At 39.5% G+C, this 144,179-nt stretch overlaps 1 protein-coding gene across 2 annotated transcripts; it reads right to left on the reverse strand.

Annotated features, from left to right (window-relative positions):
* Positions 1–25,046: 25,046 nt before the first annotated feature.
* Positions 25,047–114,780, reverse strand: GAL3ST1 (galactose-3-O-sulfotransferase 1). 2 transcript variants are annotated; one of them, XM_053702209.1, is made up of 3 exons: positions 114,357–114,780; positions 38,140–38,273; positions 25,047–26,984 (listed from the first exon to the last, which is right to left on the reverse strand). In XM_053702209.1, the coding sequence occupies exons 2-3, from the start codon at positions 38,271–38,273 to the stop codon at positions 25,835–25,837; spliced, it is 1,284 nt and encodes a 427-aa protein (XP_053558184.1). In that variant the 5' UTR covers positions 114,357–114,780; the 3' UTR covers positions 25,047–25,834. The 2 variants fall into 2 exon arrangements, with proteins under 2 accessions (XP_053558184.1, XP_053558185.1); XM_053702210.1 differs by lacking the exon at positions 114,357–114,780 and adding an exon at positions 58,576–58,707.
* Between the last annotated feature and the right edge of the window lie 29,399 nt (positions 114,781–144,179).

The following is a 144,179-nucleotide window of genomic DNA, read 5'->3' on the forward strand; positions in this document are numbered from 1 at the left end:
TAGGTTTCATTGTAACTTAGGTTAGGATTTATTTTACAGGTAATTTTGTACTTATTTTAACTAGGTAGCTATTAAATTAGTAAATAACTATTTAATAGCTATTGTTCCTAGTTAAAATAAATACAAAGTTGCCTGTAAAATAAATATAAATCCTAAAATAGCTACAATATAATTATTAATTACATTGTAGCTATATTAGGGTTTATTTTACAAGTAAGTATTTAGTTTTAAATAGGAATACTTTAGTTAATAAGAGTTAATTTATTTCGTTAGATTAAAATTATATTTAATTTAGGGGGGTGTTAGGGTTAGACTTAGCTTTAGGGGTTAATACATTTATTATAGTAGCGGCGAGGTCCGGTCGGCAGATTAGGGGTTAATACTTGAAGTTAGGTGGCGGCGACTTTGGAGGGGCAGATTAGGGGTTAATAAATATAATATAGGTGTCGGCGATGTTGGGGGCAGCAGATTAGGGGTTCATAGGGATAATGTAGGTGGCGGCGGTGTCCGGAGCGGCAGATTAGGGGTTAATTGTGTAATGCAGGTGTCAGCGATAGCAGGGGCGGCAGATTAGGGGTTAATAAGTGTAAGGTTAGGGGTGTTTAGACTCGGGGTTTATGTTAGGGTGTTAGGTCCAGACTTGGAAAGTGTTTCCCCATAGGAAACAATGGGGCTGCGTTGGGAGCTTAACGCTGCTTTTTTGAAGGTGTTTTTATTCAGCCCAAACTGCCCCATTGTTTCCTATGGGGGAATCGTGGGGGAATCGTGCACGAGCACGTTTTTCCAGCTTACCGCTACCGTAGGCAACGCTGGTATTGAGGGTTGAAGGGAAGGTAAATTCTGTTCAACGCTCCCTTTTTGGAGCCTAACGCAGCTCTAAATACCAGCATTGTTTGGAAGCAGTGGTAGGAAAGAAAGCTGCGTTAGCTACGTGGGTCTTTACCGACAAAACTCTAAATCTAGCCGATAGTGTTTTTCTCCCAGAAGGATACAAAAAAATGCTGCTCCCCGACATCGTCACCACTATACTAAAGTTATTAACCCCTAAACCGCCGCCCTCCCACATCAAAACACTATTTAAATATAATTAACCCCTAATCTGCTGTCCTCCCACACTGCCACTATATTAAACCTATTAACCCCTAAACCGCAAGCACCCCACAACGAAATATACTAAAATAAACTATTAACCCCTAAACCGAAAGCCCCCCAACAAAATAAATTTAAACTAGTAACCCCTAAACCTAACGCCCCCCCCAAACTTTATATTAAAATTACAATTTCTCTAGCTTAAATTAAATTAAAACTTACCTGTCAAATTAAAAAAAATAATTTTAAACTAACAATAAAACTATTATAATTATTAAACTAAAATTAAACTAACTACTAATTAAGTAAAACTAAACTACCAATAAAAAAATCCTAACACTACTCTAAAAATTACATAAAGTATCTGATTACAAAAAATAAAAACTAAACTAAATTACAAACAAAAACAAACACTAAATTATGAAAAATAACAAACAAATTATCAAAAATTAAAAATAATTACACCTAATCTAATAGCCCTATAAAAAAAAGACCCACCCAAAATAAAAAAAAAACTAGCTTACCATAAACTACCAATGGCCCTTAAAAGGGCCTTTTGTGGGGCATTGCCCCAAAGATATCAGCTCTTTTACCTGTAAAAAAAAATACTAACACCCCCCCAAAGGTAAAACTCACCACCCGACCAACTCCCCAAATAAAAAAAAATCTAAAATAACCTAAACTACCCATTGCCCTGAAAAGGGCATTTGTATGGGCATTGCCCTTAAAAGGGCATTTAGATCTTTTACTGCCCAGACCCTAAACTAAAAAAAAAAACACCCCAAAAAAACCTTAACAAAACCTAACACTAACCCCCGATGATCCACTTACAGTTGTTGAAGTCCCAGTGGTTGGGTTTTACTGTTGGGGGGTGTTTGTATTATTATTTTTTTACAGGTAAAAGAGCTGATATCTTTGGGGCAATGCCCCACAAAAGGCCCTTTTAAGGTAGTTTTATTGTAGGCTAGTTTTTTTTTTTTTTTTTTTAAATAGGGCTATTAGATTAGATGTAATTCTTTTTTATTTTTGATCATTTGTTTGTTATTTTGTGTAATGTATATTTTTGTGGGGTGTTTGTTTTTTAAAGTAAAAGAGCTGTTTATCTCAGGGCAATGCCCTACAAAAGGCCCTTTTAAGGTGCCCTTGGTAGTTTATTCTAGAGAAGTTTTTTTTTATTTTGGGGCGTTTTTTTAAGGGTATTAGAATAGGATTAATCTTTATTTTTTTGGATAATTTTGTTTGTTTTTTTGTAATGATAGATTTTTATTTTTTGTAATGGTAGTTTTTTTTTAATTTTCTGTAATGTTAGATTTTAGGCAGGTTAGGTTTTATTTCACATTCAAGTTTGTATTTATTTTAACTAGGTAGTTATTAAATAGTTAATAACTATTTACTAACTAGTCTACCTAGCGGTTTAGGGGTTAATAAGTTTATTTAGTTAATAATTGTAACTTTAATGTAGCTATATTTTTATTATGTTAAAGTCCGGGGGTGTTAGTGTTACGTTAGGGTTAGGGTTACGTTAGGGTTAGGTTTAGGGGTTAATATTGTTTAATTTCGCTTGTTGCGATGTTGGGGGCAGCAGATTAGGGGTGTTTAGACGTAGGGTTTATGTTAGGGTTTTAGGTTTAAACTGTATTTTTTTCCCCCATAGACATCAATGGGGCTGTGTAACGGAACTTTTGTTTCCGTGATTGCAGGTGTTAGTTGTTGTTTTTTTCCGGCTCTCCCCATTGATGTCTATGGGGAAATCGTGCACGAGCACGTCTCAGCAGCGCTCTGATTGTGTGTGGTATAGAGCTCAACGTAACCATATTGCACGCAAAAGGCGTATCTTTGCAAACTTGTAATAGCAGCGCTATAGGAAATTAGGGGGCCACTCTAAACGGCACCCTGAAAATAACACGGAAGTGCCGGGTGGGAGGAGGAAGATCAAAATCGGAAACAAGTTAGTGATCAAAATATATAATAAATACTATTTTTTTTATTTTTTTTAAAAACCTAGCGGTTTTAATACACATATGGAAAAGAATTATTAGGAGGCTGCAGCTATATGAAAATTGACATTCACTCACTTTAACTAGATCATTTTATTTTGTACACTAGAATGCTCCTTTAAAATAAAATCTGCAGTATGAATATCAGTTAAATGAAGACCCACAATGAGGTGAGGTTACTAGGTAAAGAGGTATTTACTACTTATCTGCTAGATAAGCCTGTAAATGCTAACTGCATCTCCTCCAAGGACTAGTGGTGTCATGGGGCTGAAGTTCACTGTATTAGCTAATACAGGCCCTCCAAAGTATATTGTCTCTTTTTTCCCATGTATAATATTCTGCTCTATGTGTCTGATCCAGAGATGAATATTTGTAATACTTTGTTCAAAAGTGGGTTGTGATTGCTGATTGGATGTCTAATTGTAGTCACCAATCAGCAAGCACTACCCAGGTTCAGAACCAAAAGAGGACCGGTTCCTAAACTTACATTCCTGCTTTTTCAAATAAAGATACCAAAAGAATGAAAAAAAATGATAATAGGAGTAAATTAGGCTGATCAGAAGGCATAAAATGATTCATACATGATTTACAAAGCTGAGCAGGTGGGATTATATCAACCAGCTTGTAAAAGATACACTAAAAATACTAGTATGAATTTGTTCAGAGAATCTAGCTTCTGAGCTATAAATATTAACAGAAGTAGGGACGGAATCAATAAGCTCCATATTAGATTAAACAGGAAGGTAATGAAAACAATCTAAATACAGATAATGATTTAAAGTCAGGATAAATAAACTAACCTTGCACCCAAATAAAGCAGCTCTTGGAAGCAATGAAAACTTACCCCTTACCAGAGGCTAAAGCAGGCTTAAGGAGCGTTAATAATCGATAGAGCATTGGATGACGGCTAACCCGACAACAAGTCGTTCACAAAGGTATGCCCAAAATACTAAGCTTGCAAAAAAACTACATACACGCTAAACCCCCCGACAACTACACATCATTAACACAAGAAAAAGAAGATTTGCGCAATCATGCTGAGGTATGAAAAAAATATGACGCACATAAACAAGCTGGCACATGAAAAAAATGACCTGTGCAAATAAACCAACATGGGAATATCTTATATAATAGTCATCATATTCCCATAAGTGATTCCCTACTAATAGCCTATACTAAACACATGCCAACAACATCCCCCACACTTACCTGATAGACACCCATACTACTGTATTTTAAAAACGCAGAAAAAAACTGATTTAATCCAACTTTATCAATTCACTCCTCTTGCTGTCTTGTAGTAATAGACCTTTAAACACTGCCACGACTCAAACAGCATACCATATAAAACAGCATGCAAGATCAGCATTATTTGCACTTAAGGCAACTTTTACCTTACTCTTGCATTCAGTTCTGCAAGGGGGATATTCCTAGGAGGGCAGCTAGTCTAACCAGGACTTTTCCGGGTGGTGCCGTACTTCACCTAATCTCCAGCTTCTTGGCTCCACTAAATCACAGCCAAGTGCCGGAAGGGATGCTGGTGGTTCCACCACTCCCTCGCATAGGCATTGGGGCAATTCTGTGCGCTCTGTCTGCAGTGCTGCTAGGCCTCAGTCTATCCCAAGCTCTCAGCTCAGCTGTGCTTCTTGCAACCGGTAGCCATACCTCCAGAAGTCTCCACCTCCAAAGGAGCCAAAGTTCCTTGTGCTGTCAGAGACCCCCAAACAGACTTACATCTGTAGTCATCACAGACCAAGTAGGATGAGTAAAAGAAGCTCCCTGCAAAATAGGCTGGTGATTCAGCTACTAAGACATAGACTGTCTTGTTTTGTATTCTAGAAAAATCTTCTGAGACAACAGCATCCGATGCTGCAAACATAAGACCTAGAACCTCCATAAAAAGAGCAACAGTGGGAAAATGGAGAGACTGTAGATTTTGACAGACTGAAACCAACTTCAACCTTCTTTGATGTGTTAGAGAAAGCATTGTGTAAAGATGGAGCTAGAAACCAAGATATCATCAAGGTAAGGAAACACAGCTATTCCTTGAGCTTTGATGACAGAGAAAAGAGCCCCCAGAACCTTTGTGAAAATTTTTGAAGCTGTAGCCGGACCAAAAACAGTAGAGCAAAAAACTGAAAATGCTTGTCTTAGATCCAAAACTGGACCATCTGAGAGTTCCCTCCTTCTAGGGAACAATAAAGAGGTATGAATAAAATCCCTTTCCCTGTTCCAAAAGAGGAACAGGAACAATCACTCCCATGGATTCCAGATCCAGAACCCACTGAAGAAAAGCCTGAGTTTTTAAAGGATTCTTCAGAACATATGACAAAATAAACCTTCCTCTGGGAGGCCATACCCTGAAATCTATCTGATAACCTTCGGAAATTATATTCAGAGCCCAAGAACCTGAAATATTCTGAAACCATGCCTCCTGAAAGAGGATTAACCTGCCCCTACTAGAGAATCTGGATTGGGGGCCACACCTTCATGCGGACTTGGTAGCAGGAGTGGACTTCTTGCCCTGTTAAGGCTTGTTCCAATTAGAGCTTGTTTTCCAACCTAAGGAATCTTGCTTAGTTGTGGAGGAATCAGATTTTTGCTCCTTATTCTGATAAAAGGAACTAAAACAGTTGAAAACCTTAAATTTACCCTTAGATCTGCCCCAAACAATTTTGTTCCTTGAAAAGTAAATATACTCAAGAGTCTATATTAAGAAATTGCTTCAACAGACCATGGGGTCAATTTAACAAGCAGCAGATGCTGCTTGCAACCCACATAATTTCTGGCTCACCAGAAACATAAGTTAAGAAGCAGCGGTTGTAAGACCACTGCTCTTTAACTTGTCCGCCACCTTTTTGGGGCACTCTGAGCGGAAATGGGCCTCATCTGCACATTTCCATTCTTCACCTTCCTCAAGAGGATGCTAAAATAAAACTACCATAAAGGTGAGAGGGTTTTTTAGAGCTCCTGGGGTTTGGAAATCTTTGCCTCCTCCTAGTGGCAGGGAAGGTAATTTCCAGGAGTAATGGATCGTGGATTCTTATTACCTTTATGAAAAAAATATACTTGCTGCAGACAGCCTTCACTGGAGTAGGGTTATACACACTTTAGGCATAAATCTTTAAAAGACCACTAAATAAAGTAGAATTCCATAATTAACACATGGATAAGAAAAAGAAAATGCAATAACACTTACTCTGAAATTTCAAATAAGCAGTAGATTTTTTTTCTGACAAATCCCCCCTCCATTTACCGGCCCCCTGTATAATCTATCAGCCATCAACCAATCACAAACTAGTATACAAATACCCTATGAACTTGTGCACATGCTCAGTTGGAGGATGTGCAAAAATTGATAATAAAAGTAATTTGGAAAGTCTCTTCAAAATGCATTCTCTATCTGAATCATGAAAGTTTAATTTTGACTTTAGCAGGATCTATATTCAACATGTACTCACTCTACATCAAAAAAGCCACTTTTATTGCTGTGAAAGCAAAAAACCCAAGCTCACGTGTAAATTGCGGTTACTCCAAAAGTAAGTAGTTCCCCCTTCCAGATTTGCCCATGGTGCTGAGCCATTTCCCTGGATCTTTTAAAGGATGTGAGGCTCTGGCGAAAAACCTGCTGATGGTTTAGAGACCTCTGCTATACTTGATCCGGCTCTGTGCCTAGGCTATATCCTAATCAGAAGTTGCACAGGAGCATGGGTCGGCGTGGTTAACCCCATTAACACATACTAATAAGCTAAAGTTCAAAAGGCTCCGAAAAATGGAGCATTTTATTTTTATACTTGAATGTTCCTTTAGACAATGATGTACATATGCAAATATTAACAACCATTATTATTATGCGTTGGTAACCTGCTATCATATTATCATATTTCACATAATTGAGTGCAGTAATTTTATATGTATGTAAATATGTAAATGATTCATGTCCACAGCGCAATACAAATATTAAAGGCACCTGATATTTCTAAATTGAGAGCTATTTAAGTCTTAAATAACTTACACCACTTTGATAACCACTATTGTTTGTTTGTTTTTTTCGTTTTTTTTTTCATTTTGTTTGCTCTGTAATAATTAAAAAATGTAGCTGCAATGCCTGTATCTTTGAAAGTGTGTGGAGAAGCAATATAGTTCCTGCTATATTTGTTAGCGGCGGTTACAATTCTTTCTGAATTTCTCCGTTGCAGTGCTGCAGCAAGTTTTTATCCCATGAGATATGCGTTAAAACAATTTTTTTTTGTATCGGGCAAGCCCAAAAAAAGGATAGCAAAAACCATGTTTGTGAACAGTTCAACAACAGTCAAAATAAGTAAACTAGATAGAGGCAACAAAAAGACAGTAGGAATCAGATATATCAAACAAAATTGGCCAGATTACAAACATTTGAGCATGAGCGATAAGGGTTTAAAGTAAACGCGATCACTTGAGGGCAATCATGATTTACGCGAGAATGATTACCGCATCCTCAGAGCACTGGTTAACTGTTTCATGAAACAAAAAAGTTGCACAAACCACATCAAAAACACATTACAAAGTACAGTTACACTCATAATAACACTATCTAATAAAAATTATAAAAAGCAAATAAAAATATTACACAAAAAAGTTATAAGGGTTCAAAGATAGGAGGTCTTAGGTGTTAGGGTAAAAAAAAGACAGGAGAAGGGTTTAACATTGAGATACATACATATAAGTGTCTAAAGATGAATATGTATGTATATGTATATATAAAATGCAGAAAATAAAGCATCAGCATAGCACAAGCAAGGCAGTCACAAATAGGTAAAGCATGATGAGGTAAAAAAATGGAGCATATGAGGCAAATGAGAGCAAGCGGTAAAAATGAGCAGAAAAAGCAGTGGATGCAGGTAAGTCAAGTGGTGCAAGTGTCAGTCACGTCTCACTATCAGTGATCAGACTCATACCTCCGGGCATACAGGTGCATTAGGAAAACTCTTAGCCTTTTGCTCACCACCCACCCGTCTAGCCACAAGCCAGTAACCCAGGGGTATCTCGGCCCTTGTCCCGGATCCTGTTGACTCTGCCGCAGTCGGGTTGCGCCGCTAATGCTGACTCGCTCAGTGTAACCGCTCAAACAAGCTCACCATAGACGCTCCATGAGCATAGTAACTCACTCCCAAAGACCAACCACTCACGTGACCGCTGAAGCACCAATCAAATATGTATTTACAGACATACAGTATATCAAGATTCTATATCGATATATAGCTTTATGTCAGTATATGCTTTTGTGTATAACCATATATTTCCCATATCTGTTATCCTTCACTGGACACTGTCTGCCTCTGTCTCCTAAACCCCCCTCATGATTTTACGACACCCCCTCCTCTCCCTGCATTCAGACCTCTGTAACACTTTCTGTCTTTTAAGCCTGTGTTTTAATATATAATCTGTAAATTCCATCAAATTGGTCAGTATTGCTTCAGACTTGAAAAAGGAAGACATTCTTCCAAAAGCTTGTCATCTTATAAATGTATAGTTAGTCCAATAAAAAAAGTATCATTGCTCAATGCAATACTCTTGTTATTTTGATATCTATAGTATATATATATATATATATATATAGATATATATATATATATATATATATATATATATATATGTGTGTGTGTGTGTGTGTGTATGTGTGTGCGCATTAAAGGCCTTTGCAGTCAAGTAGCTAAAAGCATGAAAAAACATATTTGTGCAATATTCATTTCTTTCATGTAATTGGCAAGAGTCCATGAGCTAGTGACATATGGGATATACAATCCTACCAGGAGGGGCAAAGTTTCCCAAACCTCAAACTGCCTATAAATACACCCCTCACCACACCCACAATTCAGTTTTTACAAACTTTGCCTCCTATGGAGGTGGTGAAGTAAGTTTGTGCTAAGATTTCTACGTTGATATGCGCTTCTCAGCATTTTGAAGCCCAATTCCTCTCAGAGTACAGCGAATGTCAGAGGGATGTGAAGGGAGTATCACCTATTGAATGCAATGGTCTTCCTAACGGGGATCTATTTCATAGGTTCTCTGTTATCGGTCATAGAGATTCATCTCCTACCTCCCTTTTCAGATTGACGATATACTCTCATATACCATTACCTCTACTGATAACTGTTTCAGTACTGGTTTGGCTATCTGCTATATGTGGATGGGTGTCTTTCAGTAAGTATGTTTTTATTACTTAAGACACCCCAGCTATGGTTTGGCACTTTATGCATTTATATAAAGTTCTAAATATATGTATTGTACTTATATTTGCCATGAGTCAGGTTCATGTATTTCCTTGTGCAGACTGTCAGTTTCATATTTAGGGAAAATTAACATATTAAGAAATATTTTTCTTACCTGGGGTTTAGTCTTTTTTTCAAATTGAATACTTTTTGTCTTGCAACTTGCGGGCAGTACTATGCCCGCGGGTGCGCCAAATGCTAGTCTTTATTGCGTAATTTTTGGCGCGATAATTTTTTGGCTTGAAAACTACGTCCGTTGACGCAAGTTCGTCATTTCTGGCGTTGTAGTTGACGCAGAAGCCTTACACACGGTTGCGTCGTTAGTGACGCAAGTGTGTCATTTCCGGATATTGTTGGCACCAAAAAAAATTCAGTTACGTTGTGCGTCATACTTGGCGCCAAATTTTTCATTAATTTAATACCCCATTGCTGTTTGCCTCTTGCCTTTTTCTATGTCAGAGGGCTATGCTATTTGCATTTTTTCCCATTTCTGAAACTGCCATATAAGGAAATTGATAATTTTGCTTTATATGTTGTTTTTTCTTTTACATTTTGCAAGATGTCTCAATCTGATCCTGCCTCAGAAGTATCTGTTGGAACTTTGCTGCCTGACATCGGTTCTACCAAAGCTAAGTGCATTTGTTGTAATATTGTGGAAATTATATCTCCAAATGTCATTTGAAATAGTTGTCATGATAAACTTTTACATGCAGATAATGTATCCATCAGTAATAGTACATTGCCATTTGCAGTTCCGTCAACTTCTAATGTACATGATATACCTATGAATTTTAAAGAATTTGTTACTGATTCTATTCAGAAGGCTTTGTCTGCATTTCCGCCTTCTAATAAACGTAAAAGGTCTTTTAAAACTTCTCATTCAGTTGATGAAATTTCAAATGACCGACAACATAATGATTTATCCTCCTCTGATGAGGATCTATCTGATACAGAAGATCCTTCCTCAGATATTGACACTGACAAATCTACTTATTTATTTAAAATGGAGTATATTAGTTCTTTATTAAAAGAAGTGTTAATTACTTTGGCTATTGAAACCAGTCCTCTTGACGTTAAGTCTAGTAAACGTTTAAATGCTGTTTTTAAACCTCCTGTGGTTACTCCAGAGGTTTTTCCTATTCCTGATGCTATTTCTGATATGATTTCTAAGGAATGAAATAAGCCAGGTACTTCTTTTATTCCTTCTTCAAGGTTTAAAAAATTGTATCCTTTACCAGCAATTTCTATAGAGTTTTGGGAAAAAGTCCCCAAAGTTGATGGGGCTATTTCTACTCTTGCTAAACGTACCACTATTCCTATGGAAGATAGTACTTCCTTTAAGGATCCCTTATATAGGAAGCTTGAATCTTATCTAAGGAAAGCCTATTTATATTCAGGTCATCTTCTCAGACCTGCAATTTCTTTGGCTGATGTTTTGGCTGCATAAACTTTTTGGTTGGAAAATTTAGCGCAACAAGAATTGGATTCTGACATATCTAGCATTATTCGCTTACTGCAATATGATAATCATTTTGTTTGTGATGCCATTTTTGATATTATCAAAATTGATGTTACATCCATGTCTTTAGCGATTTTAGCTAGAAGAGCTTTGTGGCTTAAATCTTGGAATGCTGATATGACATCTAAGTCTAGATTACTATCTCTTTCTTTCCAAGGTAATAATTTATTTGGTTCTCAGTTGGATTCTAATATTTCAACTGTTTCTGGGGGAAAGGGAGTTTTTCTGCCTCAGGATAAAAAACCTAAGGGTAAATCTAAGGCTTCTAACTGTTTTCGTTCCTTTCATCAAAATAAGGAACAAAAATCTAATCCTTCCCCCAAGGAATCGGTTTCCAATTGGAAGCCTTCCTCAAATTGGAATAAATACAAGTCATTTAAGAAACCAAAGTCAGCCCCTAAGTCCGCATGAAAGTACGGCCCTCATTCCAGCTCATGGGGCAGATTAAGGTTTTTCAAAGATATTTGGATAAATTCTGTCCAAAATCAATGGATTCAGAGCATTGTCTCTCAAGGGTCTCGAATAGGATTCAGAGTAAGACCTCCTGTGAGAAGATTTTTTCTCTCACGCATCCCAGCAAATCCAGTAAAAGCTCAGGCTTTCCTGAAGTGTGTTTCAGACCGGGAGTTTTCAGGGGTAATCATGCCGGTTCCTTTTCAGGAACAAGGTCTGGGGTTTTATTCAAATCTATTCATTGTCCCAAAGAAGGAAAATTCATTCAGACCAGTTCTGGATCTGAAAATTTTGAATCGTTATGTAAGAGTACCAACTTTCAAGATGGTGACTATAAGGACTATTCTGCCTTTTGTTCATCGAGGACATTATATGTCCACAATAGACTTGCAGGAGGCATACCTTCATATTCCGATTCATCCAGAACATTATCAGTTCCTGAGATTCTCTTTTCTAGACAAGCATTACCAATTTGTTGCTCTTCCTTTTGGCACAGCAACAGCTCCAAGAATCTTTTCAAAGGTTCTAGGTGACCTACTCTCTGTAATCAGAGAACAGGGTATTGCGGTTTTACCTTATTTGGACAATATCTTGGTACTAGCTCAGTCTTTACGTTCTGCAGAATCTCACATGAATCAACTAGTGTTGTTTCTTCAAAAACATGGTTGGAGTATCAATTTACCAAAAAGTTTCTTGATTCCTCAGACAAGGGTCACCTTTTTAGGTTTCCAGATAGATTCAGTGTCCATGACTCTATCTCTATCATGACTCTATCAAGAGACGTTTGAAATTGGTTGCAGCCTGTCGGCACCTTCAGTCTCAGTCATTCCCTTCAGTGGCTATGTGCATGAAAGTTTTAGGCCTCATGACTGCAGCATCAGACGCGATTCCTTTTGCTCATTTTCACATGAGACCTCTCCAGCTTTGTATGCTGATTCAATGGTGCAGGGATTATACAAAGATATCACAATTAATATCCTTAAATCCCAATGTTTGACACTCTCTGACGTGGTGGTTAAATCATCAGCATTTAGTTCAAGGGGCTGCTTTTGTTCGGCCAACCTGGACTGTGATAACTACAGATGCAAGTTTTTCAGGTTGGAGAGCTGTTTGGCGATCTCTGACAGCACAAGTGGTTTGGAAATCTCAAGAGGCGAGATTACCAATCAATATTTTAGAACTCCATGCAATTTTCAGAGCTTTTCAGTTTTGGTCTCTGTTGAAGAGAGAACCGTTCATTTGTTTTCAGACAGACAATATCACAACTGTGGCATATGTCAATCATCAGGGTGGGACTCACAGTCCCCAAGCCATGAAAGAAGTATCTTGGATACTTGCCTGGGTGGAATTCAGCTCCTGTCTAATCTCTGCGGTGTAGACAATTGGGAGGCGGATTATCTCAGCCGTCAGACTTTACATCCGGGGGAGTGGTCTCTCCATCCAGATGTTCTTTCTCAGATTGTTCAGATGTGGGGTCTTCCAGAGATAGATCTCATGGCCTCTCATGTAAACAAGAAACTTCCCAGATACCTGTCCAGGTCCAGGGATGTTCAGGCGGAAGCAGTGGATGCGTTGACACTTCCATGGTGTTATCAACCTGCTTACATCTTTCCGCCTCTAGTTCTTCTTCCAAGAGTGATCTCCAAAATCATCATGGAACAATCATTAAATTTGAAGGTATGGAAATTGAACGTTTAGAGCTAAGTCATAGAGGTTTCTCTGACTCAGTGATTAATACTATGTTACAAGCTAGTAAATCTGTTTCTAGAAAGATTTATTATCGAGTTTGGAAGACTTACATTTCATGGTGTTCTCATAAATTCTCTTGGTATTCTTTCAGAATTCCTAGAATTTTACAGTTTCTTCAGGATGGTTTGGATAAAGGTTTGTCAGCAAGTTCCTTGAAGGGACACATCTCTGCTCTTTCTGTTTTATTTCACAGAAAGATTGCTAAACTTCCTAATATTCACTGTTTTGTACAGGCTTTAGTTCGTATTAAGCCTGTCATTAAATCAATTTCTCCTCCTTGGAGTCTTAATTTGGTTTTGAAGGCGTTACAGGCTCCTCCGTTTGAGCCTATGCATTCTTTGGACATTAAACTACTTTCTTGGAAAGTGTTGTTCCTTTTGGCTATCTCTTCTGCTAGAAGAGTTTCTGAGCTTTCTGCTCTTTCTTGTGAATCTCCTTTTCTGATTTTTCATCAGGATAAGGCGGTTTTGCGGACTTCATTTCAATTTTTACCTAAGGTTGTGAATTCTAACATTAATAGATACATTGTTGTCTCTTCCTTATGTGATAATCCTAACAATTCTTTAGAAAGATCCTTACATTCTTTGGATGTGGTAAGAGCTTTGAAATATTATGTTGAAGCTACTAAAGATTTCAGGAAGACTTCTAGTCTTTTTGTTATATTTTCAGGTCCTAGGAAAGGTCAGAATGCTTCTGCTATTTCCTTGGTGGTTAAAGCTTTTGACTCATTCAGCTTATTTGGAGTCGGGTAATACCCGCCTCAGAGAATTACAGCTCATTCTACTAGATCAGATTCGTGGGCTTTTAAGAATGAAGCTTCAGTTGATCAGATTTGCAAAGCAGCAACTTGGTCCTCTTTGCATACATTTACTAAATTCTACTGTTTTTATGTATTTGCTTCTTCAGAAGCAGTTTTTGGTAGAAAAGTTCTTCAGGCAGCTGTTTCAATTTGATTCTTCTGCTGATGTTTTAAGTTTTTCTTGTCATTAAAGAATAAACTTATAATTTGGGTTGTGGATTATTTTTTTCAGCGGAAAATAGCTGTTTTTTATTTTATCCCTCCCTCTCTATTGACTCTTGCGTGGAGTTCCACATCTTGGGTATTGATATCCCATACGTCACTTGCTCATGGACTCTTGCCAATTACATGAAAGAAAACATAATTTATGTAAGAACTTACCTGATAAATTAATTTCTTTCATATTGGCAAGAGTCCATGAGGCCCACCCTTTTTTTTTTTGGTGGTTATGATTTTTTGTATAAAGCACAATTATTTCCAAATTCCTTTGTAGATGCTTTTTACTCCTTTCTTTATCACCCCACTACTTGGCTATTCATTAAACTGAACTGTGGGTGTGGTGAGGGGTGTATTTATAGGCATTTTGAGGTTTGGGAAACTTTGCCCCTCCTGGTAGGATTGTATATCCCATACGTCACTAGCTCATGGACTCTTGCCAATATGAAAGAAATTAATTTATCAGGTAAATTCTTACATAAATTATCACCTAGATTTAGAGTTTTGCGTTAGAAGGGGTGCGTTAGCTACGCGTGTTTTTTCCCCCCCGCACCTTTTAAACAATGCTGGCATTTAGAGTTCTCCTAAGGGCTGCGTTAGGCTGCAAAAAGGGAGCGTAGAGCATAATTTACCGCCACTGCAACTCTAAATACCAGTGTTGCTTACGGACGAGGCCAGCTTCAAAAACGTGCTCGTGCACACCTGCAAAAAAGCAGCGTTCAGCTCCTAACGCAGCCCCATTGTTTCCTATGGGGAAACACTTTCTAAGTCTGCACCTAACACTCTAACATGTACCCCGAGTCTAAACACCCCTAACCTTGCCGCCCCCGCTATCGCTGACACCTGCATTATATTATTAACCCCTAATCTGCCGCTCCGTACACCGCCGCAACCTACATTATCCCTATGTACCCCTAAACTGCTTCCCCTAACATCGCCGACCCCTATATTATATTTATTACCCCCTAATCTGCCCCCCCCAACGTCGCCGCTACCTACCTACACTTCTTAACCCCTAATCTGCCGACCGGACCTCGCCGCCACTATAATAAATGTATTAACCCTTAAACCACCTCACTCCCGCCTCAAAAACACTATAATAAATATTATTAACCCCTAATCTGCCCTCCCTAACATCGCTGACACCTAACTTCAAGTATTAACCCCTAATCTGCCGATCGGACCTCGCCGCTACTATAATAAATGTATTAACCCCTAAAGCTAAGTCTAACCCTAACACTAACACCCCCCTAAGTTAAATATAATTTTTATCTAACAAAATAAATTAACTCTTATTGAATAAATTAATCCTATTTAAAGCTAAATACTTACCTGTAAAATAAACCCTAATATAGCTACAATATAACGAATAATTATATTGTAGCTATTTTAGGATTTATATTTATTTTACAGGCAACTTTGTATTTATTTTAACTAGGTACAATAGCTATTAAATAGTTATTAGCTATTTAATAGCTACCTACTTAAAATAATTACAAAATTACCTGTAAAATAAATCCTAACCTAAGTTACAATTAAACCTAACACTACACTATCAATAAATTAATTAACTAAACTATCTACAATTATCTACAATTAAATCAACTAAACTAAATTACAAAAAAAACAAACACTAAATTACAAAAAATAAAAAAAGATTACAAGAATTTTAAACTAATTACACCTACTCTAAGCCCCCTAAAAAAATAACAAAGCCCCCCAAAATAAAAAAATGCCCTACCCTATTCTAAAATAAAAAGTTAACAGCTCTTTTACCTTACTAGCCCTTAAAAGGGCCTTTTGCTGGGCATGCCCCTAAGAAAACAGCTCTTTTGCATTTAAATAAACATACAATACCCCCCCAACATTACAACCCACCACCCACATACCCCTAATCTAACCCAAACACCCCTTAAAAAACCTAACACTAAGCCCCTGAAGATCTCCCTACCTTATCTTCACCATGCCGGTTATCACCGATCCGTCCAGAAGAGGGTCCGAAGTCTTCATCCTATCCGGCAAGAAGAGGTCCAGAAGAGGGTCCGAAGTCTTCGTCCTATCCGGCAAGAAGAGGACATCCGGACCGGTAGACATGTTCATCCAGGCGGCGTCTTCTATCTTCATCCATCCGGCGCGGAGCGGGACCATCTTGAAGCAGCCGACGCGGATCCATCCTCTTCTTCCGGCGACTCCCAACGAATGAAGGTTCCTTTAAGTGACGTCATCCAAGATGGCGTCCCTCAAAATATGATTGGCTGATAGGATTCTATCAGCCAATCGGAATTAAGGTAGGAAAAATCTGATTGGCTGATTGAATCAGCCAATCAGATTCAAGTTCAATCCGATTGGCTGATCCAATCAGCGAATCAGATTGAGCTCGCATTCTATTGGCTGTTCCAATCAGCCAATCAGATTTTTCCTACCTTAATTGCGATTGGCTGATAGAATCCTATCAGCCAATCGGAATTCGAGGGACGCCATCTTTAAAGGGACAGTTCACCCAAAAACGTTCTCCCCTTTAAATTATTCCCAATGATCCTTTTTACCTGCTAGAGTGTATTAAATTGGTTGCAAGTAGCTCCTTTACTCATATTTCAGCATTTGAAATAGCTGATTTAGCTTGTGGTTTCCCAACCTATACTGAAAGTTTTGATACTGGCGTATACGCTATTGCCAAGCCTAAGTAAACACAGCCAGCAGAAGAGATTACACCCTCAGTGGGGGGCATGTTAGTTAAGTAATAAAATGATAATTTTCCATTGTTCTCTCTATGTATTGAGATTTGATGTTCCAGACAAATATAATGTAAGGAAGCAAGTCTGTGTACATAAAAGTGATAACATAATGAGATCTGATATTACCTGAAGCTCAACCCATTGTAATAGGCTGTGGTTTCAAATCACAAAACCAGCTACTTTAGATACACAAATAAACCTGAAAATGCAATTTCTCAAATATTTTATACTCTGCAGTTGGTATAACAAGTCATTTAAAATACATTTATGGAAAAACAGTTTTACAGTGTACTGTCCCTTTAATGACGTCACTTAAAGGAACCTTCATTCGTCGGGAGTCGCCGGAAGAAGAGGATGGATCCGCGTTGGCTGCTTCAAGATGGTCCCGCTCCGCTCCGGATGGATGAAGATAGAAGACGCCGCCTGGATGAACATGTCTACCGGTCCGGATGTCCTATTCTTGCCGGATAGGATGAAGACTTCGGACCCTCTTCTGGACCTCTTCTTGCCGGATAGGATGAAGACTTCGGACCCTCTTCTGGACGGATTGGTGATACCCGCCGTGGTGAAGATAAGGTAGGGAGATCTTCAGGGGCTTAGTGTTAGGTTTTTTAAGGGGTGTTTGGGTTAGATTAGGAGTATGTGGGTGGTGGGTTTATTTAAATGCAAAAGAGCTGATGACTTTGGGGCATGCCCCGCAAAAGGCCCTTTTAAGGGCTGGTAAGGTAAAAGAGCTGTTAACTTTTTATTTTAGAATAGGGTAGGGCATTTTTTTTATTTTGGGGGGCTTTGTTATTATTTTAGGAGGCTTAGAGTAGGTGTATTTAGTTTAAAATTCTTGTAATATTTTTTTTTTTTTGTAATTTAGTGTTTTTTTTTTGTAATTTAGTTTAGTTGATTTAATTGTAGATAATTGTAGATAGTTTAGTTAATTAATTTATTGATAGTGTAGTGTTAGGTTTAATTGTAACTTAGGTTAGGATTTATTTTACAGGTAATTTTGTAATTATTTTAAGTAGGTAGCTATTAAATAGCTAATAACTATTTAATAGCTATTGTACCTAGATAAAATAAATACAAAGTTGCCTGTAAAATAAAAATAAATCCTAAAATAGCTACAATATAATTATTCGTTATATTGTAGCTATATTAGGGTTTATTTTACAGGTAAGTATTTAGCTTTAAATAGGATTAATTTATTTAATAAGAGTTAATTTATTTCGTTAGATAAAAATTATATTTAACTTAGGGGGGTGTTAGGGTTAGACTTAGCTTTAGGGGTTAATACATTTATTATAGTAGCGGCGAGGTCCGGTCGGCAGATTAGGGGTTAATACTTGAAGTTTGGTGTCGGCGATGTTAGGGAGGGCAGATTAGGGGTTAATACTATTTATTATAGGGTTTTTGAGGCGGGAGTGAGGCGGTTTAGGGGTTAATACATTTATTATAGTGGCGGCGAGGTCCGGTCGGCAGATTAGGGGTTAATAAGTGTAGGTAGGTAGAGGCGACGTTGGGCGGGCAGATTAGGGGGTAATAAATATAATATAGGGGTCAGCGATGTTAGGGGCAGCAGATAAGGGGTACATAGGGATAATGTAGGTTGCGGCGGTGTGCATTCGGCAGATTAGGGGTTAAAAAATTTTATTAGAGTGGCGGGATGTGGGGGGACCTCGGTTTAGGGGTACATAAGTAGTTTATGGGTGTTAGTGTACTTTAGAGCACAGTAGTTAAGAGCTTTATGAACCGGCGTTAGCCCATAAAGCTCTTAACTCCTGACTTTTTTCTGCGGCTGGAGTTTTGTCGTTAGAGTTCTAACGCTCACTTCAGCCAAGACTCTAAATACCGGCGTTAGAAAGATCCCATTGAAAAGATAGGATACGCAATTGACATAAGGGGATCTGCGGTATGGAAAAGTCGCGGCTGGAAAGTAAGCGTTAGACCCTTTCCTGACTGACTCTAAATACCAGCGGGCGGCCAAAACCAGCATTAGGACCCCCTAACGCTGGTTTGGACGGCTAACGCAGAACTCTAAATCTAGGCGTATGTTATTTAATAACGTGTTTAAGTATGTATTTACTGTAAATATTTGATATTCAATGTTCTGCACATATCAGAATATGCTTTATGCATTTCTAAATAGATATTCCTATGCATGTATCTGCATGTATCTATACCTATATAATGATATATATATATATTTATATATATACTGTTTATATCACACACAAAAAAACATCAGATACATGTATAAATATTTATTTATAAATAAATAGAACATATTAGAACATTTTCTTCTATGTGAACATTTGAATGTGAAATATTCCTATTTTCATATTGGGTTATTGCACATGATAATATGCGATCAGGTTTGTGCGTGAGTAGGATTTTTTCCCCACTTTTTTTTGCTTCATTGACTTCTATGGGGAATACGTGAATGAGCACACAATATTCTAAGTTCTGCTTGTTGTGCTCGTCATGTTAGTGCATGAGAGCGTTTAATTTTAACAGATATTACGACCGCAACCTGACACGTGCAAAAAGCTTACTTCAAGCGCAGTTAACGCTCGAGCAGAAGCGTTAATTAGTGCTCCACTTGTAATTTGGCCCAATATCAATAGAAAGGCATAGAACACATTCCAGTTGTAAATTAAAGAATTAATCATTATGATAAAAAATCTGTTATTGACTTTACAAATGAAATGTGATTTATACCAAGCTCACCCAGAGCAAATGTAGAACAAAAATGGAACATTTCACTGGTTAGGAAGATCAAACTTGTTTTTAAACCCCCCCCCCCACCACCACCCACCATCACCATCAGGGTTTCAACAAAAGTAAGAAACGCAATGTAATGACCCCATTTATAAAATATTTTATTACCTACTTACATGAAATAGCGTACAGTGTTTTTAAATATTCCAAGTTAAATGCAACTTGAAGGGACAGTATACTGGGTTTCCCCTTAATGTGTTTCCAATGACTTGTTATACCAGTTGCAGAGTTTAAAATGTATGGGAAATTACTCATTTATGTATATTGTTGTATATGAAATAGCAGTGTCTGCTAATTGAAATCACAACCAAACAAAATTAACTGAGCTTGCAGGAAGAGCAGAACTCATTGGCTTATCTCGCTATATTTACACAAAATCTTATTTATGTTATCTCTCTATACACAGTGACACTAATTAACATTTTAGTACCTCTCTGTCCAACCACCCCTAAATCTTCTTGTTTACATATTTTTTTTATAACCACTACTTAAGTATTGACATTTTCAGTATAGGTGGGGATACAACGGGCAAAAACAACAATTTTAAATTACAAAATCAAGATAAAAGGTGCTATTTGTAAAAAACTTAAAATACACTCCAGTAGGTAAAATGGATCATTGGAAACATAATAAAAGGAGAGAGAGAGAGAGAAAAAAAATCACAGTACACTGTCCCTTTAGGCTTTTTTAAAATTCAGGTAATGTTCACTTTTTTTTGCATTAAAAAGTTACCCTGAGGTTTAAATACCCTGTATTTACCGTGCAAAAGCAAACAAAATAAAAACAATACGATTGTGCTAATGATCTCACCAATATTTGTTTTAATCTTATTTACTTAAAATAAAAAAACAAAAAAACATAAACAAAACATAAATCCCCCTATGGAGTTAAACCCATTATTTGATAAAAAGTTTTGTATATTGGTACACAATGCAATAGAATAATAATCAGATATTATTATTAGTTATGTGTTCTGGTTACATTTTGCTAGAGAGGGCTCATCCCTCCTGGCAATATTTAACCAGAGCACATATCTGATAAGCTTTGAAATTCATAACGAGGAGCAGTATCAGTCAGCCAGATTACGAGTTTTGCATTATGGCTGGCTCACTACTAACTTGCGCTGCTATTACAGGTTTGCAAAAACCCAGCGTTTGCGAGCGATATGGCTGCGTTGATCTCCATACTACACACAAATACCAGCACTGCTTTCAGCTGTTTTGACATGCTCGTTCACGATTTCCCCATAGACATCATTGGGGAGAGCCGGCTAAAAAAAAGCCTAACACCTGCAATGACGGAGCATAAAGCTCCGTAACGCAGCCCCATTAAAGTCTATTGGGAAAAAAAATGTACGTTTACACCTAACACCCTAACATACACCCCGAGTCTAAACACCCCTAATCTGCTGCCCCCAACATGGCCGACACCTACATTACTCTTATTAACCCCTAATCTGCCGCCCCCGACATCGCCAACACCTACATTACACTTAGTAACCCCTAATCTGCCGCCACCAATGTCACCGCCACCTACATAAATGTATTAACCCCTAATCTGCCGCTCCCAATGTCGTCGCCGCCACTATACTAAAGTTATTAACCCCCTAAACCTCTGGCCTTCCACATAACTAACACTAAATATAAATACCTACATAAAAACCTACATAAATATATTAACCCCTAAACCTAACCCTAAGTCTAACCCTAACGTAACCCTAACCCTAACACCCCTAACTTTAATATAATTAAAATAATTCTAAATAAAACTTACTATTAATAACTAAATAATTCCTATTTTAAACTAAATACTTACCTGTAAAATAAACCCAAAGATAGCTACAATATAACTAATAGTTACATTGTAGCTAGCTTAGGTTTTATTTTTATTTCACAGCTAAATTTGTATTTATTTTAACTAGGTAGACTAGTTAGTAAATAGTTATTAACTATTTACTAGCTACCTAGTTAAAATAAATACAAATGTACCTGTAAAATAAAACCTAACCTGAATTACACTAACACCTAACATTACAATAAAATGAAATAAATTAAATTAAAAAAATAAATTTATCTAAATTACAAAAGATAATAAACACTAAATTACACAAAATAAAAAATAAATTATCAAAAATAAAAATGAATTACTCCTAATCTAATAGCCCTATCGAAATAAAAAAGCCCCCCCCCCCAGCCTACACTAAACTGCCAATAGCCCTTAAAAAGGCCTTTTACGGGGCATTGCCCCAAATAAATCAGCCCTTTTACCTGTAAAAAAAAATACAAACAACCCCAAAACAGTAAAACCCACCAATCACACAACCAACACCCCAAATAAAATCCTATCTAAATAAACCTAAGCTCCCCATTGCCCTGAAAAGGGCATTTGGATGGGCATTGCCCTTAAAAGGGTATTTAGCTCTTTTACATTGCCCAAACCCTAAGCTAAAAATAAAACCCACCCAATAAACCCTTAATAAAACCTAACACTAACCCCTGAAGATCCACTTACAGTTTTGGAAGACCGGACATCCATCCTCATCCAGCCAGGAGAAGTCTGCATCCAAGTGGCAAGAAATCCTCAACGAAGCCAGGAAAAGTCTTCGTCCAAGCGGCAAGAAGTCGTCCTCCAGGCGGGCAGAAGTCTTCATCCAGACGGCATCTTCTATCTTCATCCTTCCGACGCGGAGCGGCTCCATCTTCAAGGCATCCGGCGCGGAGCATCCTCTTCATACGGTCCCAGGCGTACACAGAATTATATTAGCCAATCGGAATTAAAAGATAAAAAATCCTATTGGCTAATGCAATCAGCCAATAGGATTGAGCTTCATCAGCCAATAGGATTTTTTACCCTTTAATTCCGATTGGCTGATAGAATTCTAATCAGCCAATCAGAATTCAAGGGACACCATCTTGGATGACGTCCCTTAAAGGGACCCTTCAGTGTACGGCTGGGACCGTATGAAGAGGATGCTCCGCGCCGGATGTCTTGAAGATGGAGCCACTCGCGTCAGAAGGATGAAGATAGAAGATGCCACCTGGATGAAGCCTTCTGCCCGCCTGGAGGACGACTTCTTGTCATTTGGATGAAGACTTCTCCCGGCTTCGTTGAGGACTTCTTGCCGCTTGGATGAAGACTTCTCCCGGCTGGATGAGATGATGTCCGGTCTTCAAAAACTGTAAGTGGATCTTCGGGGGTTAGCGTTAGGTTTTATTAAAGGTTTATTGGTGGGTTTTATTTTTAGCGTAGGGTTTTGGGCAATGTAAAAGAGCTAAATGCCCTTTTAAGGGCAATGTCCATCCAAATGCCCTTTTCAGGGCAATGGGGAGCTTAGGTTTATTTAGATAGGATTTTATTTGGGGGGTTGGTTGTGTGGGAGGTGGGTTTTACTGTTGAGCGGTTGTTTGTATTTTATTTTTACAGGTAAAAGAGCTGATTTCTTTGGGGCAATGCCCCGCAAAAGGCCCTTTTAAGGGCTATTGGCAGTTTAGTGTAGGCTAGGGGTTTTATTATTTTGGGGGGCTTTTTTTATTTTGATAGGGCTATTAGATTAGGTGTAATTAGTTTAAATATTTGATCATTTCTTTTTTATTTTGTGTAATTTAGTGTTTATTATTTTTTGCAATTTAGTTAATTGTATTTCATTAATGTAATTTATTTAATTTTAGTGTAATGTTAGGTTTAACTGTAAGACAGGTTAGGTTTTATTTCACAGGTAAATTTGTATTTATTGTAACTAGGTAGTTAGTAAATAGTTAATAACTATTTAATAACTAATCTACCTAGTTAAAATAAATACAAACTTACCTGTGAAATAAAAATAAAACATAAGCTAGATACAATATAACTATTAGTTATATTGTAGCTAGCTAGGTTTTATTTTACAGGTAAGTATTTATTCAGTTTTAAATAGGAATAATTTAGGTATTCATTGTAACTTTTATTTGGAATTATTTTAATTATGTTAAAGTTAGTGGGTGTTAGGGTTCCGTTAGGGTTAGACTTATGGTTAGGTTTAGGGGTTAATAACATTAGTATAGTGGCGGCGACATTGGGGGCAGCAAATTAGGGATTAATAAGTGTAGTTAGGAGGCGGCGATTTTGGGGGCAGCAGATTAGGGGTTAATAACAGTAATGTAGGTTGCGGCGATGTTAGGGACAGCAGAATAGGGGTTAATAAGTGTATGTAGGTGGCGACAACATTGGGGGCAGCAGATTAGGGGTTAATAATATTTAACTAGTGTTTGCGATGTGGGAGTACAATGGTTTAGGGGTTAATATGTTTATTATAGTGGCGGCGATGTCCGGAGCGGCAGATTAGGGGTTAATAATTTTATTTTAGTGTTTGTGATGCGGGAGGGCATCGGTTTAGGGGTTAATAGGTAGTTTATGGGTGTTAGTGTACTTTTTAACACTATAGTTATGAGTTTTATGCTACAGCATTGTAACGTAAAACTCATAACTACTGACTTTCAGGTGACGGTACAGATCTTGTAGTTATAGGCTGTACCGCTCACTTTTTGGCCGGACAGGCAAACTCGTAATACCGGCGCTATGGACATCCCATTGAAAAAGGACTTTTTTACAAGACTCGTAATAGCAGCGGTAGTGAAAAAGCAGTGTTATGAAGCGTTTTCACTCATAACGCAAAACTCGTAATCTAGCTGAGTATTAGTACAGGTGGAAATATAAATCTTGCCCTGCGCTGGATGGCACAAAAAAGACAAGGATACACAGTGTAGATTCAAAAAACATATATTTCTCTAAGCAACTTAAAGTGGTAAATAACAAATACTAGGATTTACCGTCACTAAAAATAAACATTAGTTTCTTTCATTGTTTCATAAAAACAAAGTGGATCTCTAACTCAGCACCTCCGACCGTCCATGGCACAGCGCTTTCTTCAATGAGGTGCATGTCAACTGACATCCTAGCATGGCTATTGGTTTAGAGGTGAAAACGTCACCTCATTGGAGAAAGCGCTGAGCCGTGAGCGGCCGGAGGCGCTGAGTTAGCGATATGCTTTCCTTACAGATAGGGTCAGTTTAACATCGTTTTTTACTAAACAATGAGAGAAACTAATGTTTATTTTAAGTGATGGTAAATCCTAGCGTTTGTTATACACTTGGATTAACCATCACTTTAAGTTGGTTACATTTGCTGAATAAAAAATAATAATACTAAAAGGGAGCTTCTTTGTTCTGCTACTTAAATGGACATAACTGTCAACATTGAAATATGCATTTAAATACAAGAATGTATTGCAATATACTTTCTATCAACAACTATTACTGTTTAACAGACATATGCACATATGCTCACAGTGTGCATGTATTCCAACACTAAACATGCTGGTTTTGACTCAATTTTATGTGATACAAACCGCTACCAGATATCCGAAGCACCACTCCATTACTCCCATAGTGCTAATGGTTTTTATGTCACAAAATGGGTAGAGGATGACTGTTTTTAATAGCAGTAGTCAACTTCTCTTAGTTTTATTTTTTTTTAAAACAGAAATCACAAACATAAAAGTAATGTACAGACAGTTTTTCTGAGGTAAAAATGGGATTTATGAGAATTGCAGTGCTAATACAGAGGTTAGAAGCAGTAATCTTGAAATGTCCATCAGCTGTCCAACATCATATAATTCCAGAAGAGCTGGAGAGTAACTAGTGGTCTAAGTGTAGTCCATAACGATTTTATCACATTTGATTGCACAAACATCTGGAAACAAAAACCCTGTTGGGATATTGAATAAAAGAAGCATACTGCAAACTCTACCCAAAAAATACTGTTTGTACAGTGACACAGCAAAAAGCATCTGTTGTTTCTGCTCAGATTTACAAATGCAGCTTGGACATCTGCATCTGAGCCCAACTTGCTGTATTTGAAATTGTATATGTACCATGAAAACAGAATTAACTCACAGTCAGTGCAGAATATGGGTGCGGCCTGGTGCAGTAGTAAAAAGATGTGTCATCCTGTATTCTGTCAAACCTGAGTGTCTGATCATTAGAGCTTGCTATCATGCTTATCATACATACTCTTTAAAGGGTTTCATGTGTGGTCTAGTGAATAAATATGCACAAAAAAAAGATTTTATTATCAACACTTTGTACAATTGTCTCAAAAATAGATCTAATGTCTCACTCACACTCACTTTCCCAGTTCACCTACATGTTCATGAGCTTAACAACTCATCCAACTCATGCTATTCATCTTTACCAAGCTTTTTCTTTTTTACCTAGAAGTTACCATTTCAGCAGCGACCTGATGTTACCCCAGAGCTGTGTGAGCCATAAATCAGCACCAAGTTTGCTCATGTATTGTATCTCAGGAGTCAGCATATTCCTACACAGTTGTTTATGATGCGGTGAAATGTTCTTCTTCAGATTGTAGCCCTGGATTGACATTTTGCCAATTGGTTGCCATGGCTGCAACCCAGATTCCTGGATTTTGCTGGCATCTACTGGTCCTCCTCCTGCTATGCATTCCCTTTTCAGCTCCTCATTCCTCCTCCTAAGCTCCAATAAATCTTGCTGCATCCTCTCCAGCCCATAATCTTCCACCCTCTTCCAGAACGTGGCATTAAAATGGCGGTAAAGTAGCGTGTCCAGTGCATTCCAATCCTGAGCGAGCTTGTACATCTCAGAACTCAGTCGGGAACCTCTAGAGTCCTTGCGGGCATTAAGCTTGAAGTACAAAACATCATCCATCTCCCAACACATTAAATCACGCAAAAGTAACAAAGACTCATCAAAGTATTCTAGTAGCATTACCAAATGGAAACGGTTATCCAGCTGTTTCACCATATGCTGCACGCTGGGGTCCCCAACATCCATTTTATTATCATAACCCAGGTCAAATGTTAATAAGTTGTGCAGATAGTGGGCATTAAAACCACTGGGATCATAGTAGCCAAGTGGGTTGTGTAGGAATTTGACCATTTTTTCCTCTGCCCCAGAGCCTGGTATTGTCCATGTTAAGGGTACCACCTTGGCAAAGTATTGAAAAGAGGATTCAAAGAGCAGTGCAGGGTCACGAAGAATGGTTACAAAAGTTGCATCTGGGGGCAATAAAAGGCTCACCTCTGGATGCTGGTAACGCATATGGTTACAGATAATGTTAAAACAGGCACCGGGATGGTAGCCCTCAACTTGCCAACGTTGGAAGTATCCTGGGTAATCAAAGTCATTGCGTCCACGTGGGAATGCAAATTGGAGATGGTGGCTCTGTCCATATCGGAATAGAATATTAAGTATAGTACTGCTGCCTGTCTTGTGGGTCTTCATGAACATGAGGTTGTGCCTTGGCCCACAGCTTGTGTGGGAGCTGGCATTGGAGGTTGACTGTGATTGATTAGGGCGGGTTGAAGGAAGACAAGGTATATTCACTGGGCTCCTAAAAAAACAAATGGTGAGAGCAGTGAGTATATGAGCTACACCAACAATAACATTTATAATCTTTGCTAACCTACACATTTTTATTTTAGTAAATAAGAACATGGTAATATGTTATAGTATACAACTATTAGTATATGATTGTGTTTAACATATGAATCTCTTCACATGTGTATTTTTTGGAATTCTCATTCTCAGGGCCTGATTCGCTAAAGCTCTCCCTTCAGGTGCAATTATGTAAAAAGATCCGTCAGAGCAATAAGGAGCCTCACAGAATTCTGGAAAGGCAAATTATAGCTGTGTATCTCACTAGGGTGTTCCCTACATATCTCTATGTGAAGAAGAGACACATAAATTGCAGTATAGTACTTAAACAAAATCCGCTAATTAAAATTGGACTGAAAGTATGAAGTAAAAATCATAAAGTGCTCATTAAATATGCATTGATAGTATGCATTTAAATATATATTAAAAGTACTGAGCAAAATGTAAATTTAAATTGCACTGTAACGTTCTTTGTTAATGCAGAGAAAATCATATTTAATGCATCGGCTAGATTATGAGTTCGGCGTTAGCTTTTAAAAGCAGCATTAAGGGGTCCTAACGCTGCTTTTTAACGCCTGCTGGTATTACGAGTTTGGCAGGTACAGGTGTACCGCTCACTTTTTTTCCGCGACTTTTCCATACCGCAAATCCCCTTACGTCAATTGCGTATCCTATCTTTTTAATGGGATTTGGCTAACGCTGGTATTACAAGTCTTGAAGAAAGTGAGCGGTACACCCTCTACCTCCAAGACTCCTACCGAATATAAAAGTTAGTAGTTAAGAGTTTTATGGGCTAACGCCGGAACATAAAGCTCTTAACTAAAGTACTACAAAGTACTCTAACACCCATAAACTACCTATGAACCCCTAAACCGAGGCCCCCCACATTGCAAACAATATAATAAAATTATTTAACCCCTAATCTGCCGACTGTACAACGCCGCCACCTACATTATACCTATGAACCCCTAATCTGCTGCCCCTAACATCGCCGACACCTACATTATATTTATTAACCCCTAATCTGCCGTCCCCAACGTCGCCGCCACCAACCTACAATTATTAACCCCTAATCTGCCGACCAGACATCGCCGCCACTATAATAAATGTATTAACCCCTAAACCGCCGCACTCCTGCCTCGCAAACACTAGTTAAATTTTATTAACCCCTAATCTGCCCCCCCCAATGTCGCCGACACCTACCTACAATTATTAACCGCTAATCTGCCGCCCCCAACGTCGCCAATACTATATTAAATGTATTAACCCCTAAACCTAAGTCTAACCCTAACACCCCCCTAACTTAAATCTATTTTTAATAAATCTAAATAAAATTACTACAATTCACTAAATTATTCCTATTTAAAAATAAATACTTACCTATAAAATAAACCATAAGATAGCTACAATATAACTAATAATTACATTGTAGCTATTTTAGGATTTATATTTATTTTACAGGAAACTTTGTATTTATTTTAACTAGGTACAATAGCTATTAAATAGTTAATAACTATTTAATAGCTACCTAGTTAAAATAATTACAAAATTACCTGTAAAATAAATCCTAACCTAAGTTACAAATACACCTAACACTACACTATCAATAAATTAATTAAATAAATTGACTACAATTATCTAAAATAAAATACAATTAAATAAACTAAACTATAGTACAAAAACAAACACTAAATTACAAAAAATAAAAAAATATTACAAGAAGTTTAATCTAATTACACCTAATCTAATCCCCATAATAAAATAAAAAAGCCCCCCAAAATAATAAAATTCCCTATCCTAAACTAAATTACAAATAGCCCTTAAAAGGGCCTTTTGCAGGGCATTGCCCCAAAGTAATCAGCTCTTTTACCAGCCCTTAAAAGGGCTTTTTGCGGGGCATTGCCCCAAAGTAATCAGCTCTTTTACCTGTAAAAAAAAGAAATACAATACCCCCCAACATTACAACCCACACACCCCTACTCTAAAACCCACCCGATCCGCCCTTAAAAAACCTAACACTACCCCATTGAAGATCATCCTACCTTGAGCCGTCTTCAGCCAGCCGGGCACCGATGGGGCAGAAGAGGACATCCGGACTGGCACAAGTCTTCATCCGATCCGGCCAGAAGAGGTCCTCCAAGCGGCAGAAGTCTTCATCCAAGCGGCATCTTCTATCCTCAATCAATCGGAGCGGGTCCATCTTCAATCCAGCCGACGCGGAGCCATCCTCTTCTTCCGATGTCCTAACACTGAATGAAGGTTCCTTTAAATGACGTCATCCAAGATGGCGTCCCTCGAATTCCAATTGGCTGATAGGATTCTATCAGCCAATCAGAATTAAGGTAGGAAAAATCCGATTGATTGAAGATAGAAGATGCTATTTGGATGAAGACTTCTGCCACTTGGAGGACCTCTTCTTCCCGTATTCGATGAAGACTTCTGGCCGGATCGGATGAAGACTTGTGCCGGTCCGGATGTCCTCTTCTGCCCCATCGGTGCCCGGCTGGCTGAAGACGGCTCAAGGTAGGGTGATCTTCAATGGGGTAGTGTTAGGTTTTTTTAAGGGGGGATCGGGTGGGTTTTAGAGTAGGGGTGTGTGGGTGGTGGGTTGTAATGTTGGGGGGGTATTGTATTTCTTTTTTTACAGGTAAAAGAGCTGATTACTTTGGGGCAATGCCCCGCAAAAAGCCCTTTTAAGGGCTGGTAAAAGAGGTGATTACTTTGGGGCAATGCCCCGCAAAAGGCCCTTTTAATGGCTATTTGTAATTTAGTTTAGGATAGGGAATTTTATTATTTTGGGGGGCTTTTTTATTTTATTAGGGGGATTAGATTAGGTGTAATTAGATTAAACTTCTTGTAATATTTTTTTATTTTTTGTAATTTAGTGTTTATTTTTTTGTACTATAGTTTAGTTTATTTATTTAATTGTATTTTATTTTAGACAATTGTAGTTAATTTATTTAATTAATTTATTGATAATGTAGTGTTAGGTGTATTTGTAACTTAGGTTAGGATTTATTTTACAGGTAATTTTGTAATTATTTTAACTAGGTAGCTATTAAATAGTTATTAACTATTTAATAGCTATTGTACCTAGTTAAAATAAATACAAAGTTTCCTGTAAAATAAATATAAATCCTAAAATAGCTACAATGTAATTATTAGTTATATTGTAGCTATCTTATGGTTTATTTTATAGGTAAGTATTTATTTTTAAATAGGAATAATTTATTTAATTATAGTAATTTTATTTAGATTGATTAAAAATAGATTTAAGTTAGGGGGGTGTTAGGGTTAGACTTAGGTTTAGGGGTTAATATATTTAATATAGTAGCGGGGGCGTTGGGGGCGGCAGATTAGGGGTTAATAATTGTAGGTAGGTGGCGGCGAGGTTGGGGGCGGCAGAGTAGGGGTTAATAAATATAAGGTGTCGGCGATGTTAGTGGCAGCAAATTAGGAGTTCATAAGTATAATGTAGGTGGTGGCGGTGTCCGAAGCGGCAGATTAGGGGTTAATAATATAATGCAGGTGGCGAGGATGTCGGGGGCAGCAGATTAGGGGTTAATAAGTGTAAGGTTAGGGGTGTTTAGACTCGGGGTTCATGTTAGGGTGGTTAGGTGTAGACTTAGAAAGTATTTTCCCATAGGAAACAATGGGGCTGCGTTAGGAGCTGAACGCTGCTTTTTTGCAGGTGTTAGGTTTTTTTCAGCCAGCTCAGCTCCACGTTTTGCCATCTTACCGCTACCGTAAGCAACGCTGGTATTACAGGTAGAAGTGGCGCTAAATTTGCTCAACGCTCACTTTTCTGAGGCTAACGCAGCCATTCAGAAAACTTGTAATACCAGCATTGTTTAAAGTGAGCGCTGGAAAAAAAAGGAGCGTTAGCAACGCTAGTCTTTACCGACAAAACTTGTAATCTAGCCGTATGTAATTTCAATATAAAAAAAAAAAAAATCATATAAAAACAAAAAACAGTACAATTTTCATGTTTCATGGGCATCTCATCACATTATATAAGCATTCTACCCTTGTATTACTCACTGTTCTATCTCACCAAAGGTAAACTGGTGAGTTGGTTTTAAAATATGCAATGCACTTATTGTACTGACAGAAAAAGATATGTATGCAAAACTAGTAGCAAATACAAGAAATGCTGATAAATATAATTTATGTAAGAACTTACCTGATAAATTCATTTCTTTCATATTGGCAAGAGTCCATGAGCTAGTGACGTATGGGATATACAATCCTACCAGGAGGGGCAAAGTTTCCCAAACTTGTAGCTATATAACATGTATTTATATTTCCACACTCAGGATATTTCAGCTCCTTATGTACAGATATAAATTTGTAAAAAATCTCTGCTCTTGAAAAGTGAATATCAATTTGAGTCCCAATGTTTCTTTCATCCTGATCAAGAAAACTATTAATTTTGAACATGTCAGTTACTGTGTAAACTTTCATAATAATTCTAGTATTATACTAATAATATAGAACCCATCATTATATTATATGGCTCAGTTGAATGGGAAAGCTGCTCAGCACCCCACTCTGCTAGCCTTCACCCTTAGGAAATCCTTTGTAAACACAGATTTGGGCATTGCTAGATCAGACAGCCACTCATGCTAAGCCTCACAATATTATTATCAATAGGACTGGTTAGTCTGTGTCTGTCTGCTTAGTATGCTTGTTTGATTTGTGATGTTATGTGTGTGTGTGTTAATGTTACGATAAGTTGTTTATCTAATTTTCTTTTGTTTACACTTGTACTTTCTCCCCCCCCCCCCATCACCCTCTTTGTGTGGATGTGTTCTATATGCTGTTTTATTTTATTTTTTATTTTTTATGCCACTTGTTCCGCTTCACATTCATCTGAATATTAACTTGGGTGCACTAAGATATTGAAGCCTATCACATACTCTGAACTCTTAAGCATATAAACTTATTATTTGTTTATCAATGCCTGATAATACCTCCTAGTGAACATCACAACTATATATGTCCTCGAAACTGGAGCAGTCTATTATTAATGACGCCATATATCACCTTATGCCATCTCTGAAGGTTCTCTTATATCGCATTCATAGTTGAGAACCCTGCTACCTTGATTAAAGGTAGGTGATGCACCTCTCCTATTAAACTGTAACTGGTATGGCTGGGGGTTGGCATATTTGGGTATGCTCCCGCGTTCATGACACTCCAGATCCTTATGCATATATCATCTTGTAATAATTCCTACTTTAGAAGAGTGAATAAGGGGAAAGTTTTACATTCTGGCTTTGCTGTTCTTGCTTTATTTATATTTTTATTTTGTGTATTTACTGGCTTGAGTTTTTCTCACCTTGATCAAGGAAACTATTAATGTTGAACATGCCTGCTACTTAGATTGAAAAGCATTATGAAGCTGCTTAGTTAAGTTATGTATGTATTGAATCTTAAGGCCTCTTCCCAACTCCGTAGAGGCACTCTGATTTAAGCTGAAGATTTGCGTAAAAATTATCTTAACATTCTTGGTATTAAGCTAATAACATAGATCTCATCATTATTTTATGTAGCTCAGGTGCATATGAACACTGCTTAGCACCTTAATTTGCTATCCCATTCCTCTAGAAATTCTGCTACTATCATAGATTGGAGCACTGTACAGTCTGCTACTCATGCTGAGATTCTCAGCATCTTAGTAAAGGGGAATGCTTATTTCTTGTGTGTTTGATTAGGTTTGTTTGTTTGTTTGTTTGGTTTGTGTGTCTATATTTTATGTTAGATTTAATATTAATAAAACCCCAATATTGTGGTACAAGCACATATCTACTAGAACACTCGTAGATCCATTGAAAATACGAAGTTATATATTATGTCGATAGAATTTACTGTACTGAAATTTCTATCTTTTAACACACCCTGCGAGGTGGACTAATGACATACTTTGTATTATTGTACCCATTATTGGTTATAAATAAAAGTTTAAAACAAACAAACAGAAAGAGCAGAGATTTGTCCCTTCAAGGAACTTGCAGACAAACCTTTATCCAAACCATCCGGAAGAAACTGTAAAATTCTAGGAATTCTAAAAGAATGCCAGGAGAATTTATGAGAAGAACACCATGAAATATAAGTCTTCCAAACTCGATAATAAATCTTCCTAGAAACAGATTTACGAGCCTGTAACATAGCATCAATCACTGAGTCAGAGAAACCTCTATGACTAAGCACTAAGCGTTCAATTTCCATAACTTCAAATTTAACGATTTGAGATCCTGATGGAAAAACAGTCCTTGAGACAGAAGGTCTGGTCTTAAAGGAAGTGGCCAAGGTTGGCAACTGGACATTCAGACAAGATCCGCATACCAGAACCGGCGAGGCCATTCTAGAGCTACCAGGAACACAAACGATTGTTCCATGATGATCTTGGAGATCACTCTTGGAAGAAGAACTAGGGGCGGGAAGATATAAGCAGGTTAGAAAAACCAAGGAACTGCTAACGCATCCACCGACTTTGCCTGAGGATCCCTGGACCTGGACAAGTACCTGGGAAGTTTCTTGTTTAGATGGGAAGCCATCAGATCTATTTCTGGAAGACCCCACATCTGAACAATCTGAAAAAACACATCTGGATGGAGAGACCACTCCCCAGGATGTAAAGTCTAACGGCTGAGAAAATACGCTTCCCAATTGTCTACACCTGGGATATGTACCGCAGGAATTAGACAAGAGCTGGGAGACAGCTCCCCAACCTGAAAGACTTGCGTCTGTTGTGATTACAGTCCAGGTTGGACAAACAAAAGAGGCCCCTTGAACTATACGATGGAGATCTAACCACCAAGTCAGAGAGAGTCGAACATTGAGATTTAAGGATATTAATTGTGATATACTTGTATAATCCCTGCACCATTGATTCAGCATACAAAGCTGAAGAGGTCTCATATGAAAACAAGCAAAGGGGATCGCGTCTGATGCTGCAGTCATGAGACCTATAACTTCCATGCACATAGCCAATGAAGGGAATGATTGAGACTTAAGGTTTTGACAAGCTGAAACCAATTTTATTTGTCTCTTGTCTGTTAGAGACAGAGTCATGGACACTGAATATATCTGGAAACCTAAAAAGGTTACCCTTGTCTGAGGAATCAAGGAACTTTTTGGTAAATTGATCCTCCAACCATGTCTTTGAAGAAACAACACTAGTTGATTCTTGTGAGATTCAGCAGAATGTAAAGACTGAGCTAGTACCAAGATATCGTCCAAATAAGGAAACACCACAATACCCTGTTCTCTGATTACAGAGAGTAGGGCACCGAGAACCTTTGAAAAAATTATTGGAGCTGTCGCTAGGCCAAATAGAAGAGCAACAAATTGGCAATGCTTGTCTAGAAAAGAGAATTTTAGAAACCGATAGTGGTCTGGATGAATCTGAATATGAAGATATGTGTCCTGTAATCTATCGTGGACATATAATGACCTTGCTGAACAAAAGGCAGAAAAGTCCTTATAGTCACCATTTTGAAAGTTGGCACTCTTAGAAAATGATTCAACATTTTCAGATCCAGAACTGGCCTGAATGAATTTTCTCTCTTTGGGACAATGAATAGATTTGAATAAAACCCCAGACCCTGTTCCTGAAACGGAACTGGTATGATTACCCCTGAAAGCTCCAGATCTGAAACACACTTCAGAAAAGTCTGAGCCTTCATTGGATTTGCTGGAACGTGTGAGAGAAAAAATCTTCTCACAGGAGGTCTTACTCTGAATCCTATTTGATACCCTTGAGAGACAATACTCTACATTCATTGATTTTGGACAGAATCTGCCCAAATGTTTTTGAAAATTTTTAATCTGCCCCCCACCAGCTGAGCTGGAATGAGGGCCGCACCTTCAAAGGCTTGAATTTATTCCAAATTGAAGAAGGTTTCCAATTACAACCAGATTCCTTCGGGGAAGGATTGACTTTCTGTTCCTTATTCTGTCGAAAAGAACGAAAATGATTAGAAGCTTTAGATTTACCCTTAGATCTTTTATACTGAGGTAAAAAAACTCCCTTCCCCCCAGTGACAGTTGAAATAATTGAATCCAACTAAGATCCAAATAAATTATTACCTTGGAAAGAAAGAGATAGTAATCTAGACTTAGATACCATGTCAGCATTCCAATATTTGAGCCACAAAGCTCTTCTAGCTAAAATAGCTAAAGACATAGATTTAACATCAATATTGATGATATCAAAAATAGCATCACATATAAAATGGTTAGAATGTTGAAGCAAGCGAACAATGCTAGACAAATCAGGATGTTTCCTGTTGCGCTAAGCTTTCCAACCAAAAAGCTGATGCAGCTGCAACATCAGCCATGGATAAAGCAGGCCTAAGAATGTAGCCAGAAAATAAATAAGCTTTCCTTAGATACGATTCAAGTTTCCTATCTAAAGGGTCCATAAAATAAGTACTATCTTCCATAGGAATAGTAGTACGTTTGGCAAGAGTAGAAATAGCCCCATCAACTTTAGGGATTTTTTCCCAAAACTCCAATCTAACTGCTGGCAAAGGATACAACTTTTTAAACCTAGAAGAAGGAATAAAATAAGTACCAGGCCTATTCTATTCATTTGAAATCATATCAGAAATAGCATCAGGAACTGGAAAAACCACTGGAGTAACCACAGGAGGTTTATAAACAGAATTTAAATGTTTACTAGTTTTAGTATCAAGAGGACTAGTTTCCTCAATATCCAAAGTAATCAACACTTCTTTTAACAAGGAACGGATATACTCCATCTTAAAAAGGTAAGTAGATTTGTCAGTGTCAATATCTGAGGTAAGATCTTCTGAACCAGATAGATCCTCATCAGAGGAGGATAATTCAGTATGTTGTGGGTCATTTGAAATTTCATCAACTTTATGAGAAGTTTTAAAAGACCTTTTACTCTTATTAGAAGGCTGAATAGCAGACAAAGCCTTCTGAATCGCATCAGCAATAAAAACTTTTATATTCACAGGGATATCATGTACATTAGATGTTGAAGGAACAACAGGCATTGTACTAGTACTGATGGATACATTCTCTGCATGTAAAAGCTTATTATGACAACTGTTACATACTACAACTGGAGATATAATCTCTGCTAACTTACAACAGATACACTTAGCTTTGGTAGAACTGTTATAAGGCAGCAGGGTTCCAACAGTGGTTTCTGAGACAGGATCAGATTGAGACATCTTGCAAATGTAAGAGAAAAAACAACAACATATAAAGCAAAATGATTAATTTCCTTATATGGCAGTTTCAGGAATGGGAAAAAAATGCAAACAGCATAGCCCTCTGAGCATATAAAAAGGCAAGAGGCATATAGGAAGTGGGGTTTAAATAATTAAATTATTTGGTGCCAAGTATGACGCACAACTCAAAATGAAATTTTTTGGCACTAACAACATCCGGAAATGACGAAACTTGCGTCATGGCAAACGCAACCTTGGGCAAGGAAACCTGGCGTCAACTAAGACGCCAGAAATTATGAATTTGCGTCACTGAACATAACTTTGCGCAAAAAAAATCTTGCGCCAAGAATGACGCAATAAATATTAGCATTTTGCGACCCAGCAAGCCTAATTTTGCCCGCGAAAATTAATGAAAAAAACAGTCAATTTGAAGAAAAGACTATACCCCAGGTAAGAAAAAATAACTTCCTAAATATATTTCCCAATTTTGAAACTGATAGTCTGCAAAAGGAAATATACATAAACCTGACTCATGGCAAACATAAGTACAATACATATATTTAAAACTTTATATTAATACATAAAGTGCCAAACCATAGCTGAGAGTGTCTTATGTAATGAAAAACATACTTACCAAAAGACACCCATCCACATATAGCAGATAGCCAAACCAGTACTGAAAAAGTATCAGTAGAGGTAATGGAATATGAGAGTATATTGTCGATCTGAAAAGGGAGGTAGGAGATGAATCTCTACGACCGATAACAGAGAAGCTTTGAAAAGATTTCCCGTGAGGAAAACCATAGAATCAATAGGTGATACTCTCTTCACATCCCTCTGACAAACACTGTACTCTGAGAGGAATCAGGCTTCAAAATGCAGAGAAGCGCATATCACAGAAGAAAATCAAGCACAAACTTACTTCAACATCTCCATAGGAGGCAACGTTTGTAAAAACTGAATTGTGGGTGTGGTGAGGGGTGTATTTATTGGCATTTTGAGGTTTAGGAAACTTTGCCCCTCTTGGTAGGAGTGTATATCCCATACGTCACTAGCTCATAGACTCTTGCCAATTACATGAAAGAAACAATGCAATTTGCTTTGTATTTAATTTGAAAAACAAATTGTTATCAGCACCGGATGCTGCCTGTCACATTCGCTCTGCCCTGGGGGATTCTCTATTCCAGAGAGCTATATTACTTTTATGGGAGACAGTTTGCAACTCACCAAAAAGTTTTAAAGAATTATAGCCCTTGGTCTACTTCTACAAGTCCCATATGAATATACAGGTTTTCTGGGAGTGTCCAAAATGGTTTCATGCCACATATAAGCAACAACTTCCAGACCACTCTGCTTTATTAAAGGAATATTATCAGTAAACACCGTGAGATTTCATTTTAATATAAAATGTTTACCTAAGCATAGTAAAACAATGTCCACTGTTTATTTTGCCCCCTTTTCATGTAATTTAGCTCTGAAAAGTGTGGCTTATCTAATGCTCAGAACTGAAAATGCAAACTGAAGGTTTCTCGAGCTAAATCCTGCTACATATTTTACCTAATTGGTTTAAGAATTGCAAAACAATGCACTTTGTCCTGCATAATGACTGGGGTTAGCCTTGTCAGCTGCAGACTCAAGCCAAGATTGGTTCCTCCAAATAAGACAAGTGGTAGGTGGAGTTTGGCTATACAAAATCAATTGCAGCAAACAAGGTTTAAATTTGTTTAGACTTGGTTGCTAGGTTATTCGTTAGCAGGACAAGAGAAGTGTTTTGTAATTACAAGGTGTTTACTTTCCCTTTGAAGTGGCTCAGTCAATTCAATTACATAAACAAAGAGAATACACAATTCTGGCCTGTTTATAATCAGTTTGATGGCCTGAACACTTATTAGATAGACTCACTCTGTGCTGCCGAGGCTCAGTGGGGGCACAGCATATGAATACAGCAGGATCACGAAACTGGTGAAAACAGCTCCCAACACTAAACCTTTCCACAATGAGCGGCACAGCTTTCCCTGGGTCTGTATGCACATCATCTGAAATGGAAGGCAAGACGTTAATTTGGTGGGCAAACAGAGCAAAAGCTAAATATAAGTTAGAAGTACTTGTAGGGTGCTACTGCATTGTTTACCCAACCCCCTTTTCCTATTTACATACCCTTCTTCCCTCTTACTTATTTCATTCCTTCATAACCCATTTCTTTATTCACTACCCTTTAATATGTAACACATTATCCTTTATTTGTCTAGAACAAATTGCAGACAATAGATATTAGATTACAAGTGGAGCGCTAATTTATAGCCCGCCCACTATCATTTATTTAAAAAGCACCAACAGATTACACTAGGGGTAAATAACAGTTGTAGGTGTGATAATTCAGTTATACAAAAGGAGAGAAACGCCCTGCCCTTGAGCACAATCAGTAGTAGTTCACTTTAAAGGGACAGTATACTGTAAAATAGTTTTTCCCTTAATGTGTTTACAATTGCTTTTTTTACCAACTGCAGAGTAAAAAATGTATGAAAATTATCTTTTTATGGCTTATTTGTGTATATGAATTAGCTGATTTTGTGTTTTGAAGCCACAACCTAATAAAATGGGTTGAGCTTGTAGGTATAATCAGACCTCATTACTGTATCACATTGTGTACATATACCTGCTTCTTTATCTTATATCTGTCCATAAAACAATCACCAGTACTTTGAGAGAACAATGGAAAATCAACATTTTATTACCTTATCTCTGCTATATCCTACTGGGATTGTAAATTTCTTCTGCTGGCTGTGTTTACAAAGCTTATCTATAGCTTGGACCTGCGGCCACAAACTTTCAGAATAGGTGGGGATACCACATGCTAAATCAACAATTTCAAATGCCAATATAAGGGTAAAGGAGCTACTTGTAAACAATTTAATACACTCCAGCAGGTAAAGTGGATCATTGGGAACAAATTAAAGGGGAGGACATTTTTGAGTAAACTGTCCCTTTAAATACAAAGTGGCCTGCAGGTAGAAAGGCTCTCAAGCCTTGTGTGGTGACTGAGCAAGTGAGATTTGGAAAAGTGTAAAAGAATGTGGTAAAATGTCAGTACAAAGGCTGTGAGTCTGAAGTGGTTTCTCTATCCTGGATTATTAGTGACAGCTGCACATAATTACTGTTAGGTGTGTGAATATATTAAGGTAAACAATAAGGTGGGTGGTGGTTGGGAAGGATTGGTGGGCTTGTGCTTGGAGTCTGAGGTTAGGTGTGAGGCTTGTAAAATGTCTTTGCAAATCTGGAGTCACCCAGGTGTACAAGTGGCTGGTTATTGCTATCGCAAGCTCGTGGTAGCAATTAGCGCTTATATTATTAGCCAGAGATCAAGTTCCCAGCATTGCTATAAACTTGCAATACCAGCGCACATTAGCAATGTGCTGGTATTACTCAGTGGAGCACAAACATCACTTTCACAAATGTGATATTTAGCGCTCCACTTGTAATCTGGCCCTAAATCAGTAATTGTACAAACAGACAGCAGCTAATAAGCCAGTATTTAAAGATGTCAAAATGCTTCACATGCAGTGGGCAAGTAATTTAACATAAATATACTGTTCTGTAGCCTCTTATTTTATACAGAGAGCAAGTATATACCCAGCTCACACAAAATTAATGCATCTGTAACATATAGTGAGGTGGTATATAGCCTGTAAGCACTTAAACAAATAATTGTATATTCAAATCATTTGATAACAATAAAGAAATTATCACTGTTCCTTTTACCCTTCTTCTATGTCACAAAATCTTTAAAATTCTTTCAGCCCACTGTTCAGTGGCACAATTATTGGCACCCCTATGAATTCAAATGAGAAAAATATATTTGAAGTATATTCCCATTGATATTTTATATTTTTTAGTACACCTGGGTGACTAGAAACAGGAAATTGTTCAACTATGACTTCCTGTTTCACAGGGGTATAAATATGAGGTAACATACTGGCCAAATTCTCTTAGTCATTCATCACAATGGGTAAGGCCAAGGAATATAGCTGTGATGTGCACCAAAAAGGTTATTGAGCTTCACAAAATGGGAAGTGGCTAAAAGAAAATAGCAAAAGCATTGGCAATGCTCATTTCCACCATCATGGCAATAATTAAGAAGTTCCAGTTAAAGGGACAGTATACCTTAAAATAGTTTTTCCCTTAATGGGTTTACGATTGCTTTTTTTACCAACTGCAGAGTAAAAAATTTATGAAAATTAGCTTTTTAAGATTTATTTCTGTATATTAAAGCTCTGATTTTGTGTTTTGAAGCCACAGCCTAATAAAATTGGTTGAGCTTGTAGGTATAATCAGATCTCATTACTGTATCACATTGTGCACATATACCTGCTTCTTTATCTTATATCTGTCCTTAAAACAATCACCAATACTTTGAGAGAACAATGGAAAATCAACATTTTATTACCTTATCTCTGCTATATCCGACTGGGAGTGTAAGTTCTTCTGCTGGCTGTGTTTACAAAGCTTATCTATAGCTGGTACGCGCGGCCACAAACTTTCAGAATAGGTGGGGATACCACATGCTAAATTAACAATTTCAAATGCCAATATAAGGGTAAAGGAGCTACGTGTAAACAATTTAATACACTCCAGCAGGTAAAGTGGATCATTGGGAACAAATTAAAGGGGAGAAATTTTTTGAGTAAACTGTCCCTTTAACTGGAAATGTTGTGAATCAACTGGGAAGAGGACGTGTGTCTCAACACATTGTGAAGAGGATGGTTCTAGTGGCCAAAATATCTCCAACGATCACAACTGGAGAATTGCAGAAGTTATTTGCGTCTTGGGGTCATAAAGTCTCCAAAACTACAATACAACATCACCTCAAGTTGTTTGAAAGTGTTTCAAGAAAAAAACTTCTACTCTCATCTAAAAACAAACTCAAGTGTCTTCAGTTTGCCAGACACTACTAGAACTTCAAATGGGATCGGGTTCTATGATCAGATGAAACTAAAATAGAGCTTTTAGGCAATAAAAACAGCTCCCTTGCCATGTATTCTCCAACCTCATCAGGCATTATAGGAGAAGACTCAGAGCGGTTATCTTGGCAAAGGGAGGTAGCACAAAGCATTGACTAAAAGGGTGAAAATAATTGTGCTACACTTATATTTAACAAAGATTTTTTTGGGATAAACTTGTGTTTGCAATTGTTCGATATCCATGAGTATTTTTGTGTATTTTTTTGACAAAAGGTTAAACAAAAAAGACACATTTTCACAGCCTCTTTGCTCATATTTACCAAGGGTGCCAATATTTGTGGAGGGCACTGTGGTCCAGAATACCCCACAATCATGTGTAGTTATAGCATATATTGTATTTGGTTGAATAGAACTATGGGGTTCATCAGAATCCTTTAGAAAAGCTTACCCGGTGATTTATCTATAAACATCCCCCTAGAATTTAATGGTTAATTTAGTAGAAAAATTATTAGATCAAATTTTCTAAAGGATTCTGGTCAACTCCCATGTGTTTAACCCAGGTAATTGCAACTACACTACAGGGAGGCCCTGCAGAAGGGTTAAGCACATAACACATGTTAGCTCTAAAGTAGCAATGCACTACTGGTACCTTGCTGAACACAGCCAGTGAGCCTATGACAAAAGACATACAATATGTGTAATCAACAGCTAGCTCCAAGTAGTGTATTGCTATTTTAAAGCAGATTTTTTTGGCCTTTATTACCCACTACCCAGTTTTGCATATCCGACACATATAAGCCTATCTAGCTTTATCTTTTAACAAATAATACTAAGAGAACAAAGCATATTTGATGATAATTGTAAATTGCAAAGAAAGTTGTTTAAATTGCATGCCTTGTCTGAATCACGAAAGTTTAATTTTGACTAAACTGTCCCTTTAAGCTCATGTTTTTATGCAAACAACTCCACGTAAATTCAGAAATGCTACTTAGTTGGTACTGGCAACCAGAGAGCCTTCTCTATTTACATATGGCCTCCAATCTCCTCATTTTGTACTGCCCACAAATCAGACAGATCAGAGCCCTTCTTATATCACATAATCCACACTTCTGTTAGTGATGCCTCTCCCTCTGCTTCTTCTCAGCACTTCCACACTGACGCAACTGCGCTCCATCTTCACAGCGACGCTCCATGTTCAAGCCAACGCTTTATCTTTACAGCTGCATTTCATTGCTGCATCGAATCACTTAGCAGCATCCACTGCTTGGTAAATCTACCCCAATCTACCCTGGTACTTTCCGGCTCGCTGGAAATGTAAGTTAAGAAGCAGCGGTCATAAGACTGCTTCTCCTTAACTCGTCCATCACCTCTGAGGTGGCGGACAGCAATCAGCCCGATTGGATACAATCGGGTTGATTGACACCGCCTGCTAGCGGCTGCAAATGTGCAGGGAGCAGGATTGTACAAGCATTTGACTAGAAATGCTTGTGCAATTATAAATGCCGACAGCATACGCTACAGCATATCATGTCCACCCGCACATTGAAAAATCTACTTCCAGCCTTCAATAGTGAGTGAATATTGATTTAACATTAACTCACTATTTTTCACTACTCACCACGGTTTAATTTCTACTAGCCAATCGCTAGTGGAAATTTTGAGCCCCGATATATATATAGATATATACTGTATATATACTGCAAAATAGATCCGCACTCACTGGACTTTAAATAACAAAACTTGGTTTATTGTTGTTACGTTTCGGGGATCAAACCGTCCCCTTCATCAGACCAAATGATGAAGGGGACGGTTTGATCTCCGAAACCTCACAACAACAAACCAAGTTTTGTTATTTAAAGTCCAGTGAGTGCGGATCTATTTTGCAGTATTGAAAACCATTGTTCCTGATACCCTGGCCAGTCAATGAGGAGATGAGAGTGTTTATCCCACAACTATTTTATATATATATATATATATATATATATATATTAGGGCTGTGCAGTTTTGAAAAAAAAATGACTAAAACACTTTCGCCCAGATTACGAGTCTTGCGTGAGAGGTCCTACGCTTCTTTTTAACGCCCGCTGGTATTACGAGTCTGGCAGGAACAGGTGTACCGCTCACTTTTTTCAGCGACTCGAGCATACTGCAAATCCACTTACGTCAATATTTTTAATGGGATTTGCCTAACGCTGGTATTACGAGTCTTGGAAAAAGTGAGCGGTAGACCCTCTCCTGTCAAGACTCCTACCGCATTTAAAAGTCAGTAGTTAAGAGTTTTATGGGCTAATGCCATAACATAAAACTCTTAACTAAAGTGCTAAAAAGTATACTAACACCCATAAACTACCTATTAACCCCTAAACCGAGGCCCCCCCGCACATCGCAAACACTTAAATACATTTTTTAACCCCTAATCTGCCGACCAGACATCGCCGCCACTTCAATAAATATATTAACCCCTAAACCGCCGCACTCCCGCCTTGCAAACACTAGTTAAATTTTATTAACCCCTAATCTGACATCCGTAACATCGCCGACACCTACCTACATTTATTAACCCCTAATCTGCCGACCCCAATGTTGCCACCACTATATTAAATGTATTAACCCCTAAACCTAAGTCTAACCTTAACCCCCCTAACTTAAATATAATTTAAAATAATCAAAAAAAATTACTACAATTAAATAAATGATTCCTATTTAAAACTAAATACTTACCTATAAAATAAACCCAAAGCTAGCTACAATATAACTAATAATTACATTGTATCTATCTCAGGGTTTATTTTTATTTTACAGGCAACTTTGTATTTATTTTAACTAGGTACAATAGTTATTAAAAAGTTATTAACTATTTAATAACTTCCTAGTAAAAAATTAAGTACAAATTTACCTGTAAAATAAACCCTAACCTAAGTTACAATTACACCTACACTATCATTAACATGTTGAGCAAAAAGAGGTTGCTTCTTGGGTGGTAACTAGCCATAGAACAAGCTATTATGCTATTGTTCATTCCCAGGTTGAGCACTTCTCTTTTTTTATTTATGCAAATTATGACACTTAGGGAAGTCTCCCTAAGTGTGATGCAGGAATCCAGACGTGGACCCGTTGCTCAGTGTGCCTAGAGGGATATGGCTGCACCTCACTGACGAGGCCCACAATAGGCCCAAACGTACGTCTGGGGTTTTGCCGTTTCTCTCGTTCAGAGAGGGATTGCCTGGTATTTCGGGGCTGGACTGCACTGTGAAGTCAGGATCAGACTGATATGCTTCAGGAAAGTTCTTCTCTGTGAAAGGCACATGTTGAGCAAAAAGAGGTTGCTTCTTGGGTGGTAACTAGCCATAGAACAAGCTATTATGCTATTGTTCGTTCCCAGGTTGAGCACTTCTCTCTTTTTATTTATGCAAATTATGACACTTAGGGAAGTATCCCTAAGTGTGATGCGGGAATCCAGACGTGGACCCGTTGCTCAGTGTGCCTAGAGGGATATGGCTGCACCTCACTGACGAGGCCCACAATAGGCCGAAACGTACGTCTGGGGTTTTGCCGTTTCTCTCGTTCAGAGAGGGATTGCCTGGTATTTCGGGGCTGGACTGCACTGTGAAGTCAGGATCAGACTGATATGCTTCAGGAAAGTTCTTCTCTGTGAAAGGCACATGTTGAGTTAAAAGAGGTTGCTTCTTGGGTGGTAACTAGCCATAGAACAAGCTATTATGCTATTGTTCGTTCCCAGGTTGAGCACTTCTCTCTTTTTATTTATGCAAATTATGACACTTAGGGAAGTATCCCTAAGTGTGATGCGGGAATCCAGACGTGGACCCGTTGCTCAGTGTGCCTAGAGGGATATGGCTGCACCTCACTGACGAGGCCCACAATAGGCCGAAACGTACGTCTGGGGTTTTGCCGTTTCTCTCGTTCAGAGAGGGATTGCCTGGTATTTCGGGGCTGGACTGCACTGTGAAGTCAGGATCAGACTGATATGCTTCAGGAAAGTTCTTCTCTGTGAAAGGCACATGTTGAGTTAAAAGAGGTTGCTTCTTGGGTGGTAACTAGCCATAGAACAAGCTATTATGCTATTGTTCGTTCCCAGGTTGAGCACTTCTCTCTTTTTATTTATGCAAATTATGACACTTAGGGAAGTCTCCCTAAGTGTGATGCGGGAATACAGACGTGGACCCGTTGCTCAGTGTGCCTAGAGGGATATGGCTGCACCTCACTGACGAGGCCCACAATAGGCCGAAACGTACGTCTGGGGTTTTGCCGTTTCTCTCGTTCAGAGAGGGATTGCCTGGTATTTCGGGGCTGGACTGCACTGTGAAGTCAGGATCAGACTGATATGCTTCAGGAAAGTTCTTCTCTGTGAAAGGCACATGTTGAGCAAAAAGAGGCTGCTTCTTGGGTGGTAACTAGCCATAGAACAAGCTATTATGCTATTGTTCGTTCCCAGGTTGAGCACTTCTCTCTTTTTATGTAAGTTACAATTACACCTAACACTACACTATAATTAAATAAATTACCTAAATTAACTACAATTAATTACAATTAAATTAAATTAACTAAAGTACGAAAAAAAAACCACTAAATTACAGAAAATAATAAAATAATTACAAGAATTTTAAACTAATTACACCTAATCTAATCCCCCTAATAAAAAAAACCCCCCCAAAATAATAAAAACCCCTACCCTATACTAAATTACAAATAGCCCTTAAAAGGGCCTTTTGCGGGGCATTGCCCCAAAGTAATCAGCTCTTTTACCTGTAAAAAAAAAGACAATACCCCCCAACATTAAAACCCACCACCCACACACCCAACCCTACTCTAAACCCACCCAATTCCCCCTTAATAAAACCTAACACTACCCCCTTGAAGATCACCCTACCTTGAGACGTCTTCACCCAACCAGGCAGAAGTGGTCCTCCAGACGGCCAGAAGTCTTCATCCGATCCGGGCAGAAGAGGACCTCCAGACGGGCAGAAGTCTTCATCCAGGCGGCATCTTCTATCTTCATCTATTCGGAGCGGATACATCTTCAAGCCATCCGACGCGGAGATTCCTCTTCCATCCGACGACTAACAATAAATGACAGTACCTTTAAGTGACATCATCCAAGATGGTGTCCCTTCAATTCCGATTGGCTGATAGAATTCTACCAACCAATCGGAATTAAGGTAGAAAAAATCCTATTGGCTGATCCAATCAGCCAATAGGATTGAGCTCGCATTCTACTGGCTGATTGGAACAGCCAATAGAATGCAAGCTCAATCCTATTGGCCGATTGGATCAGCCAATAGGATTTTTTCTACCTTAATTCCGTTAGCCACGCACACCATTACTGACAAAAACTCGTAATCTAGCCGTTTAATTTTCCAGTTAAAAATGTATCTTAATTTACATGTTTGTCAATGGCCAATACACTCTGGGAGCATAAAAATACAAACCACAAAATAGTTAAAATCAAGCTGCCTGTGCTGTGGTTACAACTAAACACTAAAAAAAGGTATGCTAAACACTACAACTAAACACGAGGAATGCAATCAAATCAAATATGTTATGCGTCACAGAAGTTAATAAAAAAAAGGTAGTGGCACTTTACATTGTTTTTTACAATACAATACCTCCCAACATTTCCAAATTTATATATTAAAGTACTCAAAAACATATACAGCATACACACATATACACAGACACAGTCTCAACCACAGAGCAACACACATCATACAAACACACACTGCAGAGCATACAAAAAACAAGCACCCACACAGCAACACATACTACAAAGCATACACGTATACGTATAGATACTCAACATACATACACTACATAGCATTCACTTACATGCAGACTCTAAACATACACACACCATTTACACATACATGCAGACACACAACATACACCACATACATGCAGACATTCAACATACACACACTACACAGCATGCACATACAGACAGACAGAGACAGACAAACTATATACACAGCATACACACAGACACAGTACACAGCATTCACATACATGCAGACACACAACATACACATACCACATACACAGCATCACATAGATGCAGACACCAGACACATTTCACAGCATGCACATACATGTAGATACACAACATACACACTAAGTATGCACTTTCAAGTACTAATAAGCATAACATACACATTTGTTTAATACAGAAGGGACAACTAAGTAGTATCTAAAATCTTTCATTTAGATGGGGCTTCAGAGGTCAAGTCGGGTGGGAACGCATGGGAAGGGAGTTCCTGCACTATTTTTGCAAGAGGAACTAAGTTCCCTCTGAACAGAGAACAGAAACACTTTGATAAACACTGCTGCTGTTGGTGGGAGGAAGTGGACCACAGTCTGGTTAGAGGGATATGAGAAGCTCTAGTAATGGACAGTAACACCTCCTACAATACACTAAATGTAAGACTGTCAGCTGTCCTGCCATGTTATCACCCCTGTTATGAATATTATCTTTATTATCTTTTATACACATGGTGCTTACATTTCTGTGTGGCTTGCTCTGGGGTTATTTAGCTTCCCTCCGCAGAAATAGAACTATTGCACCTTAAGTGGGTGAAACTCTGTGACAGAGGAGTCGTCTCAGGCCTAAAGGCTACCATTCAACGCTTTATGGTATTTAACTTAATTTCATTAACCAAAGTCTATAGATTATATACATAATATAAATACAGTGTGTGTCTGTATGTATATATATATATATATCCTGGGGTCGATCCGATAAAAATCGGAACAGCCAATAGAATGCCAATAGAATGCGAGCTCAATCTGATTGGCTGATTGGATCAGCCAATCGGATTGAACTTGAATCTGATTGGCTGATTCAATCAGCCAATCAGATTTTTTTAACTTAATTCCGATTGGCTGATAGAATCCTATCAGCCAATCGGAATTCGGCGGACGCCATCTTGGATGACGTCATTTAAAGGTACCTCATTCCAAGTTCAGCAGTCGGCCGGGATGGATGCTCCGCGGCGGCGGAGCGAAGAAAGAAGATTGAAGATGCCGCCGGAAGAATGAAGACTTTGCTGCCGCTTGGAGGAAGACGTCGCCGGAGGAAGAATTCTTCTTTGCCGCTTGGAGGATGACATCGCCAGAGGAAGAATTCTTCTTTGCCGCTTGGAGGACGACATCGCCCGGATCGGATCAGGAGTTCGGCCCGGTGTGGTGAAGACAAGGTAGGGAGATCTTCAGGGGGGTAGTGTTAGGCTTTTTTAAGGGGGGTTTGGGTGGGTTTAGAATAGGGGTATGTGGGTGGTGGGTTGTAATGGGGGGGGGATTGTATTTGTTGAATGCAAAAGAGCTGAATTCTTTGGGGCATGCCCCACAAAAGGCCCTTTTAAGGGCTGGTAAGGTAAAGAGCTTTGAAATTTGTTGAATTTAGAATAGGGCAGGGAATTTTTTTTATTTTGGGGGTTTATTATTTTATTAGGGGGCTTAGAATAGGTGTAATTAGCTTAAAAATCTTGTAATCTTTTTTTTATTTTTTGTAATTTAGTGTTTGTTTTTTTTTGTAATTTAGTTTAGTTAAATTAATTGTATTTTTAGATAGATGTTTGTAGTTTATTAAATTTATTGATAGTGTAGGTGTATTTGTAACTTAGGTTAGGATTTATTTTACAGGTAATTGGGTAATTATTTTAACTAGGTAGATATTAAATAGTTAATAACTATTTAATATCTATTATACCTAGTTAAAATAATTAACAATTTACCTGTAAAATAAATATTAACCCTAACATAGCTACAATGTAATTATTAATTATATTGTAGCTATCTTAGGGTTTATTTTATAGGTAAGTATTTAGATTTAAATAGGAATATTTTAGTTTATAAATGAATTAGATTAATTTAATAAGAATTTAGTTAGAGGTGTTAGGGTTAGATAGAGTTAATATAGTTAATATAAATACTATAGTAACTATATTAACTATATTAACCCTAATATAATTAGGGTTAATATAGTTAATATATATAATGTAATACCTATATTAACTATAATATACTTAGGGTTAATATAGATAATATAGCTGGCGGCGGGGTAGGTAGATTAAATTAGGGGTTAATCATTTTAATAGAGATGGCGGCGGTGTAAGGGGCTTACATTAGGGGTTAATAATTTTAATATAGATGGCGGCGGTGTTAGGGGCTCACTTTAGGGGGTTATAGATATAATATAGCTGGCGGCGGGGTACGGGAGCGGCGGTTTAGGGGTTAATAACTTTATTAGGTTGCGGCGGGGTAAAGGAGCGGCGGTTTAGGGGTTAATAGCTTTTTTATTGTTAGGCTAGTGAGGGGGGATAGCGGATAGAGGGTTAGACGTGTCGGGCTATGTTAGGGAGGCGTGTTAGACAGTGCGGGCTATGTTAGGGAGGCGTGTTAGACAGTGCGGGTGTTTTAAACTTTAGTCAGGTTTTATAGGCGCCGGCAGTTTCTAACGTGCCGCAAGTCACTGGCGACGCCAGAAATTTGTACTTACGCAGATTTCTGGACATCGCTGGTTTGTGAGACTTACGGCACGTTAGCATCTGACGGCGTCTTATATGGGATGGCTCGAGTTGCGAGCTGAAACTGCGGGCGACGCCGGTCTCCTCGCTTGCGCCGCAAACTGCGATCTATATCGGATCGCGCCCCCTATATTATAAAAGGCCAAGGCCAAGTGTGTTTGTCTAAAGCTGTCATGCGCAGTAGAGACTGCGCGGACAAACACACCTGGCCTTCAGCTGCAGAGTAGTGCGCACTGCGGAAGCTGCCTGGTGGGGGCGTGACCGGCGTCGGGCGTGCCGTGATGGGGGCGTGGTCGATGGCGTGACAGAGGGGCGTGGCCGGCGGGCGTGACGAGGGGGCGTGGTCTCGCGGGTGCGCACGGGAGGGGCGTGGCCGGCGGGAGAGACAGCGAGCAGAAGAGGGGGGAAGAGAAAAAGAGGGAGAGAGAGCACAAGAGCGTGGGAGAGAAAGAGGGGGAGAGAGAGGGGGGAGAGAGAGCTCAAAAGAGAGGGGGGGGGGAGAGAGCTCAAAAGAGAGGGGGGAGAGAGCTCAAAAGAGAGGGGGGAGAGAGAGCTTAAAAGAGAGGTGGGAGAGAGAACGCAAAAGAGGGAGAGAGAGAGAGAGCGCAAAAGAGAGGGGGAGAGAGCGCGAGAGGGGGAGAGAGCACAAGAGAGGGGGAGAGAGAGAGCTCAAAAGAGAGGGGGGAGAGAGAGCGCAAAAGAGAGGGGGGAGAGAGAGCGCAAAAGAGAGGGGGGAGAGAGAGCGCAAAAGACAGGGGGGAGAGTTTAAAAGAGAGCGCAAAAGAGGGGGAGAGAGCACAAAAGAGAAGGGGGAGACAGAGTGCAAAAGAGGGAGAGAGAGAGCACAAAAGAGAGGGGGAGAGAGCGCAAAAAAGAGGGGGAGAGAGCGCAAAAAAGAGGGGGAGAGAGCGCAAGGGGGGGAAAACACAAAAGAGAGGGGGAGAGAGCGCAAAAAAGAGGGGGAGAGCGCAAAAAAGAGGGGGGAGAGAGCGCAAAAGAGTGGGGGGAGAGAGAGAGCTCAAAAGAGAGGGGGGAGAGAGAGCTCAAAAGAGAGGGGGGAGAGAGAGTTTAAAAGAGAGGCGGGAGAGAGAGTGCACAAAAGAGGGGGAGAGAGTGCAAAAGAGAGGGGGAAAGAGCGCAAAAGAGAAGGGGGAGAGAGTGCAAAAGAGGGGAAGAGAGAGTGCAAAAGAGGGGAAGAGAGAGCAAAAGAGAGGGGGAGAGAGCAAAAGATAGGGGAAGAGAGAGCAAAAGAGAGGGGGAGAGAGAGCAAAAGAGAGGGGAGGAGAGAGAGCACAAAAGAGGGGGGAGAGAGAGAGCAAAAGAGGGGGGAGAGAGCAAAAGAGGGGGGAGAGAGCAAAATACTGGAGAGAGAGAGCAAAAGAGGGCGAGAGAGAGCAAGAGGGGGGAGAGAGCAGATGAGGGGGGAAGAGAGAGAGCGAGCAAAAGAGGGGAGAGAGAGCAAAAGAGGTGGGAGAGAGAGAGCAAAAGAGGGGGGAGAGAGAGCACAAGAGGGGAGAGAGAGAGCAAAAAAGGGGAGAGAGAGAGAGCAAAAGAGGGGGAGAGTGCAAAATAAGGGGGAGAGAGAGAACTCAAAAGAGAGGGGGGGAGAGAGAGAGAGCGCAAAAGAGAGGGGGGAAAGAGAGGGAGCAAGGGTTGGAACCGCTGTACCTAAAAAATTGGCCAGTGTACACGGGCTTTAGGACTAGTATATATATATATATATATATATATATATATATATATATATATATATATATATATATATATAAATGAAACAATATTAATTGTTAGGGATGATGGAAGTCTTGGTGAGTTCCCACACTTTTTTTTTGTAGGACTTGGGCCCTGTGAGGCTTATTTGGTTTCAGGCACTGTAAAAATGTTCCTGCAAATAGGAAGTATACATATGTGAGGTATGTAAGCGCAGCATAACTGACCTGTAAGTACTAAAGTATGAGGAATACAAAACTGCTATGATGTGCTTTCTTATTCCCACCGATGAGACTCACATATTACAAGCCCTCAATGGGTTAAGGGTCATTCACCTAAACACATATAAGGAGCAGGGGGGGAGGGCAGGGAAATGCTGCTATAAATTTGTCAAAACAAACAAGCTGAATTAATGCTGCTGCAGCTCCTGCTGCTAAAACCGCTCAGATAGACAACATGTGGCCTTACCTAGATCAACAAAGCTTCTTTTCACTGTGCTCCATCTGTCCCACCCTCCCAGAGCAGTCAGACAGCACTCATGCCTTGTCAGGTCCCCACACACCCGGTGTTCTAAAGAAAATGGTATACTGCATAGGAATGTGTATACCACGTCACTTTAGGTCACGTGACTCAGCTGCTGGAGGGGTGTTGCGCTCAATGCGCATGTGCAAGAGGCTCAACCTCCTCCAAACAGCTGATGCTCTGGCTATGCGCGCTCATGTGAACAGCATGTGTGCCATTAGCCTTGTCTTCAGCATGGGATCGCGGCAGCGCGCATAGGAGTGACATGATCCCATGCTTCTCATTGGCGTTAACGTCAGCTCTATTGTGAGGAGCACAATAAAATGCTCCTCACAATAGAACTGTCAGCTAATGTAGGTAATAGGCATAAGGATCATAAGCTCTGCAAGGCACAAACTTCACAGTACTGCTGAACACATTGTTGGCATGAAGCTGTCTTACTGATCCCCACTAATGTGCAAACTCTCACAGCGCTCATTAGCATGCTATAAATATATTTTCCAGCAGTATTCTGGCTGCTCAACACGACAGCTCCTGTCACAAATTACACAGACCTTGTGCGCATGCGGCGTTCATTGTGCGCCACACCGCTCCAACAGCTGATACTACGTCACCAGAAGTAACGTGGTATATACATTCCTATGGTATATTATTATCGGTTATTTGTAGAGCGCCAACAGATTCCGATTTGTAGAGCGCCAACAGATTTGTAGAGCGCCAACAGATGTGGTATACCATTTACCTTAGAACACTGGTGCTAAAACTGATCAGTAGCTGCCTTCTGAACTTTTATTAGGAGTCTGTGCTGTGCGCTAGTGTGAGAGCTTAGCTAGTATAAGGGGTACTCACATGTTTATCTTGCACTAACAAACAGGAGGACCCAAAGCACTGAGTTCTAATCGTGTCTCTGCTGAGTTGCCACTTGCAATACTACCGATCAGATGCACCTATCTGCGCTAAGATAGTCAGTTCCATGCATACAGTCACTATAGCAGCGCCACTGTGAGGAGCCAAATGATTATTGATCATGTGCAGCATGTTATTCGGTTTACGCTGAAAAGTCATCCGCGGTAAATCGCACAGCCCTAATATATATATATATCAGGGACGTGCACTCATAGGAGGCAGGGGAGGCAGTGCCTACCCTGCCATATGTGGCCAAAGCTTAATTAAATTTTAATTAAAACAAAAAAAAAAGTCAAAAAAAAATATTTCCACCCCCATGTAATGCTATGGAGAGGCAGGTACAGGAAAGCTTCTCTCCATTGCAGTACATGGGTCAAAGGAAAAGCTGTGCTGCAGCGCCACCTGTGTTCTGTCAATATATTAGCAGCAAAAATTGGGACCAATAGGAGGCACCCCTCTTGATGCCTCCTAGCAAGTGAAGGATATATAGAATAATCAGAAGGAAGATGCAGTGAGCAGGGTCATGTGACACAACTGGAAGCTGAGGTAACCTAAGAACAGATGACACCAAGCAGAAGAGTAAAGTAGTATTCTACATCTCTTGTGATTCACAAATTGTGTTCAGATACAGCTCATTAACAGGGGGGACAGTAAGTGAACATAACCCAAGCAGAAGAGTAAAGTAGTATTCTACATCTCTTGTGATTCACAAATTGTGTTCAGATACAGCTCATTAACAGGGGGGACAGTAAGTGAGCATAACCCAAGCAGAAGTGTAAAGTAGTATTCTACATCTCTTGTGATTCACAAATTGTGTTCAGATACAGCTCATTAACAGGGGGGACAGTAAGTGAGCATAACCCAAGCAGAAGAGTAAAGTAGTATTCTACATCTCTTGTGATTCACAAATTGTGTTCAGATACAGCTCATTGACAGGGGGACAGTAAGTGAGCATAACCTAATACTCATAGGAAGTCAAAGGGTCAATTCAAGTTTAAATCCATCATTTAAAACCCATAGTTTGAAGTTAAGTGTGCAGTGTCCACATTATTTAAATTAAAGTTTTTGACATTGAATATTGCTAAGCCTCTCTTTTTCATGGTTATTTGATTTAATTAGGTACAAACTCCATATATGTTATGTCTGTTCAGTCAGAGGATGCAGTATCTATTTTTATTTTTCTCTGTGTCTCCATTTATTTATAGACTGCTGTTAACTTGTAATTCACAAATCAATTGAAAGCTGTTGCATTGTGCTTTTAATATGTGCTGCTTTTATACACGTTTATATTAATAAAAGGAGATAATGAGTCATTTAAAAACTATATGTAATGATTGCAGTTAAATGTTTTTAGAAATAATGCCACTGTAAAGTAACTGGTTAAACACATAGTCAAAAGGAGACATTTAAAATTAAACTTTCATGATTGAGGTAGAGCATGCTATTTTAATAGACTTTTCTAGTTATTTATATTTTGAGAATTAGCATCAACTGTTACTGGCCCCATGTCAGCAAATCAAATTAGTTTTTGAAAGGAACATGAGTCATAATTACATTTCCATCATTCAGATAGAAATTGCACAATGTACCTCATTCTTTTGGTATCCTTTGTTGAAGAGCATACCTAAGTGGGATGTGCACGTGCGTTTCTTGAACACCATATTGCAGCAGCTGTGTTGGCAGTATTGATAACTTGTCCTTTGTGTAAAACTTGTATGGTAAATTATTTCTATTTTTACAATACAGTAGTGAGTAGAGAAGAGATTGGGGATCATTCTATTTGCTTAGTAACTGGCACTATGCCACAGAATTGTGTGAGTGTGTATGTGAGCAGAGTGTATGTGTGTGTGGGTGGGTGTCAGTGAGCAGAGTATGTGTGCTTTATTCTCCAGGTAATCAATACATTTCCGCTGGTGCTTTAGTGCAGTGTTTCTCAACAATGGTCCTCAAGTACCCCCAATAGGCCAGGTTTTCATTATAGCTGAATCAGTGCACAGGTGAAGTAATCAGCTGATCAGTAACTCAGTGGTTACTAACTTGCTCTCACCCATCACCTGATTATGTAACCTGTGCACTGGTTCAGCTATCATTTAAACCTGCCCTGTTGGGGGTACTTGTGGCCCTCTGTACATGTGTTTTTTTTAATCACGTTTGCTGTGACCACTTCCTGCACTGATCAAGCAATCACTGTGTAAGAAAGTAGCAATTAAAAACCAAATACAGGGTGCGCTAATGAAAGCTGCTAATATAGAGGATAGAATAAAACTAACAAATGCAGAGTTAGTATTAAAAAACGAATGATGTTTATACCATAAAATATATTTTAATATATATAAATGAACCCTAATACATGTAAACTAACATTTGAAATACATAATATGTAAAATATAAAAAGAAAAAATATAAAACCACCGGTGGAAAAAATATCAGGGGAACGAAATGAGAGTCCGTGGTAGGCTTTAAAAATGTATCCAAATCAAAGTTCATTGGTTAAAAATGCAAATGAAAAAATGTATAAAAATCAATTGAGAGCATGGAAAGCAGCTGAGTCAGTCTATGTGGCTGTATCAATGTAACTTTGCATCAATGTAACATTCGAAATAAAAGTTCCGTGGGTGGCTGAAAGGACAATCTGCATCAAAATGGAAAAGTCAGTGCCATAAATGATTCGTCTTACAAGTTAGACTCACCCAGAATACGAAGCTATTTTCTGTTATGCTTCTCCGTGTACAAGTGTAGTAAGTCCGATGTGAACACGTTAGACCCTTGATAGATAGGAAATTACCTTTCAGGTGAACAGTATCGCTCCAGCGTGTACTGTGGTTTGCCGGATTGTGCAGCGTGTGCGGGGTCACGTGATGATTTGTTCCAATCAGATGCACGGATTACCGGGTGGTCTGTAGATCAGCGTGTAAGAGATGTCTGCAGATTCTAAGAGTCACAGTTAGCCAGGCTTGGTGTTGTGAGATGGGAAACAATGTTACATTGCAGTTGGGATTGTTTTTGTAGAGTTCAGAATAGAAAACAACAGAGCGCTCTGTATGTTAAGTTAGACTTGGTAGTAAAAACAATCACAGTGTTGCGGATCAACGCGTTTCAGCTGGTGTAGCCTTTTTCTACTACCAAGTCTAACATTGATGCAAAGTTACATTGATACAGCCACATAGACTGACTCAGCTGCTTTCCATGCTCTCAATTGATTTTTATACATTTTTTCATTTGCATTTTTAACCAATGAACTTTGATTTGGATACATTTTTAAAGCCTACCACGGACTCTCATTTCGTTCCCCTGATATTTTTTCCACCGGTGGTTTTATATTTTTTCTTTTTATATTTTACATATTATGTATTTCAAATGTTAGTTTACATGTATTAGGGTTCATTTATATATATTAAAATATATTTTATGGTATAAACATCATTCGTTTTTTAATACTAACTCTGCATTTGTTAGTTTTATTCTATCCTCTATATTAGCAGCTTTCATTAGCGCACCCTGTATTTGGTTTTTAATAGTTATTGTTCAGAGGTATTTTGGAACTAACCTCTCTTTTTTTCAGGGTAGCCATTTTTGTGCTAATCCACAGACCTCCTTTTTTCCTCAAAAGAAAGTAGCAATGCCAGTTATACTATAAAAATTGCAATATAAAATGACCTTATCTTTAAGATAAGAGGCATTGAGGGGCTAGTCATTGACAATTAAAATACAAAAGAAACAATTATGTTTAGGAAGTTTTTAGTAAACGCTCTCATTTCAACATGCGCTAGGTTTACTTTACCAAACAATATGTAATATGACTGTTTAACATAAGGGTTAGGAGAATCCCAGCTTGTGGCAATTGGTAAATTATTCTTCCTTTTTCGGCCATGCACAAAATGCCATCTCTAATAGCAATGGCTAGCCACTATCATAAAAATTGCCATAAAGAAGTGATAAGTTCCAGCGCCCAGTATAATACCCCTAAGCTCCTTTACAGGTTACCTTCCCTAAAGTTAACCAAATATACACAGAAAAAAGACAACTTGGATAGTTTGGAAGCGCTAAAAAAGCCAAAGGGGTGTCTGGAGATCAATATATAAATATAGATTTGCACAATATAAACGGTAATACAGCAGATTATAGAATAAGCAGATTATAAACAATCATATAATTTAGTAGACAATTTGGTTAAAACAGATTGCGGGGGACATCTCCCTTTAAAACAATAATACCTCTATAGAAATTTCATATAAAAATACCAAATGACTAAGTTCTCACTAAAATAGAACGAAAGATTAATAAAAACAAGTTAAATTGACTACGTACAGCTAAGCGCTAATTCCACCTTATATATTCAGATTATAAAAGAACACAGTCTGTTTAAATTTCTCTCAGATATGTGTCAAATTGATAAAATGTTCCTTAGCACTGAGGCTAGTTTGACACAATAGGTAAAACGTATCTTATCACAGAGGCTAATTTTTGACAGAATAGACAGATGCAGTCTTATGTTATAAAGTGTCTTTTGTCTGCAGATTATAAGATGCCCTTAGTTATTTCGATTTGCAAATGCTGTATAGGACATAGGCTTACCGGATCTTCTGACACATTCAGGCCTTGTTTCCATTGAGTTGGTAAAGTTTGGAAACATAAAAATTCTCTATTGACGTTAATGGAGATAAATGGTTTTACACCCAGTTTCCAAACTTTACCACCTCAATGGAAACAAGGCCTGAATGTGTCAGAAGATCCGGTAAGCCTATGTCCTATACAGCATTTGCAAATCGAAATAACTAAGGGCATCTTATAATCTGCAGACAAAAGACACTTTATAACATAAGACTGCATCTGTCTATTCTGTCAAAAATTAGCCTCTGTGATAAGATACATTTTACCTATTGTGTCAAACTAGCCTCAGTGCTAAGGAACATTTTATCGATTTGACACATATCTGAGAGAAATTTAAACAGACTGTGTTCTTTTATAATCTGAATATATAAAGTGGAATTAGCGCTTAGCTGTACGTAGTCAATTTAACTTGTTTTTATTAATCTTTCGTTCTATTTTAGTGAGAACTTAGTCATTTGGTATTTTTATATGAAATTTCTATAGAGGTATTATTGTTTTAAAGGGAGACGTCCCCCGCAATCTGTTTTAACCGAATTGTCTACTAAATTATATGATTGTTTATAATCTGCTTATTCTTATTAAATTATTCTAATTTAACTACAAGTGTATTACCGTTTATATTGTGCAAATCTATATTTATATATTGATCTCCAGACACCCCTTTGGCTTTTTTAGCGCTTCCAAACTATCCAAACTAGCCACTACCATGCAATGACCTGTGCGTATACTTTAGGTGCACTTTCAAGCTAACACACACTTGCATTCATATGTCACTAACCTACAGATTACTACACGTGGTTTCACTCACACTCATTGCAGCATAAACACACAATGACCCAGATAAATTTACACAGGGCCAAACTCACAGTAAAATACACAAAAACCCATAATGACACACAGATTCCTATTCTTGCAGTTATACTCCGAGTCCCCACCTATATTTACATAACTGCATAAGAAATGTCAATAGCAATAGTTGTCCAACAGTTTCAAACACAGACCCTTCTTTAATACTGAGAATGGCAACTCATGCAGAAGTTACACTGGTGCTATTTGCTGGGTAGACTCCATACCTAGTAAAAGAGTGTACTTACCAATCAGTGGCTAAGCACATTGTCAGAGGGCTATAGCAGCATTTTCTGTCACACACTATTGTTGCAGATGTCTCTTTAATAATAAGCAGAGTGAAACAGACAGTAAGTGAACCATAATGCCCTCCATCTTGGTAGCCACACTGATCTTCTATGCTGTTTCACTGTCCTGTGTCTGATCGCCCCTCCTCCATATCACACCTTGCTTTGGGCAGGTTTCTGTACAGCAGACGAGTATACACAACACAGATTGAATTCCTCTGAGTCTAATTTGTCCATAACAAATGGTCCCATGCACAGCTGACAGCTGCACATAATACAAAACAATAAAGCATCATTAAAACTTAATTTTCAATCTGCATTTGAAAGAGCAGTAATTAAATATCACCTAGATTACAAGTTTTGCATTTGGGTTGTAATGCAACGTCAGTCCCGCACTCAAAAAATGACGTTTCTGCTTGGGATTTCCATAGCCCTGCCATTGCAGGTTTTGGGGTGAGGCTAAAATGCTTGCGTTACAGCCTATACCGACACGATCCATACCGCAATCTGAGACCAGTAGTTATGAGTTTTGCGCCACAAAACTGTTACGCAAAACTCATAACTAAAGTGTTACAAAGTACACTAACACCCATAAACTACCTATTAACCTCTAAATTGCCACCCTCCCGCATTGCAAACACTATATTAAACCTATTAACCCCTAATCTGCCGCTTACCCACATTGCCGCCACTAATAAAATGTATTAACCCCTATTCCGCCGCTCCCTGACATCGTCAACACTATAATAAAGTTTTTAATCCCTATTCCACCACTCCCTGACATCGCCCACACTATAATAAAGATATAAACCCCTAAACCTCTGGCCTCCCACATCACTGCCACAAAATAAACCTATTAACCCCTAAACCGACAGCCCCCCACATCTCAAAAAACTAAATTAATCTATTAACCCCTAAACCTAACAGCCCCCTAACTTTAAATTCAAATTACAAGATCCCTATCTTAAAATAAATGAAAACTTACCTTGGTGATTACAAAATTAAGTTTAAACTATAAAGTAAACTAACATTTCTATTATACTAAAATTAAAATAACTATCAATTAAATCAATTAAATTACACATTAAAAAAACCTAACACTACTAAAAAAAATTAAATCTACAATTACAAAAAATAAGAAATACTAAATTACAAAAAATAACAAACGAAATTATCCAAAATAAAAACAATTACACCTAATCTAATAGCCCTATAAAAATAAAAAGCCCCCACAAAATAAAAAAACCTAGCCTACAATAAACTACCAATAGCCCTTAAAATTGTCTTTTGTAGGGCATTGCCCTAAATAAATCAGCTCTTTTACCAGAAAAAAAATACAAAGACCCCCAACAGTAAAACCAACCCCCCAAAATAAAAAAACCTAATTCATTACCCTGAAAAGGGCATTTGTATGGACTTTGCCCTTAAAAGGGCATTCAGCTCTTTTTTTTGCCCTGAAAAGGGCATTTAGCTCTTTTAAGAACCCCCAAACCCTAATCAAAAAAAAAAAAAAACACCCCAAAAAAGTTTAAAAAAACCTAACACTAACCCCTGACGATCCACTTACAGTTTCTGAAGTCAGGACATCCAGACGGCGAAGTCTTCATCTAGATTTAGATTATCCCAGGCATTTTTAAAGTCCCCCACCGTGTTTGTCATTACTACCTCTTGTGGAAGTTTATTTCATGAATCAATCACCCTTTCTGTAAACAAGTGCTTCCTTATATTACTACTGAATGTAGTGCTCCAGAAATGTGCATGCTCTTTAGCTTACATCCCTGATTTTAAACAAAGGGTGAGTCCATCTCAAGTGGTCCATTATATGTATATACAAAGTATAATGCATATTGTTTTAATTATTGACTTGAATTTAAACAGCCGTTTTTTTAATTCTCTTTTTTTTTTTTTTTTTTTACAATAATATTTATTTTTCATTAAATAATTTTGTTATAAAAGTCGGTAGCTTTGCAAAGTTAAACATTATGCAGTTATGTAAAACTATAAAGTTGCCACTGTCTTTTAGAACATATTTATATAACGAAAAATAAATATTATTGTTAAAAAAACAAAAACATGCAAAAAAACACAGCTGTTTAAATGTAATACAATAATTAAAATAATATGCATTATACAAGAAAATGCATATACATGAAACATTGCACATATATATATATATATATATATATATATATATATATATACTGTATATATATATATATATATAATAAAGCAGAGAAAGCGCACTCTCACTTAAAAGGCATCTACCAGGGTGCAGGCACGGTTCGATACAGAATAGATGAAACTTGCACTCACTGGATTTTTAGAAAAGGTGCTTTATTTAGCACAAAAAAGTAAAGTTTCGGGGATCAATCACCCCTTCATCAGACCATATATATATATATTTTATTTTTTTTGTCTTTAATAGTAAGGTAGATCGGAAACATGATGTAGATATAGGCGTTCAGTGGGAGTTTGCTGGGCGTTCCAGGAGAGTAGCTTGCATTTTATTGGGGACACATCACCAGTAGTGCGATATCTTCCAATCGCTGCCCTGCAGGTATAGGTTTTTCAGCCATATTTGGAAAGGTGGCGATATTTCCAGTGTGAGGCAGGTAGTATAAGTTTAGTAAAAGTAAGGTTACGCATGTATTGTTTGAAGTGTTCCTACACAAAAAACCTCTTTGTTTCAGTGAACGCACTGTATGTGCTGTGTAGACGCACTGTATGTGCTGTGTAGACGCACTGTATGTGCTGTGTAGACGCACTGTATGTGCTGTGTAGACGCACTGTATGTGCTGTGTAGACGCACTGTATGTGCTGTGTAGACGCACTGTATGTGCTGTGTAGGAACACTTTGAATACACCCCCTCTCTCCTGACAGCTGATAGTGCTGACAAGTGGCAATGTTGGTGGAATTTTGCTGAATCTGCAATCCCTATTATTTCCTGTGGGAGACACATCGCCATTAAGCGGTTAAGCCCCCTTTTTTTGGAATATATTACCAGGCTGCGAGCATGGCGAGGCCATAAAGGCTTTTTCCCATTGCTCTAATGATGTTTCAAATATCAGGGCCACAAAGAGAACAAAGAAAATGTGATAATAGAAGTAAAGTAGAAAGTTATTTAAAAAGTTATGCTCTATTTGAATAATGAAAGACAAATTTGGGTTTCATGTCCCTTTAAGTCTACCAGAAAAAAATGTGCAGAAAGATGTAAGAAAGAACAAATAGATAAGATGGAGTTAAATTTAGACGAAACACAAACGTTTTCCTTCATGATTCAAATAGAGCATACATTTTCTTATTTACTTCTGTTATCTAATTTGCTTCCTTCTCTTGGTATGCTTTGTTGAAAAGCATACCTATATAGGCTCAGGAGCTGGGAGCTAGCTGCTGATAGGTGGCTGCACATATATACCTCTTGTCATTGGCTTACCAATGTGTTCAGCTAGCTCCCAGTAGTGCATTGCTGATCTTTCAACAGAGGATATCAAGATAATAAAGCAAAATTGATAATAGAAGTAAATTGGAAAGTGGTTTTAAAATGTAGGTGCTTTCTGAATAATTAAATACAAATTTTGGGTTTCATATCCCTTTAATAGACCGAGTTATATAACTCTGGTATTAATTATTCAGGATAAAGTTACAACCAGAGTAATGTTTTCTCAGCCTTACAACTACAGGGAGTGCAGAATTATTAGGCAAATTAGTATTTTGACCACATCATCCTCTTTATGCATGTTGTCTTACTCCAAGCTGTATAGGCTCGAAAGCCTACTACCAATTAAGCATATTAGGTGATGTGCATCTCTGTAATGAGAGGGGGTGTGGTCTAATGACATCAACACCCTATATCAGGTGTGCATAATTATTAGGCAACTTCCTTTCCTTTGGCAAAATGGGTCAAAAGAAGGACTTGACAGGCTCAGAAAAGTCACAAATAGTGAGATATCTTGCAGAGGGATGCAGCACTCTTAAAATTGCAAAGCTTCTGAAGCGTGATCATCGAACAATCAAGCGTTTCATTCAAAATAGTCAACAGGGTCGCAAGAAGCGTGTGGAAAAACCAAGGCGCAAAATAACTGCCCATGAACTGAGAAAAGTCAAGCGTGCAGCTGCCAAGATGCCACTTGCCACCAGTTTGGCCATATTTCAGAGCTGCAACATCACTGGAGTGCCCAAAAGCACAAGGTGTGCAATACTCAGAGACATGGCCAAGGTAAGAAAGGCTGAAAGACGACCACCACTGAACAAGACACACAAGCTGAAACGTCAAGACTGGGCCAAGAAATATCTCAAGACTGATTTTTCTAAGGTTTTATGGACTGATGAAATGAGAGTGAGTCTTGATGGGCCAGATGGATGGGCCCGTGGCTGGATTGGTAAAGGGCAGAGAGCTCCAGTCCGACTCAGACGCCAGCAAGGTGGAGGTGGAGTACTGGTTTGGGCTGGTATCATCAAAGATGAGCTTGTGGGGCCTTTTCGGGTTGAGGATGGAGTCAAGCTCAACTCTCAGTCCTACTGCCAGTTTCTGGAAGACACCTTCTTCAAGCAGTGGTACAGGAAGAAGTCTGCATCCTTCAAGAAAAACATGATTTTCATGCAGGACAATGCTCCATCACACGCGTCCAAGTACTCCACAGCGTGGCTGGCAAGAAAGGGTATAAAAGAAGAAAATGTAATGACATGGCCTCCTTGTTCACCTGATCTGAACCCCATTGAGAACCTGTGGTCCATCATCAAATGTGAGATTTACAAGGAGGGAAAACAGTACACCTCTCTGAACAGTGTCTGGGAGGCTGTGGTTGCTGCTGCACGCAATGTTGATGGTGAACAGATCAAAACACTGACAGAATCCATGGATGGCAGGCTTTTGAGTGTCCTTGCAAAGAAAGGTGGCTATATTGGTCACTGATTTGTTTTTGTTTTGTTTTTGAATGTCAGAAATGTATATTTGTGAATGTTGAGATGTTATATTGGTTTCACTGGTAAAAATAAATAATTGAAATGGGTATATATTTGTTTTTTGTTAAGTTGCCTAATAATTATGCACAGTAATAGTCACCTGCACACACAGATATCCCCCTAAAATAGCTAAAACTAAAAACAAACTAAAAACTACTTCCAAAAATATTCAGCTTTGATATTAATGAGTTTTTTGGGTTCATTGAGAACATGGTTGTTGTTCAATAATAAAATTAATCCTCAAAAATACAACTTGCCTAATAATTCTGCACTCCCTGTATATTTACTGTACAAAAATACAGATGTTTGTGGGAAATGAGGATTGCTATTTTGTAAAATAACTCTCTAGATATCTTATAGCAAACATTGATTCTTATGATTTTGTTAACTAATTGTTACAGAAATGCACTGCAAATTCTGAATGTTAGCAACAAATTATCAGTGGTGTCTGGAGAGGTCCTTTTAAAATATTGCTTTCCATGGGGTCACAAACACAAAATTATTCACAGCCCTAAATACCAATTTATTTTCTATTTCTTGCTTTCCTCTTTCATATATATAAAAATATTTAATTTATTATTGGTCCACTGCAATTTCTTACTTATGTGCATTATTATTATATGGATAGATGATAGATAGATAGATAGATAGATCTTGGTGAAGAGATGTAAGAGGCCATAAAGGAAAGAAAATAAACACGTCAAGTAAGATCTAAGGTACTTGAAGAACAGGTTCGGAAAGGAACTACAGAGAGACTGACCATGTGTCACACACTCTCAAGTAAACACCAGCAGGGATTGGATATCCTGCTACTGGAATGAACAAGCAATTCAATCACACACAATGCACTGATAAGGATCAGAAGCAAACCAAATCAAACACTGTGATGCATAAAGCATCTATTTGAAAAAGAAAAGAAAAAAAGGCTCATTATGATTTGCAGCTAAGTAGGTAACTGCTTGCTACAAAACTCACATGCATAACTATCCCTTAGCAACCTGTATGTTTAACCCTGTGTACCCCTCTGAGGTGTCTGCTGCAGATTGCAAAAGCACTTTTTGAAGCTAGTTGAAAGTATAAATCAATAACTTACAGGATAGAAGGTCTAGAGGTGAAGACAGTAAACAGTTTGTAAATACAATATATTTCTGTTGTTTGCTTTAGACCACTGGTTCTCAAACCTGTCCTCAGGCCTTCGTGTGATGGAGTGTATAAACTCATTCCTGTAGAAAGGGTTAACTTCTCTACAGGGAAAAATACTATCCTGAAAGAACCCCTCCCCCCCATATTTATACTTTGGCCAAAAAAATATCAAGCTTGCTACCATGTCAAGGTAGACTCTAGCAAAGGAAAAATAAAAGACTAATATTTTTTTTTAATTTAAATTTAGTAAACAAGAATCCTTAAGTTTAATCTTAATACACTGAAACGGACATGAAACCCAATTTTTTTCTTTCACAATTCATATAGAGTTTACAATTTTAAACAACTTTGCAATTTACTTATATTGACAAATTTGCTTTGTTCTCTGGTATCCTTTATTATTATTAGTTATTTGTAGAGTGTCAACATATTCTGTAGTACAATAAACATAGGTATATTTATGTTTAAGAGACAAATGGGTAGGGGGCCCTACCAAGAGTTGCACTGTTGCAATTCAGCAATCATGAAGGTGAGCTATAAAGCAGCTGGGCGTGTATGCTTAGGTGCTTGTTGAGGAGACAACGACATTCCCACCAGATCCGCAAACCACATCCTCCGTGGCAATGGAGCAATCAGAATTGTCGAGACTTGCACCTGTTTGATGCGGGCCACCACTCGAGGGAGAAGTGGCAATGGTGGAAAGATGTAAATTAGGTTGAACTCGCAAGGTACTGCCAAGGCATCTATCAGCTCTGCCTGGGGATCCCTGGGCCCGACCCATATCTGGGTAGCTTGAAGTTGAGTCTGGATGCCATGAGATCTATCTCTGGCATCCCCCATCTGATGCAGATCTCTGCAAACACCTTGGGATGGAGAGACCATTCCCCTAGATGGAACGATTGCCTGCTGAGGAAATCCGCTTCCCAGTTGTCCTCGACCATAGCTGACAGTGCGTCACACCAGTAGGCAGCCGCTCCAGCCACCGCAGCGATCACCGCTGACGGTTGGAAAACAAACCCTGTGAGTTGGAACATCTTTCTCAACATGGATTCTAATTTCTAGTCCATGGACTCTTTAAACCACAAACTATCCTCCAGAGGAATAGTCATCCACTTAGCGAGCATGGAGATAGCACTATCCACCTTAGGAATGGCCCCCCCATAGCTCAAGCTGAGAGTCCGGGACGGGAAACAGCTTTTTAAAAGAGGAAGAGGGAGAAAAGGATGAGCCAAGCTTCTACCACTCATTCTTAATAATAGTAGCCATCTTCACGGGAACTGGGAAGGTCTGAGGCACCACCCTGTCCTTGTAAACCCTATCTAGTTTAGGGATCAACGGTTCTTCCAGAATTTGGCTCCAGAACCTCCAACGTAGCAAGCACTTCTTTTAGTAAAAAGTGCAAATGCTCCATCTTAAACTTAAAATCAGGCTCCTCCATAACCGGAGGTTTAGAAGACGCCAATTCTGTCCCAGAGAGAGCGCCCTCCGATGAGTCAGAGGCGTCCTCTTCATCGGATAATCACTCAGAGACCTCCAATGGAGTAGATGACCCCTGGGACAGAAGGCTATGTCTTTCCCTTTGCTTGCGCTTCACAGGGCGTGGTAAGACATGGAAGGCCACAGAAACCGCTTCTTGCAACTGGGCAGCCAAATCTGGCGGCCAGGAGGCCCATCCCGAGGGAGGATCAGTAGGGCCTTGGGGAGCTACATGTGTAATTGGAGATGAATGTAGGGAACACACCTCGCGAGATGGAGAACCCTCAGAGGTGGACGCTTAGTAGTACTAAATATCTTGTTATTTTTAGATATTGCAATTTTATCAAAGCATGTGGAACAAAGTTGAGCAGGCAGATCAACATGAACCTCCTCACAATAAACACAGATATGAGCTTTAATTAAAGAGGGAGTATCCTCTAACATATTAGAGTCCTCCATAGCTTATGCTTTAATACAGATTAGATAGAATAAATGGCACCTTTATACAACAATGGCCGGGGCACTCACCACCTCCTATGACCCGGGCACAGGGAAACCGTTATGTCTCCTGCAATTGCCGATCAGGAAAGAGGAAGTTGAGAGGCCACACTCCTAGAGGGAAGTCTCCACCTCGACCATAGCTGACAGTGCGTCACACCAGTAGGTAGTCGCTCCAGCCACCACAGCGATTGCCGCTGCTGGTTGGAAAACAAACCCCGTTAGTTGGAACATTTTTCTCAACATGGATTCTAATTTCTTGCCCATGGGCTCTTTGAACGACAAACTATCCTCGAGAGGAAAAGTCGTCGCTTAGCAAGCGTGGAGATAGCACCATCCACCTTAGGAATGGCCCCCCATAACTCAAGCTGAGAGTTTGGGACGGGAAACAGCTTTTTAAAAGAGGGAGAAAAGGATGAGCTAAGCTTCTCCCACTCATTCTTAATAATAGTAGCCATCTTCATGGGAACTGGAAAGGTCTGAGGCACCACCATGTCCTCGTAAACCCTATCTAGTTTAGGGATCTACGTTTTTTCCGGAAGTTTCGGTTTCGGAACCTCCAACCTAGCAAGCACTTCTTTTAGTAAAAAGCGCAAATGCTCCATCTTAAACTTAAAATCAGGCTCCTACGTAGCCGGAGGTTTAGAAGACGCCAATTCTGTCCGAGAGAGAGTGCCCTCCGACGAATCAGAGGTGTCCTTCTCATCGGATAATCTCTCAGAGACCTCAAATGGAGTAAATGACCCCTGGAACGGAAGGTTATGTCTTTCCTTTCGCTTGCGCTTTGTAGGGTGTGGTAGGGCATGGAAGGCCGCAGAAACCGCTTCTTGCAACTGGGCAGTGAACACTGGCGGCCACGAGGCCCCTCCTAAGGAAGGATCAGTAGGGCCTTGGGGAGCTACATGTGTAATTGGAGATGAATGTAGGGAACGCACCTAGCGGGATGGAGAACCCTCAGAAGTGGACGGCTTAGTAGTACTAAATATCTTGTTCTTTTTAGATATTGCAATTTTATCAAAGCATGTGGAACAAAGTTGAGCAGGCGGATCAACATGAACCTCCTCACAATAAACACAGATATGAGCTTTAATTAAAGAGGGAGTATCCTCTAACATATCAGAGTCCTCCATAGCTTATGCTTTAATATGGAATAGATAGAATAAATGGCACCTTTATACACCAATGGCTGGGGCACTCACCACCTCCTATGACCCAGACACAGGGAAACCGTTATGTCTCCCGCAATTGCCGATCAGGAAAGAGGAAGTTGAGAGGCCACACCCGGTCACATGGAGTGCCATGCAGGACTGCCCCTTCCCTATAGAGAAAACGCCCCAAAAGAGGCACACATTGCTAGAGCCTCATCTCACACATGATGTAGCATCAAACACAATAAAGATATTATGCATAAATCCCCCCCGTTCAATAATCCAAGGATATTAACCCTTGATTCTATACAGATAAAAGGAGACACACTATGACGCTGTCTTCTAGCGTTATCATATGTGTATAAATGAAACAATCTTACCAGAATCTATGCTGTGGAACAGGAACACGGCCCTTCAAGTAGTAGCATTGCTCCTGACATGGACTTGAGTGAATAAAGCAGGCAGTGAAACTCATCAACGCTGATTGCTTAAGGAGCTGTTAAAGTGTCAGTAAACCTTAAAATTAATGTTATATAATTCTGCACATAGTGCAGAATTATATAACATTATATTAGCGCAAGCGTTATAAAACATAATATACCCTTTGAATTAAAAAAAAAACAGCTGTTTTACAGACCCGCTCTCTGCGCTCTTCTTAGCGGGTCTGTTTTATTCACACAGCGCATTGGACCAGCTGTATAGTCACAGCCCGGCCCGACCGCGCCATAACACTAAGTGCAGCTCGCTCCTGCTCTGCCTGACAGCAGGAGCGAGCTGCACTGTGTATAATGGCGCGGTCGGGCAGGGCTGTGACTATACAGCTGGCCCGATGCGCTGTGTGAATAAAACAGACCCGCTCAGAAGAGCACAGATAGCGGGTCTGTAAAACAGCTTTTTTTTTTTTAAATTCAAAGGGTATATTATGTTTTATAACGTTTGTGCTAATATAATGTTATATAATTCTGCAACATTATTTTTGAGGTTTACTGTCCCTTTAATCATGAGTCAGGATGGTTTTGCAGAAAGACTCTCCCTGCATCCCCTGACTCTAATTTTTACCCAAGCTCTCACTGAGAGGCTGACAGGACTACTTAAAACTCCAGTGCCATTTCGAAGAGTACTACCCTCCATAAGAGACTACTCCAATCTTCAGACACTTCTCGGCCAACCTCCTGTGACAAAAGGCAAAGAATGACTGGGGGATGAGGGGAGTGGGGGAGGTATTAAAGCCTTTGGCTGGGGTGTCTTTGCCTCCTCCTGGTGGCCAGGTTCTTAATTCCCACAAGTAATGAATGAAGCAGTGGACTCTCCCTCCCATTAAGACGGAAAATAAATAAATAAACAAAATTTATGCTTACCTGATAAATTTATTTATTTCCGGATATGATGAATCCATGGCGTCCTCAATTGTGGGAATATCACTCCTGGCCAGCAGTAGGAGTCAAAGAACACCAAAGCCAAGCTTTTAAGTGTCACTCCCCTACCCATAACCCCCAGTCATTCGACCAAAAGGAAATGGAACAAGGAATAACACAAAGGTGTAGAGGTGCCATAGGTTTAGACAAAATAACTGTCGTAAAACAAAAAGGGTGGGGTCGTGGACTCATCATATCCGGAAAGCAATACATTTATCAGGTAAGCATACATTTTGTTTTCTTTCCTAAGATATGGTGAGTCCACAACGTCCTCAATTACTAGTGGGAACCAATACCCAAACTAGAGGACACGGATGACAAGGGAGGGATAACAAGACAGACAGGCCTAAACCGAGTGCACCACCTCTTGAAGAACCTTTCTCCCAAAGGAAGCCTCAGCTGAGGCAAAAGTATCAAATTTAGAAAATGTAGAAAAAGTGTGCAGAGAGGACCAAGTTGCAGCCTTGCAAATCTGTTCCACAGAAGCTTCATTTTTGAAAGCCCACAAAGAGGAGGCAGCCCTAGTGGAATGAGCTGTAATTCTCTCAGGAGGCTGCTGACCAGCAGTCTCATAAGCTAAACGAATAATACTTCTCAACCAGAGAGAAAGAGAAGTAGCAGTAGCCTTCTGACCTTTACATTTGCCAGAGAAACAAACAAACAAGGCAGATGACTGGCGAAAATCCTTAGTTGCCTGCAGATAGAACTTAAGAGCATGCACAACATCCAAGTTGTGTAACAAGCACTCCTTATGAGAAGAAGGATTAGGACACAGAGAAGGAACAACAATTTCCTGATTAATATTTCTATACGAAAAAACCATAGGAAGGAAATCTAACTTAGTACGAAGAACCGCCTTATCGGCATGAAAGATAAGGTGAATCACACTGCAAGGCTGAGAGTTCTGAGACCTCCCAAGATAATAACTTAAAGGAACAGTCAACACCAGAATTTTTGTTCTTTAAAAAGGTAGATAATCCCTATATTACCCTTTCCCTAGTTTTGCATAACCAACACAGTTATAATAATACACATTGTACCTCTGTAATAACCTTGTATCTAAGCCTCTGCAAACTGCCCCCTTGTTTCAGTTCTTTTGACAGACTTGCATTTTAGATAATCAGTGCTTACTCCTAGGAGCTTCACGTCCGTGAGCTCAATGTTATCTATATGAAATACATGAACTAACACCCTCTAGTGGTGAAAAACTGTCAAAATGCTTTCAGATTAGAGGCGGCCTTCAAGGTCTAAGAAATCAGCATATGAACCTCTTAGGTTTAGCTTTCAATTAAGAATACCAAGAGAACAAAGCAAAATTGGTGATAAAAGTAAATTGGAAAGTTGTTTAAAATTATATGCCCTATTTAAATCACGAAAGTTTTTTTTTTTTACTTGACTGTCCCTTTAATATCTATGGAATGCATAGGCTTAAACGGAGCCTGCTGGAGAACTTTAAGAACAAGGTTAAAGCTCCAAGGAGGAGCAACAGACTTAAACACAGGCCAGATTTTAACCAGGGCCTGACAAAAAAACTTGAACATCTGGCACGTCTGCCAAACGCTTATGCAACAAAACAGATGACTGACAAACCCTTCTCCAGACCTTCCTGGAGAAAAGCCTAAATTCTAGGAATCCTGACCCTATTCCAAGAGAAGCCCTTGGATTTGCACCAATAAAGGTATTTACGCCATACCTTATGGTAAATCCTTCTAGTAACAGGCTTATGAGCCTGAATCAAAGTGTCAATGACCAACTCAGAAAAACCACGTTTAGACAAGACTAAGCGTTCAATCTCCAAGCAGTCAGATTCAAAGAAATGAGATTTGGGTGAAGGGATGGACCCTGAGTTAAAAGATCCTTCCTCAGAGGCAACCTCCAAGGTGGAAGATACAACATCTCCACTAGGTCTGCAAACCAGATCCTGTGAGGCCACGCAGGAGCTATAGGAATCATAGATGCTTTCTCCTGCTTGATACGAGCAATGAGTCATGGAAGGAGAGCAAATGGAGGAAACAGGTATGCAAGGTTGAAATCCCAAGGAACCGCCAGAGCATCTATCAGGGTGGCCTGCGGATCCCTCAACCTAGAACCGTACCTTGGAAGCTTGGTGTTCTGCCGAGACGCCATCAGATCCAATTCTGGCACCCCCCATTTGAGGGTTAACCTGGAGAACACCTCCAGATGGAGAGCATACTCTCCTGGATGAAACGCCTGTCTGCTCAGGAAGTCTGCTTCCCAGTTGTCCACTCCTGGAATGTGGATGGCAGATAGACAGCACTTGTGAGCTTCTGCCCTCTGAACAATCCGAGTCACCTCCTTCATGGCTAAGGAACTCAGAGTTCCTCCCTGATGGTTGATGTAAGCTACTGAGGTGATATTGTCCAACTGGAACCTGGTAAACCAGGCCAAGGACAACTGAGGCCAAGCCATCAGAGCATTGTAAATCACTCTCAACTCCAAGATGTTTATGGGGAGATCTGACTCCTCCCGGGTCCATAGTCCTTCACCTTTAACGAATCCCAGACTGCTCCCCAGCCCAGCAGGATGGTGTCCATGGTCACAATCACCCAGGAAGGTCTCCGGAAGCATGTACCCTGAGACAGTTGTTCCTGAGAAAGCCACCACGGAAGGGAGTCTCTTGTTGACTGATCTAGATCTATCCTCTGAGAGAGATCCCAATGGTCTCCATTCCATTGCCTTAGCATGAATAACTGCAGAGCTCTCAAATGGAACCGAGCAAAGGAAATGATGTCCATGGAAGCGACAATCAGACCAATTACCTCTATACATTGAGCCACAGATGGCCGAACAGTAGGTTGCAGAGAGAGGCAAGAGGAAAGAATCTTTGATTTTCTGACCTCCGTCAGAAAAATCATCATAGCTAGGGAATCTATTATGGTCCCTAAGAAAACCACCCTTGTAGCTGGAACAAGGGAACTCTTTTCCAGATTTACTTCCCAAATGTGGGAACGTAGAAAAGACAACAAGATCTCTGTATGAGAGTTTTCTTGTTGAAAAGATGGCGCCTGAACCAACATATTGTCCAGGTATGGCGCCACCACAATTCCTCGAGATCTGATTACTGCCAAAAGAGCCCCCAGAATCTTTGAGAAAAATCTGGGAGCTGTAGCAAGGCCAAAGGGAAGAGCCACAAACTGAAAATGTTTGTCTAGAAAAGCGAATCTCAGGAACTTGTGATGATCCCTGTGAATGGGAACATAAAATAGTTTCCATCTTGCAGGACACTACCCTGAGAAATTTGTTTAGACACTTCAAGTCCAGAGAAGGTCGGAAAGTTCCTTCTTTTTTGGGAACTATGAACAGATTGAAATAGAAACCTAGGCCCTGTTCCTGCACAGGAACTGGAACTATCACTCCCAGGGAAGAAAGATCCTGAACACATTTCAAGAACGCCTCTCTTTTTATCTGGTTTGCAGATAATCTTGAGAGGTGAAACCTGCCCCTGGGAAGAAAAGCCTTGAATTCCAATCTGTAACCCTGAGAAACTATGTCCAAAGCCCAAGGATCTTGGACATCTCGAATCCAAGCCCGAGAAAACCGAGAAAGTCTGCCCCCCACATGATCCGATCCCAGATCGGGGGCAAACCCTTCATGTTGATTAAGATTCAACTGCAGGTTTCCTTGATTGCTTCCCCTTGTTCCAAGACTGATTGGGCTTAAAAGAGGGCTTGGACTGTTCCTGCTTGGAAGAAGATGAAAATTACTCTGACGACCCTTAGGTCTTTTCTTCTTGTCTTGTGGTAGAAAAGACCCTTTTCCACCCATAATATCAGAAATAATTTCTGCCAGGTCTTACCCTTGTAAGGAATAGCCAGAAGCTTGGACTTGGAAGAAACATCTGCTGACCAAGATTTTAGCCACAATGCCCTGCGGGCTAGAACAGCACAGCCAGATATCTTGGCTCCCTGTCTAATAACCTGCATGGATGCAACAGAAATAAAGGAATTGGCTAACTTCAAAGCCTTAATTCTGTCTTGTATCTCCTCTAAAGGAGTCTCTACCTGAAGAGAATCAGACAAGGCATCGAATCAGTAGGATGCCGCACTTGTCACGGTGGCAATTCACACTGCAGGTTTCCATTGGAGACCTTGATGAACATATATCTTCTTCAAATAAGCCTCCAGCTTTTTGTCTATTGGATCCTTAAAAGAGCAGCTATCCTCAATATGAATAGTAGTTCTCTTAGCCAGAGTAGAAATGGCCCCTTCTACCTTAGTCACCGATTGTCATGACCCTTAAATGGAGTCAGCGACCGGAAAGATTCTTTTAAAGAGAAGAGACGGGGAAAAGGGTACCCCTTGTTTCTCCCATTCCTGTGCTATAATTTTGGTAGCACGGTCTGGCACAGGAAATACCTCTACAGAGGAAGAAACGTCAAAATATTTATTAAGTTTACTAGGTTTTTTAGGATTGACAACGACAGGGGTGTCTGAGTCATCTAATGCAGCCAAAACCTCATTTAACAGTATACTGAGGTGTTCCAGCTTAAATCTGAAGGTTGCAACTTCAGCGTCAGATGAAGAAATTATACTGTCTGAATCTGTGATTTCACCCTCAGAGGCTACCGAAGTATCCTCCTAATCGGACTGCTGAGGAAGATCAACTCTGGTGTTAGCAGCAGGAGCAGAAAACTTACTATCTAAATCTCTAATTTTCCTCTTGCGCTTTCCCTTTAGTATAGGAAAAGCAGCTAATGCCGCAGATACCACTGAAGATACCTGGACAGCAATTTCTGCTTGCAAATAAACCCCACCAGGAGGTTGGGAGGAACTGCAGGGCACTGTATGTGACGCCATAGAGGCTAGGGATGTTTGAGGAGAGAGCTGTGGCATTGCCTTAACAGCATCACCCTAAGAGGCATTAGGCTCAGGAGAAAATAATCTATCTTTGCATTTTAATGTCCTCTTAACACATGAGGAACAAAATTGCATATGGGAGACAATCTGGACCTCTGTGCACAAAAGACACATATTCATGTCAGACATTTTCTCAATATGACTGAAAAACAGATCATCCTGTCTTAGTACTTATGAAAAAAATATGTGTCCCTACAAAAAGATACGCTTAAATAACCTCTTGCAGAGCGGTTCTCTAGTTAACATGAACCTCACTGATAACCTCTACACCTCAGCTAAACTAAAATGCTTACCTGCCCCCTCCGCTTCCAAAGTCGACCCACAAGTGCCGAAACTGCTCCGTCATTAGGAGCGGCAGGAAGACAGTCATGTGACCCGCAGGAAAGACTAACTGTGTAATACACAGAGCTGAAAGCACGTGGAAAAACCAGCTCGCTCAGCTAAACCCGCCGTCCGGCTGCTGCTACTGAAAACTAAAACCCCAGTGCGTAACGGATCTTACTAACTGCCCGGCAGGCAGCATGTATACAGAAAGTGGCACACAATCCCTAATATTTTTTTTTAAACCTCTTCACAACAATTCTTCACAGAGCCAAATAAAACTAACTAAAACTAACTATAAGAAGGCTTAACCCATACAGTCTCTCACATCACATACAATAAACGTGCCTGCATTCTTCCACAATGAATCCTACTCAGGATCTATTTGTCCCCTTAAAGCTGCAGGGAATCTTAAAAGTGCTAGTCTCCTACTCAGAAGATAGAAAAGCACTTACCTGCATCTAGCCGTCCGGCAAAAGGACAGCTCACCTGGTATGAGAGGACACATACTCCTCACAGAGACCTGTGGAAAAAAAGAAAGAACAGAGTAAACCTACTCTGGCTTTCTATATCATGGGCAGCAAATATGTTAGGAAAACGCATCAAGGCCCACCTTACAAGTTCCTAACTGCTTTAAAGCCACAACTGCCCTACTGAAGAGACTAACGTAGAGTACGTCTAGACCCAAAATTCTTGCTTGTAGAGAAAATATTCCAGTTTTCTTCAGACACCAAAACTTCAGAATGACTTGGAGTTATGGGTAGGGGAGTGACACTTAAAGGGACAGTCAAGTCCAAAAAAACATTCATGATTCAAATAGAGCATGTCATTTTAAACAACTTTCCAATTTACTTTTATCATCAATTTTGCTTTGTACTCTTGGTACTCTTAGTTGAAAGTTAAATCTAGGAGGTTCATATGCTAATTTCTTAGACCTTGAAGCCGCCTCTAATCTAAATGCATTTTGATAGTTTTTCACCACTAGAGGGCATTAGTTCACGTGTTTCATATAGATAACATTGAGCTCATGCATGTGAATTTATCATGGAGACAGCTCTGATTGGCTAAAATGCAAGTCTGTCAAAAGAACTGAAATAAGGGGGCAATCTACTGAGGCTTAGATACAAGGTAATTACAGAGGTAAAACGTGTATAATTATAACTGTTGGTTATGCAAAACTGGGGAATGGGTAATAAAGGGATTATCTATCTTTTAAAACAACACAAATTCTGTTGTTGACTGTCCCTTTAACAGCTTGGCTGTGGTGCTCTTTGCCTCCTCCTGCTGGCCAGGAGTGATATTCCCACTAGTAAGTGAGGACGTTGTGGACTCACCATATCTCATTTTTACCATGATTTAGGGCAGCCTGGGGGGCAATTGTCCCCCTGTCCCCCGGCCCAGTCCGCCCTGCCCACAGGAATATGCAAAGAGCAAGTACAATGCTGAAGAAAAGATAAGTATCACCACTACCTAACTTTCTCAGTCACCTTCTCCCACAATGACCACTTCTTTCTTACTAAGCTTGACTGGTGGTGATTTCTATTTCCAGTTTCTCCTCTTTCCTGTCAACTGCCGCGCAGAGGCTGTGCTAATTTGCATCATGGGTAATGTTGCTGGTGGAGGGGGTGTACGATGCTGCTAAGCATTATGTAGGAGCCTTCACTCAGTAAGAATAACAGTCCTAGTACATTATTATTAGGCAGCCTGGCCTGACTTAGCTTTAAACCCAAACACACAATTGGAAACCTGGACTTTCTGGTATAAATAAGTATAAATGTCACATTTGCCCATTTTTATATTTTATATAAATACCTGATATAAAACCTGCTTTGATCAGGGGTGTCAGGATAGCAGCTCACAAAGCCAAAGGCATAACTCAGAGAATCTGGAGACTATGGTTAAATTTGTCTTTTTCCCCCCACTATTATGTCCCTTTAAAGACAATGAGGCCTACTTATCAAGCCGTCAACTTTCTTGCATTCAACGGCACCAATACGCTCACCTGACATCGCCAAACTTTGCTGCCGTGGACCTGAATACGTTATCCATATTTAACAAAAAAGCTTACAAAAAGCCGCGCACCAAGTACGGGGCAATGAGCAGCAGACTGTTGTTAACTAACAGTCATCGATCTCGCTGCTCTTCGGCTTTTTCCCAGCTTTATTTGTATACTGTCATTAAGCACCCACACTATACTAAACTGTTTAACCCCTATCCCGCTGCTCCCGGACCCCGTCGCAACTAAATAAAGTTATTAACCCTAAACCGCCGCTCCTGGAGCCCACCGCCACTCTAATAAAGTTATTAACCCCTATTCCTCCACTCCCGGAGCCCACCACAACTAAATAAAGTTATTAACCACTAAACCGCCAGCCCCCCACATCACCATAAACTAAATTGAACTATTAACCCCTAAACCTAACAACCCGCTAACTTTACATTAAATTTTAACTCATCCCTATCTTATAATACATTTAAACTTACCTTTAAAATTACATTAAACTATATTAAATTAATAATTAATCTACCCTAACTGTTATACTAAAACTACATTAAACTACAAATTAAATTAACTATATTATATATTTCAACACCTAACCATACTCAAATAATTTAAATCTACACTAAAAAATGACTAAGTTACAAAAAACTAACTAAGTTACAAAAAATAACAAACACTAAGTTACACAAAAAAATAAACACTAAGTTACAAAAAATAAAAAAGAAATTATCAAAGCTTTAAACTAATTACACCTAATCTAAGGGCTCTATGAAAATAAAAATGCCCCCCAAAATAAAAAAACCCTAGCCTACAATAAACTACAAATAGCCCTTAAAAGGGTCTTTTGCGGGGCATTGCCCCAAAGTAATCAGCTCTTTTACCTGTAAATAAAAAATACAAACACCCCCCAACAGTAAAACCCACCACCCACACAACGAACTCCCCAAATAAAAAGCTTACTAAAAAAAACTAAGCTCCCTATTGCCCTGAAAAGGGCATTTGGATGGGCATTGCCCTTAAAAGGGCATTTAGCTCTATTGCAGCCCAAGTCCTAATCTAAAACTAAAACCCACCCAATACACCCTTAAAAAAACCTAACACTAACCCCAGAAGATTTTCTTATAGTTTTCAACATCCGACATCCATCCTCCAAGAAGCCGGGAGAAGTCCTCAACGAAGCGGGCAAAGTCTTCATCCAGACGGCATCTTCTATCTTCATCCATCCGGCGCGGATCGGCTCCATCTTCAAGACATCTGACGCGGAGCATCCTCTTCTTTCCGACAACTACCGACGAATGAAGGTTCCTTTAAATGACGTCATCCAAGATGGTGTCCCTTAGATTCCGATCAGCCAAGCAGAATTAAGGTTGAAAAAATCCTATTGGCTGCCAATAGGATTGAACTTTCATCCTATTGGCTGATCCAATCAGCCAATAGGATTGAGCTCGTATTCTATTGGCTGATTGGATCAGCCAATAGGATGAAAGCTCAATCCTATTGATATCTCCTTCCCTGCTTGTTGCCAGCGGCTGTGTGAGGTACGGAGGCGTGCGGCGCTGACATCATCGCCACACACTACTCTCCGGTCCTGACGCCTGGGTGCGAATCCTGCGCCTATTTGAATCACTTCTTCTCAATCTATCACTGCCCAAGTATAGGTGTTACCTTGTGTACTCCTGGGAGTGATAGATTGTTTTAGTCTTTGCCTTGCTGTGTTTGAACCCTGCCTGTCTGACTACTCTGCCTGCCATACCCTGAATTGCTAGATTGATATATATTGCTGCTGAACCTGCCTGTCTGATTACTCTACCCGTTTAACCCCTGAATTGCTGGACTGATATATATTGCTGTTGAACCTGCCTGTCTGACTACTCTACCTGTTTAACCCCTGAATTGCTGGATTGAGATATTGCTGCTGAACCTGCCTGTCTGACTACTCTACCTGTTTAACCCCTGAATTGCTGGACTGATCTTTGTTGCTGAACCCTGCCTGCCTGACCATTCTAGTGGTGTGCCCTTGAACTGCTTTACCTTTGCCAAACCCTGCCTGCCTGACCATTCTAGTGGTTTGTCCTTGGACTGCTTTACTGTTGCCGAATCCTGCCTGTCTGACCATTCCATTGATTTGCCTTGCCCTATTCTGCCGTTGCCACTGGGGACTGTTCTGCCTGTGGTGAGTGCCGCTCTCCTCGTCTTACTAACTTTCTCTGCTCTGGGATATTCCCTATCATTCCGGCTCAACGCCGGAATATCAAGACTACTGGCCGAGTTCGGTCTGATAGAGGGGTGATCCCACGAGCATTACACACATCAGGTCACTTCATTCCATAGACATTAATAGGAGATTCTAGACAAAACTGAAATGCAAATTAGTGCATTACCATGTTGTAATACATCCATAAATGTATACTGATGTGATTTGAAACAAACTAGACAGTTAATTTAGGTTATAAAAAACCTAAGTTATTACAGAGAATTATAATTTAAAAAGAATGATAAGGAAGCAAACACAACTTAGTAATAATTGTATATTGGTGATTTAGTTAATTGCTGGTCTGCATTTATAACTTTTACTGATAACATTTACTTAACCACTGATAAGTATTTTATTAATATAATAAAAGATTATAAAATATTTACTCCACATAAATGTCAAAGACTTTGAAATATAATTAGAAGCATATTTTGCAGTATGCACAGCTTTAACTATACACATTTTGTATGTCTCACTTTCGGCCCGGTGATCTAAAGCTCTCCACTCTAGTAAGATTATCTAAGTAGTCTCAGTACTGCAATTTCCCTCTGAGAATTTCAGCAAGGCAAATTTCAGCTTAAGAGCAGTTTATATGGAAGGTCTCTCTTTTTGGCTGTCTGATCATTAAGCTGCTGCTGGTTTACTCAATTCTACATTTCCTGTCTCCTGATTAAGGTTTTTTTTGTTTGTTTTTTCCCACAAAGATACTATTTATACTTCTGAAGTTTAATCAAATTATTAGGATAATGGTTAGAATGAGCTACTTTCAATGAAGATTGCTGGTACACAGATCTGTGACCCATAAGTATGCACCACAGACCCAACAGGAGTTGTGCTATTGATTAATGGATTTCTAGTTATTTTCAGGAACCTTCAAAAGGCTGTCTGAATGGTTTTCTCCCCAGCTAGCCCTGCATTGTATCTACTCCTAACAGCTGCACTTGGCATTAGGTTTCTTGCTAGATTCTTACGTCTATCCATGATCAATTAATTGATTGCCTTCTCCCACCAACTACCTCCAGCATGCCTATTCTGTGTCAGGAACAAATGGGAGGTCTGGAGAAAGGATCCATTACTCCAAGGAAGTCTATTTGAGAGGGACAATCCCTGATTCATAACTCTGTCCCTCTGAGAAAGCCAAAATGTCCCTATTGGCAGAATTTCCCTTAGCCCACCCATGGAACACCTGCAAATGACCACAAACTGCCCAGACACACACACAATCCCGCCCACCAACCGCCCATGATTCCACCCTTCCCAACACAGCTCCAGTGACAGGCCCCTATTATCCTCCTTAGTACCTGATACAGAGCCACAAATATTAGGAGGTACATTTCACAATTACCCCCAAGTTATATTTCTGCTCTCTGCTCTCTCCCCGTTTTGTTTCTTCTCCTCTTCCTTTAAATGTAACCACTTAATGCTGCATGGCAAGCATTGATTGCAAGAAAACAGGTTCTCTACTTGTCTGACTGCAATCTTGATACATTTTCCCTAGTGAAGCCTATATTTCACAGGGCAATGTGGTGCAGAAAGTATTCAGGAAAAACATAATTTATGTAAGAACTTACCTGATAAATTAATTTCTTTCATATTGGCAAGAGTCCATGAGCTAGTGACGTATGAGATATACAATCCTACCAGAAGGGGCAAAGTTTCCCAAACCTCAAAATGCCTATAAATACACCCCTCACCACACCCACAATTCAGTTTAACAAATAACCAAGTAGTGGGGTGATAAACAAAGGAGTAGAAAGCATCAACAAAAGAAATTTGGAAATAATTGTGCTTTATACAAAAAATCATAACCACCATAAAAAGGGTGGGCCTCATGGACTCTTGCCAATATGAAAGAAATTAATTTATCAGGTAAGTTCTTACATAAATTATGTTTTCTTTCATGTAATTGGCAAGAGTCCATGAGCTAGTGACGTATGGGATAGCAATACCCAAGATGTGGAACTCCACGCAAGAGTCACTAGAGAGGGAGGGATAAAAATAAAAACAGCAATTATCAATTTCCCTATATGAGAGTTTCAGGAATTAGAAAAAAATTCAAATAGCATAACCCTCTGATAGAGAAAAAGGCAAGAGGCAAACATCAATGGGGTATTAAAATAATGAAAAAAATTTGGCAACGTAACTGAAAACTTTTTTGGCATCAATAATAACCGGAAATGACACACTCGCGTCACTAATGACGCAACCCTGTGTAAGGATTCGGCGTCAACTATGACGCCGGAAATGACGAAGTTGCATCATAGACGTATTTTTTGCGACAAAAAAAATTCTCGCGCCAAGAATGATGCAATAAAGTCTAGCATTTGGCGCACCCATGGGCCTAATACCGCCCGCAATTTGCAAGAAAGTAGTCAATTAAAAAAAAGACTAAACCCCAGGTAAGAAAAAAAATTCTTAAAAATGTTTTTTCCCCCCCAAATATGAAACTGACAGTCTGCAGAAGGAAATACATGAACCTGACTCAAGGCAAATATAAGTACAATACATATATTTAGAACTTTATATAAATGCATAAAGTGCCAAACCATAGGTGAGAGTGTCTTAAGTAATAAAAAACATACTTACCAAAAGACACCCATCCACATATAGCAGATAACCAAACCAGTACTGAAACAGTTATCAGTAGAGGTAATGGTAAATTGAGAATATATCGTCGATCTGAAAAGGGAGGTAGGAGATGAATCTCTACGACCGATAACAGAGAACCTATGAATTAGACCCCCGTTAGGGAAATCATTGTATTCAAAAAGTGATACTCCCTTCACATCCCTCTGACATTCGCTGTACTCTGAGAGGAATCGGGCTTCAACAATGCTGAGATGCGCATATCAACGTAGAAATCTTAGCACAAACTTACTTCACCACCTCCATAGGAGGCAAAGTTTGTAAAACTGAATTGTGGGTGTGGTGAGGGGTGTATTTATAGGCAGTTTGAGGTTTGGGAAACTTTGCTCCTCCTGGTAGGATTGTATATCCCATACGTCACTAGCTCATGGACTCTTGCCAATTACATGAAAGAAATGTAATCTTCTGATTATTATCTACCTATTGCCTTAAAGGAAAAAAATGTACTTACAGAGATTATTTTGTGCTTTAAAGTATGATTTACAGTGTCATAAAACTTAATCTTCTAAATGTCAATAACATAACAGCCATAACCAATCTTGTCAGGTCCAGTTCAAATGATAAACTCCTAATCCAACCCATCCCCCCCCCCAACCCCCACCACCACCAAAGACTATATTGTGTAGCACTTACCAGTGACAATATAGAAAAATGAACAGGGATATAGACATATATATATATATATATATATATATATATATATATATATATATATATATATATATATATGCACACAGACACACACATATATATACTATATATAAATGTATATATATATATACATACAAACACATACATACATACATACATACAGCTGTGGTGTACTGCACAATTGTTAATGGTCTAACTACTTGTTTGACATTTTCAGGATTATTCAGTCCTCTTCTTCAGAAAAAGACAGAGCCTGGGTGGAATTTTGGAGGAGAAATTGAATGTTCCCATGGGCTGAACCCTGTGTTCGTTTTCATCTTAGCAAAGCCCCTGCTTACAGATGTGAAGGTAGAGACAGTAAATGATATATTAAGACATTTATGTTTAAATCATTTTTATCATGAGATTTTAAAACAATGAAAATACAATATAAACTTGTAGACAATGAATAACATTCCCTTTCTTTCCAATTATAGGTCACATTTTCATTTGTTAAAGGGACGGTCAAATCAAAATTAAACTTGCATGATTCAGAAAGGGCATGCCATTTTAAACAACTTTCCAATGTACTTTTATCATCAAATTTGCTTTGTTCTCTTGGTATTCTTTTTTTAAAGCTAAACGTAAGTATCCCAAGCTGTTTTCTAAACCCCTGAAGACTGCCTCTTTTGTCTGTTTGACAGTTTTTTACAGTTAGACAGTGGTAGTTCATGTGTGTCATATAGATATAATTGTGCTCACTCCCATGGAATTATTTATGAGTCAGCATTGATTGGCTAAAAGGCATGTCCGTCAAAAGAACTGAGATAAGGGGGCAGTCTGCAGAGACTTAGATACAAGGTAATCACAGAGATAAAAAAAATGTGTATTAATATAATAGTGTTGTTATGCAAAACTGGGGAATGGGTAATAAAGGGATTATCTTTATTTTTAAACAATAAAAATCCCTTTAAGTCCTTGGAACAGATGATATAAACATCTTCTCACAATGTATTTGCTATGATTGGACTCAATAAAAAGAACTGATTATAAAAAATAAATAAATGTTTTATCAATTTTTATTCGTTCTCTTTGTTTGAATGTAAGCTTAGGAACCGTCCCATTTTTGGTTCAGCACCTAGGTTAAGACACCAATTAGAATGCTTATGCTTACATTCCTGCTTTTTCAAATTAAGATACAAAGGGAACGAAGAAAATGTGATAATAGGAGTAAATTAGAATATTGCTTAAAATTCCCTACTCTGTCAGAATCATGAAAGTCTAATTTTGACTAGACTGTTGCTTTAAGAATGAAATAAACTTGCACTTTAGAAAGAAATGTAAGATGACTTGATGGATCAGTTCCTGTCTGCATCAAAATCTATATTTTTGCACTTCCCAGTGATATTCATAAAAATAATGATATCTCTTGTAGCTGTATCTAGACTTTTACGTCTGAAGGGTCATCCTCAGGATTATGGTTTATGTTGCCTCCTTGTGAGAAGAGCTCAACCTACAATCAGATATTAGCTTGCGAATTGGAGATTTATAATATAGCAATTGAGTCACATACTTAAAAAGATCAATTTAAAATTGACATGTTAGTACCTCTTCCTCCCAATGGGGTGTTATTTCTTGCACTGCTTCAAGTATCCATATATTTTCTATAACCTATACTGCAGCACTGACAGTATAAGTGGAGTTTTCATGAGACAAAAGAAGCTATTTCAAGTGACAAAACAAAGGTAAATGAGTTTGTAAACAATGTAACACACTAGCAGATAAATTGATCATTGTGAACACATTTATTTGGAGAAAAAAATTCAGTACACTGTCTCTTTAAAGGGACACTGAACCCAATTTTTTTTCTTTCATGATTCAGATAGAGCATGAAATTTTAAGCAACTTTCTAATTTACTCCTTTTATCAAAATATCTTTATTCTCTTGGTATCTTTATTTGAAATGCAAGAATGTAAGTTTAGATGCCGGCCCATTTTTGATGAATAACCTGGGTTGTTCTTGCTGATTGGTGGATAAATTCATCCACCAATAAAAATTGCTGTCCAGAACTGAACAAAAAAAAAAGCTTAAATGCCTTATTTTTCAAATAAAAATAGCAAGAGAACAAAGAAATATTGATAATAGGAGTAAATTAGACAGTTGCTTAAAATTGCATGCTCTATCTGAACCACTAAAGAAAAGAATTGTGTTCAGTGTCCCTTTAAGGAACCTTTTTTTTCACCAGTTGAAAAGGGCTTTAGGAAAGACACTTCACCCATGTTTAGACCCTTTCTCTCACAAACATTTTTTCACACACTACCTGGATCACTTAATTACAACTTGCTTTTATATATGATTTTGTAAAAGGACACGCTGGATTTAGCCTTCAATGATGTGCAAACTGCTCATAAATATACAATTTACCTTTATAATTGTAGTTCCTGTATCCCTTTAATGCCTCTCTCTGACCTGAGAGTATCAATATTAATGAGTCGTGACTTCTCACAAATTTTCAGTAATAAGCTCTCCATAGGAATGTCCTCTCTGTGCACTAACCATATGCTTCACTCACACAATTACATTCCTTTTCTGCAGCTGACTTTTTTTTCAATAAAATAAGCTAAGATCATGCACAAAAATAAACCAGGACACAATTTTGTGCAACATAACTGCATATACAAAATGTTTAATTGTCTTGTTCTTGGATTAACTTCATAAACCAAGCAGGGTTCTTCAAACCTTTCCCCACCAAAACCCAGTGCAATGATACCACATATTTTTACCACCCTTTTTTATGCTTGGTCTAAAAAATTCTGAAGAAATTTACCATTCTTGGCAGTTACTAAACGTGTGCGTACTTTATTACTGATTGAAGTTTAACATGAAAGTGTTGTAAACGGTAATAACACACTATCATACAACACACACAATCTCATATAACAAACACACCCACCCACAACACTCTCATAAAACACACTCCCACCACACACAGACTTATATAACACACCCACACCACTTTCATAAAACACATTCAAATACAACACACACTCTCATATAAACACACACAGACTTATATAACACACCCACACCACTTTCATAAAACACACTAAAATACAACACACACTCTCATATAAACACACACAGACTTATATAACACACCCACACCACTTTCATAAAACACACTAAAATACAACACACACTCTCATATAAACACACACACCACATCATTATACAACACACACAATCCCATATAACACACACACACACAGAATCATATAACACACCCACACCACTCTTATAAAACACACTACAACTACACACACTCTAATACAACACACACACCACATTATTATATAACACACACACAATCCCACTCTCATATATCTCATCACGACCATCTAATTGCTTGCGACCGTGGCATAAAAAACCCTGCCCTACACAATTTCATTCCTCATCAACAATATCAGAGCTGTGAAATCACACTATGAGCTGCTATGACACACTATTCCTGTTCTACAGATCACAATATGGGTCACTAAAATCACACTATGAGCTGCTATGACACACTATTCCTGTTCTACAGATCACAATACGGTTCAGTAAAATCACACTATGAGCTGCCATGACACACTATTCCTGTTCTACAGATCACAATATGGTTCAGTAAAATCACACTATGAGCTGCTATGACACAATATTCCTGTTCTACAGATCACAATACGGTTCAGTAAAATCACACTATGAGCTGCTATGACACAATATTCCTGTTCTACAGATCACAATACGGTTCAGTAAAATCACACTATGAGCTGCTATGACACACTATTCCTGTTCTACAGATCACAATATGGGTCAGTAAAATCACACTATGAGCTGCTATGACACACTATTCCTGTTCTACAGATCACAATATGGGTCAGTAAAATCACACTATGAGCTGCTATGACACAATATTCCTGTTCTACAGATCACAATATGAGTCAGTAAAATCACACTATGAGCTGCTATGACACAATATTCCTGTTCTACAGATCACAATATGGGTTAGTAAAATCACACTATGAGCTGCTATGACACACTATTCCTGTTCTACAGATCGTAATATGAGTCAGTAAAATCACACAATGAGCTGCTATGACACACTATTCCTGTTCTACAGCTCAAAATATGGGTCAGTAAAATCACACTATGAGCTGCTATGACACACTATTCCTGTTCTACAGATCACAATATGGGTCAGTAAAATCACACTATGAGCTGCTATGACACACTATTCCTGTTCTACAGATCACAATATGGGTCAGTAAAATCACACTATGAGCTGCTATGACACACTATTCCTGTTCTACAGATCACAATATGGGTCAGTAAAATAACACTATGAGCTGCTATGACACACTATTCCTGTTCTACAGATCACAATGGTTCAGTAAAATCACACTATGAGCTGCTATGACACACTATTCCTGTTCTACAGATCACAATATGGTTCAGTAAAATCACACTATGAGCTGCTATGACACACTATTCCTGTTCTACAGATCACAATATGAGTCAGTAAAATCACACTATGAGCTGCTATGACACACTATTCCTGTTCTACAGATCACAATATGATATGGTTCAGTAAAATCACACTATGAGCTGCTATGACACACTATTCCTGTTCTACAGATCACAATATGGGTCAGTAAAATAACACTATGAGCTGCTATGACACACTATTCCTGTTCTACAGATCACAATATGGGTCAGTAAAATAACACTATGAGCTGCTATGACACACTATTCCTGTTCTACAGATCACAATGGTTCAGTAAAATCACACTATGAGCTGCTATGACACACTATTCCTGTTCTACAGATCACAATATGGTTCAGTAAAATCACACTATGAGCTGCTATGACACACTATTCCTGTTCTACAGATCACAATATGATATGGTTCAGTAAAATCACACTATGAGCTGCTATGACACACTATTCCTGTTCTACAGATCACAATATGATATGGTTCAGTAAAATCACACTATGAGCTGCTATGACACAATATTCCTGTTCTACAGATCACAATATGGGTCAGTAAAATCACACTGTGAGCTGCTATGACACAATATTCCTGTTCTACAGATCACAATATGAGTCAGTAAAATCACACTATGAGCTGCTATGACACACTATTCCTGTTCTACAGATCACAATATGGGTCAGTAAAATCACACTATGAGCTGCTATGACACAATATTCCTGTTCTACAGATCACAATATGGGTCAGTAAAATCACACTATGATCTGCTATGACACACTATTCCTGTTCTACAGATCACAATATGATATGGTTCAGTAAAATCACACTATGAGCTGCTATTACACACTATTCCTGTTCTACAGATCACAATATGGGTCAGTAAAATCACACTATGAGCTGCTATGACACACTATTCCTGTTCTACAGATCACAATATGGGTCAGTAAAATCACACTGTGAGCTGCTATGACACAATATTCCTGTTCTACAGATCACAATATGGGTCAGTAAAATCACACTATGAGCTGCTATGACACACTATTCCTGTTCTACAGATCACAATATGGTTCAGTAAAATCACACTATGAGCTGCTATGACACACTATTCCTGTTCTACAGATCACAATATGGGTCAGTAAAATCACACTATGAGCTGCTATGACACACTATTCCTGTTCTACAGATCACAATATGAGTCAGTAAAATCACACTATGAGCTGCTATGACACACTATTCCTGTTCTACAGATCACAATATGGGTCAGTAAAATCACACTATGAGCTGCTATGACACAATATTCCTGTTCTACAGATCACAATATGGGTCAGTAAAATCACACTATGAGCTGCTATGACACACTATTCCTGTTCTACAGATCACAATATGGTTCAGTAAAATCACACTATGAGCTGCTATTACACACTATTCCTGTTCTACAGATCACAATATGGGTCAGTAAAATCACACTATGAGCTGCTATGACACACTATTCCTGTTCTACAGATCACAATATGGGTCAGTAAAATCACACTGTGAGCTGCTATGACACAATATTCCTGTTCTACAAATCACAATATGGTTAAGTAAAATCACACTATGAGCTGCTATGACACACTATTCCTGTTCTACAGATCACAATATGGGTCAGTAAAATCACACTGTGAGCTGCTATGACACAATATTCCTGTTCTACAAATCACAATATGGTTAAGTAAAATCACACTATGAGCTGCTATGACACACTATTCCTGTTCTACAGATCACAATATGGGTCAGTAAAATCACACTATGAGCTGCTATGACACACTATTCTTGTTCTACAGATCACAATATGATATGGTTCAGTAAAATCACACTATGAGCTGCTAAGACACACTATTCCTGTTCTACAGATCACAATATGGGTCAGTAAAATCACACTATGAGCTGCTATGACACACTACTCCTGTTCTACAGATCACAATATGGGTCGGTAAAATCACACTATGAGCTGCTATGACACACTATTCCTGTTCTACAGATCACAATATGGGTCAGTAAAATCACACTATGAGCTGCTATGACACAATATTCCTGTTCTACAGATCACGATATGGGTCAGTAAAATCACACTATGATCTGCTATGACACACTATTCCTGTTCTACAGATCACAATATGATATGGTTCAGTAAAATCACACTATGAGCTGCTATTACACACTATTCCTGTTCTACAGATCACAATATGGGTCAGTAAAATCACACTATGAGCTGCCATGACACACTATTCCTGTTCTACAGATCACAATATGGGTTAGTAAAATCACACTATGAGCTGCTATGACACACTATTCCTGTTCTACAGATCACAATATGGTTCAGTAAAATCACACTATGAGCTGCTATGACACACTATTCCTGTTCTACAGATCACAATATGAGTCAGTAAAATCACACTATGAGCTGCTATGACACACTATTCCTGTTCTACAGATCACAATATGGGTCAGTAAAATCACACTATGAGCTGCTATGACGCAATATTCATGTTCTACAGATCACAATATGGTTCAGTAAAATCACACTATGAGCTGCTATGACACACTATTCCTGTTCTACAGATCACAATATGGGTCAGTAAAATCACACTATGAGCTGCTATGACACACTATTCCTGTTCTACAGATCACAATATGGGTCAGTAAAATCACACTATGAGCTGCTATGACACACTATTCCTGTTCTACAGATCACAATATGGGTCAGTAAAGTCACACTATGAAATATTAATCAAATTGTACAAATGATCACTTTGGGGTCGATTTATTAAGATGCGGGTGGACATGATCTGCTGTATCGTTTTATGTCCGCCCGACATCGCTAAATGCCGACAGCATACGCTTTAACAATATCAGAGCTGTGAAATCACACTATGAGCTGCTATGACACACTATTCCTGTTCTACAGATCACAATATGAGTCAGTAAAATCACACTATGAGCTGCTATGACACACTATTCCTGTTCTACAGATCACAATATGGGTCAGTAAAATCACACTATGAGCTGCTATGACGCAATATTCATGTTCTACAGATCACAATATGGTTCAGTAAAATCACACTATGAGCTGCTATGACACACTATTCCTGTTCTACAGATCACAATATGGGTCAGTAAAATCACACTATGAGCTGCTATGACACACTATTCCTGTTCTACAGATCACAATATGGGTCAGTAAAATCACACTATGAGCTGCTATGACACACTATTCCTGTTCTACAGATCACAATATGGGTCAGTAAAGTCACACTATGAAATATTAATCAAATTGTACAAATGATCACTTTGGGGTCGATTTATTAAGATGCGGGTGGACATGATCTGCTGTATCGTTTTATGTCCGCCCGACATCGCTAAATGCCGACAGCATACGCTTTAACAATATCAGAGCTGTGAAATCACACTATGAGCTGCTATGACACACTATTCCTGTTCTACAGATCACAATATGAGTCAGTAAAATCACACTATGAGCTGCTATGACACACTATTCCTGTTCTACAGATCACAATGGTTCAGTAAAATCACACTATGAGCTGCTATGACACACTATTCCTGTTCTACAGATCACAATATGATATGGTTCAGTAAAATCACACTATGAGCTGCTATGACACACTATTCCTGTTCTACAGATCACAATATGATATGGTTCAGTAAAATCACACTATGAGCTGCTATGACACACTATTCCTGTTCTACAGATCACAATATGGGTCAGTAAAATCACACTATGAGCTGCTATGACACACTATTCCTGTTCTACAGATCACAATATGATATGGTTCAGTAAAATCACACTATGAGCTGCTATGACACACTATTCCTGTTCTACAGATCACAATATGGGTCAGTAAAATCACACTATGAGCTGCTATGACACACTATTCCTGTTCTACAGATCACAATATGATATGGTTCAGTAAAATCACACTATGAGCTGCCATGACACACTATTCCTGTTCTACAGATCACACTATGGGTTAGTAAAATCACACTATGAGCTGCTATGACACACTATTCCTGTTCTACAGATCACAATATGGGTCAGTAAAATCACACTATGAGCTGCTATGACACACTATTCCTGTTCTACAGATCACAATATGGGTCAGTAAAATCACACTATGAGCTGCTATGACACACTATTCCTGTTCTACAGATCACAATATGGTTCAGTAAAATCACACTATGAGCTGCTATGACACACTATTCCTGTTCTACAGATCACAATATGGGTCAGTAAAATCACACTATGAGCTGCTATGACACACTATTCCTGTTCTACAGATCACAATATGAGTCAGTAAAATCACACTATGAGCTGCTATGACACACTATTCCTGTTCTACAGATCACAATATGGGTCAGTAAAATCACACTATGAGCTGCTATGACACAATATTCCTGTTCTACAGATCACAATATGGGTCAGTAAAATCACACTATGATCTGCTATGACACACTATTCCTGTTCTACAGATCACAATATGATATGGTTCAGTAAAATCACACTATGAGCTGCTATTACACACTATTCCTGTTCTACAGATCACAATATGGGTCAGTAAAATCACACTATGAGCTGCTATGACACACTATTCCTGTTCTACAGATCACAATATGGGTTAGTAAAATCACACTATGAGCTGCTATGACACACTATTCCTGTTCTACAGATCACAATATGAGTCAGTAAAATCACACTATGAGCTGCTATGACACACTATTCCTGTTCTACAGATCACAATATGAGTCAGTAAAATCACACTATGAGCTGCTATGACACAATATTCCTGTTCTACAGATCACAATATGAGTCAGTAAAATCACACTATGAGCTGCTATGACACACTATTCCTGTTCTACAGATCACAATATGGGTCAGTAAAATCACACTATGAAATATTAATCAAATTGTACAAATGATCACTTTGGGGTCGATTTATTAAGATGAGGGTGGACATGATCTGCTGTATCGTTTCATGTCCGCACGACATCGCTAAATGCCGACAGCATACGCTGTTGGCATTTATCATTGCACAAGCATTTCTTGTGAAATGCTTGTGCAATGCCTCCCCCCTGCACATTCACAGTCAATTGGCCGCTAGCAGGGGGTGTCAATCATGATGATCCGACTCCTCAGAGGTGGCGGACAAGTTAAAGTGATGGTAAACTCACTATAATGACAATGTTATTTCCTAAAGCTTTTATTACACATATACTTTGTATACTCTAATTTCTTTACTAATCAATGTTTAAGACAGAGTAAATTACTTTTTTTATTTGCAGGATTGCCTGTCCCTGGCCGCCTCCGTGTAAAAAATACTGATTGTGAAATTTGATTGACATATGGCACATCCAATAGCAGATGCACCATACGCCCTATGTATTTGATCTTCAGCACGCTCCCGTGCCGCTGCTTTGAGGGCTCTGAATTAGCAATGCACACTGCGCAAGTGCAGTTATCAGATGAGCCGACAGCGGCCTCATGTAAACAAACTGTTATGTGAGGGATATGCACATCTATATGTGAGGGATATGCAGCTTTGGTGCAGCTTTGGAGGATTGTGTGAGATCTCGTGTTTTTTTAAAGCAAAAAGTTATCAGGCACTGAAGAATTATAGGAAGTGAAATATCCCCTATTTATAGTGTTCTAGATTGTGAAGAGTATTTACTAATTATCAAGGGGTGTGACATCTATATGTGAGGGATATGCAGTTATTCCCACTATGAGCTTAGCTTTGATCCTACCACAAGGCATGCCCGGACAATGCATAACCTGCACCAAGCTAAACAAGCCGCACTCACCGTTAGTTCTACCTCCCTGAGCGGGAGAGATGCGTCTGTTATCAGACGAGCCGACAGCGGCCTCATGTAAACAGTCTGTTTACATGAGGCCGCTGTCGGCTCATCTGATAACTGCACTTGCGCAGTGTGCATTGCTAATTCAGAGCCCTCAAAGCAGCGGCACGGGAGCGTGCTGAAGATCAAATACATAGGGCGTATGGTGCATCTGCTATTGGATGCGCCATATGTCAATCAAATTTCACAATCAGTATTTTTTACACGGAGGCAGCCAGGGACAGGCAATCCTGCAAATAAAAAAAGTAATTTACTCTGTCTTAAACATTGATTAGTAAAGAAATAAGAATATACAAGGTATATTTGAAATAAAAGCTTTAGGAAATAGCATTGTCATTATAGTGAGTTTACCATCACTTTAAGGAGCAGCGGTCTTAAGACCACTGCTTCTTAACTTATGTTTCCAGCAATCTGGAAACTACGGGGGTAGATTGCAGCATCCACTGCTTGTTAAATCTATCCCTGTCTTTGAAACTTGTAACAGGTTTCTATATCTAACACTCAATTTACTTCTATTGTCAAATTTTCCATGTTCTCTTGGTATCCTTTGTTAAAGAGCCATAAAGTGCCAAAAATATGTGCACTCTCCTAAAGCCCCGTGAGTACACCTAGGCCAACTCTTCAACAAAGGATTCCAAGAGAACATAGCACATTTAGATAACAGAAGTAAATTAGAAAATGTATTGAAATTGCATGCTCTATCTAAAGCATAAAAGCATAATTGTGACTTTACTGTCCCTTTTTAAAGGGACATAAAATCCCAAACTTTTCTTTCATGATTCAGATAGAGAATACAATTTTAAACAACTTTATAATTTACTTCTATTATCTAATTTGCTTCATTCTTTAGATATCCTTTTTTGAAGAAATAACAATGCACATGGGTGAGCAAATTAGATAATAGAAGTAAATTGGAAAGTTGTTTAAAATTGCATGCTCTTTCTAAAAATGGACCATAAGCAAAAATACAAAGCAATGTTAAAATTAATCTTTCACAAGTAATGCTACTAAAAATGGGTTAAACTAGAACGACATCATACGTTCTATACATTTGGGGGTACAATGTTGGACTCCCAGAGACACGAATACTCCATCAATACACTCTACGCATATTATACAAGAAACCTATCTAACTTGGTAGAGAATTTTGATTGAGTATCCTAATATTCTCACCGTTAACGTCACTAGTGCGTAATAATGAATTCTTAGCAGGTCTCAATATTCCAGTTAGGACGATAAACTCAACTGATAGGACACTAATGGTGTGTGACTTAGGGGATGAGAATACCCTGCAGAACAGGAATGACTTAATTGACTGCGGCTTCTTAATGATTAGAAATTGGATCCTATACCACCAATGTTATTCATATATAACCGCTCATCCACAAAAACGAAACATGCTAAGACCATTAACACTATTCGAAACCCTAAGCCGCAAACCCACTCCCTTGAGACATACCCTTTACATTATTTACTTGTTACTGAAACAACCTAAGGCTTTGTACCATACTATATAGATAGATGGAATGCAGAACTAAATGTAAATATTTCAAATATCGACTCCTCTCAGATCTACAAATCCGTAATGAAATCTTCTGTCTCTGGTACATTTTTAGAATTAAAGCTTAAGATCCTTCAAAGATGGTGTTTGACTCCAGCTAGTTGTATGAAAATTTACAGACTTCTGTCTGAGCGGTGTTTGAGATGCAGTGGCCCAATAGGTCATATTGCTTATATATGATGGCAATGCCCTGAAATTGTACCGATATGGACTGCAGTCTCATTGGAAACTTCCAAATTATTGGGGATCCATATACCATTAGACCCATGTCTCTGGTTATTTAATAAAAACCCCAAAAAGTTTTCATCCATACAGGATAACATTTTAATATAACAAGCAATAGTCTAAAAATCCTAATTGATAGAAACTGGAAACGTGCTGCCGCTCCAACAATTCCTCAGTGGCTACAGAAGAGTAATCACCTGATATGCGTAGCGGAATATGTTTATATAACACCACTGTACAAACATATATATCCTGATTAAAACCACATGGGAGGAGTATTCGACAAATATGTTTAATATACCCCCCTAGTAAATTTACATTGCCTCCTAATACCTTAGACTCTCTTTATTGCTTTTTTTGATACCCAAATGCTTCCTTACAATAAGAGTAAAGAAGGAATGTGACTGGAACGACACTAAGGCTGGGGGCTCCTAGGCTGGACATAGAAGGGTTAATCTGGAGGTTAGGAGTAGAGAGGGGGGAGGCTGGAATAGGTGATAGTAGGATAGGGGGAGGAAGGATAGGGAACAAAGGTATGGGCGGTTAGGGGAAAAGTAGGCGGTACTGAACAACAGCTAGTATAAAGCAGAGTGGCCAGGAAGTGATGCTCATTAATAATTTTTCTTGTTGTTGCAGGAAGAAGTGATGCAGATAGGAACCATGTCGACCAGGAATCGTAGGATACCTAAAAAGTTTCTCAACGGCGACGATACTATCTGGCGGACCAGAGCAGTACAGGCGCAGAGGAAACTAAGGAGGCTGGAGAAAGAGAAGAAGGAAGAGGAGAGGATGAGGGCGACAGAGGGCAGAGGAGCAGTACCTGTGGCTGGGCATTTGGAGCAGGTGATGCCAGCATGTGGTGTCGCAGGACGGGGCCCAATGGGTGGGCGTGGCCCAATGGGCGGGCGCGGCGGCCATCTTTAAGTCCCCAGGGGAGAGGAGACAGAGCGCAGCAATCCCCGATTCCCGGGAGGAGGGGAGGGGGCCCAGATATGTGCTGCAGGGGCATAACAGGGAAGGCGAGCTGCGTAGGGGGCAATCCCCAGGCAGGTGCACGGAAAAGGGGGTGCATTTTGAAAGGCCTAGGGGTTTCAACAGCAGGGGCAATGAAAGGAACATTAGGAGATATGAGGTAGAAAGTGAGGAGGGCAGGTGCGGAGGTCCCGGCGGGCCGAGCACTATGGGCAGCGGACACAGTAATAAAAATAAGGAGGCATAAAAATGGGAAGAGTGAGATACGAGCAGCCAGAAGGAGGGAGGGTCAGAGAGATTAGAAGTAGCAGTAGATATTGTGGGGGTTTCCATGCAGGGGTGGATTGTAGAAGGAACAGCGGGGGGGGGGGGCAGCAAGCAGCTTTTTCGTGGCCAAGGGGGAAACGGTAGTGGCGGAACAATGGGGAATGGCCAGAACTCCATTGAAGCTAGATAGGCTAATAAGAGAATTGGTTGACTATAATAAGGAAGAGGACAGGGCATTACTGACAGAGGGTTTATCAAAGGTATTTGTAGTGCCAGTTAAAACTGAAGTGTGCAGGGCAGAAAAATTCAGGAACTTAAAATCTGCAACAGAGTACCCGGCGGTACTGCAGGAAAAATTAGAAAAAGAAATAAAATTGGGGAGGATGGATGGACTATTTATGGAGATACCTATACAGGGATTAGTGATATCACCATTAGGCATAGTACCTAAGAAAGAGAAGGGAAAGTATCGCATGATACAACACTTATCGTATCCAAGAGGGAAGTCAGTAAACGATGCAATTGATAAGGCGGATACGTCAGTACAGTACCAATCATTTGACTCAGCAGTAGGCATGGTAAAGGAAGTGGGGAAAGGTGCATTAATGGCGAAAGTAGACATAGAGTCAGCGTTCAGGCTGCTACCTTTAAATCCGAACAGTTTCAAACTGATGGGGTGTAGATTCAACAACAAATTCTATGTAGACAAATGTTTGCCAATGGGCTGCTCAGTGTCATGCTCCATATTTGAGAAATTTTGCAAATTTTTACATTGGCTATTGGGGAAAAGAACGGGCTCCATTACCTGGACGACTTCATGGTAGTGGGCGCAGCAGGGAGCGACGCATGCACAGGGCTGAAGCAGGCATTGCTTGATATGCTTGAGGAGCTGGGAGTCCCCGTAGCAGCAGAAAAATCAGAGCGGCCATGCCAACGGCTGTCTTTTTTGGGTATAACTATTGATACAGTAAAAGGGCAATGTGAGTTACCAGAAGAAAAAATAGCAAAGGCACGACAGCTTATAGAGAAAATGAGGGGGTGAAAAAAGGTGACTTAAGGGAGATGCAGAATTTGCTAGGAGTGCTTAACTTTGCATGTAGGGTCATGCCAGTAGGGAGAATTTTCAAAAAAAGATTAGAACTGGCAACAGCAGGGGTAAAAAAACCCAAGCATAGGATTAGAGTGACAGGAGCAATAAGGGAGGACATGAGGGTCTGGGACAAATTTCTAGCAGAGTTTAACGGGATCAGGATATGGCTAAGATCAGCAGCAGCAAATGGGATAGAGCTGTACACAGACGCGGCAGGGAGCGCAGGTTTCGGTGCGTATATACAGGGGAGATGGTGTGTGGGCAAGTGGCCAGCAGATTGGGAAAGGAGTGGATGGGTGAGGAACCTGGCCTTACTGGAATTATTCCCCATTGTAGTAGCAGTAGAGCTGTGGGGAGAATCACTAAAAGACAAAAACATCACGTTTTGGTTGGATAATCCGGGAGTGGTAGACGTGATCAACAACCTGTCAGCATCATCAATGCCAGTAATAAAGTATTTGAGATACTTAGTGTTAAAATGCTTGCAACTGAACATCTGTTTTAAGGCGAAACACATTCCAGGGTATAAGAACGTAATAGCTGACGCTTTGTCAAGGTTTAATTGGGCGGCGTTTAGAAAAGCGGCGCCCGCTGCTAGAAAAGAAGGTGAATGCTGCCCGTCTTTCTTTGGCAGATTGGGAACGCATAGAAGATATAAGAGAACTGGTTGAAAATTATTTGGCCCCAAGAACTTGGAGGGCATACGATTCCTATTGGAGGCAGTGGTTGCGATTTAAGGGTAACGTGATAGGGGGCAAGCGAGGTAGATTCCTGGAATGGCTTTGGTGGCTAAAAGTGAAGGGCATGAAGAAAGGTCAGGTCAGCATTGCATTAGCGGGTGTTTCTTTCTTTTCAAAATTAAGTGACATGGAGGACATGACAAAATCATTTGTGGTTAAAATGGTGATAAGAGCATGGCAGTTGGGGGAAGTTCAAAAGTTAGACGCCAGGGAACCAATCACAGAAGAAAGGTTGGAAAGTATGTTAAAGGGACTGGAGGAGGTGTGCAGAGATAGGATGGAAGCTAGATTGTTTAAGGCCGCATTCGTTATGGCTTTCTGGGGAGCATTTAGGATAGGGGAGCTAATAGCAGCAAGTAAGGGGGACGCAAAAAACGGAGTAGAAACTACCGATTTAAAGGGACACTGTACCCAAAAATTTTCTTTCATGATTCAGATTGAGCATGAAATTTTAAGTAACTTTCTAATTTACTCCTATTATCAAATTTTCTTCATTCTCTTGGTATCTTTATTTAAAATGCAAGAATGTAAGTTTAGATGCCGGCCCATTTTTGGTGAACAACCTGGATTTTCCTTGCTGATTGGTGGATAAATTCATCCACCAATAAAAAATTGCTGTCCAGAGTACTGAACCCCAAAAAAGCATAGATGCCTTCTTTTTCAAATAAAGATAGCAAGAGAACAAAGAAAAATTGATAATAGGAGTAAATTAGAAAGTTGCTTAAAATTGCATGCTCTTTCTGAATTACAAAACAACATTTTTGGGTTCAGTGTCCCTTTAAGGATATACGAGGACAACATAATGGTTTTAGTGAAGAAATCAAAGACAGACAGAGAGGGAAAGGGTGCGTGGGTATTAATGAGGGAGACAGGGAACCCCACATGCCCCGTAGCAACGGTGACAGAGATGTTAGGAACAAAACGAGAGGCAGGTAGAATGTTTTTGAGACACAAGGACGGGTCCAATCTGACAAAGTATCAGTTTAAAAAATTGTTGGAAATGGTGACAAAAAAGTTGGGATGGGACCACATGCGGTTTGCGCCGTATTCATTTCGAATAGGGGCTGTGACTAGCGTGGCAGAGAAAGGGTATTCAGAAGACAGGATAGAAAATTTGGGGAGATGGAAATCCCAGGCATTCAGATCTTATATTAGAATCAAAGGAGAATGAAGGGGGAGAAAACGCATGTTAGCAATACAAGTAGTTTTATCGTTCAGAACAAATGGAAAAATGTTTATCAATGTGTGAGTTTCATGGAATTTTTGTTTTTTTCATTTCAGGAAGAGCGTTACATGTATGGGTAGTAGGGCATTCATATGTACATTGGGCCCGGGCTCCGGCAATAGCAACAGGTTTAGGGTCGGACCTAGGCTGCTCGCACAGGGAAGCGAGTATAAGATGGCTAGGGAAAAGGGGTATGCGCTGGGACGAGCTAGTTGGGACCATACAGCAGGCAAGGAGAAGGTGGGGCCCCCCAGACCCGTTGATAATACACCTAGGAGGCAATGACATAGGCGCAATTCCGTTAAAGGAATTGGAAGATAAGATAAAGGAAGTAATCAGCTGGTTGAGGGTGGCTTGGCCGCAGGTGCGAGTCATATGGTCCAATATAATATTGAGAATACACTGGTGCAATATGGATATGCAGAGGGCAGGATAGAGGTCCCGAAGAAGAGTTAATCAGGTGGCGGGGCGCATAGTGAAGGAGACAGGGGGCAGAGTGATGGAGCACCCCCTGATTGCGGCGAAAAGGGAAGAGCTATTTCGGGCCGATGGAGTGCACTTGAATGAGGTCGGGAATGACCAGTTCTTGGAGGACATAAGGATGATGGTGGCGGAAATGGTCAACCCCCCGGAATACGTGGGCCCATGTTCAATTGAAATGCTTGGGCATTATGTTGATTTGTGGTATTGAAATTATGGAATTGATTTATGGCTCTCTTATCTGATTTTGGCTACAATAGCAACATCTATAGAAATAAAAGTGACCTTTCCATTTTTTATTGGCAAAATTGGTGTTGTGTATTTATTTCAGGTATTACTCTGGAGGAGGGGGAGCTAAGGGGTAATGGGCAGACCCTGGGGGGGGGGGGCAGTGTATTGGTATGGTTTTTTGGGAAGTAAAATGGACCCTCTAAGCCTTACAAGTAATCTCACATGGCTTGGTACATACTGGGAGTTCTACGAAATTTTATTTTGAGGAGGTACGATCGAGAACTCTATTATATTGAAATACATAGTCGAATCACACACTGTTTTGTTTTTCTGTCTTTTGTTGTGTTTTATTCTTTTTACCATGATTACTATTGTACATGTATGCTGATTCATATTATATGTAAAGTGTTACTTTATGTACATGTCTCAATAAAAATTATAAATAAAATAAATACATTTATCTTTCACTAGAACCAATTAGTATACAATAGCAGATTTATTTTTGTGACTGCTGCCCCTGTGAAATGAACGCACACAGCTGGCTGGCTGCAATATCGTTATACAAACTTCCATTTTCCAAGACGCTGAATGCTAAAATAGATTGTATGTTTGCATAGGAAACAAGTTACTAATTAGCAGACTTCAAGCTGTTGCTGTCACCTGCTATAGCAACCACCACCAGCTTGTAGCGCGTCTGCTATAGCCAAGTAAAACACGCTCATACAGGCAGAAAGACCAACTATTGCTAGAAAATAACTTTTGTTTGCAGAAAATGCTGAAATAATACCAGAATATGAGAAAATGACATTATAGGTAATGCAAAAAAATAAAAATAATGTTCTATGACTATTTCAAACACACATTTTATAGTGAACCTGAACATGTAGCAATAGCACTACACATATAGAGGGGGGGCTGCTCTGTTATAACTATTTAAATTGTGGTAAGTTGTATATTCTGAGTTAGAGTGCTTGTGCAAAAAAAAAGGCTAATTGCAAGGTTAAAGTCAGAATTTCCCAGAAGGGGAAATTCTGGACTAGAAAGATTAAACTTATATAGCACTTCTAAGACCCCTTAATAGGTAAGACATTGTGCTTAAAAAAGAATAGGGGTTGGAGTAGGTAAAACTTAACTTTTATTATGATATAAATTAATTAGAATATTATGTGTGTGTATTTGTATTAAAATCACAAAGAAACTCAAATTGCCTGTATTCAATACCTATTGAAGTATTGGTTGTACCATTGTGGAAAGGATTAGTCAATAGGTAAACAATAGTAGGAGACAGGCTACCATAGTTATTGCAGATTTGTAATATTCACTTGGAAATTGGAATTCTGACAAATTATTACTTAGAAAAGTAAATAATCATGTAAGTTGGTGTGCCCCAGTAATCTGACTGTGCTGGAAAAGATATTTATGTGTGGTATTTTTCCAGCAGATTGAACACTTATATCAATTATATTCCATATGAATTTGGAGAATACTAGGGTGTGTTGGTATCTCTATTCAAAGTACAGCACAAGTGGATCTGAATCTCTTTGTGTAAGGATGTTAGTCACAGTATTGTGTCAGTAAGTGTGCCCAGCTACTTGGATTAAAATTACTTAATTGGTTATATTGTCTCGTCACTATAAATTTGGTATTGTATTTCTATTTGGCTTGTATAATTAAGTGGTTATAAGCTTTATGCTAGTATTGGGGTATATATTGTGTAATTACTGTTTTTTGGAACTTTATTCACAGTTTGGATGTGTTAGTCATTTCAACCGATTGAATTCAATATGTTGAATCTGTTAGTCCATGAACTGTTCACTTAACCATAATAAATACGTAGTGTTTTATTTTTGCACTGCTTGTGTCATATATTGAGACATTTTGATCTAGGTTAGTTAATCTTGAGTATATGCATATCTGGTATCTTGGTGAGATCTTTCTACACTATTATACCTTTTGTATAGTTGAAAGACAAATACATCACAAAAGTAAAAGTGCCAATTGGTTAACTAAGGTTATAATTATGAATGCTGTTTGCTTGCAGTCATCTAGCATGGATTACTCATTAAGGGCTCCTAACGCTGCTTTTTACCGTCCGCTGGTATTTAGAGTCAGCCAGGAAAGGGTCTAACGCTCACTTCCAAGCCGCAACTTTTCCATACCGCAGATCCCCTTACGCCAATTGCGTATCCTATCTTTTCAATGGGATCTTCCTAACACTGGTATTTAGAGTCTTGGCTGAAGTGAGCAGTAGAGCCTCTACCGACAAGACTCCATCCGCAGAAAAAAGTCAGTAGTTAAGAGCTTTATGGGCTAACGCCGGTTTATAAAGCTCTTAACTACTGTGCTCTAAAGTACACTAACACCCATAAACTACCTATGTACCCCTAAACCGAGGCCCCCCCACATCGCCGCCACTATAATACATTTTTTTAACCCCTAATCTGCCGACCGCACATCGCCGCCACCTACATTATCCCTATGAACCCCTAATATGCTGCCCCTAACATCGCCGACACCTACATAATATTTATTAACTCCTAATCTGCCTCCCCCCCAACGTCGCCGCTACCTTACCTACACTTATTAACCCCTAATCTGCCGACCGGACCTCGCCGCCACTCTAATAAATGTATTAACCCCTAAACCGCCGCACTCCCGCCTCGCAAACCCTATAATAAATAGTATTAACCCCTAATCTGCCCTCCCTAACATCGCCGCCACCTAACTTCAAGTATTAACCCCTAATCTGCCGACCGGACCTCGCCGCTACTATAATAAATGTAATAACCCCTAAAGCTAAGTCTAACCCTAACACCCCCCTAAATTAAATATAATTTTAATCTAACTAAATAAATTAAATAATATTAACTAAAGTATTCCTATTTAAAACTAAATACTAAAATAAACCCTAATATAGCTACAATATAACGAATAATTACATTGTAGCTATTTTAGGATTTATATTTAATTTACAGGCAACTTTGTATTTATTTTAACTAGGTACAATAGCTATTAAATAGTTATTTACTATTTAATAGCTACCTAGCTAAAATAATTACCAAATTACCTGTAAAATAAATCCTAACCTAAGTTACAATTAAACCTAACACTACACTATCAATAAATACATTAAATAAATTAACTACAAGTACCTACAATTACCTACAATTAAATAAACTAAATTACCAAAAAAAACAAACACTAAATTACAAAAAAATAAAAAAAGATTACAAGAATTTTAAGCTAATTACACCTACTCTAAGCCCCCTAATAAAATAACAAAGCCCCCCAAAATAAAAAAATTCCCTACCCTAATCTAAATTAAAAAGTTAACAGCTCTATTACCTTACCAGCCCTTGAAAAAGGGCTTTTTGCGGGGCATGCCCCAAAGAAATCAGCTCTTTTGCCTGTAAAAAAAAAACACAATACCACCCCCCAACATTACAACCCACCACCCACATACCCCTACTCTAACCCAAACCCCCCTTAAATAAACCTAACACTACCCCCTGAAGATCTCCCTACCTTGAGCCGTGTTCACCCAGCCAAGCACCGATGGACCAAAAGAAGACATCCGGAGCGGCAGAAGTCTTCATCCTATCCGGGCAGAAGAGGACATCCGGACCGGCAGACATCTTCATCCAAGCGGCATCTTCTATCTTCATCCATCCGACGAGGAGCAGCTCCATCTTCAAGACCTCCGGCGCGGAACATCCTTCTTCAACGACGACTAGACGACGAATGAAGGTTCCTTTAAGTGACGTCATCCAAGATGGCGTCCCTCGAATTCCGATTGGCTAATAGGATTCTATCAGCCAATCGGTATTAAGGTAGGAAAGATCTGATTGGCTGATTCAATCAGCCAATCAGATTGAAGTTCAATCCGATTGGCTGATCCAATCAGCCAATCAGATTGAGCTTGCATTCTATTGGCTGTTCCGATCAGCCAATAGAATGCAAGCTCAATCTGATTGGCTGATTGGATCAGCCAATCCGATTGAACTTGAATCTGATTGGCTGATTCAATCAGCCAATCAGATTTTTCCTACCTTAATTCCGATTGGCTGATAGAATCCTATCAGCCAATCGGAATTCGAGGGACGCCATCTTGGATGACATCACTTAAAGGAACCTTCATTTGTCGTCTAGTCGTCGTTGAAGAAGGATGTTCCGTGCCGGAGGTCTTGAAGATGGAGCCGCTCCTCGTCGGATGGATGAAGATAGAAGATGCCGCTTGGATGAAGATGTCTGCCGGTCCGGATGTCCTCTTCTGCCCGGATAGGATGAAGACTTCTGCTGCTCCGGATGTCTTCTTTTGGTCCATTGGTGCCCGGCTGGGTGAGCACGGCTCAAGGTAGGGAGATCTTCAGGGGGGTAGTGTTAGGTTTATTCAAGGGGGGTTTGGGTTAGAGTAGGGGTATGTGGGTGGTGGGTTGGGGGGTGGTATTGTGGGGGTTTTTTACAGGCAAAAGAGCTGATTTCTTTGGGGCATGCCCCGCAAAAAGCCTTTTTAAGGGCTGGTAAGGTAATAGAGCTGTTAACTTTTTTAATTTAGATTAGGGTAGGGACATTTTTTTATTTTGGGGGGCTTTGTTATTTTATTAGGGGGCTTAGAGTAGGTGTAATTAGCTTAAAATTCTTGTAATCTTTTTTTATTTTTTTGTAATTTAGTGTTTGTTTTTTTTGGTAATTTAGTTTAGTTTATTTAATTGTAGGTAATTGTAGGTACTTGTAGTTAATTTACTTAATTTATTTATTGATAGTGTAGTGTTAGGTTTAATTGTAACTTAGGTTAGGATTTATTTTACAGGTAATTTGGTAATTATTTTAGCTAGGTAGCTATTAAATAGTAAATAACTATTTAATAGCTATTGTACCTAGTTAAAATAAATACAAAGTTACCTGTAAAATAAATATAAATCCTAAAATAGCTACAATGTAATTATTCGTTATATTGTAGCTATATTAGGGTTTATTTTACAGGAAAGTAATTTAGTTTTAAATAGGAATACTTTAGTTAATAATATTTAATTTATTTTGTTAGATTAAAATTATATTTAACTTAGGGGGGTGTTAGGGTTAGACTTAGCTTTAAGGGTTAATACATTTATTATAGTAGCGGCGAGGTCCGGTTGGCAGATTAGGGGTTAATACTTGAAGTTAGGTGGCGGCGATATTAGGGAGGGCAGATTAGGGGTTAATACTATTTATTATAGGGTTTGCGAGGCGGGAGTGCGGCGGTTTAGGGGTTAATAACTTTATTAGAGTAGCGGCGAGGTCCGGTCGGCAGATTAGGGGTTAATAAGTATAGGTAAGGTAGCAGCGATGTTGGGGGGGCAGATTAGGGGTTAATTAATATAATATAGGTGTCAGCGATTTTAGGGGCAGCAGATTAGGGGTACATAGGTATAATGTAGGTTGCGGCGGTGTCCAGAGCGGCAGATTAGGGGTTAATAGTGTAATGCAGGTGTTAGCGATAGCAGGGTCGACAGATTAGGGGTTAATAAGTGTAAGGTTAGGGGTGTTTAGACTCGGGGTTCATGTTTGGGTGTTAGGTGCAGACTTAGAAACTGTTTCCCCATAGGAAACAATGGGGCTGCGTTAGGAGCTTAACGCTGCTTTTTTGCAGGTGTTAGGTTTTTTTTCTGCCCAAACTGCCCCATTGTTTCCTATGGGGGAATCGTGCACGAGCATGTTTTTCCAGCTAGCCGCTACCGTAAGCAACGCTGGTATTGAGGGTTGAAGTGGCGGTAAATTATGCTCTACGCTCCCTTTTTGGAGCCTAACGCAGCCCTTCAGAGAACTCTAAATACCAGCGTTGTCTTAAGGGTGCGCTGGACAAAAAAGCAGCGTTAGCTACGCGGGTCTTTACCGACAAAACTCTAAATCTAGCCGTCTGTTTGTATACTTATTCAAGCAGCAATTTTGGTGTAGCCCTTTGAATACCCTCCTCCTCAAGGGAGGGTATTCCTTAATACCCAGTTCGTTTTTAGAGCATCGAAACTCGAATTTCATATTTGAAGAGACTTAATTTAATTAACAACATAAATATATCGTAACTCAAAGTTTGCTACCTAATGCAGATTCTAATAAACCCTGTATATCAGCAATCCTGACCTGGTACTCAGCAAAGCGCTTTTCTTCTTGAATTTGAAGACAACGTCTTGAGCGCAACATTAACTGACTGTAGACAATTCTATCTGATTACTTAGCTTACGGTAAAATAGTCTGTTCATACTTGATTATTTAACTCATTTTATAATACTAGTGGTAAAGGAACAGCATATATCAGAGACGTTCATATTTAATTATGGGAACACTTTTTTCCTTAAATTCAATGTACAAGTTTTTAGATGTATAGTAACATAACTGAATCTCCACTAACAAACCCTGTAATTTGTGGCTCACAAACATAGTTACAATAATTTAAGCCAAATGTTGTAGTATTCACAAAAAACAGACAACCATGTCAGCTGGTAATGATTAACCTGGTGCAAACAACCTATGAAAGCTGAAGTATGGGAAAGTTTTAGCATTTTTTTCACAGCTCAAAGAATACTGAGGGTTACACTAATATCGTTGCTTGAATACTCAAAAACATAGTTACAACAATTCAAATCAAATGTTGAAGTATTTACAAAAAATAGACAATTATGTTAGCTGTTAACGATCCACTTTGAACAAAGAACCTGTGAAAGCTGAAGCAGGGGAAAGTTTTAGCATTTTTTTTACAGCTTAAAGAATACTGAAAACAAAGGGCTACACCAACATTGCTGCTTGAATAAGTACAGAGTAACTTATGTTTGATAACTGCTGGTAAGCAGCATTTATAATCACAACCACAGTTAATTAATTAGCATTTTCATTTTCATGATACAATTTATTGGTAACCACAAAATGATATAAACAGTGTAAAAACAAACAACCTGTGAAAACCGAAGCAGAAAAAATAAGCATTTCTTCATAGCTTAAAGAATACTGTAAATAAAGGGTTAAATAAATACCGTTACTTGGATAAATATAAAAACAGAGTAATCCATGCTAGATGACTGCAAGCAAACAGCATTCGTAATTATAACCTTAGTTAACCAAATGGCACTTTTACTTTTGTGATGTATTTGTCTTTCAACTATACAAAAGGTATAATAGTGTAGAAAGATCTCACCAAGATACCAGATATGCATATACTCAAGATTAACTAACCTAGATCAAAATGTCTCAATATATGACACAAGCAGTGCAAAAATAAAACACTACGTATTTATTATGGTTAAGTGAACAGTTCATGGACTAACAGATTCAACATATTGAATTCAATCGGTTGAAATGACTAACACATCCAAACTGAGAATAAAGTTCCAAAAAACAGTAACTACACAATATATACCCCAATCCTAGCATAAAGCTTATAACCACTTAATTATACAAGCCAAATAGAAATACAATACCAAATTTATAGTGACGAGACAATATAACCAATTAAGTAATTTTAATCCAAGTAGCTGGGCACACTTACTGACACAATATTGTGACTAACATCCTTACACAAAGAGATTCAGATCCACTTGTGCTGTACTTTGAATAGAGATACCAACACACCCTAGTATTCTCCAAATTCATATGGAATATAATTGATATAAGTGTTCAATCCGCTGGAAAAATACCACACATAAATATCTTTTCCAGCACAGTCAGATTACTGGGGCACACCAACTTACATGATTATTTACTTTTCTAAGTAATAATTTGTCAGAATTCCAATTACAAAGTGAATATTACAAATCTGCAATATCTAGGTAGCCTGTCTCCTACTATTGTTTACCTATTGACTAATCCTTTCCACAATGGTACAACCAATACTTCAATAGGTATTGAATACAGGCAATTTGAGGTTTTTTGTGATTTTAATACAAATACACACACATAATATTCTAATTAATTTATATCATAATAAAAGTTAAGTTTTACCTTTTAAATACTCCAACCCCTATGCTTTTTTAAGCACAATGTCTTACCTATTAAGGGGTCTTAGAAGTGCTATATAAGTGGAATCTTTCTAGTCCAGAATTTCCCCTTCTGGGAAATTCTTCTGACTTTAACCTTGCAATTAAACATTTTATTGTCCCACGTTCAGCATCCGTTCATTATTATTATTATTATTATTCTTTATTTATAAAGCGCCAACAGATTCCGCAGCGCTGCCCATGGGTACAAGGATAACAGTACAGTGGAGAAACAATACGATAAGACACAAAATTTTACAGACAAATACAGGGGGAGTTGAGGGCCCTGTTCCCGTGGGAACTTACAATCTAGATGGGTAGGAGGATTGGAAACAGGAGGTGGGGACTGCAGAGGTGAGAATGATATTAGTGAGGAGATAGAGGGCAACTGTTAGTTAGTTGGTTAGTTTGTTAATAAGTCGGGTGATAAGCTTCCCTGAACAGAAAGGTCTTTAGGGAACGTTTAAAGGAGGAGAGGTTAGGGGCAAGTCTGACATCTCGAGGAAGTGCATTCCAGAGGGTTGGTGCCGCACGAGAGAAGTCCTGTAGTCTAGAATGAGAGGAGGTGATGGTAGAGGATGCAAGAAGCAGGTCGGTGTTGGATCTTAGGGGACGGGCAGGGGTATATTTGTTGATGAGTGAGGACAGGTAGGGTGGGGCAGCATTGGTGAGGGCTTTGTAGGTCAGGGTGAGAATTTTGAATTTAACTCTGTTGTGAATGGGGAGCCAGTGAAGGGACTCACAGAGAGGCGCAGCAGAAACAGAGCGTCGAGAGAGGTGGATTAGTCTGGCGGATGCATTTAGGACGGATTGGAGGGGAGAGAGGCGGGAGAGAGGGAGGCCAGTTAGTAAGTTGCTACAGTAGTCAAGTCGGGAAATTACCAGGGAGTGGATGAGCTGTTTGGTAGTTTCAGCACTCAGAAACGGGCGAATTTTGGAGATATTGCGTAGGTGGTTGCGGCAGGATGAAGAGAGCAGTTGGATGTGGGGAATGAAGGACAGATTTGAGTCAAGAGTGACTCCGAGGCAGCAGACTTGGGGTGATGGGGAGATAGTGGTGCCGCCAACTTTCATCTTAAACACAAACATTTAGAAGTTTATATTGATTTTGTTCGACCACAAGTAATACTTAAAAGAAGATAAAATGTATCATTTTGTCACCTTTTTATAATTAAAGTGAATGTAAAGTTTCATCAATTAGTGCCCGGTTTTTAAAAATCCCGCCGATCCCCCGCCTCAGCTCCTCTGTACTTATGTCAGAAATGACAAAACCGGCTTCCTCCAATCATGGCTTCCCCCCCAGGGCCTCCTTCTCGTGATCCCCTGCTGTGATTGGAGGAAGCCGGTTTCGTCATTGCTGTGTAAGTACAGCAGGAAGAAGCAGGCAGGGGATCAGTGATCCAGCTTTGGAGAAGTAAAGGGTAAGTATTACTACAAACACGGTGCAATGTAAAGTTTCTTCAATGAAAGTTGCCGAAACATGTTAGCCATAAGGACACTGCATATGCCACTGACTGGTGGTTTCTGACTTTGTATGTAACTTTTTAAGCTGTTCAACTCCGTTAATAAAAGCTAAGTTTTATCACACCATTGGATGGACCGGTGCTCCTTGTTTTCTTTATACGTTATCTTGGATCTGGGGCGAAGCATGGTATTTTTGTTATCCAATTCAGACCTAAAAGGCTACAGAAGGATTTGCTGCATACAAAACAACGGGGTGAGAGGAACACTTACAGTGCTGGAAAATGTCATCAGCGGTTGCCGGGTGAAAGAGGGAGACGAGCGGGTGTGCACAGCGAGCAAAGGTGCTTGACACAGAGGTGCAGAATGGATATCTGAATCAAAAGCAGACCCACCTAGCGACTCTCCTTAGGACCCACCTGAGCAACCGAGACGCAGAAGGAAGACACGGGTACATCACATCACTAAATCATCACCATAATTCCTCACTTATAAGTTTTAATATTTTAATATACACTGTGATTGGATGAGGTTCTGAAAGTCATCAAGCCACAGCGTGTCTGCCGGGCGACTCTCAACGGTTCCGGCTTGCTATTTCCGACACTTAGTATCGCTCCGCTTGTGACTATTCTGTTTACTTGGGGGAGGGTCGTTGATTCCACTTCTGTGACCCGACGTTACTACTCTATGCCTTGGCACCTCTCTCTTCTTGTATTTATTTTCCTCTTTTTAATAGTATTTTTAAAAATTGGGCACTGATTTATGAAACTTTACCTTCACTTTAAAGGGACAGTTTACTCAAAAATTTTCTTCCCTTTAATTTGTTCCCAATGATCCACTTTACCTGCTGGAGTGTATTAAATTGTTTACAAGTAGCTCCTTTACCCTTATATTGGCATTTGAAATTGTTAATTTAGCATGTGGTATCCCCACCTATTCTGAAAGTTTGTGGCCGCGCGTACCAGCTATAGATAAGATTTGTAAACACAGCCAGCAGAAGAAATTACACTTCCAGTGTGATAAAGCAGAGATAAGGTAATAAAATGTTGATTTTCCATTGTTCTCTCAAAGTATTGGTGATTGTTTTAAGGACAGATATAAGATAAAGAAGCAAGTATATGTGCACAATGTGATACAGTAATGAGATCTGATTATACCTACAAGCTCAACCTATTTTATTAGGCTGTGGCTTCAAAACACAAAATCAGAGCTTTAATATACAGAAATAAACCTTAAAAAGCTAATTTTCATACATTTTTTACTCTGCAGTTGGTAAAAAAAGCAATTGTAAACACATTAAGGGAAAAACTATTTTACAGTATACTGTCCCTTTAAGGAGAGAATAAGACCAGGGGCTGAAAGGAGCTTGGCCTCATGAAAGTATCACGGAGCCAGTGCACATTGCGTGCAGAAGGGAGGACATGACTGACGGTTGTAAAGAAGCAGAGAACCCTGTTATACTACAGGAGGCTACAGATTAAAAAAAAAGCACAACCACTGGGTTTATGGCAGACGACTACCCACTTCTATGCGAATAGCTACACAGCAGGGTTTAGTGACCCAGAGATACTGGAGTTATCCAGAGAGGATCTGTGAAAGTCTTTGGCTCTCTCACACTGACTGATGTCTACACACGTCTTAAAGGGACATACAAGTGCAAAAAGAAAACACTCTAGCATTTAACCCCTGCAAAGGGTTTAAACAGATAAAGTCAAGTCCAGAGCAGAAATTTACTACTGGGCACTAAACTGAGATTGATGGCTACACATATATGCCTCGTCATTAGCTCATCAGATGTGTTCAGCTAGCTCACAGTAGTGCATTGATACTTTTGAGCGAATATTAACTGTGTTAACCCACAATTTGGGCAGGTTAATAATAGTGGCGCTGCCAGGGGGTACAAGCTCCTAGTATAATGGCTGCCCCCCCCCCCATATGACCCACACAACTGTGATTGACTCTCATTTGCCAACCACCACTTTGCAAAGGCTCCCCACAGCTCTGGCTGGCCCCACCTATGTAATATCAAGTGCCCGCTATTTGTTTATCCTGGGGACACCACTGGTTAATAGCCATAGTTGCTGATTATTTCATGTCTTGAGGTAACTAGTATTTGGTCTAAATTATTTCCTTGTTAAAAGTAAATTTCCTCTAAATTGCATTTAATACTTGTAAATAGCAACACCCTGTCAATCACAAGACTTTTCTGCAGTCTTACAATAAACTAACATACTAGGTGAGTGTGAAAACATTGTGAATTCAAACACCCTGTTTACTGCAGGTATTTTACCATAGCCAAACTGCACCCATCACTTGCACCAGTAATTCAGGCTTGCGACACAGCTAGCCACTGTCATTTTGTTAGCAAAATCTCCATGGCTTTGTAGTTTATCAAAATCATCTTTGATGAAGCCAGTGGGGACAGATATTTAGCAGGTTTAGACTTGTGACGTCTGCAGTGTGCACTTCTTGGTCACAGAACTGGAAAACCCACATTTTTCAGACTCTTATTTTATATAAATTCACTATGACTATTTTATAATTTGTTTATTATCTGAACTTCATTACATCAGAGCATATTACAACAATATTGAGCTTTTATACTGATTTTTTTTTTACAATTTGTGTTTCTTGTTTTTAATCTATTAAAGTAGGGAAACCTACGACTCTGTATATCAATAGCCCTCGGGGTGAGAGCTGAGATATATCAGTGTGTGCTGTATTAAAATGGCAATTTCGATGTCATTATCTAGGGAAGACTAGAGCGTCTTTTGTAGTTGAACTCCTGCACTCACTGAACCTTTGTTTGAGAGTTAATTGGGGTCCGCACCTATAAAGTCTGCAAGGTAAATTTACTGCAAATTGAAGAGATTAGATTAGACAATTTTATTATTGCATTATATTATTACTTCTGTGTGAGTTCTTTTTCTTTAAACAGTTGTGATTTAATGAAAATATATGCACTGTGTTAGAACTTTCTCATTCTGATTCCCTTTCAGATGACATTTAATTTGATACTGATATGCCCCTAACAACAAAGCACACCGCTGCAGGCTGGATGCAGTAGTAATAGATATACCTTTTAAGGTCTAAAAATAGCTAACAGAGGTTTGTGATCTGTCATTCATTTCAGAAGTTTGAGGATTTTTTTTAAATGTATTTATTCATTTTTTAAGATTACACAATTGGTAACACATCTCTGTCTGTGTGTGCACAATGTTTCTCAATTTAAAGGGACAGTTTACCTAAACATTTTCTCCCCTTTAATTTGTTCTCAATGTTTCATTTTACCTGCTGGAGTGTATTAAATTATTTACAAGTAGCTTGTTTACCCTTATTTCAACATTTTAAATTTAGCCTGTGGTATCCTCACCTATACTGAAAGTTTCTATACTAAAGTCCAGGCTAATGACAGGCAATGTAAACATAGCAAGCAGAACAAATTTACACTCCTGGTGGGGTGTAGAAGAGATAACTAATAAATTGATAATTTTCCATTGTTCTCTCTAAATATTAAACTTTGGTTTACAGACAAACATAGGGAAGTTTATGTGTGTGTACACAATATGATAACATGAGATCTGATTTTACAACTTTTTCATATACACAAATAAACCGGAAAATGCTATTTTGCATACATTTTATACTCTGCAGCAGGTACAAGTCATTGGAAATACATTAAGGGATTTTTTTTTTACAATGTACCGTCCATTAAAGTATTAGAGATGGAGGCAAAGCTACAGGTCTATCAGTGCTATCCACCATTGTCTATATAGAGAAGTGCCACAGGCAATAAAGTCACTTGTGAATGTCTTGGTTCATTACCAATTTACAGGTTCATGGGCTCTATTATTTTTGTTCTTTTTTTTTAATGAAGCACATGTCCAGGTCCATTTTCTGCTAACCTCCAACAGTTGATAAAATGGGTACTGCAAATTAGGTAACTCCATTGCTATGAAATTTGGTTGGACTTTTCAAATAAATGATAATGACGATAATAATTTGTAGTCACTTTACGAGAATAGTTTTACAAACCCAAATATGATCTCAGCTTTGTTACATGGAATTGGAGCATTTTGCAATGCCTTTATTCTTTGTGTAATGGAGGGTAGAACATCCTTGTCAATACTGTGACCACAAAAATCCAATTTGCCCCTTCCAAACTGTAAATGTTTCTAATTTATCCGCAGTCCATGAATCTTTGAGAAACTGCCTTCACATTTAATTTATGACTTTACATTGTCTCATCTTTGAGAGGTGTAAATTCATTTACAAAGTCAGCTCAAGTTACTCTAGAACAGAGGTCAGCAACCTTGGCACCCCAGATGTTTTGGAACTACATTTCCCATGATACCCAGCCAGCCTAAAGAGTTTCTGAGCATCATGGGAAATGTAGTTCCAAAACATCTGGGGTGCTGACCCCTGCTCTAGAACACTGTTTTTCAAAACTGTCCTCAGACCTCCCTAACAGGCCACCTTTTGAGGATATCTGAACTGGAGCACAGGTGAAATAATCCACTGATTAGTAAACATGGTTATTTTACCTGCTCTCAATCAAAATAATTCTAAAAACCTGACCTGTTGAGGAGGCCTGGGGACAGGTTTGAATAGATTTTTGCAATACATTTCCATTAGCAAAAATGCTTTTAGTAAAAGTCATTACTGTTTTCTGTGGCATATGCAGTGCGTGCTATGTGCACCACCCCCTTCTCAAAGAGTGCCGATGTTAAAAAGAAAAAAAACAAAAACTTGCAAACTGGAAATTACTCAAAATATGTGTTTTTTGTGTGTGTTATTTTATAATGTAGGTTTTTCTGCATCATATACAGAACCCTGCATAGCAACATAAACATCTCTCAAACTAAAATTCTTTGAGGAATCTCGCCATACTAAGGGGACAACTTAGATCATCTCGCCTGACCAGAGAGCTTTAGTTCTAGTCACACATAGCGTGTGTATGTAGTGGAAACAGCAATACCTTTTACTAGACGTAAGGACGTATATTGCAAAAATGCTTCTATTTAAACTTGAAATGGATTAATGCACATTTCACAATTTTGACCTTTCTATCCCTTAAAGGTGAAAGAATTGCACTTTTTTAAGTCATTAATAGTATTATTTTTTTTAATCAATAAATACTGTTCCTTACTTCTGTCAGACTTTTATAAATCGTCCTTCTTCACACAAGAACTGTATTTGGGAGCACAAAACTACACCAAAAGTCACACAAACTGAAATATCTCCCACTTGCCCCATAGAGAGCATGATGTGAGAATAGTTTTGTAAGACTGATAAGTAATCATTTCATATCATCTAGGATAATTAGTCAATTTGTAATTAGAATATACTAACAGGTTATGCAGCCTTAGATAGCTGAAACATATGTTACTAAGTTAAAAAAAGATTTAAAAAACCTGTTGGTTTAAGACGATACATTTTTCTCATTTTACAGTTTTATGTCATTTCTTTGCGACAGTACTAATACCATGAATAATCAGGACATGTTAAAATACTTCTGTTACAGACTGAGGGCTAAATACTATTTAGAATAATGAACGGAGATAGACTTGCTGGGTGGTTCCTTTCATTAAGCCTTGTACCCAACAGAGAAATCTCCAGCTTGTCTTCTTGCTTCTCACAACTCAAGACTACTTAAGTGCCCCACTTTCACTTACCTTGTTTAAAGGTTGTGCCTGTGTGATGAACAGATCCTCTTGTTAAATGCTAGATCGTCCCATTCATTCTCAGGTCACTGAGGCTGTGGCAGACAACTGTTCTTGTGTAATCCTGGCTGTTTGTCCCACAGATCTCTCCCAGTCCACTTTCCCTAGTCCAGATCTTCCTAGTAACTCAGCCCCTTAGGAGTATTTCCTCTCACTGCTCCTCTATTCAGTCTCTCCTCTAATCTTTTCTTTCCATCTATCACTAAACACATCCGCTCCCTGTTTTACTTAAAAAGGTTTTAAGGTTTAGTGATAGTGTGGGTTTTTTTTTTCTTACTGACTTTCATATGATTCTTTCCTAGCTGTGCCCCCTCCCATTTTCTGTCTCTTTTTCTCCCTCCCTCCACCTCTCTTTCTCGCTATCTGCACAGAGAGCCATTCAGTTGTTTAGAAAGAACAAGGCTTCTGTTATCTGTAAAAGAACAAAGAGCAGTCTCAGACTTACTGGTGTCTATGTCACAGGGGGGGACTGTCACTTACAGGTGGGGGAGTCACAACTGGATGCTCCTTACAGGTGGGGGAGTCAGTTAAACCACATCCTTGTATAAATAACCATGTAAAATGTATAATCTGACAAGTATGCATTGATATATTTTATAGCTATCCCGGTGCTGGATAAGCATATTATGTCATGCCTTCACTAGGAATTAATACAACTGTAGGAGTTGTGCATATGCATATCAAATTAAAAGCTTTTTTTTTGTCTTGAATTGTTAATGTGATACATGCAAAATATAGTATAAAGGGACCTTCTAGTTTCCATTATGGAATGTAAAAAAACCCAGCTACGATAACAGAAGGTCTGTAACCAATAAGGGTGCGCCAAAAATAATAAATATATAATATAAATGATGTGAAGTGATAGAAAACACCTGTAAAACATATGAGGCAAATGCTAGTGCTATATGCATTCAAACATAAGATATTCTAATAGTATTCAAAACTATAATTACACAGAAAATCATATATATATATATATATATATATATATATATATATATATATATATATATATATATATATATATATATATATATATATATGTTTGTGATATCACTTGACAAACAATTTATAGGATAAATAAATGTAAAAATAAAAACAATAAGTGAGTAACTCGTGACCCAATAATGAGTTATAGTGAATGAGGTCTTAATATATGCATATATAAATGGAATCACAAACCGTGATCAGCAAAAGTCAATTCAATAGTCCGATATCAGTAACAGTTCCTCTGTCGTAGTCACAATGATTAATATGGTGGTCACGATGATTAGTGTATGGTAGCTTGAAATAGATGGTATCCAGAAACAGATGGAAGGCAGCTCTCTTGTAAGATAGAAGATACAAGTAGCAGTTCCTAAAAATAGGAGAGAGAAGAGGCGCCTAATGGTATAATATCGTTGGTGTAGGCAGATTTAGACTTAAATGAACATCAGATATACTCACAAAGTCCAGGTGCACATCCAGTGCAATAGTAAATGAACCAAGGTTTTAGAGCCACTCGGCTGACTCAATCACTGGGGTAACAGCTTACACAGGAACACCTCCTTGACAATGTAAGGTCCCAAAGTGAATCTGATATCCAAAGAAGTGAAGCAAGGTTGGATAAAAAGTATTGTATTTTATTAAAATCACTTTAAAAAGCAGGAAACACAGTAACGCATTTCTCAGCGCTTACGCTGTTTCATCAGGCTATAAGAGCTGAGAAATGCGTTGCTGTGTTTCCTGCTTTTTAAAGTGATTTTAATAAAATACAATACTTTTTATCCAACCTTGCTTCACTTCTTTGGATATCGGATTCACTTTGGGACCTTACATTGTCAAGGAGGTGTTCCTGTGTAAGCTGCTACCAGTGATTGAGTCAGCCGAATGGCTCTAAAACCTCGGTTTGTTTACTATTGCACTGGATGTGCACTTGGGCTTTGTGAGTATATCTGACGTTCATTTAAGTCTACATCTGCCTACACCAACGATATTATACCATTAGGCGCCTCTTCTCTCTCCTATTTTTAGGAACTGGTAAATGTAAAAAAAAGGTCCAAACATTTCAGAGAACCATTAGTACCAGATAGTGTATTTACTAGTAGCTAGTCACTGTCAATACATACAATTGGGTTGCAACATAAGTCAGTGCTGGTGTAACGTAATTTTGTTTTACTGACTAATACCTTTTTAATAGGTGGACAAAATCTTATATTGTTGCATTGGTATCAGCCACCTTGTGCAGACTGAAGGAGATATTTAAAACTAAGTTAAAACTCTCTAATTTAATTATATATTACACGGCAGCTAAAACAGGCATTATATCTGCCCTTCAATGATTTTATTATCTGCATGTGAGAGATCAAGTTCCAAAAACATAAATCATGCTTACCAGATAATTTAATTTCCTTACGTGTAAGGAGAGTCCACGGCTTCATTCCTTACTGTTGGGAAATACTGAGCCTGGCCACCAGGAGGAGGCAAAGACACCCCAGCCTAAGACTTAAATACTTCTCCCACTTCCCCTATCCCCTAGTCATTCTGCCAAGGGAACAAGGAACAGCAGGAAAAATATCAGGGTATAAAAGGTGCAAGAAGAAAAATATAATTTAGGGGGCCACCCATCAGAGAAACACGGACGGGGGCCGTGGACTCTCCTTATACAGAAGGAAATTAAATTATCTGGTAAGCATAATTTATGTTTAATATAAGGACAGTCCATGGCTTTATTCCTTACTGATGGGAAACTTATACCCAAGCTCTAGAGGACACTGAATGATAATGGGAGGGACAAAAAGAGAGGCGGACCCTAATCTGAGGGCGCCACAGCCTGCAAAACCTTTCTCCCGAAGGCTGCTTCAGCTGAAGCAAAAACATTAAACTTGTAAAATTTAGAAAAACTGTGGAGGACAAGGTAGCTGCCTTACAAATCTAATCCATATAGCCCTTGCTCTTAAAGGCCCAAGAGGAAGCCACTGCTTTAGTAGAATGAGCCGTAATTTTCTGAGGTTTATGTCCCACTGTCTCAGAAGCTAAGCGGATAATACTCCTTGACCAAAAAGATAAGGAAGTCGAAGAGACCTTCTGACCCTTAAGCTTCCCAGAATAGGCAACAAACAAGGAATATGTTTGTCTAAAATCCTTAGTAGTCTGAAGATAAAACTTCAAGGTGCGAACCACGTCCAAATTATGAAGCAAACGTTCCTTCAAAGAAGAAGGATTAGAACACAAGGAAGGAACCACAATCTCTTGATTGATGTTGCGGTCTGACACGACCTTAGGGAGAAACCCTAACTTAGTACATAGGAAAGCCTTATGAGAATGGAACACCAGATAAGGAGGCTTACTTTGCATGACGGCAATCTCAGATACTCTGCACGCAGAAGCAATAGCCAGTAGAAAAAGAACCTTCCAGGACAACAACAATGTCAATTTCATGCATAGGCTCAAACGGAGCCCATTGCAAAACCTTAAGAACCAGATTCAGACTCCAAGGAGGAGCCATAGATCTGAACACAGGTCTGATCGTAATTAGAGCCTAAAAAAAAGACTGAACATCTGGAAGCTCCGAGAGCCTCTTGTGCAGTAAAACAGACAAGGCCGAAATCTGTCCCCTCAGGGAACTGGCCAAAAGACCCTTCTGCAGTCCATCCTGGAGAAACAATAGAATGCGACGAATGAGAAAACCCTCTCTTGGCAAGGACTAAGCGTTCAATCTCCATGCAGTTAGCCTCAGAGAATCTAGATTTTGATGAACAAAAGGACCTTGTTCCAGCAGATCCCTGCGACAAGGTAACCTCCATGGAGGAGAAGATAACATCCTCACTAGATCCACAAACCACATCCTTTGCGGCCACGATGGAACAATCAGTATTACTGACACCTGCTCCAGCTTGATGAGGGCCACTACCCGTGGAAGGAGTGGCAATGACGGAAAAAGGTAGATTAGACTGAACCTCCAAGGCACTGCTAATGCATCTATTAGCTCTGCCTGAGGATCCCTGGACCTTGACTCATATCTGGGTAGCTTGGTATTGAGACGAGATGCCATGAGATCTATCTCCGGCATCCCCCACATGCTGCATATCTCCGCAAACACTTCGGGATGGAGAGACCATTTCCCCGGGATGAAAGGATTGTCTGCTGAGAAAATCCGCTTCCCAGTTGTCCATACCCGGAATGTGGATTGCTGACAGTGAACAGTTGTGGGCTTCCGCCCACTCCAGAATCCAAGTTACTTTCCTCATTGCTAGGGAGTTTCTCGCTCCCCCCTGATGGTTGATGTAAGCCACCGAGGCTATATAGTCTGATTGGAATCGGATAAACCGGGGTGAATTTAGAAGAGGCCAAGCCTTCAGAGCATTGTAGAGTGCTCGAAATTCCAGAATGCTGATCAGGAAGGAGCGTTCCTCCTGAGACCACAGGCCCTTTGCCTTCTTGGCACTCCAAACAGCTCCCCATCCTGATAGACTTGCGTCTGTAGTCACAATCTCTCAGAATGGTCTTAGAAAGCACGTCCCTCGGGACAGATGATCTGGACAGAACCACCAAGAGAGCGATTCTCTCGACCAGCTGTCCAGGGAAATCTGTTGAGACAGATCCAAATGATCGCCGTTCCATTGTCTCAGCATGCACAGCTGTAAAGGTCTAAAACAGAACCTGGCAAAGGGAATTATGTCCATGCTGGACACCATCAGACCAATTACCTCCATACACTGAGCCACAGATGGCCTTAAGGAGGTCCAGAGGGCAAGACATGCCGAAGCTAGCTTGCAACGTCTCTGGTCTGTTAGAAATATCCTCATGGATATCGAGTCTATTATAGTACCCAGGAATTCTACCCTGGTGCATGGAATAAGAGAACTCTTTTCTATGTTTATCTTCCATCCATGAGATCGAAGAAGAGTGAGAAGAGATACCGAATGGTCTTCAGTTAGATGAAAGGATGGTGCTTGAACCAGAATGTCGTCCAAGTAGGGAGGTACTGCTATACCCTGGGTTCTGGCGACGGCCAAGAGAGCGCCTAGAACCTTTGTGAAGATTCATGGAGCAGTAGCTAGACCAAACGGAAGTGCAATGAACTGGAAATGCTGATCCAGGAACGCAAAGCTTAGGAACTGGAAGTGGTCCCTGTGGATTGGAAGGTGAAGGTAGGCATCCTTCAGATCTATCGTGGTCATGAACTGTCCTAACTAAACTAGAGGAAGGATGGACCTTATTGTCTCCAACTTGAACAAGGGGACATTTAGAAACTTTTTAAAGCACTTTAGGTCCAGAATCAGGCGGAAAGTTCCCTCCTTCTTTGGGACTACGAACAGGTTTAAATAGTATTCCAAACTTCTTTCTGTGATAGGAACCTGGGACAATGACCCCTAAGGAGGTTAGATCCCCCACGCACCCCAGAAAGGCTTCCCTCTTTTCTGGTCTGGAAGACAGGCTTGAGAGGAGAAATCTGCCCTCCGATGGATGAGATTTGAAACCTATCTTGTATCCCTGAGCCATGACCTCCAGGACCCATGGATCCTGCACATCCCTAAACCAAGCATCTCAAAACAGCGATAGTCTGTCCCCTATACGATCCAGCGCCGGATCAGGGTCGCCCCTTCATGTTGACTTGGTCTCGGCAAGCTTCTTGTTCTGCTTGGATTTATTCCAGGATTGGGCCAGCTTCCAAGTGCTCTTGGTTTGCTTGGGCTTAGAGGAGGACTGCTGACGTTGGGACTTTTCAGAACAAAAGGAATGAAAATTGGATCCTTGTCCTTTAGATTTGTTCTTTTTATCCTACGGTAGGAAGGCACCCTTGCCCTCTGTAACCGTGGAGATAATGGAGTCCAGGTCTGGACCAAATAAAATATTTCCCTTAAAGGGAAAGTTGTCTAGTCTTAGAAGGCTTGTTCGCAGACCAGGACTTCAGCCAGAGTGCCCAACGGGTCTGTACTGAGAAACCAAAAAACTTAGCATTCAGGCGAATAATCTGCATGCTTGCATCACAGATAAAAGAATTAGCAATTCTCAAGGCTTTAATTCTTTCTTGGATAACATCGAGGGGACTCTCCACCTTGATCAAATCTGCTAAGGAGTCGCACCAGTAGGCCACAGCTCCAGCAACCGAGGCAACAGCCACTGCCAATTGAAACAGGTATCCCGTATGCTGAAACATTTTTCTGAGAAAAGTTTCCATCTTCTTATCCATCGGCTCTCTGAATGACGAGCTATCCTCAAGTGGGATAGTAGTACGTTTGGCTAGTGTGGAGACAGCACCATCCACCTTAGGGACAGAATACCACAACTCCAGCTGAGAGTACGGGACCGGGAATCATTTTTTTAAAGGCAGACGAAGGAGAAAAGGAAGGGGAATGTTTACAGGTACAGGAAAAGATAGCGGTGCTACCCTGTCCTCGTACACTCTGTCTAATTTAGGAATCAACAGTTCAGCAGGCAGCTTGGCCTCTGGAACCTCTAATTTCGACAGAACCTCCTTTGGAAGAAAATGTAAGTGTTCAATTTTAAATCTAAAGGTTGGCTCCTCCGCAGGCGGAGGCCAAGAGGTAGCACACTCCGATCCAGAAAGTTCACCCTCTGAAGATTCAGAGTGTGACCCATCCTTGGATACTTGAAAAACAGACAAATCTAATAAAGTGCTGGGTGACCCCTGGACCGGAGAGCTATGTTTAACCTTTCGCTTGTGCTTTCCAGGGTGAGGTAAAGCACTAAGAGCCTCAGACACCGCCATCTTTAACTGTGCGGTAAAGACTGATGGTAAAAGGCACCCTCCAGACGGAGGATCATGGTTGCTACGGGAAGCTGCATGTGATGAGGGAGATGACTGATGGGTATGCACCTCATGGGACGGCGAGTCCTCAGAGGTGTACGGCTCGGTAGTAGGGATGGGCGAATGTGTTTATACCCGAATTCAAATGTTAGAACGAATGTTATTGTAGAAATTCGATTTACATAATAGAATGTTGATAAGAACGAATATCGATTTTCGAATGTTATTTACAGTTTTCGAATGTCACATGAATGTCACATTCGAATTCGAATGTTACATTCGAATTCGAATGTTACATTCGAATATCACATTCGAATTCGAATATTACATTTATAAAACACAATTGTAGACTAGAAACACTATTTTGAATGTCACATTCGAATCGAATGTCACATTCGAATATTACATTTATAAAACACAGTATAAGACTAGAAATACTATTTTGAATTTGAATGTCACATTCAAATCGAATATCACATTCGAATCGAATATCACATTTAAAACACAGTATTAGACTAGAAATACTATTTCAAATTTGAATGTGACATTCGAATTCGAATGTAGCATTCAAATTTGAATATTACATTTATTAAACACAGTTGTAGACTAGAAATACTATTTCAAATTCGAATGTCACATTCGAATTCGAATATTACATTTCGAAATTGAATGAATACATAGCTAAACATTCTATTATTCGAACGAATATTTTCGAATTTTATTGAAAAATTCGAAAACGAAAATTCGAAAATAGAATGTTAGAATGTTATATAACATTATGTATCAAAATTCGTTTTAAATTTCGAATTTTTAGAAACATTCGCCCATCCCTACTCGGTAGTACTAAAGGGGTTAACCTTCTTAGACATAATAACCTTGTTGATGCATATGGAACATAGTTGAGAGGGTGGGCATACCAAGGCCTCCTCACAATATAGACAGGTATTACTGTTAGGGATAGAAGGAGTACCCTCGAGCATATCAGAATCCTCCATAGCTTGCGCTAATAACAGTAGGACACAGAATAAATTATCTTTTATTTCTCACAAAATGGCACTCACCACCTCCTAGGCCCAGGCAACAGAGAAACAAACGTCTTCCCTGACAGCTAGCTCGGTCAGGGAAGGGAAAACGAAAGTGTGACCACACCCGGTCACCTGGTGCACAAGACAGGACCGCCTCTGCTATGAGAATAAGCATGCTAAGGTACAAGATGCGCAGCATTTAAAGTGAAAGTAAAAACCTGTGTGTTCCGTTACCGCATTACAACAGTCTATGAGTCCAATAAATCTCCACATAAAGCAGCATAAATCAACGTATCACATTTCATTAATCCCCACTGTTCAATAACCTCCCTCAGGAGGCATTAACCCAAGATTCTATTAAGATAAAAGGAGCCACACTGTGACCCTGTCTTCTAGCGTTTTCAACATATGTACGATCTTACCAGAATCCATGCTGTGGAACAGAATCACAGCCTCTCAAGTGTGACAGTCTCGTAGCATCGCTCCTGACATGGACTTGAGTAAAGAAAAAGCAGACAGTGAAACTCATCAACACTGGTTGCTTAAGGAGCTGTTAGCAGGCAGTCTGGATGGGTTCGCAGAAAGACTCATCCTGCATCTCCAGACTCTGACTTTTGTTAATGCTCTCACTGAGAGGCTGACAAGACTACTTAAAACTCCAGTCCCATACCGAAGGACATATACCCCTCCTGAGGAACAACTATGAAATCTTCTTACACTTCTCTGCCCTCCTCCTGTGACGAAAGGCAAAAAATGACTGCGGGATAGGGGAAGTGGGAGAGGTATTTAAGCCTTTGGCTGGGGTGTCTTGGCCTCCTCCTGGTGGCCAGGTTCAGTATTTCCCAAAAGTAAAGAATGAAGCCATGGACTCTCCTTATATTAAGAAGGAAAACTTAAATTATGCTTACCTGATAATTTTCTTTTCTTCTGATGGAAAGAGTCCACAGCTACATTCATTACTTTTGGGAAATAAGAACCTGGCCACCAGGATTAGGCAAAGACACCCCAGCCAATGGCTTAAATACTTCTCCCACTTCCCTCATCCCCCAGTTATTCTGCCGAGGAACAAGGAACAGTAGAATAAATACCAGGGTGAAAAGGTGCCAGAAGAAAAAAATAAGAAACGCCCCACAGACAAAATACAGGTGGGGAGCTGTGGACTCTTTCCATCTGAAGAAAAGAAAATTATCAGGTAAGCATAATTTAAGTTTTTCTTCATAAATGGAAAGGTGTTCACAGCTGCATTCATTACTTTTGGGAAAACAATATCCAAGCTATAGAGGACACTGAATGCAAAAATGGGAGGGTACTATAGGCGACCCATTCTGAGGGCACCATGCCTTAAAAAACCACAACCCAACCAAACCCTGCTTCGTCGGAGCCGGGCAAAAAAACTAGAAGGAAAAGGCCCCAAGGAGACTGACCCGCAGTCTGACAGCCTAACTAGAGACCGCAAAGCAGACTCACTGAGCCAACACTCCTTCAGGAGAACCGTCGCCCTGCAGTCGGTCCCCACACAACCGTTACTAGTACAGTACCAAAATCCCCAAAGGAAAGAGGACAAGGGTGAACCAAAGGGATACCCAGAAAAGTACAGCAAGATCCACTAAAGGAAAAGAGGCCAAGTCCACAGAGACCTGAATGGATCCCAAGAACAAGGAGAGACGATGCCCAACCCACAAGGAGCAAACCAGCATACTCAAGGATATTTAACTGTCTTTATTTTAGTTAAATATTATTGTAAGTGATGTGTTTGCTGAGAGCCGATGAATGGACGACTCAATGGGTCATGTTAAGCCCCGCAACCGGAGGCATGTAGGTGGAGGGGTACTTGACCCAAGGGGAGGAGTTAGGCTTGTCAGTGCTAAGGGGAGGAGTAAGCAGGAGGTCCCAGGAAGTGGAGTTTGTCGCCAAGTCAGTTCCTGATACGCACCGGACAGGAGTAGTGCCGCGATCATCTTACCTCCCTCCCTCCCTCCCTAAGAAGATATTGTTTTGTCACAGCATTAAGGCGGGTGTGCTAGGCATCAAAATGTTTTGACCATGGCAAAAGCGGGGTTTATTTGGTAGCCTCCCCAAGGGGTGGGAGAGCTGGGTAATTGGCTACTTGGGCATGGGGTCCCTTGAAGCTAAGTAAAAGAGTAAACTAAGTAACGGACTGGGCACCTTGCTATGTCCAGCGGAAATTAAAGACGGCCTGGTCAATTATAATTGTGAATTTGAAAGTGGAAGATTATATTATATTGGTGCTGGCACAAACAAAGAAATGGTTATTGATTTTCATCATGTTATTGTGTTTAACAGTGGTTAATTTATAAGTGTTATTTAAAGTTATGTGTTATTTAATAAACAGGCTGTGGCCAGATCTTTATCCATATTTAAGTCTCTGTCTTTATTTCAGTTAAATATTATTATAAGTGATGTGTTTGCTGAGAGCCGATGAATGGGCGACTCAATGGGTCAGATTTGCTGCAAAGCGTTTCATCTCTGTTTCCTCACACGCTGCAGTCTCTAGAGGAGCAGTGACATCACACGCATTCCCTGAATCTCAGCTGACACGGAAGTGGTGACGCTCTCACTCTGATTCTCTCAGCCGACACGGACGCTGTAAGCTGAACATTCACAGCTTGTTGTGGCCTCCAACGGACCTTTGCTTCTTATCTGAAGTAAGTTCTTCTCTGTGTTCAAAACTATATATATCAGCTATATTTACCTGATGTTTTTACTTCATTTAAACTAACAGATTTGTTGTCCAGGACTAAGAACTCGTGATATCGTTATCTCAATTAATACATTTCCTTTACTAATATTGCTTACCTGCATCTCACCTGTGAATCTAATACCTATCACAACCAACCTAGTTATGATACCATTATCCATTTATAGATAGTGTTTCATGTCCACTGTTATCCACTATTTTTATCTAGTAATTTTAAGTTGCTGATTGAAACGTTTATCCTCATGAGTTTAGGTGGGGTGACAACAAATACATGGCTAAAGGGCCATGATTGGGGTTCCCAACTTTTGGCCAGAAGATTCCTGGACACTTTTTAAATGGGGTGTAGAGGGTGTGACTTGGGGGCGTGGCTTGGGACGTGGCTTCTCACGACCGCATATGATAGCATTTTTAAACTTTTTGTTTGCAATTCAAAAATTGAGTGTTATAGTGATAACTAATCACTATAACACTCAATTTTAGCGATTTAATAGTATTAATACACACATACAACACAATTTCATATATAAAATATTCTTTATTGTATTTATATGCTACTTACAGCTGTAATAAAACTAGTAAGCTTACAAATTTTACTTCTGTAAAGTTTAGGTTGATAGATTTTTTTTTGTGAACAAAGATTCAATAAAATAAATAAACAGTTTGGATGAACATGTCACTTGTGGCTAGATTTAGAGTTTTGTCGGTAAAGACCCGCGTAGCTAACGCTGCTTTTTTTCCCAGCGCACCCTTTAAACAACGGTGGTATTGAGAGTTGTCTGAGTGGCTGCGTTAGGCTCAGAAAAGGGAGCGTTGAGCATAATTTAGCTCCACTTCAACCCTCAATACCAGCGTTGCTTACGGTAGCGGTAAGCTGGCAAAACGTGCTTGTGCACGATATCCCCATAGGAAACAATGGGGCGGTTTGGGCTGAAAAAAACCCTAACACCTGCAAAAAAGCAGCGTTCAGCTCCTAACGCAGCCCCATTGTTTCCTATGTGGAAACACTCTCTAAGTATACACCTAACACCCTAACATGAACCCCGAGTCTAAACACCCCTAACTTTACACTTATTAACCCCTAAGCTGCCGCTCCCGCTATCGCTGACACCTGCATTTTATTATTAACCCCTAATCTGAGGCGGGAGTGCAGTGGTTTAGGGGTTAATAAATTTATTATAGTGGTGGCGAGGTCCGGTCGGCAGATTAGGGGTTAATACTTGTAGTTAGGTAGCGGCGACGTTGGGGGGGGCAGATTAGGGGTTAATAAATATAATATAGGTGTCGGCGATGTTAGGGGCAGCAGATTAGGGGTTCATAGGTATAATGTAGGTGGCGGCGGTGTTCGGTCGGCAGATTAGGGGTTACATTTTTTTATTATAGTGGAGGCAATGTGGGAGGGCTTCGGTTTAGGGGTACATAGGTAGTTTATGGGTGTTAGTGTACTTTATAGCACAGTAGTTAAGAGCTTTATATTCCGGCGTTAGCCCATAAAGCTTTTAACTACTGACTTTTTTTGGCGGTAGGAGTCTTGTCGGTAAAGGGTGTTCCGCTCACTTCTTCCAAGACTCCAAATACCGGCATTAGGCAGATCCCATAGAAAAGATAGGATACGCAATTGGCGTAAGGGGATCTGCGGTAGCCTGGAGTCGGGGTAAGGAAGTGAGCGTTAGACCCTTTCCTGGCTGACTCTAAATACCAGCAGGGGCGGCCAAAAGCAGCGTTAGGACCCCTTAACGCTGCTTTTGAGGGCTAACGCAGAACTCTAAATCTAGCCGTTGGTGTTTCTTTGCACAGCAACAGCTGTAATAAAAACCAGTAAGCTTATACATTTTTATTCTGTATATTTTAGGTTGCTAGATTTTTTTTTTGTGACCAAAGTTTCAATTTCTTCAGAAAAAAGGCCACTTTGGTAAAGGACAAAACATAAAACTGCAACAAGAGCCATAAGTAATTGTATAACTTTTTTGCAAGAAAGAATCCAAATGAAAGAACAGGCTGAATAAGTCAGTCTACCTAGGTTGGGGGAAAAAAAAGTGTGCTTCTTTGTTATAGGTTACAAAAACAAAACAATCTGATGGTTAACTTAACATAAAACAACAATTAAAAATGTACTATAGTTTTATATAAGGTTTATTAACATTGGTTAAGATTTATCATCAACACAATTTTTTTGTTTGAATAAATATTCCTCCGAAATGTTCTTCTTTGTAAAGCTTCTGATCTCATTTTGATCAATTCTTAAGAATGGATCAGTCAGGAAAAAGGAATTTGTCGGAAAAGAATTGCAATGATCAATTTCCAGCTCAGCAGCAGAAAACTGGCATCACACGGTTTAAAAAAAATAAAAATTCTGGGAATTTTATGTATATACCTTCTTCATCACTACCATCCCTATATATCTTGTGCTGATTTAATTTGGATTTTTTTTTTCACCTTCAGTTTTTTTTTTTTTTTTTTTTTTTTTTTTTTAATATTTTTATTGAGGGTAATAAAGTATACATCATACAGGTTACTCAATGAAACATATGCATATAAAACATTTAACATGAGAATCTCACAGTATAATAGGCAAACTGGGGAGCAACCTCACCACCACCCTCTATTTTTGCCCCTCCATAAATGCTCAGGCCACTTTTGGACCATCGATTTTACTGTACACTAACTGAGGGGATTAGTGAGCTACAGACCACTTTTGGGCCTGCAGATGACTGTCGCATAGAATACACAAAGTATATATATAAGCATCAAGAAATTATCACAATGCTATCAAGAAAAAAACATCCTACATTTACAATTTTTTGAGGTTGGTAGATCGTGATGACCTCCAGGCAATCAGTTCCGCTTAAGGGACTAGAAACATTAGTCAGTCACTAAGGGCCCATAAACAGAGTTAATTTCATAGAGTCCAGTGTCCATGTGTATAGATTAGCGGCAAGATTGGGAATCTGTAAACAATATCACAGTATAGAAGTACAGCAATGTACTTAGTTTACTCTTAATTAATGTAATTTAGCATTAGACACGGTAAACTGGTCGAGGTGTTATACTGAAGCAGGCCTCTGTTACCTCTGCAAACATAGTTGAACACAAACACTGAACATTAGCGATAACCTGCATTATAATGAAACTTTTAACCCAGGCAATCTTCGAATACCCAGAAAATAGCAGACACAGTAAATTGCCTGTATTGAGGCCTAAAGAACCAATCTAAAGAATGTAGGAAAAACTTGTTACAAGTGATGGGGGGGGGAGGGAATTAATATAATAGTAGCGTACTCCTCCATTTATTGGCCCACATACCAGGATTTAAAGCAACTCTATCAATAATGGGAAAATTAATAAATAAAGAGAACAAAGATTAAACTTGAACAGTAAGTCCATTAGTGCACTGCAGCATTATAAGAGAGGGGAGCATGCTCCTAAAACCAGAAATATAATGTGGTGCTCAGGAATATTAGCAGGCATGGGACAGCTGAGTGGCTACTATATACATACGCATATCGTTCCCACTAAGACATAAGGCATATATAGCCCATTTGCAGTAGCACATATCTGCTATAAAGATACCCATTGTGTGTTGTAATGGGGTTGATATAAGGGGGGAATAGGCACACATTTAACAAAATAGCATACAGATATTATCTTGCACAATATGGAAACCTTAGATATTCATTCACATTTTATAGAGGGAGCTATATGTACATGCTCACACAAAAGAGAAAGGGTGGAGGGGAAACGCAGGAACTAGGTTACTAAGACATTGCTAGTCTGGGACTGAAACTACAGGCACTCATAATCTCTAAAATAATTTATATAGGCGGAGTGGAGCTGCCGCGCTGGGAGCCTCTCCAACTAGTTGAATTAAATACAAATTTTAAGTATATTACATAGATATCCTTTTCCCATATCAGTAGTATAATAATAATAGCCAGCACAATACGCAGATAGGAGATCTAAAGAGCTTCTGCAATATTTTGTTAAGGTCTGGTACACAATCTCCCCAGAGTCACTCTTCAACTTTATATAGGGCCACTTGGTGCTAGTTCTGTAGAGTTATGCAGCAAGTGAGATCTCCCCATGTCTAATAGTGTAGTACTGAAAATATAAATACTGTGAATACACAGATATGCAGAGAGTGTATGCAACCTATGATTTCAACTGTATAGACCTCACGAGACCGTAGACTGGCTATAGTACACATTACCTGCCTAAGGGACATACTCGCATCAGCATTATACATGTAAGACCTCTGGACACACTTTAAAATAAAGAAACAGACATAACAATGTGATAACAGTGGGGTCTCTCCTGTGTACAATATCGGAAGCCTGGGCCACTTGGTGCTAGGTCTGTAGAGTTATGCAGCAAGTGAGATCTCCCCATGTCTAATAGTGTAGTACTGAAAATATAAATACTGTGAATACACAAATATGCAGAGAGTATATGCAACCTATGATTTCAACTGTATAGACCTCACGAGACCGTAGACTGGCTATAGTACACATTATCTGCCTAAGGGACGTACTCACATCAGCATTATACATGTAAGACCTCTGGACACACTTTAAAATAAAGAAACAAACATAACAATGTGATAACAGTGGAGTCTCTCCTGTGTACAATATCGGAAGCCCGCTACCCCAGACCACTAGGGAAGGAGGAGATCATGACAACTGTAAGTTAGTTCCTCTGGCATGGGTCAATGTTTGTTCCGCAAAGAGAGTCAAAGTTGGAATCAAATGCGTGAGCCTGAATGGGCCGGGTTGACAGGTCTCCTGGCTCCCAGAGCAAAGACCCCCAGCTAGCCCACTCCCGCCCGTCTGATCCTGCAGTTTAAGTAGCTATCGGAACAGTACGTTTTCCCCGCAGTTTCAGTTAGGGCAAGGGTGCACGGGGGGGAGTCCGCTATCTTCTTCACTACCAGCTCGCCAAGAGTACAAGGGCTACAGACCTGTTTGAGGACCAGATCCGTGCTGATTTGCAGAGGCTCCGTCGGTATTAAACCGGCATGTGTCATGGCGCTGGTAAGGTCCCTCGCGGCAGCTCGGGCTCCAACCACAGAAGGCCGCATATTTGCTTGAGAGTTGTACGTGATGAGGGGTTCATTCTGAATATATTGAGCTGCGCGCTGTAGGTTCTGCACTTTTCCCTGTTGCTTTTCTACATATGACTCTAATAGGTCAGGCACTAGGGACTGTGAAGAGATAGTCCCCGTGGTATTGCGACTGTCTTGCAGCTGCATGGGACTGTGATGTAGGAGGGAGCTGGGCCCAATCTCACACGACTTAGCAACCCCAGTATTCTCTTTTACGTTGCCCTGAGCTCCAACATTTTCTATTAGCCGGTCAAACCTAGCACACATCTGTTTCCCGTGTTCCTCTAATAGGGCTTGTATCTGTAGAAATAAATTCCCCCCCATACTGTTGTTAACCCGTATCCCGGGGGGGGTGTACTGAGATCTCTCTTGCGGGAGGCCGCTAAAAGGTCCCAGCCGTCCGGTCTGGAAACTCTCGAGAAGTTCAAAATAATGATATATCCTGAGTCAGGACATCAACTGTTACGTGTGAAAGCACAATATCAGGCTGGATGGCCGCATATATATCAAGATTATAGGCAAAATGTAAAGCTTCTTTGCAGAGCTCCCAATTAAGCGGCCATCTTCGGTCCTAGCCTGGACACGCCCCCTTCACCTTCAGTTTTAGATTAAAAGTAAAGCTTGAAAGCAGAACAGCTACATAAACAAGAAATACATTTATCAGGTAATGATAAAAAAAAATTCCCCTAAGATATGGTGAGTCCACGACATCATCAATTACTATTGTTAACCAACACCCAAGCTAGAGGACACAGATGTCTAGGGAGGGAAAACAAGACAGGCAGACCTAAACAGAAGGCACCACCGCTTGAAAAAAAATTTCCTCCAAAAGAAACCTAGGCAAAAATATAAAATTTATAAAATTTGGAAGAAGTATGCAAAGAAAACCAAGTTGCAGTCTTGCAAAATTGTTCCACAGAAGTTTTATTTTTGAAAGCCCAAGAAGGAGACAGCCCTCGTGGAATGAGACATAACTCTTAGGAGTCTGCTGACCAGCAGTCTGAAATCATTACCTTTCCAGAGAACCAAACAAACAGGGCAGAATACCTGCCGAAAATCCCTAGTCACCAAAATAATTTTTTTAAAAACATTCACAGTATCCAAGTTGTGCAACAAACGTTCTTTATAAATATAAGGATAAGGACAAAATAATATTTCTATTCAAAACCACTTAGGGCAAAGAACCGCCTTCTCCGAAAAATAAGAGAAGGTGAATCATACTGCAAGCCGAGAGTTCTGAAACTCTCCGAGCAGAAGAGATATCAAAAGAAATAAAAACTTTCCAAGATAACAACTTAAAATCTATGGAAGGCAATGTCTCAAACGGAGCCTGCTGCAAAACATTAAGAACAAGGTTAAGGCTCCAAGTAGGATCAACAGACTTAAACACAGGCCTGATAACCAGTGCCTGACAAATACACATGATCTGGCACATCCACCAGACACTTGTGTAACAAAATAGATAATGCAGAATTCTGACCCTTCACAGAATTGACTGACAAACCCTTCTCCAGACAAATGTGGAGAAAGTACAAAATCTTAGGAATTTCGACCCTACTTCTAAGAGTAGCCCTGGATACACTCCAACAAAGGAATATATGTCATACCTTAAGGTAAAAGATACCAGTAACAGGCTTGGCAGTCTGAATCATGGTCCATTCAGAAAAACCACACTTAGACAGAACTAAATGTTCAATCTCCAAACAGAGAGCTTCAGATAAATGAAAATTGGAAGGAAAGCCATCAGAGCATTGTAGATAACTCAACCCCAAGACACTTTAGGTCTAGATTGGATGAAAAGTTCCCTCTTTTGTGGGAACCACGAATGGACTAGAATAAAATACTGAACTAGAAATATCACTCCCAGGGAGGATAGGTCCTGAACACATTTCAAGAATGCCTCTCTTCCATCTGGACAGCAAATAATCTAAATAATCTTAAAATTAGGAATGTGCCCCTGGGAGGAAGAATTTGAAATCTATTTGTGATACTTAACAGCTTTGCTGTGGTGGTGCTCTTTGCCTCCTCCTGCTGGCCAGGACTCAGGAGTGATATTCCTACTAGTAATTGATGACGTTGTGGACTCACCAGATTTTAGGAAAGAAAGGGGTATTTACTTCTTCCATATATATTTAGAATTGCTCTTTGCAGCTTTAATAATTTTCTTTCCAGATTGATATTCAAAAAAGTTAGAGAATTCAGGGCATGAGTACTCAAAATTTAGTTGGATCTGCAGCTCTGCTTTGACTAAATCAATAATGAAACAACACAAAAAGAAAACAGAGTGCAGACCACTCTAAGGGTAAAACCGTTTAATAGGAAGTGCTAAATGCGCACATAAAAACACACGTACACTGTGTAAAAATACAAAAGGCAATAAAATGTCACCATAACCAGTGTCCTCCACAAGCCGATAAAAGATGTTATCTTTATCACTCGAATCTTGCATGCGTCTACAGGGCTTCCTGAATGCCACAGGAAGCAGCACGATACAGGGATGCTTTGGAGACCGAACCCCACATCACAGCGGGTAACAAGGTGAAGCAGCTGAGATACTCTACGCGTTTCTTCGGGTTACGACCCGATTTTTTCAAAAGATGATGATATGTAGGATTCAATGTTCCTTTTGAATGCAGCGGGCTTGACACGCCTCTGATACATGGTCGCATCTGATTGGCCAAACATGATGCCAAAGAAACGTCCCAATTTAGGCATATAGCGTGTTAGCTAAACCCCTTTCTAGTGTCCATATAATCTATAGAAGCTACACAGAAAGAGAATATTTAAATGGGTATAAACAACATACAATAACACATCAAAAGTAAAACTACAAAGTGGTTGCAAAAACCTTTTGGTAGCTCAAATACCTGCATTTGATGAGCTCCAATATGTATAAGGCACAGATAATCGCCATAATTATAGTGTCATAAGTAAATCTCATAGTACACCTGTTTTCAAAATTAATGAACACTTAATTCATAGCAAGACTACCTATATACTGATGGAAATACGCCAAGAAAGGGATAAAATAGAAGGAGGATAAGATGGAGAAAAAAAAAGGATAAGATGGAGAAAAACAACAAATAACACACATGCTCCCTTAGATAATTCTATTAGTTGTTTTGAGAATAAATATCACATCAAAATACTAAACCTGAGATTACCTAAGTACCAGAATCCATACAAGCTCTACATAAGTGCCTGAAGGTCCAAATCAATGTTTAGACCCTTCTGGCTAATGGTATTAAGGGTTTTGAGTTCGTGAATCCAATATGTTTCACATTGTCGCAAACTCCTTAGCCTATTTTTGGAAGTGTTTGGTGGGATCCAATCTAAAACTATAATTTTGAGCCCCATGGGGTTGGCATCATGGTGATATATAAAGTGAAATGGGATGCTATGATTATCTACTTTGTTTTTAATGTTACAATAATGTTCACTAAATCTGTTCTTTATGATTCTTTTCGTGCGCCCTATATAGTAACAATTGCAGTCACATTTCAGGAGGTACACTACAAACTAACGGCTAGATTTAGAGTTTGGCGTTAGCCATCAAAAGCAGCGTTAAGGGGTCCTAACGCTGCTTTTTATCTAACGCTGGTATTTAGAGTCAGGCCGGAAAGGGTCTACCGCTCACTTTCTTTCCGCGACTCGAGGCTACAGCAGATCCCCTTACGTCAATTGCGTATCCTATCTTTTCTATGGGATTTGCCTAACGCTGGTATTTCGAGTCTTGGAAGAAGTGAGCGGTAGACCCTCTACCGACAAGACTCCAACCGCAAAAAAAAGTCAGTAGTTAAGAGTTTTATGGGCTAACGCCGGAACATAAAGCTCTTAACTACTGTGCTATAAAGTACACTAGCACCCATAAACTACCTATGAACCCCTAAACCGAGGCCCCCCACATCACAAACCCTATAATAATTTTTTTTTAACCCCTAATCTGCCGCTCTGGACACCGCCGCAACCTACATTATAGCTATGAACCCCTAATCTGCTGTCCCTAACATCGCCAACACCTATATTATATTTATTACCCCCTAATCTGCCCCCCCAAACGTCGCCGCCACCTACCTACACTTATTAACCCCTAATCTGCCGACCGGACCTCGCCACCACTATAATAAATGTATTAACCCCTAAACCGCCGCACTCCCGCCTCTCAAACACTATAATACATTTTATTAACCCCTAATCTGCCCTCTCTAACATCGCCGCCACCTACCTACAATTATTAACCCCTAATCTGCCGCCCCCAACAACGCTGCTACTATAATAAAGTTATTAACCCCTAAACCTAAGTCTAACCCTAACCCTAACACTTCCCTAACTTAAATATAATTTAAATTAATCAAAATAAATTTACTATAATTAAATAAATTATTCCTATTTAAAACTAAATACTTACCTATAAAATAAACCCTAATATAGCTACAATATAATTAATAATTACATTGTAGCTATTTTAGGATTTATTATTATTTTACAGGCAACTTTGTATTTATTTTAACTAGGTACAATATTTATTAAATAGTTAATAACTATTTAATAGCTACCTAGCTAAAATAATTACAAAATTACCTGTAAAATAAATCCTAACCTAAGTTACAAATACACCTAACACTACACTATCAATAAATTAATTAAATAAATTAGCTACAATCTAAACTAAAATACAATTAAATAAACTAATCTATAATACAAAAAAAACACACACTAAATTACAGGAAAAAAAATTAAATTGCAAGAAGTTTAAACTAATTACACCTAATCTAAGCCCCCTAATAAAATAAAAAAGCCCCCCAAAATAATAAAATGCCCTACCCTATTCTAAATTACAAAGTAATCAGCTCTTTTACCAGCCCTTAAAAGGGCTTTTTGCATGGCATTGCACCAAAGTAATAAGCTCTTTTACCTGTAAATAAAAATACAACCCCCCCAACATTAAAACCTACCACCCACATACCCCTACTCTAACCCACCCAAACCCCCTTTAAATAAACCTAACACTAACCCCCTGAAGATCTCCCTACCTTGAGTCGTCTTCACCCAGCCGAGCCGAATTCTTCATCCAAGCGGAGCAACAAGAGGTCCTCCATCCGGTAGAAGTCTTTATCCAAGCGGGGCAAGAAGATGTGCTCCATCCGGTAAAAGTCTTCATCCAAGCGGGGTCTTCTATCTTCATCCATCCGGAGCGGAGCCATTTTCCATACAGCCAATGCGGAACCATCCTCTTCAACCGACAGACTAACGATGAATGACGGTTCCTTTAAGGGACGTCATCCAAGATGGCATCCCTCAAATTCCGATTGGCTGATAGGATTCTATAAGCCAATCGGAATTAAGGTAAGAAAAATCTGATTGGCTGATTAAATCAGCCAATCAGATTGAAGTTCAATCCGATTGGCTGATCCAATCAGCCAATTGGATTGACCTCGCATTCTATTGGCTGATCGGAACAGCCAATAGAATGCGAGGTCAATCCAATTGGCTGATTGGATCAGCCAATCGGATTGAACTTCAATCTGATTGGCTGATTCAATCAGCCAATCAGATTTTTCTTACCTTAATTCCGATTGGCTGATAGAATCCTATCAGCCAATCGGAATTTGAGGGACGCCATCTTGGATGACGTCCCTTAAAGGAACCGTCATTCGTCGTCAGTCCGTCGGTTGAAGAGGATGGCTCCGCGTCGGCTGTATGGAAGATGGCTCCGCTCCGCTCCGGATGGATGAAGATAGAAGACTCCGCTTGGATGAAGACTTCTACCGGATGGAGGACATCTTCTTGCCCCGCTTGGATGAAGACTTCTACCGGATGGAGGACATCTTCTTGCCCCGCTTGGATGAAGTCTTCTACCGGATGGAGGACCTGTTGTTGCTCCGCTTGGATGAAGAATGCGGCTCGGCTGGGTGAAGACGACTCAAGGTATGGAGATCTTCAGGGGGTTAGAGTTAGGTTTATTTAAGGGGAGTTTGGGTGGGTTAGAGTAGGGGTATGTGGGTGGTGGGTTTTAATGTTGGGGTGGGTTGTATTTTTATTTACAGGTAAAAGAGCTGATTACTTTGGGGCAATGCCCCGCAAAAAAACCCTTTAAGGGCTGGTAAAAGAGCTGATTACTTTTTAATTTAGAATAGGGTAGGGCATTTTATTATTTTGGGGGGCTTTTTTATTTTATTAGGGGGCTTAGATTAGGTGTAATTAGTTTAAACTTCTTGTAATTTTTTTTTTCCTGTAATTTAGTGTTTTTTTTTTTTTTGTATTATAGATTAGTTTATTTAATTGTATTTTAGTTTAGATAATTGTAGCTAATTTATTTAATTAATTTATTGATAGTGTAGTGTTAGGTGTATTTGTAACTTAGGTTAGGATTTATTTTACAGGTAATTTTGTAATTATTTTAGCTAGGTAGCTATTAAATAGCCCAGTGCTACGGAATTTGGCGGCGCTATACAAATAAATGATAATAAATAATAAATAAAACTAATAGCTATTGTACCTAGTTAAAATAAATACAAAGTTGCCTGTAAAATAATAATAAACCCTAAAATAGCTACAATGTAATTATTAATTATATTGTAGCTATATTAGGGTTTATTTTATAGGTAAGTATTTAGTTTTAAATAGGAATAATTTATTTAATTATAGTAAATTTATTTTGATTAATTTAAATTATATTTAAGTTAGGGGGGTGTTAGGGTTAGGGTTAGACTTAGGTTTAGGGGTTAATAACTTTATTATAGTAGCGGCGACGTTGGGGGCGGCAGATTAGGGGTTAATAATTGTAGGTAGGTGGCGGCGATGTTAGGGAGGGCAGATTAGGGGTTAATAAAATTTTCTTATAGTGTTTGCAAGGCGGGAGTGCAGCAGTTTAGGGGTTAATACATTTATTATAGTGGCGGCGAGGTCCGGTCGGCAGATTAGGGGTTAATAAGTGTAGGTAGGTGGCGGCGACGGTTGGGGGGGCAGATTAGGGGGTAATAAATATAATATAGGTGTCGGCGATGTTAGGGACAGCAGATTAGGGGTTCATAGCTATAATGTAGGTGGTGGTGGCGATGTCCGGAGTTGCAGAATAGGGGTTAATAATATAATGCAGGTGTCAGCGATAGCGGGGGCGGCAGATTAGGGGTTAATAAGTGTAAGGTTAAGGGTGTTTAGACTCGGGGTTCATGTTAGAGTGTTAGGTGTAGACTTAGAAAGTGTTTCCCCATAGGAAACAATGGGGCTGCGTTAGGAGCTGAACGCTGCTTTTTTGCAGGTGTTAGTTTTTTTTTCAGCCAGCTCAGCCCCATTGTTTCCTATGGGGAAATTGTGCACGAGCACGTTTTTCCAGCTTACCGCAACCGTAAGCAACGCTGGTATTGAGGGTTGAAGTGGAGCTAAATTTGGCTCAACGCTCTATTTTCTGAGGCTAACGCAGCCATTCAGACAACTCTAAATGCCAGCATTGTCTTAAGGGTGCGCTGGAAAAAAACAGCCTCGTTAGCACCGCGGGTCTTTACCGACAAAACTCTAAATCTAGGCGATAGATTTGCATGAAAACTTATGCTTGATTTTATGATTTAGATTTATGAACATTTTCAAAAGTGTCTCCCCTAATAATGTGACTGCACGTTACAGTTTTTAGTCCCACACGGCCATGTCCCATTAGGTTTACTTAGCCAGTGTGTATTGTCTCTTTTTATAGATGGTTGAGCTGATTTGAATTTGGATGGTGCTAACATATTCTTTAGGTCCTGGCTTTTTCTAAAGGTCATAGTGGGTCTATCGGGCAGGATTGTTCCTAGTATGGGATCAGAGGTTAGGATCCTCCAATGTTTTTTCAAGATATTTTCTATTTCTCTGCTGCCCTGATTGTATGTAGTAATAAACCTGATCTCCTTCTTCCCAAAATGCTAGTCTCTGTTCCTAGTGGTGGGTTCTAACATGGTTGATCTATTCAAATTAGATACTTTTTCTTTAACCGTAGTGAGAAGAGCAGTATCATATCCTTTTTCTTTTAATCTATTGTCCAAAGAACTGGACTCTGTGAGATAATCTTCAAAATGTGTACAATTTCTGCGTATTCTTTGGTATTGTCCGAAGGGGATATTCTTTTTCCACCTCGGAAGATGACCATTTTTGGCACTAAGGAAGCCATTCTTATCTGTTGGCTTCCTATAGTTCTTAACGGCAATATTACTGCTCTTATCCACAAACAATACTAGATCCAAAAACTCAATTTCCTCCTTGTGCAATTTACTAGTAAATTTTAGATTCATGTTGTTGTTATTTATATGTTTGATGAAATTGTTGACCTGATCTTCTTGGCCTTTCCAGATGATAATAATGTAATCTATGTATCTAAAATAACTAATTAAATTACTAATGTAAGGATTATGTTGCCAAACATACTTATTTTCAAAGTGATTCATAAATAAATTAGCATAAGATGGGGCAAAAGTGGTCCCCATCGCTGTGCCTTGTAGCTGTAAATAAAATTGTGAATCACACTGAAAGTAGTTATGCTTTAAAATAAAATCCATACATTTCAGAATAAAATTAATTTGTGTAGGAGGGAGATGGCTATTGATCATACTATCCTCTACTGCTTTAATGCCCAGATCGTGAGGGATACATGTGTATAGGGCCGTAACATCACATGTTAGCCATAGATAGTCCTGCTCCCATTTTTTACCTTTAAATGTTTTGATGGTCTGAGTGGTGTCCTTTAGAAATGATCTAGCATTTTTGACAAGGGGCTGCAAGAAATGATCAATATATGTGGATAAATTGCTAATTAGAGATCCTATCCCCGAGATGATAGGCCTCCCCGGGGGATCCACCAAAGTTTTGTGAACTTTGGGGAGATGGTAAAATATGGGTATGGAAGGATCTCTATCCAGCAAGAAATGGAATTCTTCATTGGTTAAAACACCATTAGATTTCGCTTGACTTAGGATATCACTTAGTTCTATGATTAATTTACCTGTTGGATTAAAGGAAAGTTTCTTGTATGTGTTTACTTCATTTAATATTCTCAGGGCTTCTTTGAGATAGTCAGATTTATCTTGAACTACTACCCCACTGCCCTTGTCAGCTGTTTTGATTACAATATCCAAATTATTTTTTAAAGTAAACAGAGTATGTCTCTCATGTGTGGAAAGGTTATCATTAAACCTATTAATCCACTTCCCATTCTTATCCTCCCATAGTTTGGACAAATCTGCACTGACTAATTTATTGAAATTTTTTATATGTTCACCTTGCGCCCCAACATGGAAAAAATTAGAAGGTTTTTTAAAATTAGTATGTACAATGTCAGGTTCCTCTGTATCATCATAAATACTAAGATTAGCTTGAGATACATTTTGAGTAGAGGATTCACCATTCAGTGATCTCAAAGTTTGTAAGGTTTCCTCGTCATTTCTATCCAAAGTCACTGCTATTTGAGATGGAACCATATGAAACGGTTGTTGTTTTATAAAATATCTTTTCAGAGTCATCTTTCTTATATATTTTTGCAAATCAATATACGTTTCAAATTTATTTGGCGCTTTTTTAGGGGCAAAATTCAAACCTTTGGCCAAAATATTCAGTTCCTGATTATTCAATTTCTTAGTGGTAAGATCATATACGTTTTCCCTATTCCTATTTAAAACATTCTTCTGTACTCTTGCTCTCTGAATAAATCTTCCTTCACTATTTCCTCGCTTATTCTTTCTCCTACATTGGTGTGTCCGGTCCACGGCTTCATCCTTACTTGTGGGAAATATTCTCTTCCCCAACAGGAAATGGCAAAGAGAGCACAGCAAAAGCTGCCCATATAGCCCCCCCTCCGGCTCCGCCCCCCAGTCATTCTCTTTGCCGCTCTGAACAAGTAGCATCTCCACGGGGATGGTAAAGAGTATGTGGTGTTAGTTGTAGTTTTATTTCTTCTATCAAGAGTTTGTTATTTTAAAATAGTGCTGGTTTGTACTATTTAGTCTACAACAGAAAGTGATGAAGAGTTCTGTTAAAAGACGAGTATGATTTTAGCAACAGTAACTAAAATCCATTGCTGTTCCCACGCAGGACTGTTGAGCCCAGAGAACTTCAGTTGGGGGGAACAGTTTGCAGACTTTTCTGCTCCAGGTATGACTAGTCTCTTTTCTAACAAGACATAGTAATGCTAGAAGACTGTCATTTCCCTTTTGGGATCGGTAAGCCATTTTCTTAGACTCATAACAGAATGAAGGCTTATAAATGGGCTATATACTGGTTGACACTATTGTGGGCTAATTCGATTGATTTATATAATATTTATATGATTTTTGGAGTGTTTTGAGACTTGGAAACACTTTTGGGAACGTTTTATTACGCCTGGCAGTCTGTTAGACACCTAATCTAGTCCGGAAGGCCCCTTCACTCTGGTATACAGATGGAGGAAGCCTCATTTTCGCGCCTTAATTGCGCAGTTACTTCTGGAAGCAGTGCATGCAGCTTCATGTGAGAGGGTCCTGTGGCCACAAAAATGATTCTAAGAGGCTTATTTCTGTGGTGAATAACCCCCAAGGAAGGTAAAGCCACAGCAAAAGGCTGTGGCAGGGACTGTAGTGGGTTTAAACTGCTAAATTGAACAATTAGCTCCGGTTTGCTCATTTAAGGGGTTAAAGAATTGAAATTTGGTGTGCAATACTTTCAAAGCATTAAGACACTAGGGTGCAAATTTCGTAAAGATCGGATAAATCCTTCATAGTTTTTCAAACATTCAGAAATAAAGTGTACTCTGTTTATTATTTAAAGAGACAGTAACGGTTTTGTTTAAAAACGTTTTTTTTGCATTAATAGCCTGACTAAGTCTGTCTAACATGTCTGTACCTTCAGATAGATTATGTTCTGTGTGTATGGAGGCCAAGGTGATTCCCCCTTTAAATGTATGTGAAAATTGTGCCATGGCGTCCAAACAAAGTAAGGACAGTAATGTCACATTTAATAAGGTTGCCCAAGATGATTCTTCAAATGAAGGTAGTGGGGATAGTTCATCATCCTCTCCTTCTGTGTCAACACCAGTTATGCCCACGCAGGCGACACCTAGTACATCTAGCGCGCCAATGCTTGTTACTATGCAACAATTAACTGCAGTAATGGATAATTCAATAGCAAATCTTTTATCCAAGCTGCCAACACTTCCCAGAAAGAGTGATTGCTCAGTTTTGAATACAGAGGATGAGCAAGTGGGCGCTGATGATAGTTTATCTGTAATACCCTCACACCAGTCTGAATTGGCAGTGAGGGAGGGGCTGTCTGAGGGAGAAATTTCTGATTCAGGAAAAGTTTCTCAGCAGGCAGAACCTGATATCGTGACGTTTAAATTTAAGTTAGAACATCTCCGCGCCCTGCTTAAGGAGGTGCTAACTACTCTTGACGATTGCGACTCTTTGGTAATTCCAGAGAAATTGTGCAAAATGGACAAATTCCTTGAGGTCCCTGTGCACGCTGATGCCTTTCCGATACCCAAGAGGGTGGCGGACATAGTGAACAAGGAGTGGGAGAAGCCAGGTATACATTTTGTCCCACCTCCTATATTTAAGAAAATGTTCCCCATTGTCGACCCCAGAAGGCACGCATGGCAAACAGTCCCTAAGGTTGAAGGAGCAGTTTGTACGTTGGCCAAGCGCACGACTATTCCCATTGAGGACAGTTGTGCTTTCAAAGATCCTATGGATAAAAAATTGGAAGGATTGCTTAAAAAGATATTTGTTCAGCAAGGTTTCCTTCTTCAGCCAATTTCGTGCTTTATTCCTGTCACCACGGCGGCGTCTTTTTGGTTAGAGGAACTAGAAAATTCGCTCAATAAGGAGACTCCATATGAGGAAGTCATGGACAGAATTCACGCACTAAAGTTGGCTAATTCCTTTATTTTTATTTTAGATGCCGCTTTGCAATTGGCAAAATTAGCGGCGAAAAATTCAGGTTTTGCAATTGTGGCGCGCAGAGCGCTTTGGCTAAAATCTTGGTCGGCGGATGTGTCATCCAAGACAAAATTGCTTAATATTCCTTTCAAAGGTAAGACCCTTTTTGGGCCAGAATTGAAGGAGATTATTTCAGACATCACTGGGGGAAAGGGCCATGCCCTCCCACAGGATAGGCCTTTCAAGGCTAAGAACAAATCTAATTTTCGTTCCTTTCGCAACTTCAGGAACGGACTGTCTCCTAACTCTGCAGCCTCTAGACAAGAGGGTAACGCTTCCCAGGCTAAGCCAGCATGGAAACCAATGCAAGGCTGGAACAAGGGTAAACAGGCCAAGAAGCCTGCTGCTGCTACCAAGACAGCATGAAGGGGTAGCCCCCGATCCGGGACCGGATCTAGTAGGGGGCAGACTTTCTCTCTTTGCTCAGGCTTGGGCAAGAGATGTTCAGGATCCCTGGGCACTAGAAATAGTCTCTCAGGGTTATCTTCTAGAATTCAAGGAACTTCCTCCAAGGGGAAGGTTCCACATGTCTTGCTTATCTTCAGACCAGATAAAGAGACAGGCATTCTTACATTGCGTATGGAGATCTATTAAAGATGGGAGTGATACACCCAGTTCCAACAGTGGAACAAGGTCAGGGGTTTTACTCAAACCTGTTCGTAGTTCCAAAAAAGAGGGAACTTTCAGACCAATTCTGGATTTAAAAATTCTAAACAAATTCCTCAGAGTTCCATTGTTCAAAATGGAAACCATTCGAACGATTTTACCAACAATCCAGGAGGGTCAATACATGACTATCGGGGATTTAAAGGATGCGTACACAAAGATCATCATCAGTTCCTAAGGTTCGCCTTTCTGGACAAACATTACCAGTTCGTGGCTCTTCTGTTCGGTTTAGCCACTGCTCCCAGAATTTTCACAAAGGTGCTAGGGTCCCTTCTAGCGGTTCTAAGACCGAGGGGCATTGCAGTGGCACCTTACCTAGACGACATCCTAATCCAAGCGTCGTCCCTTTCCAGATCAAGGGCTCATACAGACATTGTATTAGCTTTTCTCAGGTCTCACGGGTGGAAGGTGAACATGGAAAAGAGTTCCCTGTTCCCGTCTACAAGAGTTCCTTTTCTGGGAACAATAATAGATTCTGTAGAAATGAAGATTTTTCTGACAGAGGTCAGAAAATTAAAGCTTCTAAAGGCTTGTCAAGTTCTTCAATCTATTCCTCAGCCTTCCATAGCTCAGTGCATGGAAGTAATAGGTTTAATGGTTGCAGCAATGGACGTGGTTCCTTTTGCTCAAATTCATCTAAGACCATTGCAACTGTGCATGCTCAGACAGTGGAATGGGGATTATGCAGACTTGTCTCCCCAGATTCAAGTAGACCAGTTAACCAGAGACTCACTCCGTTGGTGGTTGACTCAGGATCACCTGTCTCAGGGAATGAGTTTCCGCAGACCAGAGTGGGTCATTGTCACGACCGACGCCAGTCTATTAGGCTGGGGCGCGGTCTGGGACTCCCTGAAAGCTCAGGGTCTATGGTCTCAGGAAGAGTCTCTTCTCCCGATAAACATCCTGGAACTGAGAGCGATATTCAATGCGCTCCGGGCTTGGCCTCAACTAGCGAAGGCCGGATTCATAAGATTTCAGTCGGACAACATGACGACTGTAGCTTACATCAATCATCAGGGAGGAACAAAGAGTTCCTTGGCGATGAGAGAGGTATCCAAGATCATCAAATGGGCGGAGGATCACTCCTGCCATCTATCTGCAATTCACATCCCAGGAGTAGACAACTGGGAGGCGGATTATTTGAGTCGTCAGACTTTCCATCCGGGGGAGTGGGAACTCCACCCGGAGGTCTTTGCCCAGTTAACTCAATTATGGGGCATTCCAGACATGGATCTGATGGCATCTCGTCAGAACTTCAAGGTTCCTCGTTACGGGTCCAGATCCAGGGATCCCAAGGCGACACTGGTGGATGCATTAGTGGCGCCTTGGTCGTTCAACCTAGCTTATGTGTTTCCACCGTTTCCTCTCCTTCCCAGGCTCGTAGCCAGGATCAAACAGGAGAAGGCCTTGGTGATTCTGATAGCTCCTGCGTGGCCACGCAGGACTTGGTATGCAGACCTGGTGAATATGTCATCGGCTCCACCATGGAAGCTACCTTTGAGACAGGATCTTCTAGTACAAGGTCCATTCGAACATCCAAATCTAGTCTCTCTGCAGCTGACTGCTTGGAAATTGAACGC

The sequence above is a fragment of the Bombina bombina genome, chromosome 2 (genome assembly GCF_027579735.1).
Source record: "Bombina bombina isolate aBomBom1 chromosome 2, aBomBom1.pri, whole genome shotgun sequence".
NCBI classification, from domain to species: Eukaryota; Metazoa; Chordata; class Amphibia; order Anura; family Bombinatoridae; genus Bombina; species Bombina bombina.

Bases quoted from the DNA above. Each gene is read 5' to 3' on its own strand.
- GAL3ST1 (XM_053702209.1), bottom strand. From the start codon at position 38,273: ATGATGTGCATACAGACCCAGGGAAAGCTGTGCCGCTCATTGTGGAAA. The intron at 26,985-38,139 runs GTGAGTCTATCT...TTGTTTTTTTAG, and splicing joins CTGAGCCTCGGCAGCACAGA to GAGCCCAGTGAATATACCTT.